This window comes from Salvia hispanica, chromosome 6 (assembly GCF_029641045.1).
Source record: "Salvia hispanica isolate PSC_SH4W2 chromosome 6, Shi_PSC_v1, whole genome shotgun sequence".
NCBI classification, from domain to species: domain Eukaryota; kingdom Viridiplantae; phylum Streptophyta; class Magnoliopsida; order Lamiales; family Lamiaceae; genus Salvia; species Salvia hispanica.
Genome location: NC_142697.1, coordinates 14,789,863 through 14,902,439, shown reverse-complemented (window position 1 = coordinate 14,902,439; position 112,577 = coordinate 14,789,863). Strand labels below are relative to the sequence as shown.

General features: G+C 34.9%; 12 protein-coding genes across 27 annotated transcripts; 3 read left to right on the top strand and 9 right to left on the bottom strand.

Moving 5' to 3' along the window:
- The first annotated feature begins 11,626 nt into the window (after nt 1-11,626).
- On the top strand, nt 11,627-15,617 carry LOC125203317 (folate-binding protein 1-like). Of its 5 annotated transcripts, none has more exons than XR_016132658.1 (6): nt 11,627-11,893; nt 13,197-13,555; nt 13,804-14,126; nt 14,627-14,796; nt 15,092-15,195; nt 15,490-15,617. XR_016132658.1 is itself a non-coding variant. In XM_048101635.2 (5 exons), exons 1-4 carry the CDS (start codon nt 11,824-11,826, stop codon nt 14,754-14,756), a joined length of 882 nt encoding a protein of 293 aa, XP_047957592.1. In that variant the 5' UTR covers nt 11,627-11,823; the 3' UTR covers nt 14,757-14,796; nt 15,092-15,302. The 5 variants fall into 5 exon arrangements, 3 of the variants coding, with proteins under 3 accessions (XP_047957592.1, XP_047957591.1, XP_047957593.1); XR_016132657.1 differs by having other exon boundaries at nt 14,627-14,800; XM_048101635.2 differs by lacking the exon at nt 15,490-15,617 and having other exon boundaries at nt 15,092-15,302.
- A 93-nt stretch (nt 15,618-15,710) lies between these two features.
- Nucleotides 15,711-20,723, bottom strand: LOC125207446 (E3 ubiquitin-protein ligase IPI1-like). Of its 2 annotated transcripts, XM_048106792.2 has the most exons (7): nt 20,341-20,478; nt 19,907-20,031; nt 18,219-18,388; nt 17,721-17,779; nt 16,946-16,971; nt 16,542-16,872; nt 15,711-16,403 (listed from the first exon to the last, which is right to left on the bottom strand). In XM_048106792.2, the coding sequence occupies exons 3-7, from the start codon at nt 18,351-18,353 to the stop codon at nt 15,977-15,979; spliced, it is 978 nt and encodes a 325-aa protein (XP_047962749.1). In that variant the 5' UTR covers nt 18,354-18,388; nt 19,907-20,031; nt 20,341-20,478; the 3' UTR covers nt 15,711-15,976. The 2 variants fall into 2 exon arrangements, with proteins under 2 accessions (XP_047962749.1, XP_047962746.1); XM_048106789.2 differs by lacking the exon at nt 19,907-20,031 and having other exon boundaries at nt 20,341-20,723.
- A 2,471-nt stretch (nt 20,724-23,194) lies between these two features.
- Nucleotides 23,195-26,491, top strand: LOC125206024 (serine/threonine-protein phosphatase PP1 isozyme 9-like). The gene is made up of 4 exons (XM_048105289.2): nt 23,195-23,588; nt 24,693-25,252; nt 25,797-25,976; nt 26,070-26,491. The coding sequence occupies exons 1-4, from the start codon at nt 23,399-23,401 to the stop codon at nt 26,091-26,093; spliced, it is 954 nt and encodes a 317-aa protein (XP_047961246.1). The 5' UTR covers nt 23,195-23,398; the 3' UTR covers nt 26,094-26,491.
- A 135-nt stretch (nt 26,492-26,626) lies between these two features.
- LOC125204956 (bidirectional sugar transporter SWEET16-like) lies at nt 26,627-33,881 on the bottom strand. 3 transcript variants are annotated; one of them, XR_016132457.1, is made up of 6 exons: nt 33,750-33,881; nt 33,614-33,650; nt 33,161-33,542; nt 32,963-33,082; nt 27,676-27,761; nt 26,804-26,939 (listed from the first exon to the last, which is right to left on the bottom strand). XR_016132457.1 is itself a non-coding variant. In XM_048103729.1 (5 exons), exons 1-5 carry the CDS (start codon nt 33,844-33,846, stop codon nt 26,811-26,813), a joined length of 765 nt encoding a protein of 254 aa, XP_047959686.1. In that variant the 5' UTR covers nt 33,847-33,881; the 3' UTR covers nt 26,627-26,810. The 3 variants fall into 3 exon arrangements, 2 of the variants coding, with proteins under 2 accessions (XP_047959686.1, XP_047959687.1); XM_048103729.1 differs by lacking the exon at nt 27,676-27,761 and having other exon boundaries at nt 26,627-26,939; XM_048103730.2 differs by lacking the exon at nt 27,676-27,761 and having other exon boundaries at nt 26,868-26,986.
- Nucleotides 33,882-35,521: 1,640 nt separating this feature from the next.
- LOC125207093 (protein HESO1-like) lies at nt 35,522-42,391 on the bottom strand. Of its 2 annotated transcripts, none has more exons than XM_048106302.2 (9): nt 42,160-42,391; nt 41,194-41,338; nt 40,785-40,961; nt 40,285-40,469; nt 39,331-39,426; nt 37,766-37,811; nt 36,674-36,780; nt 36,456-36,557; nt 35,522-36,380 (listed from the first exon to the last, which is right to left on the bottom strand). In XM_048106302.2, exons 1-9 carry the CDS (start codon nt 42,229-42,231, stop codon nt 35,586-35,588), a joined length of 1,725 nt encoding a protein of 574 aa, XP_047962259.1. In that variant the 5' UTR covers nt 42,232-42,391; the 3' UTR covers nt 35,522-35,585. The 2 variants fall into 2 exon arrangements, with proteins under 2 accessions (XP_047962259.1, XP_047962260.1); XM_048106303.2 differs by having other exon boundaries at nt 41,194-41,382; nt 42,160-42,390.
- A 976-nt stretch (nt 42,392-43,367) lies between these two features.
- LOC125204174 (putative protein phosphatase 2C 34) lies at nt 43,368-44,979 on the bottom strand. The gene is made up of 6 exons (XM_048102747.2): nt 44,839-44,979; nt 44,535-44,759; nt 44,182-44,472; nt 43,981-44,110; nt 43,692-43,915; nt 43,368-43,615 (listed from the first exon to the last, which is right to left on the bottom strand). The coding sequence occupies exons 2-6, from the start codon at nt 44,751-44,753 to the stop codon at nt 43,442-43,444; spliced, it is 1,038 nt and encodes a 345-aa protein (XP_047958704.1). The 5' UTR covers nt 44,754-44,759; nt 44,839-44,979; the 3' UTR covers nt 43,368-43,441.
- Nucleotides 44,980-51,954: 6,975 nt separating this feature from the next.
- LOC125205019 (protein TRANSPARENT TESTA 9-like) lies at nt 51,955-66,563 on the bottom strand. Of its 3 annotated transcripts, XM_089060949.1 has the most exons (23): nt 66,518-66,563; nt 66,338-66,420; nt 63,187-63,502; nt 60,347-60,398; nt 60,167-60,243; nt 59,931-60,064; nt 59,734-59,830; nt 59,567-59,624; nt 58,540-58,648; nt 58,329-58,452; nt 58,066-58,252; nt 57,641-57,930; nt 57,040-57,128; nt 56,891-56,961; nt 56,176-56,286; nt 55,140-55,205; nt 54,394-54,531; nt 53,994-54,099; nt 53,751-53,822; nt 53,603-53,661; nt 53,301-53,460; nt 52,940-53,106; nt 51,955-52,589 (listed from the first exon to the last, which is right to left on the bottom strand). In XM_089060949.1, the coding sequence occupies exons 3-23, from the start codon at nt 63,237-63,239 to the stop codon at nt 52,284-52,286; spliced, it is 2,526 nt and encodes an 841-aa protein (XP_088917075.1). In that variant the 5' UTR covers nt 63,240-63,502; nt 66,338-66,420; nt 66,518-66,563; the 3' UTR covers nt 51,955-52,283. The 3 variants fall into 3 exon arrangements, with proteins under 3 accessions (XP_088917075.1, XP_088917074.1, XP_047959769.1); XM_089060948.1 differs by lacking the exon at nt 66,518-66,563 and having other exon boundaries at nt 66,338-66,444; XM_048103812.2 differs by lacking the exons at nt 66,338-66,420; nt 66,518-66,563 and having other exon boundaries at nt 63,187-63,692.
- CRS1 (maize chloroplast splicing factor-like protein) lies at nt 66,010-71,757 on the bottom strand. 6 transcript variants are annotated; one of them, XM_089060954.1, is made up of 11 exons: nt 70,826-71,757; nt 69,914-70,412; nt 69,346-69,476; nt 68,406-68,756; nt 68,166-68,322; nt 67,322-67,611; nt 67,079-67,138; nt 66,744-66,890; nt 66,518-66,674; nt 66,338-66,420; nt 66,010-66,146 (listed from the first exon to the last, which is right to left on the bottom strand). In XM_089060954.1, exons 1-8 carry the CDS (start codon nt 71,621-71,623, stop codon nt 66,864-66,866), a joined length of 2,313 nt encoding a protein of 770 aa, XP_088917080.1. In that variant the 5' UTR covers nt 71,624-71,757; the 3' UTR covers nt 66,010-66,146; nt 66,338-66,420; nt 66,518-66,674; nt 66,744-66,863. The 6 variants fall into 6 exon arrangements, with proteins under 6 accessions (XP_088917080.1, XP_088917077.1, XP_088917078.1 ...); XM_089060951.1 differs by having other exon boundaries at nt 66,338-66,674; XM_089060952.1 differs by having other exon boundaries at nt 66,108-66,444.
- An 8,746-nt stretch (nt 71,758-80,503) lies between these two features.
- LOC125204585 (single-stranded DNA-binding protein, mitochondrial-like) lies at nt 80,504-83,491 on the top strand. Its single transcript, XM_048103273.2, has 6 exons — nt 80,504-80,632; nt 80,903-81,090; nt 81,499-81,707; nt 81,803-81,903; nt 83,054-83,113; nt 83,209-83,491. The coding sequence occupies exons 1-6, from the start codon at nt 80,575-80,577 to the stop codon at nt 83,223-83,225; spliced, it is 633 nt and encodes a 210-aa protein (XP_047959230.1). The 5' UTR covers nt 80,504-80,574; the 3' UTR covers nt 83,226-83,491.
- A 203-nt stretch (nt 83,492-83,694) lies between these two features.
- On the bottom strand, nt 83,695-88,770 carry LOC125206261 (kinesin-like protein KIN-14G). The gene is made up of 20 exons (XM_089060947.1): nt 88,460-88,770; nt 88,174-88,340; nt 87,943-88,086; nt 87,644-87,865; nt 87,499-87,570; nt 87,250-87,318; nt 87,034-87,093; nt 86,910-86,963; nt 86,705-86,821; nt 86,535-86,616; nt 86,360-86,455; nt 86,119-86,292; nt 85,944-86,050; nt 85,695-85,873; nt 85,445-85,606; nt 85,103-85,356; nt 84,853-85,016; nt 84,658-84,780; nt 84,171-84,586; nt 83,695-84,063 (listed from the first exon to the last, which is right to left on the bottom strand). Exons 1-20 carry the CDS (start codon nt 88,545-88,547, stop codon nt 83,937-83,939), a joined length of 2,877 nt encoding a protein of 958 aa, XP_088917073.1. The 5' UTR covers nt 88,548-88,770; the 3' UTR covers nt 83,695-83,936.
- Nucleotides 88,771-90,021: 1,251 nt separating this feature from the next.
- Nucleotides 90,022-91,183, bottom strand: LOC125206260 (copper transporter 5.1-like). Its single transcript, XM_089061443.1, has 2 exons — nt 90,758-91,183; nt 90,022-90,027 (listed from the first exon to the last, which is right to left on the bottom strand). Exons 1-2 carry the CDS (start codon nt 91,181-91,183, stop codon nt 90,022-90,024), a joined length of 432 nt encoding a protein of 143 aa, XP_088917569.1.
- Nucleotides 91,184-110,371: 19,188 nt separating this feature from the next.
- LOC125203169 (uncharacterized) lies at nt 110,372-111,352 on the bottom strand. Its single transcript, XM_048101472.2, has one exon. The coding sequence runs from the start codon at nt 111,257-111,259 to the stop codon at nt 110,540-110,542; it is 720 nt and encodes a 239-aa protein (XP_047957429.1). The 5' UTR covers nt 111,260-111,352; the 3' UTR covers nt 110,372-110,539.
- Nucleotides 111,353-112,577: the final 1,225 nt, after the last annotated feature.

Below are 112,577 nucleotides of genomic sequence, written 5' to 3'. Positions count from 1 at the left end.
TAGTAATTTGGAATAAACGTGTCACTACTTAATATTCTTGCTGCACATAGTCATACAAGAGATGATCCCGCACCGCGCCCATGCACTTGTATGACCACGCTCACACACTCCCCGTCGTACCCAATCATAGCATTCACGTTACATCATTTTTTCTTTTAATTTCAAGTTATACTCCCTCCGTACACCATTTAAAGAACCCTTTTGACTTGGTACAAGTTTTAACAAATTGTTTCACTTTGTGAAGAAAAGTAGATAAAGGAAGTTAGTGGAACGTGAGACTCATTTAAAGTATTGGTTTTATATTGAATTGTAAATGTAAAAAGTTCTGTGGGATGTGAGGTCCCGTACTAAAAGTGGAATAATGTAAATGGTTCTATAAATCGTGAACAAACCAAAATGACAAAATGGTTCTTTAAATGGTGGACGGAGGGAGTATTTTTTATTCATAAATACCCTCAGTTATTATTTCATGCTTATTCTCAATTTTTACCCACAGTTTATATTTTTAATTTTTTTTTACAAAATTTATAAATTATTATTAACAGTTTCACTTTAACAAAATTTATAAAAATTAAATCTCAATTTGTTATGTTTCTCTATAGTTTCAACCAAAATGAATAACATAACAAATAGAGCTTTTGATTTTTAAAATTTTGAAATATTATAATTGTCAATTAAATTTGTTTAATCAAACTAAATACTTATTGTCCCCTTGAAAATAGAAATTCTTTCTTTTCATCCCCTGAAAAATTAATTGCCATATCAAATAAAATAATTAAGAAAAAATGAATTAAACTAGATAGAGTATAAACTATAAAGTGTAATGTAAGTTTTAAAACAAATCAAACATTAGTCGTAACTTATTTAGTTCAAACACAGTAATTTAATAACAATTTATTAAATTAACCCTATATATACATATATTACAAGTAAGTAGAGATTTAATAAATACATATATATAAATAAAAGAAGAGAGAGGCTTCGTAAACAGAAAAAGTCATGCAGTAAAAGATGGAAGAAAAGATATTTATAACCATTTAGGGTTGAGGGGTAAAAGTGGAAGAAATGACCTCAAATGATATTTTGCATTTTCAGATATATAGTGTGATTCTTTCTGAGTTACAAACATACCTCATATAATTTTAAGAATGAACTAAAAAAATAGTCCATGAACTATGTGTTTATCTCATCAATGAACCCTAGACTTTTAAAATATCCCCAGACAACTCTGGGCTAAGCGTTTATCTCAAAAATGGTTTTTTTCACTGTTTCGTGACGAAAAGACCCTTTTGGGGGGTTTGGGGGAGGGGGGTTGGGCAATTTGGTCTTTTTACATTTTAAATCTGATATTATTTCAGTAATGTACTAAATCTGATATTATTTCAAAATTATCATTCTTCTTCCCTTTTGTCATCCTTCACTTTCTTTCTTTATTTCAATATTAGATTTAATTTTATAAAATTAAATTTTAAATTTTGATTTTTAAATATCAATAAAAAAAATTTTATTATTAAAAATACTATTAAATAACAAATTAATAGTTTTAATCAATATTTGATAGTGTCTAATATTTAATCAATAAGGTACGACGACGGCTTAGTTTTAATCAATATTTAATATTTTTAATCATAAATATATCATATAACACGATTTATTCCGAAATAAATATGCATCTAATGTAAGACTAATATAATTTTTGTCACGAAACAGTGAAAAAAGGGTATTTTCGTCACGAAACAGTAAAAAATAACCGTTTTCGAGATAAACACTTAGTCCAGGGTTGTCTGAGAATATTTTGAAAGTTCATAGTTCATTGGCAAAATAAACGCATAGTCTAGAGACTATTTTTGTAGTTCACTCTAATCTTATAGGTGCAAACATCATCTTTTTAGAGATCAAACTTAAAAGTTCACTCTAATAGACTAATACTACATTCGTCCCACTTTAAGCAGTGGCAAATGAAATATATAGCGCGTGGGGGGTTACAGATATTGCCTCAAATATTGAGCGAATAATTGTCCCATAATAATTGTCACTTTTTTCCATTTCAGTTCGTTCCACAATAATTGTCACACTTTATTTTTACCATAAATGATAAATAAGTCTCACATATCACTAACTCATTCCATTCATATTTTATTATAAAACTAATATAAAAAGTGGGTCTCACACTCCACTAACTTTTCCAACCAACTTTTCTTAAAACCCGTGCCCACAATAAAAGTGACAATTATTGTGGGACGGAGGGAATACGAATTATTTTATTAAAACATTAATAAATACTTAAAAAATAAAATTTAAAAATATTGTTATGCAGAAAATATATACTCTATTTATTAATTAAATCCACCAATTTTCATTGATGAAAGAACCATTAATTAAAAAAATCATTAGTTAAAGAATTAGTGAAGGGAGTATCAGCCGGTGGTGTTATTAGAAATGATGTCGGGGTCTAGTTTAAAGGATACTCCAGAAATTTAGGACATCGTTCAGTAATTGTGGCTGAATTGTGGGCCATATATGATGGTTTGCCGCTTGCCTGAGATAATGGAATACAAAATCTTGAAGTCAAGAGTGACAATCAAGCCGTGGTCTTTATGATTAACTCGAACAGAGGGGATGGAAGCTACTTCAGTCTCATTCAAAATATTTGGAGAATGTGTGACAGAAACTGGTATGTGGTAGTGAAGTACGTATATCGTGAGGCTAATTCGGTTGCAAATTATTTGGCAAGCTGGTCTTCTGGTCGGGATACATGTTTGTATTTGCATGATGAGCCACCAATTGGGGTTGGAAACTTATTATTGAGCGATCGTTTGGGAATTGCATATATTCAGGCTGGATAGGCTGTAGTATTTTTGTTAAAAAAAAAATGGACTAAAGAAACCTTTAGTTAAAGAAATCAATTTTTAGTGTTTTAGAATTTAAGAAATTAATTATGGAAAACCCTTCTTCTACATTCTTCTCCAAAAAACCAGCGAAACTAAAAAAAATAAAATAAAAAACAACGCTTCCTTGTGCGACATCGCGACCTGCCGCGCCTCCATTGGCGCCCGTCATGCTGCCACTCCGTCGCGGCTCCCCTTCATTCATATACTATGGATGCTCTCACTATACATGTTTCTTTGACAATTGGCTCATGGTCTAATAATTTAGTGACCAAGTATATGAGCAAGTCGTGAGTGTCTCTCACTGTGGAGTATTAATTATAAGAAACACAAGAATAACAAAATTTGTAATAGGATAACCCAGTACTTAAAAATTTTGAGTACTCCTACTATATATGAAGTGAAACAAATAGATCAAAATTAAATGTTTTTGAGAAATTTCTTTCAGGCAATGAGTTGTCGTTCTAACGCAGATGTACGTCATAGGTGATTTATTACATGTATATATATATATATATATAAAATTAAAATAATTGAACGTATATAACTTTTATAAAATATGCACAATGTGACAATGTGTGTGAATTAATGGAGTACTGCTGTGTATATTCAATGACGACATTGATTTTTATATTTATTTTGAAGCAACCGGTGACATTAATTGTTGATAAAATGGGACCATTTTATAATCGACATAGAATACGAAGAATTTTTAACTCGAGTTTTAAATTTTGAAAACTAGAGGATAATTAATAAAATCCCATGAAGAAAAATGTAGCAAAACAAACATCAGACCCCAAGAGATTTTACATTAAAATTTTCTGAACTGCTGAAAATCTAAGGAGAAAATCCAAGCGCCTAGCTAGATCACCACACACACCCCTTAATGTGTATATATACATGATATATGAGCTACTGACAGATAGTATATGTTTGCAGCAAATGTTACAGTTTCATTTCATGCTGTCTCCACTTGTATCCGGAGTTATATGGACCCCCATGTGTACTTCATTGCATAAATTGTCTGCTACAAAACAACCACAGAAAGAGAGAGAGATATACAAGTATATATATAAAAGAGAGAGATTTGAATTGAGGTGAATGTTTACTAGCAAAGTGAGGTAGTGAGTGAACCTAGCTAAGCTGGGGGTGCGGAACCCTTGTTGGAGAAGGAGACCACGTGCAATTAATTAACACAGGTTGCCTTGCAAATTTTTGCACGTGCCCTGCTTCTCCAACGGGAGCTACGCGCCCGATTACCATTGCTGAATAACAAATGTCACAATGTTATTGTTGTTGCTGTAATAGCAAAATGAGGCATATATTTATAGGGGGTGAGAGAGGAGAGAGAAAGGGTAGTAGGGTTAAAAATTACTATTGTTGGAGTGGGCATTCTTTAAAGATTCATCATCATCTCGACTGGAAGGAAAAGCAAACAAGTAAATGGTCATTGATTTTGTATACCAATGATAATATCTCTTCTTCTTCTTTTAATTTTCTTTTCTTCTTTTTATAAATAGACAAAATTAATTGATTGCGCAGATTGGGAAGCAAGCTGGCCATGGAAAAGAACAAAGAAAAAAGGCCGCTTTAATTGGAAGGATGAGACATTCACTACTTTTTCTTTATTTTTATTTCATTATGGAGTGGAGTATTAATTGTTTCACGCAATATCTCAGATTTGACCTCTACTATCATACTCCACACGCATCCATCCACATTTTTTTCCCTTATAAATAAATTGGAAAATGGATGAAGATTAATTTCTCAAAAGGTGACTGGTATCGCATGGTTAATGCAAAATCTGATATTTTCTCTTAACTCATAAATCGTACACCACAATTAACAAAAATATTAAAGTAAATGTAATTTTTTATTGCCTGAATATTCATATGTAATCTAATCTATCAACCATTTTTCAATTCTATAATTAATTTAACTTTGACCAATGGCGGATCCGGGGTACGAGCTAGGGGGCAACCTCCCCTTTCCGGCGACCCACTACCATGGACTCCAATGTGAATTTTTCATCGTCGCCCACTCTAATAGTTTTCGACATCCCTTCATTAGCTTTCTACAAATTTTATTTCGTCCCTCTATTTCAAGATCCTGAATCCGCTACGGATTTGACCCATTAATATTCAAACTACAAAAAGTTATGCATGCAACTCTACCGCCCCCAACTAATTTAATAATTTTCAAACTGATGTTGATTTCACAATAATCATGTTCATGTTCCACTTTTAAATACGAAATTTTTTATCAGAAATATAAGTGAATATTTGTCCGCTAATTATCAGAAATATAGCAAAATATAATTGCTAATTATCAGTGAATATTTGTCCACTGTAAATTCATTGATAATTTATTACAAATGACATTTGTTTGTTGCTACTTACTAATGAATATCAATCTGCTACAATCACTACAAAAAAAATGCAAAATACTGACGGAATTAGTGACGGCATTTAATAGCTCAACAACTAGTGACAGAATTAATGACAAAAATGTTCCAGTCACTAATTAGTGACAGATTACCCGTCACTAATGCGAAGTAGTCGCCTATGTTTTCCGTCATAATAACTTTAGTGACGGAAAATCCGTCACTAAATCTTTTTACTGACAAGTTTATTATCAACCGAAACTTGACCTGTCACTAGTCTGTTACGTGAAGAAATTTACTAATTAGTGGCGAAAATATCCGTCACTAATTGGCGAGTGTTTTTGTAGTGAATATTGTTGGTAATTTATTACCAATGACATTTGTTCATTGCTACTTACCAGTGACCATCAATCTGTTGCTATATACGCTACTAATTATGACGTGTGATCGATGCATCAAAATCCATCATAAATTTGCTACTAATTCCGCTTGTAAAACTACTAGTGGACATTCCGCCGCCAATTCGCTACTAATAGCAACATACTATATATGCTAGTAATTTTCGCTGGTAAACTATGAGTTTTCTTTAGTGATTCGCTCAATGTTAAATTGTCTTACTTAAGATTAATTTTTCACATGGATGATTATGACTCATAGTTCGAGACCTATCAAACGTGACATTGTCCCAGGATTAAACATTTAGTCTTATCTATCCAACCAAACAACATTCATATATAAGACACGTGAATCTTATCTATTTATCAAATTGAACACTTTCGAGTGTAAATTGGTCAAATTCGATAGTTTAAGATTAAATTTCTTTAGAAAGAGATATGCTTTGGCATAAGATTTCAAATGAAGAATACGTTTGGCTTAGTTAAATCAGAATAAATAGTTTATATTTGTACACGAGGTGTGATCAATTGCTAACTTTCTCAAGTTGTTAACTCTGTTAACTTATGAACACAGTTTATTAAAAATATCAACACGATGACATTAAAATGTTAACACATAATTTTGTTGTCATTTCAATATATTGTGTTGACATTTTTCACTGTGTTAATGAGTTAGCAGAGTTAGCAACTTAAAAGGCTAGCAATACAACACACCCCATCTGTACACAGTATGATAAACTACTCTCAAAACTTGTAAATTTAAATGCCATAGCCAACTCATATTTTATAGTGTAATAACACGCATATTGTATTATTTTCTTTAATCTTCATGTGCGTGCCTTAAATTTGCCTCTTTCGAATCACATACGAGATTATACTAGTAGTTATTTGAATAGCTATATACATTCCTATGCATATATGTATATGGAGTTTCTTTGTGTTAAATGTTAATTAACAATGCTATTATATATACATAACATAAATAAAATAAGTAAACACAAAATGAAACCAGTGATCCACTTTGATATAGTATTTCTTCTCCTTTTAATATTGCTTCGAGTTACTTTAGAGAAAAAGGGAAATAGTGAGTGATTCTTTGGATAAAATATGTGTTTTGTGCATTGAAAGATATTAACTATTTATGTGTTCTTGCCGTTTCTCTTTTTTTATTAGTAAATTATCATAAATTTAAAGGTTCACGTCATACGTCATGATACGTAGACTTAAATTCGAGACTTAGCCTCGGATATTAACCACTCGGTTTTCTCATTTATGTGTTCTTGCAGTTTCTCTTTTTTATTAGTAAATTACCATAAATTTAAAGGTTCACATATGATCATACGTCATGATACGTAGACTTAAATTCGAGACTTAGTCACAGATATTAACCACTCGGTTAACTCATACATGTGGAACAATAAAAATGTTGAAGGAATAAAATACAACCAAGAAGTGTTTTAATACATTAATGTTTGTTGGAATATTTGTACAATATTTAAAGAAATAACCTGGATATAACAATAAAATTTTGGAAGGAATCACAATTCGTTATGGGAAATGAATATTATTCCGGTCTTTTTTTCTCTATTTCTTTCGGAATTTCTAATCATGGTTCAACCGAGAACCGAACCGAAAATGTCGGTTTTCAGTTAACCGAGAACCAAAAATGTCGGTCACGGTTCAGGTCGGGTTAGGAGACCCGCTTTGACATCGGTTATTGGTTACCGAACCGAAAACCGACTAATTAAGCCCAAGGCCACGAGCCACATATATTCAGACTCATATTTATATGGGCCTCGAGCCACATATATCTTTTATAACAATGTTTTGCATTCTTGTTATGTTGTAAAAGTCGATGTGGGAATTGGGATAATCTTAAGATACATAAGTGATTTTGTGGGTTTGTGCAATTTTCTTAAATTATGTTTTTAATGAAGGTGAACTTGAAAGTGAGGCATAATTTAAATTTCAATTTAAATAATACAAATAATACAAATAGATTAATACAATTGTTTTATATAGTTTATAAATTAATTTTTATTTTATTTTATGAGATGTTGGCAAATAGTTTCAGCCTTGCTTGTTAATTTCTTTTTCATTTTTAAATTTCCTTTTCTATTTTCTTAAAATAATATTTCCATGAAATCCTAGATTCTATAAATATTAGTACAGTAGATATAAAACCGAGATTAAATAAATCTTAATAGAGTTCTTAGTCAACTATACAAATTTAGCTGAGATTAATATATATTACAACTATTAAATAACTATATATAAAAAAAAATTAACCAAGACTTTTACGAACTATGAGTAAAGTTTACATACACCCAATAACGATGAACACAGAATAAATAAGTTTTGTATTTTAGTTTGTTGTGATAGCCTTTTAATTTAGTGCACTGTCACAAATATTGCTGCTAAAAGGTTAATAAATAATTGTTGTTTTTCTTTAATTCTACTCATAAAAGTATAATGCCACTTTTCTATTTGTTCGTATAAAAACTTTATTAGTTTATTTGTAGTAGTAGTATAGAAATGTAAGCATAAACTTACCATTGGTTAGTAAAATGAGTTCATTGGTTAGTGAAAATTTTTAAAGAATTTTGGTTCCACATGGTTCCATTGGTTATCGGTTAACCGTTCGATTCTAACCGAAATAACTGATTCTTTGTCGGTGCCGGTTTTGGTAGTACAACCTTATAATTGTACTCCCCCTCCGTAACGTATAACAATTAATAAAACTATTAAATTAGTATATGGAACCTAAGATTCTAGTGTTTCACATTATTTCGTGATATTTTCACACCAAGTCACCGACTGATCAATTAATACTTTGAGTACATAATCGTATAGAGAAATATTTTGATGCTGCACATTAATCCCAGCTTATTAGTTGAACTTCATATTACATTAACTATGTGTAATTAGATGTCAATGACTTCGCCTAACTCAGTATAGTCGCATGGTGAATCTGGCATTAAAGGTCTAAATTTTCTTTAATTCATAGACCACTACTAAAATTGGTTTTCAATAATTAACAAGGAAATTAGAGGTTTCTTATAAAATGTCTACTACTACTCCTATTGTATACACCCAAAATTAAACTCATGAAAAAATAGGTTTGAATCCAAACACCTACGGACTAAATTAAAGCATACAAATAATATGTGTCAATTGAATTTGAATATATAGGTAGACTTAATGTTCCTTGGATTCTGGTGAGGTTATATCAAATACTCTACATATTTGCTATTGCACTAGTCTAAGATTCATTTTAAAATTAGTGTAACCAAATCTATATTTTGATGGTTGTATATGTCTGGAAGCCCTTATTCCATTTCTATCAAGTTTGGACTCTTCACTTGTTATTGCACAATGATCAGCTAAAGTATATAAGCCCGATGTTGAAACACAGTTTCATTATTGCTAATCTGAATCCAATACAAGATCTTTGGATCATAATTTCTACAACATTTATCTGTATTCTGATTAAACAATCAAACACCTTTGATAGTCATAATTGGTAGACTTTATCTAAGAAAATTACATAGGCGAGGAGAAAAGTGCTGATCATAATTACTTAATTTCTGAAATTATTGTGCTTTTTTTGCTGCAAATTATTCAATGCTTGAAACAAACAGCTTCAACTCTACTATGGTTTTACTTTTTACTTTTTACAGAAACTCTATATGTGACAATGAAATTGCCATATATACATCTATATGGGCTCGTTTGATAGGGGCTTAAAAAGACTTGTTCTCCTACCCAATTCCATTGTCGCCCAATTCAGGCTTCCAAGTTTACAACTCAGGTAAATCATTACTTTCCTATTGTGTGCTTTGATGCATGTTTGTTTTTCAAATTTATTATGTGTTCCAACTGATACATATAATTTATAGGAGTACAATGTGGTACTAGTATTAGCTTGGGTGAAGATAAGATTGAAAACAATCGCAATGAAGGCGATAAGATTTGCAAAAGAATAATGATACAGATCTAGACTTTTACTTATATTGGAAGTTAGCTGATAATTTTCATATTACTACTATTTAGCTTTTCATAATTTATTGTTATTATTAGGATTTTATTTGTTTTGTTAAAATATGTTTTATAATACTATTTGTTTTTGCAATGTTTGGAAACTCAATACTATTGGGCCTCCATCTTAGGCTTATGGGCCAAATTATTTATCTTAAAGTTGTATAGTCATCTCCACAATTCAAGTTGAACTTTTTCGATCTCTCTCTTCTTTTTAATTAAAAGATGAAGATATTAATTACTTGTATCTTGATTTAAAACGGAAGAATGTTATAATTGTTACTAAGCTATAAATGCCATGTAACCAGAATTTCCCTAAAAAGTCATACAAAGATAAACATTTTGATATATGAGTAATTACTACTCGTGACATGTTCCACAGAGGCGCATCAAATACAGCCACATTGGTGCATAGCATTCGGTGGTAAATGCTAATCAACCTTATCTATGTGTTTGGAATTTGGATCCATGGGGTTGCTTGACCAGCTATGGGACGACACCGTCGCTGGTCCCCGGCAGGATAGCGGCCCCGGAAAACTTAGAAAACATTCCACTTTTAGCTTTTGATACAACTCGGACGAGGGTATGGATCTCTTGCTGAGTTCAGCCAATGAAACTGACGAGGAGTATAATGATTGTGATTTATGGGTGTTATTTAAGTATATTATCTGTAGTTCACTCTCTTTTCTTTAGTTTGTAATCTAATTTATTCTTCTCCCTCTCTATCAATAAAATTAATCTTTATGTAACAAAGAGGTGTACTATGGTCCTTACATCTTCACGTAAAACACAACACAAACCACAACATCCTTAGATTTGATAGTTGTAATAATAATAGTCGAGCTATATTATTAAACTAAAATCCTAATTAGCCGAACTTTATTATTATTAGACTAAAAGTTTATATTATTCTACTAAAAAGCAATATTGTTAGACTAAAAATCTATGTTATTAGATAATATGTGATATTAATCTAAATGTGTATATTGCATATATAATTAGAGTTAGGATATGAATACATCCCATCTAAAAAAATAAGCATGTTGCCAAGTGCCAAGGCGACAGCCATTTCACAAATCAAATGATTCACCGTCGGTGGCTCTAGGCTGAGAACACTGGACCTTCCTCCACACCCCGTTATCGCCGGTTTGCTGGGGAAATATCACCTCTTCGGTTCTTTCTATCCCAAAAAAATCCATTTATATGCTAATATATATATATATATATATATATATATATATATATATATTTTAATTCACATGTTTTGCTAATCTCCCACTCACTCACGTTTAAATTATACTCCCTCCGTCCCAAGGAAGATGACCCCTTTCTTGGACGGCACGAGATTTTATGCAACTTTTTTTTTTGTGTGTTAAGTGGAGAGAATAAAGTAAGAGAGAGAGAATAAAGTAGAGATAAATGGATTTTCATTTTAAGCAATGGATCATCTTGATTGGGACAAACCAAAAAGGAAAGTGGGTCATCTTCAATGGGACGGGGGGAGTATATTTTTAATTCGTTTAAATTATATCCACTCACTCACGTTTAAATTATATTATGTATTTTTTTTTAATTTAACACTTAATCACACGTTCAAATGGTAGTATTATTTTGATGGTAGGAACTATATTATTCAATATACGTGGAAGCATTCTATAATTACTACAGATGAAGTATTAAAAGAAACAAAATCCATTTATATATGCTAAAATATTGGTGTAAATATTTTAATTTCCACGTTTTGTTAACCTCCACTCGCTCACATTTAAAGTATATATTTTTAATTTATTTAAATATCTATTTTAAATAGGCATTTTCCTAAATACCTCTAAAATTCTCTTTATTTTCTTAAATACTCCAAAACTCCGTTTCTATATATTGTATAGATTTCAATCCAATTCAAATTCCAATTCAAATGAAGCGTATAGTAGTAGTACTACATAAATTCGTCAAATATTTTATTATTTTATTTTTGAGCAATACAATGAATTGGCAGTAATTTTTTCCCAATTCCGAAAGAACGAGTCAATGCCATGGTCAGAAGGCAGGATTTTGTGTTCGCGATTCCATTCTAGTTTATACCTTAAATTCAATACATAATACAGAATCGAGTATTGTAATGAGGAGATTCCACCGTTTCTGCATCTTCTTGTTCCTCACCTCCATCAATTTTTGGTTCCTGTGCGCTGGTGAGTTTTATCTCACTCTTATTCGATCTTCACTTCATTATACGCTCATTAATTGCTCCTTCTGTTGCTTAGAGTTCAAAATTTTTCAGGTGGTTAGTTTTTTTGTACAGACATATGTAATTATTTTGTGCAGCGTATCGTGTTTAATCGCTGATTTGTATTCTGAAACGATTTGTGAAGTGCAAGTATGAATTATTCTTTCTGATTCAATTGGTTCATATGATTCCTAAGTCTCGATATAGGGAACTTCTTAAGGATTGTGTTATTCAATGATGAAGCGCAAGAATTTGTGATATACCTAATCAGCTGTTCTTTTGTTGTTGTATTGGGAACTAGTCAAGTATTGTTCTTGTTGCTTAGCATTGTTGGTTGTTGCACCGGTAATTCGGTATACTAGAAGAGAGTGAATGCACTTCTTTCAAGAAAAAAAATGGAGGAATGGATAGACTAATTGGGCTTTGGGGTTTTAGTTTCCAGCATTTTCTAAGTTTTTAACATATGATCCCACTGCAGGATTAAATGGAGAAACATCATTGATCCTCTTTTTTTGAGAAAAAAATACAATGATCCCAATGCTTCTTAAGTTTCTATATCGGATATGATTTGTCGGTTTTCCATGTTGTGATCAATTTTTCTCCAGAATATGCAGAAATTATATTTTTTGCTATGATGCTATAAGTATGATACAAAATTGTGAAAACGTGATGAGTTGCAGGCTATCTTATAATTGTACCATGATCCATGCACTATTTATTGTTTGTCATCTATGTTGTGGGAAGAGTTATGACCAATATTGAACATGTACTGCATGGCTTTGGATGTGAAGATAAACATTGGTATACAAGATTGTTGGACTGAAGGAGTTACACATAATATCCAGTCCAGTACTTCATTTTCTGGTACACTGTATGAATATATGTATTGCAAGTGTAGAATAATAGTTGAAGATCACACTTTTGACAAGGATTAAGAGACTTTAGAACAGAATACTTAAACCAATATATGTAATGCTTAATGGATTACTTAACCCAACAGAATGATAGTGTGCACTCAGTTAAGTGATGGGTATAGTCACTTATGGTTTAACATGCAAGGATTAAGAGACTCTAGAACAGAGAAGTTAGGTGAGAAAAGGAAAGCACACTTCAAGGTTCTATTCTCCACTGTGATCTTTTTTTCTTGTTCTTTATCTTCAAATATTTGAAAGGCCAGTGAACCTTTTTTCTAAACAGAATGAAAAATCTTCACAAAGCTCATCAGTTATATAGAACTGCATCATTGATTTTAGATGCTCTCGCTGCAGGTAAAACAAGTGAAGTTTGCATATCTCCCGGTGGTCGATTCCCCCCATTTTCAAATGTAGGCAAACCCCCCACGAAAGCAAGAAAAGGTCCGAGAGATCTTACACTTTGTAGGGTTTTCCGCAAAGAGACGTGCTGTGATGCAACTCAGACGCATCCTGCTTTGCTGTCCATCAGGAGACTTGCATCGTCTGGAGAAGCAAGCCAAGAGTGCTTGAATTTATGGGAATTCTTGGAATGTTCTATCTGCGATCCAAGGGTGGGGGTACAGCGAGGACCTCCTAACATCTGTGCATCATTTTGTGATAGGATTTATGAAGCATGTTCAACAGCATACTTTGCTATGGATGGAAAAACACAGGTTTTTTGCACTTCTAACTATTTCACATTTTTGCAATTTCCTCATATTCTTATCTATGATATGTGCTTATGCTTTTAAATTATCCAAAATAACTTGTCCAGAAAGAGCGCAGATTGCTTTTGTTTTAGCTGGGCTTTGCTAAAAGTGATAAATGTTGGTAGTACTTGAATGATGGTTTGGGGTTAATAGAATTTCACTTTAAACATTAAATTTTTAGTAAATTTGCTGATCGGATAATCATATTTCAGGTACTAGCACCATGCGGCCAAGGTGACTTTGTTTGTGGTAGAGCTTCAGAGTGGGTCTCTAATGGAACTGAGCTCTGCAATGCTGCAGGTTTCTCTGTCAAGCCTCTCGATGAACCTGGTGAATTTCCATGCTATGGTGGGAAGGGTAGCCTAGATTATATTGCAAATTCCTGGAAATCTTCACGTTCTGAGATTGTGCGTGGAGAACAGAACACTGAGGTTGTCCAAGATTTTATGCAATTGATTGTTGATATGCCATTGAGTGAGAGAATTTCTTGGGCTGTTGGAGGAATGGTGCTTACAGCTGGACTTCTGTTTGCAAGGTCAGCATTTATTTTGAGGGTCAATTTGTAACTTCTGCATATGTTTGTGTGTGTGGTTTCTCAGAAAAGAAATATGAGAGGAGATAGATAAGAAATTTGGAACTAGCTTGACTATTCAACTTATATTGGTCTGTGTTTCCTCGGTTTATTCCATTTAGTTTCCTATATCCACAATGTATGTAGCCCTTTTACTTTTGACATTGAGAAGTCTAAAGAATCTGCAATCATGAGTGGGTGACCTGCGTTCAGAGATGGAAGAAAAAAAATAAAAAGCTGCTTCTAAAGCATCTTTAATTAGGCCAAATAGTCCATCCTTCCTTTCACCAATGAAAGAGATATTAATATCAATCTTAATGCTAGTGTGTTGCGATTGTAATGTCTTTCGTTTTCTTGATTGATGTACTTTTAGTTTTACTGAGATTCTACAGTAGTAATTCAGTATTAGTCCTCCATAAGAATATTATGCTGTGGCTTATCATATTAGTTCAATGATGATGTAGTAGAAGGAAGAGCAACGGTCAACGTCAGAAGCAAGCAGCTATCCAGCGTACTGGAAGGAGACTAGGAACTAGGATAAGCCCTCCTGCATCCCCTGTTAGCCACGGGAACAGAAAGAATGTCGGAAAATGAGTGCCAAGCATATGTGCATATTACGCCCCCTTTGTTACAGGCGAGTAAGTTATGCAAAAAATGCCACCCCATCCTCCTCCCTCTTTGTAATTTTGGCTATAGATATATTTAGATTTGTGTTACCCCTTTGTTTAGTCACATTTTTCAAGGCTATTTTTTTTTACAATACATGGGAGTATCTTTACTTGGACTGGGAAGTGATTAGTCAATATTCTACTTGCACGTAGTCTCAAGATTACATAGACTAAACATCGGTGTGTTAATGTTTGACACTCATGCTAACTGGTCGGGTTATCTCTGCATTTGACTTTGCTTATATTGAACATGACTTGAAGGTTGCCAGTGCCACCACCCTCTCGGTTTTGAAGCAACTGTATTCTGAAGCAGGATGTTTTCGAACAGCCAGACCGTATACTTGAATGACCTCTGGTGTAATATGGTGAGCTTTGCTCAGTAGATAATGTCTTGTGCTGTTGTAAACCACACAATCACCACCAACAGGAAATTATGATTCCTCTTGTGCAATATGACTATTTTATGATAGCATCTAATGGTACCAGCCAAATCATGATATCTACACAATCACCACCAACAGGAAATTATATTTCTGTTGCTTGCACATAAAAAAAAAGTTATTTACTTGCCATTAAAAGCACAAATTGATTTCAACTAAAAAGGCGCAGAAATAATTGTAAATGATCAAAACTTTGACGATACTCTTATTCCAAAACAGGTGAAAATTCTTACAAGGGGAGGATTAAGGCAGGATATCCGTCATTAACAAAATTCTTATGCCTGTCAGTTCATGGATGGTTATGTGGTCTTAATTTTGTGGTTGCCAGGTGCATTTGTGTTGAAAGATTAAAATGAATTATGTCTAGTTTATTAAACAAAAACGTGGAAATGTTGTAGATACATTCAGATGGGCATCAATCGTGTAATATTTCAGTCAGATTAAACCATAACTTGATAATTCCATAAAGGTTTGTGATCGTTGCCACAATTAGTATGTTAAAATCCCAAATGATTCAAGAACATGGTGTTATTTACCCCAATGGCTAAGAAACAAGAGCAAGCCAAATCCCACCACCATCACACAAATATTTGCACCCATAAGTCTACACATTATAAGACTGTAGCTCAATCATATACGATTCGGGTTCTCAGTTCTTAGTTGTGAGCCACAGGCATCAAAGTTTTACCGCAACATGATTTAACACTTATGTTCGATTTTGCGATGGCATCCTCTCAGACCCATGCCTCTGCCTCGGTCTAACACCATAATTGGATGAAGGGTGATGGAAAGGTGCCCAGATTGAATCCCTATCAACCTGGCTCACAGGGAAGCCTGCCTGCTGCTCGCGCTCCCAACCCTGAAAGTGGTTGCGTGGGGGATGTTCAGCATCTTGAAAACTTATTCCAGATGGGTTCGATGAAAAGAAGTAAAATCCATCCGATGATGAGGCTACTGGGGAAACTTGATGCAAACCCCTATGGCTGGCAGATCTACGTCCGGTAGAAACAAGTGAGCCACGTGCACTACTGGATTGCTGGAAATGAGCTTGAAGTGGAGGACGGTCACGGGGCCGAGCAACTGTACCAGGGTACGGTGGAAGCACTGATGAGGTGATAGCTCTACTAGCGGCGCTGTCAGAAAACATCAAGCTGATTAATCAATCTCCTTCCCATTTTTCTTATCAGTGCCAATAGGGCTAATACCAATATCAACATATTTCCACTCACGATGACCCGAAGTTGATACCAAAAGTTTGATCAATTCCTAACCTGTGACCAACGACGAAAGGATGCATTCCATGTCTGACGGATGGAATAGGTGGTTGATCTGCACTACCAATTCGGTTGGTTGCAGCAACATGAGAAGGGTGGTCCCAATTGTTGTGATAATGGGCATCCACTGAAGGGGAAGCATACGAGTTCCGTACTTCACTTGGAGCAGACAGCCCACTCCAATGATTACTAAAATTGGACCCATCAGATACATTCCCACTGGATGTTGAAGTTGTCCCAAAATAAGCAATATATGGACACGGATGAGTTGTAGAGGACGTGGGTCCATGTTCCACAAAGTGAGCATGGTGTCCAACATGATCGTGGTCTACAAAACAAACCACCATCTTATTATTACAAACTTAGTAAGCCTTCACAGTAACTTGAGGAAGATAACTTACACGCACTTGATGGAAATTCTCCTTCACTGCAAATACAAACAAATAACAAAGACTTGTTAACTGGGTAGGTACAAGGGGAAAGATAATAGTTGAACTGACAGCCAACAAATATGTAATGCAGCATTGATGCCAAAGAGATACAAAAGGTAAAATCTTCAGAAAAACTGAGACTGAAAACTCTCCAACGTCCGCCATACTGGCACTTACATATCAGCATGCTCTTTGTAGATAAAATATTCTACATGAGAAATGGAGAACCATTCTATTGGAATAGGTGTGTTCAATTTATGAAATGAAGATTTCCAAAACCTTGTTAAAATGAGCACATACAATGGCAGGGGGGTATACCGGCTGAAGGAGTTTCTACAAACACAAACCTAGCTGAAATTGATACAAAATGCACTACAGGCTTCATAACATCTAGGGCAGGCACAAAAGACATGGTTGTTCCAGCCCCTGCTGATTTAAGCAAAGCGAAATTTGTCATAGCCAACAACCAACATGCGCTTTTAGGAATTAAAGATTCATATTCCAGACACCACGAAATCCAGTTATACTGGACGCATGCATGTATGAGCAGATACCAGCTGGAATAAATGACATAATATATTAATCTCTATTGTTATAGAATTCTAGCACTGGTTCACAAACATTCAATAGAAAATGGAATTGTTAGTGGTGAAAAAGAGATACCATCTGTACTTGAACACCCAGGGGGATACATACTATGAAATTCGAGGTCAACATCAAACTTATAAGGTTAGAAGAGGCTTACTCAAAAGATGATGGAAGCCTAGTTAAACCACTGAAAGGACACCAGTGTACTCCAAACGTCTGTAGAATCAAAGTAAACAAAGATTGTTTATATATAAATTCTAAATCTGAAATTTAGACTAATCACTAGGGAGAACAAGTAAAAGTGGGCAAAGGATAGAACTCAAATCTACCACCACCAACTTTAACAAGTTGCACAATTCCAACAAATTAGCTCATTCAAATAACTCAAAACCATGCAAGAAGTTAATGACATAACACATCATAAAAGGCATAGCCTAATTAGAACAAGAATGTACTCATAGAGATGAAGTTGGAGAGGTATATCATCTGGGATGGTACAACGAGAAAAGGCTCAAGATTATGCTACTTGAATTCAATAGTTAGGTAGATTCGATGAGGAAAAAGCGGACCATTTTACTTGACTAAGGAAAGAAGATGGTATTTCCCAACAGCAAAATCATTATACCCTCACAATCATGAATATTCAGAAAATTACCATTTCAGAATAATTTAGATCATACAGATCCTCGTCATGTGCCCAATCATCTGTGCTAAACTCAGGCAACTGACGACCACCATTTGCATAGAGCCATTGTCCTTTCTCAATTTTCCGGCAGTTAGGGCACTGCATTGCTCCCTTTACGTTAAACGCAGAGCCTATGCAATCTGCCAGATCACACACAATGAAATGAATAAATTATAACACAACGATGCATACAAACACATCAACAACAGCATTCTGATTCTCGAAACACTCATTAATTAGAGTGTACATCGCATGCTTCATATGAGACTAGGCATGAAAGTAAAAATAGGTGCCACAACAAAACCAAGAGGATGGTCAATGAATTAAAAGAACCCCACGCGGAAAAACTGTTCTTAAAAGACAAAGTAAAAACGAAAGCACAAAAACAACTCAAGAGATTTAACATGTTTACGTTACAACCATGGTTCTAGAATAACCAAAACTCCCTAAGTGCCAAATACCCCCTTAAGATTTTTATTTGCATTAAAATACCTCCAGATAAATATACACACAAATGCACTCACTAAAGATTAAAATTGATAAGATACAAACTTGGTTTTCCTACAAAAGTTGAATCCTCAATGGTAGCTCTTTAAGAAATTATAGATATATCTTGTATCGCCAAAAGAAAATCTAAAATGATACATTCTATGTTGATAATTGTTTGGATTCGTTTGGCATTGGTGAACTTCTATAAGATCAAACATGAGTAGTAATTATCTAGATAAGCACAAAAGTAGGCAAGAAAGGTGCTTGACATAAACCAACAAAGTTTCTAGTTGAATCCCTGGTAGAAGTAAAACTATTTGATTATGTGTTCAACTTCATAAATGGTATAATCGTAAAAGCAGTGTGAAACTTGCATCAGATCCAACAATTTCGAGATCCGGCAATTGAACTGCATTACTATGAGCTCTCTGTTACCATTATCACTCCACAGAGAAAGATTTAGTGTAGTCATCATTATACACACTTCAGTCACACCAAAACATACAAGCCCATCCTAAACACAACTCTTCCTCGTGGATTATCAGTGATTAGTAGACAAATGAACATATAAAGATTCACCCACCAAGGCACCACCTCAATCAACCCAATCCACAAGATGTTGGTGCCCCGTCCACAAAAAGAGTCATTTTCTACCATTTTGATTTGCTCACCAAAAATAGTCACTTTCTATCTATAGTAACTACATATACATGGGACCCAATGCACAAGATGAACATATAACGAATCACCCACCACCTCGATCAACCCAATCAACAAGACGTCCGTAATCATTCATTATAATACTCCTTCCATCCAAAAAAAATAGCCACTTTTCACCATATGGTTTACTCACAAAAAATAGACACTTTCTATCTATATTAACTACATATACGTGGGACCCATTCTGCACTCACTTTCATCACTTACAATACATTTTTAATCATTGCAAATACTATATGGATGAGACCATTCTCCATTCACAATAGTAGCACCAATGATGACTATTTTTTGTGGACAAAAGGAAGTTTTATAATTCAGTGAATGTCCCCATTATTCATCAGGAGAGCCTCAGAATAACAGGGTACATTCAGGTCTCCCACAATTGTATTACTTGGATATATTTGAAATGCTAAATCACACCAAGCATTTGATATATACACAAAACTAACCTCCCCAATTCTCTGCCGGTGGCAAGTGAACTTTGATTTACAATTCAATAGGTCATCTTTATAGCTAATGTTTGCTCTGCAGCTCCGAAGAACTGAAATTCACATGAAAACTTGACTCCCATATCCTAAAACAGGTCAACTAAACCCATGAATGAATACTCCAAACTAACCGCATAATTCCGTACAATGAACTCCATTTTTCTACTCTTACATCTGAATAAAAATGATATTTTCACCTAAATTAAGTCATAAATCCAGCCATCTCACGTAAATCATTTGCACCCAAAAAAACAAGGAAAAAAATAACATCTTTAACGGAGTAAGGAAAAAAAAAATCAAAATTTGCAACCAAAAAAATAAATGAAAATGTAATGGAGTAAGGCAGATAAAAAAAGGTCAGATCTTAAGAGCAAATTTCGAAATTCATCACCCACCGAGATGAAATTGATGGCCGCATTGAAGCTTCGCCCAGGATCTGACGCCGGCATCCGTCACCACATCCAAGCAAATCGAGCATGGCACGATTGCATCTGACGCCTTGCAACCACTGTCGCCGTCGTCGAGAAGATCGGCATCGCCCAGCCCCATAATTTAATGTATATAATCCAAAATTCACATAAATGCCACCAATCTATTACGATCTAGCAATGAAATCACAACGTAATCCAAAGAAAGTTGAAACTAAATAGAATTGAAACCGAATTATTAACGAATTCAGATGAAAATTAGATAGGAATTTGGAAACTGCTCCGGAGACGTAAAGGAGAAATTGTGAACCAGTTTTATTTTTGTGTCTTTTTCAATTATTTTAGATAATAATTTTGGCGAGACCAATTTTGTCTGTTGTGAGGAAATGAGGTGAATTAGCTCGGCGCTTTTATTAATCTGTTGGCGGACTTTAACTTCACCTAACATTTATTATGTATTAACTTTTAAAATTGTTCAATTTTCAGTTTTTGGTTCATAAATATTATTTCACCAAATACCTTCGTGTTTCTAATTTATAAAATTGGTCCATTTTTTTGTTTTTTTACCAAGTCCTAAAAAATTGACGGTCAAATGGAATTAGGTCATTTTTATCCAATTATTATAACTATCCACGATAAATTAAAAATTTTAATGGAGTATTTTACCTAAACATTGACTCAATTTTTAATGCTGTAGTGTAGGCTGATTTTAGGCATTGTAATTAGAAAATTAAATTTTTATTAAGATTATCATTAAAACAATTAGTGTGCAACCAAATGTATAAGAATGTTTGAAACTTTGTACTAATACTTATTGCTTCTTATAATGATGAATATCATGTTTAATTTGCACTGCCAGATTTATAATCTAAAATTCTAAATGATTCAAATTGCATTTCATAACATTAACATAAAAAGTTTCTACAACAAGAAATAAACAAATACGTACATTACAATCCTAATTAATTAATTTATTGCTCTACTATTCTTCTTGATTCATGATAAAAATTAAAATAAGCCTTTTACTTTGAGATCTAAATAATGACGTTGTGTGTACGTGAGTTGGCCAAATGGCAGAAAGGTCTCAGAATCCTTCGTGGCGCGATCTTTAAATTTAAATAAATAAATAAATAATAGTCTCGTATTCGAATACTTGATGCAACTTTAAATTTATATTTGTTTAATAATAAATAAATAAAAATAATGACGTTATTGAAATCACGACATCGTCAATAACATTTGTATACTTAATATTCTCTCTTATCACATTATCTTCCAACGCCATTATTAAATGATAATTTATCTTTCTCTTATCTCTCCTCCCCTAAAATCATGCGATTTAAGACAAAGCCACTAACAATGTCTAAACTAATTTATTAGTACTATAAAATATTATTCTGGTGTCTGACTAAAATTTATAAGAAACAAAATATTAAACTAAAAGAATAATAAACAAAATATTAAATTTATTCCTATATTTTATTCATGCGATTTATATATGTGTAGATTATATCTAGGCCTGCTTAATCGGTTCTCCGGTTCTCGGGTACCCGAAATCGGAACCGGAACCGACCGGGTAATTGAGGAACCGGGAACCGGTTTACCGGTTCCGGTTCCGGTATCCGGTTCCCGGTACCGGTTCTAATGTTTCTAAAAAGTTCCGGTTCCGGTTCTACCCGATTCTTACCCGGAACCGAATAATAAATCAATTTTAGATTTTTAATTTTAGATTCTAATAATATTATGAATATCAAATATAAATATACTACATAACTTTCCCTAATAAATAATAATATTATAGGATCTTAATCTTACGGTAAGTTTAACTAAATTACTCCTATTTATTATTTACCCTAATTTCCCACTCCCACCACTCACGCTGCTATCCCATACACGATCACTCTCAATCTCTCACGCCTCTAACTCTCCTCGTTCACTCGACGCTAGCGGCTGACCTTCCTCGCCGTCGCTGACGCTGTTTTTCTTGAGTTTTGAAGTAGTTTTTTTGGCCCACTTGAATATATTTTCGTGTGTTTATGACTTTGTGTGTGCATATGTCGCACGGGTGTGTTTATGTGACGGTGTGCGTGTGTTAGGGGCTGTGTGTGCGCATATGTCGGGTGTGTTGGGTCTGTGAGTGTGTGTATGTGTCTTGTGTGTGTGTGTGTTAGGTGCTGTGTGTGTGCGTAATGGTGTTGTGTGTGTGTTTATTGAACTATTACTTCTAGGAATTAGAATATTGAATAATAAATATTATTATCTTGTTGATTTGTGTTTTTGTGTGTTTATTTGAATTTTTAGGTATTAATTGTTATATTTGTAGAAGTTGAATTATTTAAAAAAAATTAAAACGAAAACTATAAATTGGATCCGGTTCGTAACCGGAATCGGCCGGTTCTTACCCGGTCGGTTCCGAACCGGTTCCGGTTCTGGGATTAATAAAAATTTATAACCGGGTACCCGGTCAAACCGGACCGGATAGAACCGGAACCGGTCGGTTAAGCAGCCCTAATTATATCTCACGCAAGTACTCTAGACTCTGTCTTACCCTATTTATTCCTATAATTTTAGACTTTATATATATTTTTTATTTGAGCATTTAAATGAAAAATACATTACTCTTTCTCTTTTTTAATGTAGTAGTATATTTTTTTATACACCCCACTTTCCACCCTTGCAAAAATATACTAACTCACTATTATTTATATTACTTAATAGAGAAATAATAAAGAAGTTAGTAGTAGTATTTTTTTACTTCCAAATTAGACTACATAAAAAAAAAAATGAAAAGGAGACGCGCTTAAAAAATGAAATTGCAAAATTAGAGAATCTGGTAGAGCACTCATCAATCAGACGAATATGTCAATGCCCAAATTGACCTAACAATATCATATTCATCGATTATGCATCAAACCAATTCCTCTCTCCCTCATACTCCTTCAATTTGAAATTTTGATGATAACCCTTTTCTTTCCTGCGCCTATCTGAGTGAAATTGCATCCAATTCTAAGAAAAGACACCAAAAATGATGACAATTGAAGGAAATATGGATAAGGGGGTGTTGGATGACATAATACGCCGGCTGTTGGAAGGCAAAGGAGGGAAACAGGTGCAGCTTTCGGAGGCCGAGATCCGCCAGCTCTGCGTCAACGCTCGCCAAATTTTCATCTCCGAGCCCAACCTCCTCCAACTCCGCTCCCCTATTAGGATCTGCGGTCTCTCTCTCTCTTTTCCTGTTTTTTCGCCCATTCTATATGATCAAATTTTGCACATACGTGGCATTGGAATTCAGTTTAGGTCGCCCGAATTTTTGACAGTGGAATTTTGGGGTTTTTGGTGCTTGATGAAATTCATTAATGCTGACTTTGTTTATATTTTTGATTGGCATGCTGAACGGAGTGTGGATCAATTGTATGACCTAGCTTTTTAAGTAATGAAACGCTAATTTAAGGTAATTTAGTTTCTTACAGAAATTCATTGACTAGCTATTGCTGGTTATCATGATGATTTGGGATTAATTTATATGCAGTTATAAAGATTCAAGTTTGTTTCCTTGTCAGCTTCTACATGGTTAATGGTCTTGACTCTTGAGGATGTTGGTACAACTGCTAATCACTTTGCAATTTATAAGATCACTAAATCATCAAGTGCATATAAGTTGTGGAAAAAATCAGATGCTAATTCATCAATAACTAGATTCGACTTCTTTTAGCAGGTTAAGTCTCGTGAGGTCTGTATCAGTCTGTGGATCTATGTGAGCCTGTAATGTTGATTTGCCTATCCATAGCCTAGGTTGGGAGTAAATCAAGTTAAAAAAATGTTTTGAAGTAAGTCCCATGATTACGTTACTGTGATCTCTTACATTGGATTTAGGAGGATATGAGTTAATCACCAGCGGTATACACACATTAATTTTCTTTGTAAAACTAGAATAAATGTAAACTTGCTATCGCTAGTAGGCCCTATTCTACTGGGAGATGGAGCTCCACAGAAGTGGGACATCGCTGACGCCAATGTGTTAGTGTCAAGGAATGACCTTTTCAGAGTATTGCTCGTCTTTGGTCTCACTGTAACTACAAATTAAACCCTGGTATAACTCCCTATAGTACAGGCTGCTTTAGGCAACTTGGTTAATGTAGCTCTCCATGTTTAAGCCTTCCTCTTGTGCAATATGTGTATGTCACATTGTCACTCTTAGTTCTTGAATAATATTAGCAGTGCACTCATAAATCATTATGTTCTTACAGTTGCCACATTAATTGTTGCTCATTGCTTCTCACCTTTGCTTTGTGCTGATAAATGAAATAGCTCTCTTACAGGAGACATACATGGCCAGTACCAGGACCTATTAAGGCTCTTCGAGTTTGGTGGGTACCCTCCTCTTGCAAATTACCTATTTCTAGGAGATTATGTTGATCGAGGTAAGCAGAGTTTGGAAACAATATGCTTACTGCTGGCTTACAAGGTTAGGTATCCAGATAGTGTCTACCTTTTAAGGGGAAACCATGAAGATGCCAAGATCAACCGTATTTATGGATTTTATGATGAATGTAAGAGGCGGTTCAATGTTCGGCTCTGGAAGATATTTACCGAGTGCTTTAATTGCTTGCCTGTCTCTGCCGTCATAGATGAAAAGATACTTTGCATGCATGGGGGACTTTCTCCTGAGCTCAAAAAATTGGACCAGATTAATGAGATCACTAGACCGACTGACATTCCAGATAGTGGTCTCCTCTGTGATTTGCTTTGGTCTGATCCTGATCCTAGGATACGTGGTTGGACCGATAGTGATAGAGGTGTCTCATGCGTTTTTGGGGCAGATGTGGTTGCAGAATTCTTGCAAAAAAATGATTTGGACCTCATTTGCCGTGGCCATCAGGTATAGGACTATCTTCTTTAACTTTCAGGCTCTTTTTCTCATGATTCTTATACTACCTCCGTCTTATAAAAATAGAAACTTTTGAAACTACACGGGTGTTAATGCACAATTGGTAAGTAAGAGACATATAAAAAGAAAAAGTGATTGAAGTATTGTTAGTGAAGAATGGGTCTCACCTCATTAGAGAAAAAAAGTTCTTAAAATAGGAAGTGTCTAATTTTTAAAGATAGGCCAAAATGGAAATATTTTTTATTTTGAAGAGACGGATATAGTATCTGTTAGTTGGAGTGTGAGATGGACGGTAGATCTCAGTTGAAAGATATGCAATGGAACATCGTGGTTTGCCTATTATTACAAATATGTACATGTGCTCATAATTGGATCTTAATGCTTATTCTCTTTTCTTTGGATCTTGTTGAGTGTTTGGCTAATGTCTCAATACTAGATCATTGATTTGATAGCCACTGGAAGCTTAACGTATAGCTTAGAATTGTTGTGTCATGCTGCTGTTTTGGAATGAAGATTTACCACATGCTAAATGCAGGTGGTGGAGGATGGGTATGAATTCTTTGCCAAAAGAAGACTAGTTACCATATTCTCGGCTCCAAATTATGGTGGAGAGTTTGACAACGTTGGTGCACTTTTAAGTGTGGATGAATCGCTAGTATGTTCCTTTGAGATATTGAAACCCTCGTTCGTCAATCCAAAGGTGCCTTTGAAAAAGGTACGATGATTCCTCTTCTTCCTACTATTCTCCCCAAAATTGGTCTTGAAGGTTTAAATTTTGATAATTTCTATTTGGCATCTTGATTGGCAGCCCCCTAAAATTGGAGCGTCCTGATGCACAACGAAGTGCATTTACAAGTTTGTTTCAGTGAATGGGTGGCTTGCATTTCTTTGTTCATAAGCTGTCTTGTAGAGAATGTTTGATACTCATAGCTTAGAAAACTTGGAAGCTGGGAAGTTGAGGAGAATCCATTAGCAAAGGATTAGCAGGCAAAAGAGATGTGTAAACTGGAGAAGCAAGCTGTATCCCCTTTATGGATTAGAACCCTCTTAGGTTTGGGATATTTAAAGAAAGCATTGTGTTTGTTTACATTTGGGTAGCTACAACTTATTCAAACTATTAATGTGATTTCTAGCATCATTTGTACATCCAATCTGACTTCAGCTATGGGCTCTTTGTTTGGTAGTCTGATTATCATCAATGCAGCAACAGCAAGTTTATGTTCTCTTAAACTGTGATGGTTTTTGTTTAAATAGTAGTATATACATTTTCTGTATTTAGTGTTAAATACCAGTGGTGAACTTTATTTTCCCTTTCAATTTTGCCTCTAATCAACTCATAATGATTGTTTTTAAAAATGATGCCTGCCCCCACAAAATAAAATTTCTTCAATCAAATAAGAATATACTGTCTTTGTTGGTATATGCTCGGTCTTACAATCACAAAAACATGTATAGATAGATAGCAAAATATAGTACACAAATTGGAAAAGGACTCTATAATTTCATCATACAATAAAAATTATAAGAACTTAGAGATATGAGGTGCAAGTCAACAGTTGGAAGAACGTGGAAGGAGGGACTCTGTTTGAGAAATTTTATCTGAATTTGTTGGGTTTCTGTAAATGGCATAAAGCAGCAGCTGCAGAGCTCCCAACACAAATCCAATTGAATTTGGAACCTTCATATTTCACAAAGAGAGAGATTCATAAATTCGATTCTATTTTTCTGTGAAGAGAAAGTGATTCAATTAATACCCACCATAACTAGAAAGGATGGATTAATAGAATAAATGCAAAAAGCCTATAATCACAATATGGTGATATACATGGTGTACTACAAAGTACACTTCTCTAAAAATATCAATACGCCACTTATTAATATTTTGAATGTGGACGACTTTTATCATATTTAATTTCAAATTTAAGTGTCAACAAAATGGTTGACCTTGAATAACCTGGATAATGATACTACAATTGCAGGCCCAACTTTGTTTGTCCATATGATGTAGCCGCACCCGACAAATCGGATATTCGTACCTGATTTTTGCCAAATTTATTGTCCTAATATCCGCCCCGCAATGTACTGGGATTATCCGATAACTGTGTTGGGTATCCCGTACCCGACATTGTGGGTACCCGAACCCGACTCCAAACACATAGAAAATTTGAAAACCTTAATATCCGACAATGTTCTCTAATTTACTATATTAATATCGATGGTAAGCTTTGAATAGATTGAGAATAAAAGTAGGGGATACTCTTCAGCTAGTTCCGGTGAATTATCAATTGTATGTTCGTTGGAGTATAAAAATGTTTCAAAAGAACTATTAGAATTCTTAGATTCTATAAAGTATTAAAAGATGGTATATGACTAAAACTAATATAATCGGGTATTATCGGGATTAATGGGTATACCTGTGCGGTATGCCCGCTACCCGCAAACCTCTGAAACACACTACCCGATCCCGTCTCGTTTTCCGTCATCGTTGGGTAATGGGTACCTGATACTCGACGGGTAGCGGGTCAAAATGAGAATTACACATTACTTGCTACCCATTTTGCCACCCCTAATATGATGCATTAGAATTTTTTTCTTTGAAAAAACCACATATGCTTCCAAAATAGTACTACTTTAGTCCACCATTAGGAGTCCTATTTGAGTTTGACACAAATTTTAAAAAATATAAAAAAAGTGGGTGAGAAAAAATGGTAGAATGTGGGGTTCATTTTTATATAAAAGTGGTGAAATGAGTTGGTGAAAAGTAGAGTCTATCTTTCACTTAGAGCATCCGCAGCGGTGGGCTGTCCGTCCGTGCCGCTGAGCACGAGCTCGTCCGTCCGTGCCAGCGGCACAGCGCTGCTCTTAGCTAAGAGCACGTCCGTGCCGCTGAGCAGCCTTACGTGGTGGCGTCTTCTTACAAATTCGAATTTTCTTTTTTTTTTTTTAAATTCATAAATAATTCAAAATAATACCAAAAAATTAAAAAAATATATTTTTGGATTCCCAAAAAATAGATCTGTTTATGGACGTTTTTTTTGGATTTTTGTGATTTTTTTTTAATCCCAAAATCATCTATAAATACACACATTCATCATCCACTTTTCACATCAAATTATCTCTCATTCATACTTTTTCATACTAAATCATCTACATCTTCCTCTCACCCAAACTCTCTCTAAAAAATTCAAAAATGGATTTCACCAATCTCATTGCGGAAGCGGAGCGCGAAGAACAAGAATATTATGAACAATATCGTGCCGCCTATGAAGCCTATGTCGCCGCCAATACCCACGCCCCTCCTCCTCAACCAACTAGAGCAAAACGTCGCTACATCCCTCGTGATCGAGAGGGAGCCCATGAAAGGCTCGTTGCCGACTATTTTTCCGACCAGCCGCGGTATCCAGAAGATTACTTTCGGCGCCGTTTTTCCATGTCAAAACGGTTGTTTATGCGTATTGTCAACACATTGTTCACCCGCGTTGAATACTTTCAAGAAGATGCAGACGCAATCGGTCGGCAAAGTCTCACGGCGTTGCAAAAGTGTACTTGTGTCATCCGACAACTTGCTACTGGGCAAACGGCTGACCTATTCGACGAGTATTTGCATGTCGGTGAGTCAACTGGAATCCTATGCCTCAAGAATTTTTGCAACAGCGTTTGTTCTGCTTTTGGCGAGGAATTCCTTCGGGCACCCACTACCGACGATTGTCAACGGTTGCTTCGTCTTCACAAAACAGTCCACGGTTTTCCCGGTATGCTAGGCAGCATTGACTGCATGCATTGGAAGTGGAAGAATTGCCCGACTGCTTGGAGGTGGCAATTCATAAGCAGCCACAAAGGCGGCGGCCCAACGCTTATCCTTGAAGCGGTCGCCGACTACCGCCTATGGATTTGGCATGCATATTTCGGTGTTGCCGGATCCAACAATGACTTGAACGTGTTATATTCTTCACCACTCTTCGATGATGTTTTGAATGGTGTAGCACCGGCGATCGACTTCACCGTCAACGGAAATGCATACCACATGGGTTACTATCTCGCCGATGGTATCTACCCAAGGTGGTCGACTTTCGTGAAGTCGTTCAGCAATCCACAAGAGCCGAGACGGATTCTTTTTGCGCAGCGTCAAGAGTCTGCTCGGAAAGACGTCGAAAGAGCTTTTGGTGTCCTTCAAGGCCGATTCAACATTGTGAAGTCCCCTTCTCGGCTTTGATACGTTAAGAATATCGCCGACATAATGTACACGTGCATTATCTTGCACAACATGATTATAGCTGACGAAGGACCGAGGGCGGCTAACTTTTACGACAAGGATGAAGCCGGAAGCTCAACCGCGAGGTCTCCCCCACGCCGAGGTGTGCATACAACGGTGAAAGGATCGAAAGAAGACACACAATGCGCGATACAAGAGCCCACGCTGAGCTACAAAAAGATCTAATCAATCACATTTGGGCGAAATTCGGCAACGAGTAGTGGGTCTTTTTAATTTTATGGATTTTAATTATGTAATTTTTAATTTTTAGGATTTTAATTATGTAATTTTTAATTTTTAGTATTTTAATTATGTAATTTTTAATTTTTAGGATTTTAATTATATAATTTTTAATTATTATATAATTTGTAATATTATTCCGGGTATTTTTAATGCATTTTAATATTGTGGAAATGTTTTTATTTAAATTGAATAATAGAATGGTGGGACCCTTAAGCTTGTCCTTAGCTAAGAGCACGGATGTGAGTGTTGTGCTCTTAGCTAAGGACAAGGAGTAAAAGTGGGTCCGGGTCCACCTCCGTGCTCTTAGCTAAGAGCACGGATGAGGATGCTCTTATAACAAAAGTGAACTGGGATACTGACGAATTGAAAGTAGCTAAAAGCACGAATGGGGATGCTCTTATAGCAAAAGTGAACTGGGATAATGACAAATTGAAAGTAGCTAAAAGCACGAATGGGGATGCTCTTATAGCAAAAGTGAACTGGGATAATGACGAATTGAGGGAGTATAGTACTTGTATGATTGCTCTCTCTTTGAATTGAGGGAGTATAGTACTTGTATGATTGCTCTCTCTTTGAAAAAGGTCTTTTATCATGCTAGCTGTGCTACCACTCAATTTCAAGAACAACAACAAAACAAAGATGTGATAGTTCTAGTGGTGGATTTTAAGTCTACGGACTGTTATGGGTCCATATATTGTCCCTGTAATAATTTTGCATTCACCAGCTAGCTAATGTGCGGGATGGCCTACTAATTTATGAAGTACTAGTTGATGGCATTTTGGGTGAATTAAGCCCTGAGATTGATAAACTAAAAGAGTTAGAGAAAAAAATGTTTGAAATATTGTTATTTGTTAGGAAAAAAATCGGTTTCCCGTCATTAGAGAGATAAAAAAATATATCTTATTTTACATAGACATATCACTTTAGATAAATTTAATTTAATTTAAATTTGAGTGAACTATAAAAATAGTCCTGGGACTATGCGTTTATCTCGCCAATGAACTCTGGACTTTCAAAATATCCTCAGACAACCCTGGACTAAGCGTTTATCTCGAAAATGGTCATTTTTCACTGTTTCGTGACGAAAATGCTCTTTTGGGGGGTTTTGGGGAGTTTGGGCAATTTGGTCTTTTTACATTTTAAATCTGATACTAAATCTGATATTATTTTAAAATTATCATTCTTCTTCCCTTTTGCCATCCTTCATTTTGTTTCTTTATTTCAATATTAGATTTAATTTTATAAAATTAAATTTTAAATTTTGATTTTTAAATATCAATAAATTTTTTTAATTATTAAAATTACTAGTATTAAATAACAAATTAATAGTTTTAATCAATATTTGATAGTGTCTAATAATTAATCATTAAGGTACGACGACGTCTTAGTTTTAATTTTAAAAATCAAAATCTAAAATTTAATTTTATAAAATTAAATCTAATATTGAAATAAAGAAACAAAGTTAAATGATGGCAAAAGGAAAAAAGAATGATAATTTTGAAATAATATCAGATTTAGTACATCACTGAAATAATATCAGATTTAAAATGTAAAAAGACCAAATTGCCCAACCCCCCCCCTCCCCCCCCCCCGGTATTTTCATCACGAAACAGTGAAAAAGAACAATTTTTTGAGATAAACGCTTAGTCCAGGGTTGTCTGGAATATTTTGAAAGTCTATGATTAATTAGCGAGATAAACGTATAGTCCAAGTACTATTTTTGTAGTTTATTCTTTAAATTTTGGTAACTAGGTATGCAAGTAATCATTTAATCGGATTATTATTGCATCTACCTAAAGGATTATTTAAGCATCCCAATTCACAATATATTTTATTATGCTTTGTTAAAATTTAGTCATACTAATAATCTTTTTAGTTATTCTACACCATAATCAATCCACACACAAAAGTAAATAATTTTAATTTATGTTATTATATGAATGTTATCTAACTCATTCATCATACAAAACGTCCTCATAATATTTTTCTTAACATCCAATCTTATTTCATAATATTTTTATTAATATCCAATCTTATTTTATCATATGAATCTTATCTATCTCATTTACCACTCTTTTATGTATCCCTTAATGTTAGCAGAGATATACTAATACTAAGTCAACAAAAAATAACTTTTTTTCTAGTTGAAAAAAGAAAGTAATGAAGTTTTGTATTTTAATATGAATATGTTTTCCCACGTCATATTAATAAGATTAAAACAAAATATTTACAAGCCGACAAGTGATAGGTAGTGATTTCTTTAAGAAAAAATCTCGACTGAATAATCGTCGTTGAAGACAACGATTATCAGTTGTGGTTTCTCTCTCCACTGATTTTGGTAGTAGTACTGTTTTTTTTCCACAAAGAGCTTTAAAAATGATAGTATAATTTTGATTGGTTTAGGATTTAAATAGTTGTATAATTTATGTTTTATCATAAACTATTATTAAACTATAATTTTGGTGATTTCTTTTAAACAAAATATACCTCATTCGCAACAAATGATTGTTTTTTTTAAAATCAGATGTTATAAGTACGTTAGAATCTCAGCAATTTATGCAGCACCCCCATCATGCTACGGAGAAGCCAATTTCATTCAAGTGGACAAATTGCACCACTCATTGTTAATTACAATTTGCTTTTATGGTGTCGAACTATCAAACAATTACTCTTACATTTTGTGAGGGTTCAAAGATTGGATTATATGTAATTCAAATATGTTACACTTTCAACTTGTTCGCTAAGGTTTTAGAATATATAATACCTACCTTAGCTACCCAGCCGTCCCCGATTAATTGTCACTCTTTTCTATTTTGGTCCGTCCCTCAATAATTGCCACACTTCATTTTTACCATAAATGATAAGTAGGTCTCACATTGCATTAACTCACTTCACTCACATTTTATTGTAAAACTAATATAAAAAAATGGGTCTCATAACTTTTTCAACCAACTTTTCTTTACATTTCTTAAAACCCGTGCCCGGTCAAAGAGTGCCAATTAATCGGGGACGGATGGAGTATATAATAAACCATATTAAACACGCAACTTGAATGAAACAATTCATACAAACTTTGTTGTTCACGTCGAATTAATTAAGGTGTAGTAGTAGATTAAGTTATCACATGAAGATGTATTTGTGTGTACGTTAGTATATACTCTAATAATTAATTAAAGATGAAAAAAAATACTAGAAAGAAGACTTACTCCAATAAACCAGTCTTGCATAAGAAAAGCGTAGAAAGCCCAAATCCCACCATTCAAGAACAGAAAAAATGAGAGAAGAAACGGCATAAACTCCGCACTCTTTGTTGTCACCACTGTTTTCTGCATCAATAAATTAAGATGGAATGTATATAGAAGAAGTTGATTGTATTGATTAATCTGAGATTGTGATGAACTTACGAGGGCAGAAAGAGGTGAAGCATACATGATGAAGTTAAGGGCTGAGCTTATGAATCCAATGCTAATAATCCTTAAGTCTCCATCCAAAACTAAATAGTACGTTACCAAAAAGGCTGATGCTGCAAATCCAACATTCAGTATTCCCACAAGTAATGCTGTGTTAAGGCGTTTGTTAGAGTTAGGCGGGGCGAAGATGAGGAACAAGGCGATGTATATGATCTCGGCCACGACTCCAAAACCATTGATGCTGGCAACCAGATAGCTGTCAGGCTTGATGATTCCATAGTAAGTCCAAAGCTCACAGTTGAGGAGCGTGCAAATGTAGGGAAGGCTCTCGAATTCCTCTGTCGACTTCTTCTTCACTATTCGAACAAAGGTCTTCCTGCAACCAATTTATTAGGTCTATTCATATAGTACTATATAGTTATATATGTAACTCAACTGATTAATTACCCCGGAGAAAGAAGCATAAGAACTGAGATTACATTCCCTGAAATGTAAAGTTCAAATAGATATATATGTCAATAAATTCATAATCCAAAGTGAAAGAAAAAAGGAATTACTAATAGAGATTTGATGGTGTTATTACCTATGACGCCGACGAAGAAAACAAGTGTGTCCATGTTTGAGTGAGACGTGCACAAATGAGGAAAATATAGGTATATTATATATAGATGTGTATGCATGAATAATGCATTACCAATTTACCAGTGGTTTTGAGGAAATGGTTTTTTATGGACAAATGAATAGTCGTACAATATAAATTTAAAGATCACACACTATGGAGGATTCAAATCCTCGTTGTCATTCTATCATTTTGGTCAACTCATACACACAAGAGGAAATTATTTTATTAATTATTCTGGATCTTTAGGTGAGATGAGATGACAGTAGCTAAATGCAAAAGTATAAAAATGCCCCTTAATGCTAAAATATACAAAAAGGGCAAAAAAGTTATGAAATGTAGAAGTGCTTCCATCGATATTACATCAAAGTACAATGACGTGCGAGCATATTTTTAAAGAATGAGTGCGGCGTTTGATATTATGGCAAAGTCTATGAACCAAAAATATAGTTTACTCAAAAATAAAAAATGTAATGAATTAAATGACATCTTTGAAGAATTTCAAAATGATGTTGACGGTTCGGTGTATTCATGTAGATAATAATTCGACGTGCCATGTCAGTTTTGATTTTGGAGATAAATGAATTTCATGGACAACTGTATACAAGTTTAAAGTTCATGATTTTTTTACTCTTTTCTCTGTTTTTTTTGCTTTGCTTGAAAGGTTTTCTAAAACCATCTCCAAGGGTACACTAAAACCTAAAATGAGATAGATATTTTGTTCCAATATTACTAAAAAACCTATCTTATTTTTAGTTTTTGAGAAAAAAATACCTATCTTTGGGTTTACACTAAACCAATACCTAAAAGTTTTTCAAATTTTGTGAGTAAAAAAGGCATAATATAGAGAATATTCTTTTAAGTTTGAGTTTAGTGTAAATGATTGGAGTAAAATCAATATTTAGTGTGAAATTTACACTAAAATGAGTTTGAATTTAGTGAAATGGTTGAAAATGCTCTAATTCCTCTACTTTTAGTGTTTGATAGAGTACTAGATGTGGATCATTCAATAGTCAGATACTACGAGATATAACAAAAATATATGATAGTGTAGCACAAAATATTAACATATGATCTTTATTTGAAATTTCTTTTACACATGCAAGTATATAAATTTCTTTTACATAATTTAAATTCTTATTGAGTTTGAAAATATACTAGAAATCATGTATAACGAGCTAGACTCGAAATAGCCAGAAATAAAAGGATCACATGGTAACCAAAGTGTTTATGTTGTCCAATAACATAATAATTGTTTATTTGGTGGGTTTATGTTGTCCACTTACAAAATAAAGAATTTGGTATAGTACTATAAAATCAAATTTTATGTATTTTTAAAATATATTACTATAATTGGTCATATGTAAGCCCAGTCGTGCATGCTTTTTTATGTGTTTGGTGGTTAAAGTTATTTTTCTTTTTCATTCCGAGTACTTGTTTTTTTTAAAAAAAATTTCCTTCGCTGTAAACCTGAAATTCATATTGTTGATTGGCTGACATTAAATTTGTTTGTTGAATTTAACATCTTTATGAAAAGTGTTATGGAAAAGCTATAGCAATGACCTCCCCAACACCACTTCAAAACTGGAGGAGACAAGGATTAAGATCCAAGATTTTATCAAAACATTAACAGCTCTTCATTTCTAATGCTTTTGCTTTCGATTTTTTAAAACTATGATTTCTTACATTTAAAGCTTCCTTTTATGTTATAATAACTAAGCTAAATTCTCATGAAATAGAAAACAATGGAAAAAAAAACTTTATTATCCTCAAGTTTTCTTACATGGATGCAGCAGCCTATCAACATAGGTTTGAGCCATGCTGATAACCCCAACCCCAACCTCCAACATTTCCCTGCTCACTTCTTTCCCAACCTCCACCACCCCAACCCCGACCCACGTAGTTTCCATCTCCCCAACCACCGCCCTGCCGTATTCCACCCTCCCAACCCTGACTTCCATGCTGATCTCCTTCTCCCCAACCACTGCCTTGCTGCATTGCTCCCTTATCCCAACCCCCGCTGCTTTGCTGATTTCCTTCTCCCCAACCACCGCCCTGCTGAACGGCTCCCCATCCCCAACTGCTTTGCTGTTGCTGATTTCCTCTTCCCCAGCCTCCCCATCTGTTCTGTTCAGAAACTCCCCAACCCCCACCACCTCTAGCTTCATATCCCACTGCAGCATTTCCATCTGCCCAGCCTTCATCTGTCCGCATCCTCTTTGCCAACGAAGTCTCAACCAGCACAGCTTGCTCTACTTGCTTCCCCTTCCCTGACTGTCTTTTCATGTGGGCTGTACTATTCTTATTGAAAGGACGCAATGATTTTTTCTCTCGTTTCCCAGTTACTATTCTTTTTCCATGAGATTGGACATGAGGGAATTGTGTAGTCATATTGAAATTCGCAATACCTCTAGGAATTGAGAAAGGGATGCCATCAACCCCAAACAGAAGATCCTTGAGTTGTAGTCCAATCTGACCCCCCATGAAGGAGGTGAGATGTTGAATAGATATCTCTATACATTTATAGATCTGTTTCACTTCTCCAGGTCCAACAGCCCGAGCCACATTCTGGGATATATCAGTAAAATCCTCTACCTGTGGAACTGGTACTCGTCATGTTGCATCAAAGATCATCAAATTTTGAGACAGAAGAGTAGATATAGTAATTACACTGATACAGGAAACTTTAGAATTCCAAGTTTTGGATGTCCAAGAAGCAGTGCATGTGCTTGCACAGAGACCTTTCGCCCAAAGTATTTCAACAGAAGATAACTGCAAATTTAACAAAACCCATTACTGTTGATCCTCTCCCCTCATAAAATGATATAAAATGGGTTTTAAGGATTAGAAATAGGCATTTCTCTTAAAATTGTTAAGTAACTGAGTACCTTGAGAAGTAGAGTGATGAAGAGCTCAGCCAAAGATTCCTTATTTCTTTTCCCATAATTTAAAAAATTAGGAATTGATTTTTCAACCGTTGCGGGATCAGTGCCATCTACGTGATAACCATTTAAAGGTCACTTAAATATGAAAGAAAGCGAGGTTGCACTTACATTCACATGACGCGACTAAGCAATTCTTAAAGACAATTACCAGCTCCCAAACTGAATTGTGCAGCAATTTAGTCATGTACTTAGCCCCAAACACAAACTCAGAAGCAACTAACCTTTAAAGAGTGGTCTTATGCTACTGCTGGAGAAATTACATGAGAAAAGTTATACCCATGGATTTCCAGGATTACATGAGGGCATGGATGTGAACATATGGAAACACACGGTTAAGTAACACCAGCATTATTTCTCCAGGGGTACCACAGATCCAACATCTTAGTGATATTGGTTTTCTTATTTAAATAATCACTTCAACTTAATGTGTTTATCTTTTAGTAATTTCCTCTAATATTATTTTTAAGTATAAATACTTTTTGAAAATCTTGAAAAGTTATTACTAAAGCATAATATTCTGTCTAACTAATATCTTGGTAATTATATTATCCATCCAAAAGATATTTTTTGTTGTAATTATGTTACAATATGCAAATAAATAACTAGAGCATAACGAAGTAATATTGATGTTTACAGTTTTTTCCTAGTACTTATTTAGACCAAAACACAATTTTCAATTGGAAAGAAGGTACTAGCTTTTAGTTAAATATATATACAAATAAATTAAAAGAGACATATTCTTCTATTCATATTAATGTTTATATTTAGTTTGAATAACTCAAACTCAAAACAAATATTTAGAAGCATGTGCCCGCACCTTTGTAGTGTGGACAGAAAGAGGGTGTCATTTCTAAGAGAAATACATTCCATATTAGATAATGAGACATGGGGTACTAGCCATACGTGAAGCAATCAATAATGCAAGGAAAATATATGCCGAAGATACGGATGGTGACAAGAATACGACACTGGAGGCTATGGCTACCTTGTACTCTGATGAATGTGAAAAAAACTAGTTCGGTGCAGGATATCTACCTTTGAAGATGGCAGAAAATGGAGGAAGTATAGGAGGAGTCCGAGTCTGTGGGAATAGGAAGACCATGGAATAAGGAAGACAGAATAAACTTCAGTATATAAAGATGTACTGTACTATAAAGGACAAAGGAAATTAATAATGGTGAAACCCCTGAAGATCATTTCAGGCAAAAAGAGAAGCTAAACCAGCAGTGAGGCGTCGGTTAAGGAATGCCAAAAGTCATAGCTCAGTGTCAAACAAAAGAGCAGTAATTGTTTAATCTATAGTATGATATAGCAAGAAAAATACTAACTTAACAAATAAATCAGGCGTAAAGTTAGCAATCATTTTCTTGAGAAAAACAGCCTTCTAAATAACATGAGATTAGTTGCTGAGAAAAGTACCTAACTTGACCCAATTTTGGTTTTCAACAAGCTTTATAAAACGTTTAATAACAATCTCATTATTTTATTTCATAGCAAAATAGACACTCCCAAATTTCAACGATTGGAAAAATATTATGGAATAATTTTTCAAGATCAACAGTTTGTTTTATTGGGATTTCCAACACTGCAATAGTGAAAGATTATATTTCACAGCATTTTTCTGGTTAATAAATTCATTAGGAAAATCTATTTTGCTACAAATAATGTGTCTAAAACAAAAATATCGAGTAAAATTTGGCAACTTTTTTTGGGAATTAATATTTGCACCATTTTAAGTTTGCTGAGTTCACTTAAAATGAAAATAGTTAGCCAGTGTTCACTTTCATTACAAACCTACACAGCCCCACAGGTACATTGCCCAAAGCCAACTCGAAAAATGAAAAACTGAAGATCCTTATCATTCTTTTTCTACCAGTCCCATTATATTGATAAACCACCAAGTCTATAAGATTGTTTTAACGCATCTTCTCCTTAGTCTGCCTTTTTAATTGTTAGCCTGCAATAGGCTTGACAACTCAGATATCTAAGAATTTTGACTGAAAAGCGTTTAACGAAAAAAAAAGAAGAAGAAGAAAGAGAAGAGAATAAAAAGTTAGGAAGAAGAATCAAAGAAAGACGGAAAGATGAAAGGGGGATAAGATATTGGCTAAAGAACTGAGTGTGCTTGTGAAAGGTGATGCTATGTTTTCCACTTACATGTATCCACACTGAACTTGATGGAGATTCTTTTTAGATTTTTATTTTCTTTTATAAGAAACTACTACACTAAGTGGCAGAGTTTGTCAACTGATGTTATTTTATCTGAGCACATGTGCAGTTATGTCTCACAAGTATCCGCATATATATATCTGATACTGTGTATAGTCATTTGAAGGCATGTCTATTACAGTATATGTTCAATGTTCGTCTCTAAAACCGATTTAATTGATACTTTTTCCTTAAAATGAAAACATATTAAGAAACACGTCCTGGCCAAGCATGGACCCAAAAGGGCATTAGCTTGTATGTCTGTAACAACTGAACCCCAAACCAACAAGAAAAAGAAAAATGACAATAAGAACAAACCATAAAGCAAGAAACATGACAAATTGCAACGACAGATATAATACAGGCATGGAATGTGCACCAAAAAACAATACCTGTAAATGAAATGCGACCAAGAGAATTATGGAGAGAGAATTAAGGGTTTTATCTTTTGAACTGTTGATGTTGTATGCTTTAGCCCAATTCTTCATCTGTGAGGAAGATAAGTTGATGTTCATTAGAATTTATTAGTGAACAACAAAAATATGACACGTAAGTTGTAACAATCCTCAGTTACTCTCTGTAGGAAAGGCTAGAAAATGCATAAATATTGATCTTCTAAAACTAGAATTGGAAAGTCAACTGTGACAAGCTATATTGAAGGAGACATCAGCTCTAGCAAGAGTCGTTCCTTAATCCTTTGAAATTATTTATTACGCATAATTTTCATGTGTAGCGCAATGACCACCTTCAGGCCCATCACCTCTCATTCTTTTTATCCATTTCTGTAGCACCAAATTCATTACCATGCCTTTCAAATCAACCACCACATAATTCAATTCCAGTGCCAGAAGGGCATCACAAGCCCACAGGACTTTGAACAGGGAAATAGGCAAGTGTTAGGGTGGCACTGGCAACAAAATATCAGAAGTTCATTTTCAATGAACAATAAAAAGATCTAAAAGTAGCCAACAGACAATAAACTAATAAACTGAGTACAAACTGACTATATGAGTCTTAGTTGTTAGCAGTGCTCCATGAAAACCTAGAAGATCCTTCACAATTTAAACTGGTATATGAGATGACCCTAATGATTGGTGAGAATTTAGGTCTGCAGTCAATATTATCAAGAGCGGATTCAGAACTCGACATAGTAAAAAAATACATATCTACCATAATAAGATTACAAGGCACATTTCTACGAAATTGCCATCACATTGTCCAACCCAAAAATAGCAAACAAAAATGGAATGGTCCGCACTGTAAAGATCAAATATGGATAACTAAAGGCTGAAATGGTAAATGGCATAATAAAACATACTAACAGAGAGTTGGAGATGATGTCTTACCAAAAAGCTAAGCTTTTTAAACCTTTCATCAATGGATGAGATCATCCAAATAATCTTTGATTTTGAAATCCCATCTCTATTTTCGACTGATATATCACACTCAACTCCAGTTCCACAGTCAACACATTTCAGAATGGGTACCTTTGCAGTAGTGATAGGAAGGACACCGGAAACATGCCCCATACCTAAAGAAGAAATATGCCCCATACTATTTGAATTTTACACAAGAATAGTTTTGGCAGGAAAAGGCCACTTAAGTGTGAAAATGTAAAAATGTATCCAAATTGAACTTGGTAAAGTTCAACGATACTCAAGTTCCTTCAAGTTGGTTTTGCAATAAAAAAGTAAATACTGGTTGTCCTTTGATAACTGTATTCTACTTTTTAAGGTTAAATTAGAAAGAAATATATTCCTTTCAAAGTCAACAAGATATATATTCCGAAATACAATGAAATATTAAAATTGTAAGAATAAGCAAAAATGTGAACTGGAAATTATACTCTGTATAGCGTACAGCTTTCTTGCAAACTTTCTCAAAGTCTGGATCTTCTTTTCACGTGGAAAATCAACTCCACCGGTGTTAAAATTTACCGAGAGGTCCAGATCACTTGCAGTGCTGAAAAGATCCATTACAAAAGAACCAAATTCCACTACTATGGGAATATCCTTTGAGGTGCCTGAAAAGACAAACATTAACAAGAAATATCAACATAATTCATATACATTCATATGACATATTTAAAGAGAACGAGTAGATAATATGAACTACACTAGCAAGTTCATGGTTCAATTTGAAAGGAGAATACATAACCCTGGCTTCTTCCAGAAAATAACACAAATGATAACAAAATCAAGGCCTTTCAAGAAGTGCTGTAAGGCAATGAAATCCCATAAAGGCAGAGAGGTTACCATAAAGTTCCTTTGCTATCTCATTGAAGACGCGAATTAAATCTTTTCGAGCTTCATAATCAGTTTGCTTTGGGCGCCGATTGACATAAACATCTTGAAGCAGGGTGTCAAGGGAAGATACTCCTTCCTTAGTTACTTTAATAGCCTGCAATTTCTTAAGTTCAAACTTTTCTGCCTTCTTCTGTAGAACTGTAACACAATCATAACTAAGTGTAAGAGCCAGAACTTGCATAGCATTATTATACTAGTAGCTTATCACTCCGAGGTAGAAAAATATGTGTTATTCAGTAACTTGCTGATTGAACTGGTGAGGTCCCAAAGCCAATTATCTTGGGCAACAGAAAAGAACCAATGGTTCGTGTCCAAATCTGTTAGCTATGAGAAAAGCAGGAAACGTTCATGCTATCTTCATCTAAATGTGTCAAGGCTACAAGTTTCAACTTCCAAGTATTGAGGCAAGAGGAGTAAGAAATTTGCAATAAGCACACCATAAAGTAGTTTCAATACTTAGAAATAGATCAAGAACTACCATCAGTTCACTAAATCAATCTTTAGTATAGCAATTTCAACTAGAAGACCTTGCCCCTCTACCTAATATTCCACTTCCCGTGAATTAAAGCTCGTTGACACATACACACACATACCAAAAAAATGCACACACGATGTCTAATTTGAACGTTTTAATTCAAAAACAGAAATTTCCTAAAAATGTGTCCGGTTCAGTAGTGCAACTCCAAATTCTGCATAGAAATATGCCCCCACACACAAATAGAATACCATCTAGCATAAGCCCTCAAAGACCTGTGGCGTCTAAAAATCTATTCACTACTGCATCCAAACCTGTCTTGTGCAGTATAATACATGATGATTTACAAGCAAATTCACATAAAAATAAAAAACGATCACAGCAAACAACATAAATTTAACAAGCCCCAATAACGTCTGTGAAAGCCTTGAAAATCTCGCCTTTTGCGCGCAACGCCATTGCCCAACAAAAATATGTGGATTTTTAAGAGCAACGCCACTCAGAAGAAGCATAAGATCAATTTAATTATGGTTTGTGTTTCAATTCAATTTATTTATGGGTGGATGGATGGAGCAGTGGTGAAGATGGATGGTTGTGTTGGGCGTGGAGTCCTAAAAATTAAAAGCTATTCCTGCATCGTTCTCTACTCGAATTTCAGTATCCAATCAAATTTAACTGTAAATGGTCCACGGCGGATGCTCATTCACGACTCACCTTATTTTACCAATTATTAGTAGTATATTTTAACTTATTTTAGCGATTGTTGATATATTTTAATTGAACTTGAATAAAATTAATTGAAAAAAATAAATAAAATGGAATAGAATAAAAAAAAATGAATTGAGAATAGATATTTTATAGAAATAAAATCAGAAAAAATAAATAAATAAATAAAATTAAAAAATTTACACTGCCGGCGCCGCCGCAACCGGCTGTCTGCAGTGGACCGCCGCACCAGTCACCGGTAAACCGCCCCTTCCACGCCGCGTTTGCGGCTCCGCTCCATCCGCCGCAGCGCCACCACCGTGGACACTCTGGATGTCTTAGTATGGCATATAATAATTTCTTGATTTTTTTTTCTCAAATTTATATACTCCATTTATCAGTAAAAATTAATTAAAGCAACTACAGCTTCTCGCATTTGTATCACATTCGTTCTTGGAGCAAAATTCTAAAAATGGGACAATATGCGAGAAGTAAATTCCTCTAGTTCTGGTTTTGCATGCTAGTATGCATTTGGTAAATGTGAACTAGTTACACATTTGAAGATTGCATTTAATTACAAAATGTGTAACACTCTTAAATAAATCTAATTCAATCAGGTCAATCTTCTCACTGTCATCTACTATAAACAAGATCTACCACAATTTCTTGTAGGTTATTTAGATTCTTTTCCTGCATATGCTAAATAATGGCTGCAGGTTTATATTGTGAATCAAAATGCTTAATATAGACAACCACCCTAGCAAAGATATTAGTACATCTTTTTGTATGTGGAGATATAAACGAATTAAGTTAAACTCATTCCGTGTAGGATTGGTTGAACATATACCGTGGTTGGATAATTTTTATTTTGTTACTGAGGGAGTATTTATCACTCAAAAACCAAAAAATGTGACTGTTTGCTAGGTATATTTATAAAACTCAGTAGATCACTAAAGTAGGATATAGATTGATAGATAGTACATAATACACAGGTTAGACGAAAATGTTGGAGTGAGCTTAGAAATTAGAATGGAGGAAAAGTACAATGGCAGAGATATCATCCATGGCGATCCCCTTTCTCTTCCGCTTCCACGCACGAGCAGCGCACTCCACCAAACGCTTCCCAGATTTCTCCCTTTCTGTTCCTACTACGATTTCCACTGCTTCTTCATTCGATATAACATCCCAAACCTTCAATTAATCATTAATTCAGTTGATTCATCAACCAATAAATAAACAATCAATTAAAACCAATACATGATAATACCCCATCTGTTGCGAGCACAATAAAGTGGTCATGAGTAGTTATGCGCCTGTGAGTGATGTGAGGCACAGAAATGAGGCCAAAGTCCTTAGCGCAGTAGTCCCCGAAGGCCCTGGATATGGCCAGCCCCGGGGACTCCTCGTGTGGCAGCCACAGCCTAGGCACACCGCATTCGTCATCCATGCTGTACACCCGCCCGTTGCACTCACTAATCCGAGCAGCCTCCTCTGTCAAGTAATTAATCAGCAATATTCTGATTATGAGAAATGATCATAATTAAGTGGACACTAACGAGGTAGGTTAGGCTTCATGTCAATCGTGAGCTGCTCTGCCACCAATTTGCTGCCACTACTCTCACTCTCAGAGTAAGTTCCCAACACAGCGCGGCAGTCCCCGACGTTGGCTATGAATATGTCATCTCCCTATTTCACAAAACAAGTTTTAAATCAAGGCTAATAAAGAGTTTTAAGATATTATTATATAGTAGGAGTACCTGTTTAACAATGGTTAAGGCAGTGGTTCCGCTGTAGAATGCATCGATGCTGCCATTGTGCTGAAGCTCCTTATCGATAGCAGCGCATGTCTTGAGATACGAGTGTTTCCATATGTTGAAGTGATGAAGCTTGTTTTTATCGGAGGAAGCTTGAGCAATTAGCGTGTGTTGCCAAGTGGAGAGGAGAGAGGAGGGCATCGCCTCTCTCACTTGATTCGCCACAAAATGGCCCCAGGGACCGTGGCCGTCGAATATCCCACAGAAGATCATGTCACGTTGGCATCCAAAATCCTATAATTCAACAAGATCATCATGCTATTACTGCCATGCATATAACATAGATAGATAGATACCTCCCAAACAATGCAGCGGTCTTGGTTGGTGGGCTTGTCGCCTCTCTTTGAGAAAACAGAAGCGGAATTGAGAGTGCCTGAGCTCCTCAACACCACCTCATTTTTCCGGGCATCTCTGGCCATCCTATCTGCGGCGTCTCTTCCATTTCTATCACAATCCTGCTTTGCTCGTCTCCTTCTTCTCATTAAACCATTCAAAATTGTTGATACATGCCCCATCCTCCTCTGTTAAAAACAAAAACAAGGATGAACAATTAACTATATATTTTAAGTCTACAGAAAAAGAAGAGCAAGTGAAGCTCACATTTAATAGGGAGTGGTCGGGAAGATGACGTCACTTGAGCAGAAGATTTGAGCATAAAAATCATGGATATTTTTTGTTGTGAGTTTTGGACGTCGTTTTAATATTGGAAAGACAAGTCCATTTTGCAAATGCAGAGAGAGATGTGTCAAAGCTCAAAAGTGGTCTGTGTTTTGCATCACAGAAAGACCATCTTACCCCTGTCCGACATTTTTCCAAGATCTTTTTCTCTCCCATTGAAAAATATAAATATATGATCCCCTCTTCCACTAATAGGAGTCTCATTTCTTTCCAATGCGAGTTTTTAAAATGTTAAAAAAAATGGGTAGAGGAAAGCAGGGGCGTAGCCAGAAAATCATGCCAAAGGGGGCAAAATTATATCTATGGTAATTTTATAAATTATAATAAGGGGGCATTTAGTGAAGAAGTTGATATATATTTGGAAATTTGTACCAAAATTTAAAAGGATTTGTGGGGGTGAGGAGGGGCAATTGCCCCATCTACACAAAGGGTAGATACGCCCCTGGAGGAAAGTTAATGGAATATGGGTCACACTTGTGTTTATTAGTTTTATGATATGCGAGTGAAATGAGTCAGTGGAATGTGAGACATCTTTATCATTTATAGTAATTATAAATCGGGACTTATATTCACGGATGTACTAAAATAGAAAGAACAGTCGTCATATTCGTGGATGGAGGGAGTATATATACCTAACAATGAATTTGTTCTACATGTACTATGTAAATTTAAATCAATATTTTCTATCAAAATATCTTGTGATGTTATATTTGGCATTTTCTTAATGTTAACTTCTAGTAATTAAACGCATATTTTCCAACAACTTTTTATATATGTTTATTTGATTAAGAATTACCTCATGACTTCCTTGATAAAAGGGTGTTAAAAATCTAGATAGAAGCTAACTTTTAATGATTAAGATTGTAGTTAAACAAGTCTAATGGAGGTAGAATTTTCTTAGCCGACCAAATTGTGATTTACAAAGTTTAACAAACTATGTAGTTAAACTTTGTAGTATGATCTAAGGTTTCAACTGCTCCAGTTTGCAATTAAGTACTACTACGATAATTTTAAAAGTTAGTAGTAATATATAAGTGTGTCATTAGAATCAAATAAGTAAATTTCCCATAATATTTCAAAACTATAGTATCAGTCAATGTAGATTATTAATTTCTTTTATTAATTAGTTGGCATAGGAGCATGCGTCAAGAAAAAATGCATCGGAGTATACAAAATTAACATCTTACACTATTAATGCGTACAGTTTTTAGTCTTTCAATTGGAGTAAGTACATAAGTCTTTCATTAATTTTATTTATCTAAATGAAAAGTTTTTTCGGACTCAACTAAATTAAGCTTGTGAAATCAAATTATTCGGAAAATATTGAATTAATTTAACTTAAGAAGGATAGTAGCTCAATTCGATTACACTACACACATGTGGAAATGTGAATGGATCCAACACTCTGATTAAGAACCTAAATTCTACGTCTTAAAAATGGCATCAAATTAATAAAATTAAGAGTCGAACCAAACGAACAATTTGGACCATGGATATGTGGGGCCAATTTTAGACTGGTCAAAACTAGTCTTCCTCCCCACATTGATTTTATAATTATTTATTGGTATCACGATAACAACTCAACATTTCGTGATTAGTATTTCTCTTATTCTCTCAAAAAAAATACAGTACTTATTTTAAAGAAAAGAGATTAAATTTTTGAAGCATCAAAGTTTAGATACGACAAAGGAGAAAAAGAAAAAGATATGAAGAGGAATGTTGTCTTTTGATTAATACCACACATCCAAATCATTTCTTATATTGTTGTTGTTGCCTACCCAGTCAATCATGCAAATCACACTATACATATCCTTTATTGATATTTTCATTCTGATATTACTTCAATCATTGAGTTATCTTTTAATTGTGCATTATTATTATTATATACTTCAAATTTCTTTATGGTAGAGTGGGATTATCTTAGCATTATCTAGTGTACATCTGGAAGTTTATTCATCCAATCACTATTTCTTCACCATAAACTTTGTCTAATTTTCTTTGAGCCTGTTTACAAAAAAATATCACTTTTTACTTGTAATAATAAGATTCACGCAATTTATCATAAATTCATCACATAATTAAAGTGAGGTCTTTATTTATTTTTTAAAAAGGAGTGAGGTTTTTTATTTTACTACTCATACCACTAATTATTATATTAAAAATTCATACCGATTACAGTATGGTTTTTCATTGACTGGCGAAGTATTATCTAAATATCAATAGTGGACTACTATTTATTTTATTTGGGTAAAGGGTTACAGTGACAAATATCTTTTGGTTATATTCGATCATTATCCACCCAACATTTCATGCCTTTATAACTTTATTTATTTATTTAAGCTATTTCTTTCTCATTTTCTGTAATTAAGAACTCATCTCAATTTAGGCTTATTAAATAGTGGAGTACTAATTAAGTACTATCAAATTAAGATACTTGTATAAATTGATTATTAGACTATATTATACTCCACTAATATATTTCATGCTACTTTATAGTATTATTTTAGATTTACTCCCATCGTCCCACAATAGAAGTCATATTTAGTGTGGACGCGAGTTTTATGAAATGTAAAGAATAGTGGATTGAAAAAGTTAATAGAATAAGAGGTCTACTTTTTTATATTAGTTTTATAGTAGAATATGAGTGAAGTGAATTTGTAGATAGTGAGACCTACTAGAGTACTATCTATTTATGATAAAAGTAAAATGTGACTCTTATTGTGGAAGGAACCAAATAGTTAAATATGCGTCTTATTATGGGACGAAGAGAGTAATTTTATTTTATTAAGGTATATTGGTCCTTAAAACCATCAATGTTAGCCAAAACTTTTATATTTTCTACCAACTTTAAAATTGGTATAAAATTTCACAAACTTTTTTGCTTGTTTATTCACCACGATATATCATTCATCACATCCGACTAACTTACGTGCATTTTTTTTATCTTACTTGACACTATTAAAACAACGTAATTTTCTATGTGACTTTTTATCCTACTTGTCGTGAACTTAAAAAGTGATCTAAAATGAAGTAATAAACATTTCACAACTTGTCCAAATATAATAAGTAAGTTTTTGTCGAATATATCTTATTTGGGGATTAAAAAGTTTGTGATATTTTAAAATTTAGACTAATTTTAAAATTCATAAAAAATACTACTACCAAAGTTTTGCCAAAGTTGATAAGTTTAGAGGCAGTATCCCTTCTATAATTAATGTACATTTCAAAAACTACATGTAAATTCGAACAAATTTGTAAGAATAGGTAAAATAGAGAAAGTAATGTTTAAATTTTTAAAAGTACATTATTTTGAGTAGGATATAATAAAAAAATCGCTTTCTATTTTAGTCAAAGATGGTTCATTTTATAAAGAATACTCTTCTATTGACGAATTTTAAAAAATAATAATAGAAAAATAGTTATGTGAATCTCACTTTATACATTTTTAATTTTATACTAAAATATGTACGAACTTAGCGAAATGTAATACCTATTTACTATTAGGCCATGTTTGGTTGACGAGAAAGTAAAGTTGGCAAGGAAAATGATTTCTGGAAAAATGAATCCCGGGAATATGATTCCAAATAACTTCACTTTTCACTGTTTGAAAAATATCAAGATTTTATACTTTATATTGGGATTTAAACACCAAACTAAAAATATACTAGTACTTATTATTTTTTATTAAAAAAATAATAATATAAATTCATTAATAATTATTAATTTCAAATAATAATAATTATATTATTATATTATTATTGTGATGGACAGTTTAAATATGAATCATCCATAATGTATAAACATTATTGGTACATGGAGTATTATAATTATAAATATTTATAATAATAAATATAACTATTATTATTATTATTATTATTATTATTATTATTATTATTATTATTATATTTATAGATATTGTAATTAAACAATTTTATACTTTAAAATTTCACTACGATTTTATAATGAATAATTATTATTATTATATGCTTTATATTATATAATTACATTTTAATTATTTAATAAATTATTAATTATTATTAGTATGATAATAACAATTATATATATTATAATAATATAGTTATAATTATGATAAATTTAATATAGTTATTTATTATATTTAATAATAATAATAATAATATTATATTGCATTAAATATGTAAGAATCCTAAAACTGGGAAAAAGAATACCCTAAGAAAAGCTAGGATTCAGAATCCTGGAAAGTTGTACTAACTTTCCTTGTTCTCGGGATTCTTATTACTTTCCCAGTTTGTTAAAAACCGAAACAAACACAAAAATTTTAAATATAAGGAATCAGATTACTTTTTCAGATAGAATCCTGACAACCAAACATGGCCTTATAGTAAAACTAAAACTGAATTGACACTCCTAATATTGAATTGATTTTCATAACAGTGGAATGAGAGAATATAATACTACTTCCTCCGTTCCATTATAATAGAGACACTCCATTTTGCGCACTCGTTTTGAAATTTTTTTTATAAATAGTTAAAATGGAGAATTAGTAAAGTAAGAGAGAGAATATTGTAGATAAGACTTTTCTCTATATTATTTTTTCTCTTATTTTACTTTCTCTCTACTTTAACCATTTGTTATATTTTTTCTAAAATGAGTGCAGAAAAAAATATCTATATTACTTGAAATGGACGAGTATTATCTATTTTCTTTATTTTAATGTGCCCAAAATGTAGTGTCATCTTCGAGGGAATATTGAGTATTCATATGATAAAATGCCACCGACACGCCGAAATAGAAAGGAAGAAGTAAAATATTAACAGGTGTCACATGAAAACGAAGCAGCTAAACAGCGTGCAGCAAAAGCTGTGCAACAAACAATCCAAATCGGGAAAGTAGAGATTTTGATGTGATCTTTCTTCTCTTTTTTAGCAAATGTTGGTGACTCACTGGATTGCCTTTCATTTTCCTTGACTTATTAAGTAATCGCGTTTGCTATATGACCTAATATAATGGATAAACAAGACTAAATAACATGCTCTCTATGTCCTATTAAAAATGCAACGTTTTCCTTTCTAGGTTATCCTATTAATTTTTATTTTTTTACTTTAACTTAACTCACAAACAACACTACATAAAATCCTATGTCAATTCCCAAATATTTCATTTTAAATGGGATGAAGGGAGTATTTTTCTTTTTAATTTGTTCAAACTATAATATGAATCTTAATGATTCCATACACATTCCCAGACTTTTCAAGTAACCAAATAACACAACAACAAATGAAATAATAAAAATGGTAGTATAAAAGAAAGAGGACCAAGATGCTATGATTTAAATAAATGTTTAGAACCTATGGACGTTCCACAAAACAATGAAGACAACACAAGATACCTTTCACCAAAGCAAGAAAGATTTTGATAAATTTTCAAAAATGAAGATGCCGCTCACAAATTAAGTTTTTGTTCTTACAATATCATTCAAAAGCTGTCATGAAGTGAACCCTAACAAAAGTATTTATACTAGGAGTCTAAAAAGATCAAAATAAAACAAGTTTTGGTAAAAAATGAGCCCTTTCGGGAAAATCGTCCGACCTAGGTGCCCGACACCCGCCCGCGCAAACTTTCTGGACAAAAACATGATACTCGACAAACACGCTCGACCGGGCGATTTTTGTAGGCAAAACGCCCGTCCGCGCGTTTCTTTCAGCATTGCGTGACTTTCTTAAAATGACTATAACTTCTTTTCCTGGACTCTAATTCGGGCGTGCAAGGTACTCACGTGAAGCCTTTTGAAGACGAAGACAATGGTGCTTGTAGAGTCGATTTTGGATGTCATCTTGATAAGCAAATTACTATTTAAATTAAATTCCAGTTTCACTTGGTTTCTTGTCATGTGTCTACATCTTCTCGGACCCCAATCAACCCATGACCCTCGATATCGTTGTATTCTATGATTGTGAACACACAGATTCACGTCAAACCAAGATAACACATTTCTATTTTTGGTAACTTTCTTTCTTCAATTAATACACTCAACCACATTTTTTCTCACTCTAGTTGATTATTCAACTCTCTTTCTCACTCCATTTAATACTTACACAATTACACAACTCTTTCTCTCTTAAATTAAATACATTAACCAACAAGTCATAAAATCCTATATTGACTAAGAAATGTGTCATCTTAGCCTAGACGGAGAGAGTTACTTTCTCATTAAACGTTGATTAAAAATAAGTGAATACTCTCCTCTAGTCCCATTAAATACCTCATATTTTTTTTTATTTGGACGGTCCTTAATAAATGTCTTATTTCACTTTTATAATATTTTGTATTGAACTCTACATTTACTAACTCATTCCTACTCACATTTTATTATAAAATTAATACTATATAAAAGTAGGACCTACATTCCACTAACTTTTTTCTACCCACTTTTATTAATATAGTCAAACAATTTCTTAAAACTCGGGTACGAAACATTTAACGAGGATGGGAGGGAGTATGAACTATTTTCAGTCTTCAGCCTATAGATGGTGAAGATTTAAGGTGGATTCATCTCTTTACTAGAGTAGTATCTGAATCTTTGGTCCAGGGTTTGATTCGGTGAGGGGGGAAATTTATTTTTCTGAAATTTTCACTTTCACAGGAAGTTATCCATAATGTGAACTGAGATTTGACATCATTAAGTTTTTTTCACAATGACGTGATTAAATCATAACCATCCTTAATATAGGTAAATTAGGTCAATCAAATATCTTCAAAGTTTTTGCTTTTTGGATCCTCAAAATTTTTTTGTCTGCTTAGATACATCTTCCTGCTGTGCATCTTCTTGAAAATGCAGTTTGACACATGGTGCTTTGAATTTGGTCCCAAAACATGCACCCTCTGCTTTGAAACTCTAAAAATTGCAATCATGAGAGAGAGAGAGAGTCCCAAACAATTCAATATACACTCATCACCGAGCATGCGATGGACTTTGACAAATATTTTTCATAATTATCAAAGAAAATATGAAAGGGAAGAGAGAGCACTGCTTGCTACTACTACTATAAAAAGGCTAGAAAAGAATGAACTTTCTCTTTCATAAGCTCTTGAAAAACTATGTACTGTTACAAAAGCTCATAAAACTGGCTGCCGGAGATGAAATTGGTCAAAGAATCTCACATACAAAAGACACAGCGTATATATATGTAATCTACTACTCCATATAAGTATATTATTATATACAAAGAATGGCACTGACTACTACATGCTCTATTATACATTCTGTACCTGACGATTCTTTTGGAACACAACTCACATACATGAGGCTGCTTGAAACCTCACCTTTGTTATCTTCCGGGAAAACTAACCGCGCATTCAAACATCTGCAAATAACATGAGGTCCACCGTTACATTGTGTTATCATCCTCCACACGCTCAGAAAGTCTCGAATCGTCGTTACTTCTATCAAGTTCTAGTAAAGGTTCTAGACTTTTCTCCACCATGCAACTTTGCAGTTCCATTTCCTCTACAACCATAGACATTGCATTCTTGCAGGATTCCTCATCCTGGAACGCCAGAGTCCACCTTCCGTCAACCAAAGCTTTAGATTTTACCTTGCCATGTCCAGCATACATAGCAGTGTCTGTAAATGGGAATGAGGAAGGACGGATTCGAAGGTGCAGCCACTTTAAATGTTTATCGTCTACTCTTGGCTGAAAGAAAAAAACCAAGTATGTTTATATGGAATCAATCAGCTGCCATATCCTTTGAGTTCAATAATCTTTTGTTAGGTAAGAAACAGTATGTCCTAACACAAGGCATTTTAAACAAATGGATAAAATACCAAGTGAAAGCACAAAGATGTAACTTGAAAATATGCTCACTAGTACATAAAGATTAAGAGATCATCTGATAAGATGAGGGAGGAAGGCTACTCTCATCTCTCATGTGTTCACAACCCACAAATATTTTTCTGAATAGGGTTCAGTGATGCATTTTCTTAGCATGATTACACACTGATCTTTAATCATTTGGTAAAGATTTATTTGAGATGGCAACTCACATTACATCCAGCCAATGGTGCCACAACTCGTACCAATCCTCGCCCCGGTTTCACTGGTAATTCCTCCGCAAGGACAAGCCAACCACAGCTACTCATAGAGAGGGCTAGAAAGAGGAAATGACGTTCTTTACCCCTTTCAAATGCAATTCGACATGAGATTGCACCCACTATAGATAAACAGGAAACCAGGTCAATTAGAAGAAAGCAAGTGACAACAAAACTTTGGACTGAACTCAATTATTCACATGCATGCTCAGTCCTTATAGTTGGCCTGTTGAGGCTTCTGGGAATGCAAAGTCAGGGAAATGACATGTAAAATGATGGAAGCGCGCAAACAAGATGCAATTCATATCTGATTTACCAAGATTGATTTCAGCATTCGGTTTAAGTTCTGGAAGATTTAAACCAGCATTCCTTGCTCTGGACTTCTCTGGAGTATCAACCTCAGAGAATACAGGAGGTTGATCTGGCAAAACTTTACCAAGCGAGAAAATGTGGAGATGATGAAGCAGCGCAAACACCTATGGAGGTGAGAACTTTGTCAATATACAGTGGTTGTCTACAGAAGTACATGACATTTCATGCATCCAATCTATGTCTAATAAAGCAGACTCTGTAGACTTAATCCAAATATAAACAAAATATTATTACTGAAGGACAAACCTTCACTGCTTCACACATTCTCTCTCCAGCAGCAAATGATGATTCAGATGATGCATGCTCTGAAAGACAGAAGAATAACAATAAGATGCATGTTCCTAAAAACATTCTCAGATCACTCATGTGGGGGAGAGGGGAGAGAGAGAATGACCGTCATAGGCAGACTTGAATGGCGGCAATAGAATACACTTTGGATCTTTTCGTAGAGAAGATGCCTCAATTGCTGAACAGATAGATTGTTTACCAAGTTACAAGCCACATGACAAATCATTCTTAGTTAATAGGAGAAAAGAACCTCATTTGCTGAACAGATAGATTATTTACCATGAGTTATTAGCCACACGACAAATCATTCTTAGTTCAATAGGAGAAAAAGAGAGAGAAAAAGGCATACCTCTTTTGCACTTTCTCCACTGGTCACAAATAACTGCCAATAACAGATCAAACCAAGTTCCTCTGGCCTCCTCTAGAACACGAGCAGTGGAATGGTGAAATGAATCCTACAGACAGATGTCCCGTCATTATATGCTCAACTATTTTCTAACAGTATACTTATAACCATAAGAATACCACAAAATATTTATTAGAAATGTACGGTTGCTTAGTGAACCTTTCATCCATATTCCAGCATGACCATAAGGAGGACCAACTATATGATTACAAATGGTGATGTTAAGTCGCCAATGGAGTATCATTTTCCAGAGATCTACTCAAGTGACCATAAGATGACTAAAACTTCCCGACAATTAGGGTAACAGATATCCAGCTGAAAGTTTACTTGTATTGTCACTTACGGTAAGTAAAGTAAGATGATGACTGTTGAACTCCGCTTTGCTGTAAGGTAACAACTGCCGCAAAAGCCAACCACCATGCCACAATGTTTCTGCAGAGATGTTTGATCTGCAGAAGAGACTAACCAAAGAATCGAGTACCTAAAAATGAGACCAATAACCCATTACAAGAGCATTTGAACTGAAAAGCATGAAACAAACAAAAACTCTTCAGATTATATAGCAAAACAAAAAATAAGGTGGGCCCAATTTTTCATTTTACCACAAGACAATATTCTTATAATTTCTAAGTAAGAATTATTCTCTTAAAGCCAGTTTGGTTTGCTGTTTATTAAGCAGTACCAAGGGATACAACTAAGTGTGTAAATTGATTCGGTTTCCTCAAAGGGGTTGGACCAGGAATTATTAGATCTACATTCGTGGAATATCGAGGGGAAACAAGATCATTATACAAGGGAAAAAGTTAACTTTTTCCCACTGAGACTCAGAATACTTTTATCTGTTTGCAGCAGCAAATTTAACAAATTCACCAAATGGACTGCATTAAGTTTATAATTTCATTATAAAGATTATTTCTGAAAGACCTGCTCAAAATTATGCATGCACCCACAAGTGAGCCTAGCACTTCATGAAACTGACATAATCAAGCCAATACAAATGAGCCATGGCACTGGCCCTTGTTATCTAAATTAGCTAGATAAAGGGTGCATGCAACCAATATTATTTTCTGTAATGTGAAAAGTACATACTTGAAATCTATGCAGACGGGGACTCGCTCCAACCTCTGGGTGTACACATGAAATTCCAACGTACTCCTGTTGGACAAAACAAGGTATAATAAGTTCTATGCTTTCGCTAAAACTTTACGACCATGTTAATTGATCCGCTTGGCTTAAAAAGAAATTCTAGACAATAGAAGCCAGCATTCTGAAATTAGATTTATGACCAGATGGTGGTTTCAAATGGCAAGTCATTATGTTTCAGAACTTGATTGTTTATCCTGCTCTGATGGCTGTGATGTCAACAAATGATTCATGATTCTAGAGTCACATATGGACTGTTACTGAATAAGTATTCACGTAGGTTGTGTCCTAATCAGGCTTAGTCTCTTGTAATAAATATAGGTGCTTTGTACAGTGATAATAATCAACTACTCCCTCCGTCCCTTAAATATATGAACTTTTGAAGGGACACGGGTTTTAATGCACACTTAGTAAAGTGAGAGAGAGATAGAAAGAATAAGTGACTAAAGTATTGTTAGTGGAGAATAGAAAAAGCATAATTTTAAGAGACAGACTATAATGGAAATAGTTCTTATATTTAAGGGGCGGAGAGAGTACTATTTTTCCCTAATATATTTCATTTTTCCAAGCATGTCTATATTTTATTGTTCTACATGGTCTATAGCGAATGTGAGTGTTTCCCACATTAAGTGTTAGTGGAATCTGGATAAATATCAACCTTGTTGTGAGCCTCGGGATCTCAAATCTTATCAAGATAGAAGGCAAAGTCGAGAAAAACAAAGACAATGTGGCAAATTAATGTCTAAAAAAACTGAATAAATTTTTCCATAGGAAAACACGATGAGGCAAAACTGCCCTCAAGCACCAAGTAACTTAGGAGGTAGTCACTAAATCCAACTCCAGAGAACTAAAACTAAGTAGTAGGAGTATATCACTAGAAAAAAAAAATATTTTTATCTCATTTTTCCAAACATTGATGTCTCATTCAAGAAGGCGAACAAAAAATTTCAACAGGGAAAAGCAGATAAAGGAATTTATATACCTTCAACTTTTGCAGATAGATATCAAATTCACCACTGATGCGATCTTTGACCTTAGTACCTTCTGAGGAGAAAAGTTGCTCTTCTGCAGAATCCTCCCCAACCAAGGCTTGCTGTATGCACACAACAAAGCAGGCATTACTGAAACGTGCACATCACGTAAGCTGTTCTATCAGCTGCAAAAGACTACATCCCCAAGAGTACAAACAAAAAAGAAAGCAGGCAGCAGCACATATTATGCTACTGAAGAATATTTACTATGACCTAACACTATCTGAGAGAACCGGAAAACAATGATACTTAGTGGAGGGTGAATGCATATAACCTGCTGAATTGAGTAAAAACCTTGAACAAATTTTGAGAGCACCAAGTGAGTCATTGTAGTCATATAATGCTAGATGTGATTTAACATCATATGAGGAACTATAAGAAATAGTTTTTCATACTTAAATAAACTTTACTGTTTCCTGGCCCAGGGAAAAAACTTTGAATATCATCAAACATCAACATCAGTCTTCTAATATACATATACATACTGTAAAAAGGAGGGTATCAAATTGAAGCGGTAAAGTTTGCTCCAGTTTTTCCAGACATTTCAACAATGATGGGAAAGCCTTTAGCATAACCACCCTTCACTTCATGATTCCAATTGTACATTATTTAAAAAAATTCCCTATTAGTCGATAAAATAGAGAAACAAAACTTCCAACCACATACCAGCAGTTTCTTTTTATGTTGTTTGCATTGCGGAAGTATGCCAAGAGCATCAACAATTGACTCGTCTAGTTCTGCAAATGCATAAGTTCACTTAGTTAATTGCTTATGAGGCTTATCAGCCAATAGCTAGATAACTTGAGCTTTAGGACCTTTAGTCTGCAACAATGTTGCTAGAACATTTAAGGAGCCTGAGACTTGAACTTCATCTCCACTGACAACAAATGAAAGCAAAGCTTCCCTGTACAGTTGAACACATAAAACATACTGGGGTTTAAAACAAAAAAGTACAATGAAATCTCTTGTTTTGTGGCTGTCAGAAAAGCTAACAATATCTCAATAAGTTAATTTAATAAGACGAAAACATTTCCAGCAACAGAATTATTAGTCCTTTCACCTTATTCAGCAATTATTCACTTAACAAAGATGCACAGGGGATCATCATTCTCTATTGCGCTACGCTACGCTACCCGATAGTTACCAAGACCACTACTCTATAATGCAATAATGAACTCATAACTAAATGATAGAAGGCATGCATTAGAGTCGTGTTGGATGTGCTGCATGTAAATAAGTTCATATCCCATTGACTATGTAACATTAAGACTCAACTGCAGACTGATAAAGGGATCAGTAATCTATATAAAAAATAATATTTCCAAAGAAAGCAGCTAAGCAATGTATTCCAAGAATGCTTTAAGGAAAAAATGAAAAAAACAAATAAAGCTATATGTGAGATATAGGATTGAATACCTCGGAGCAAACCTCATACCACCATACTTATGATTGAGGGCACTGTGCAGTATATGATTTTCGGTATCGGAAATGGAATTTTGATTGTTTGCATCTTTATTTTGGCTGGCTACATCCGAAGAAGCATGGCTCAACATATTACCATTGATCTTAGCTTCAGAAATCTCAGGAATCATCTCTGGATGACATAGAAGAGCAGCAACAACAATGTTTGCCAGATCTTTGATTTTGACTATGCGCAGAATGCAACAAAGTAAATATAAAGAAGTGACAGCCCCAAGACTTGGTTCCTGAACATATGCAACTCAGATAGTCACAAAAATATTTTTATAGACCCATAACCGGCAATCAACCAAATATAAAGAGCTCATGAAAATTTCCAGAAGCATAGATTAGAGCAAGCAAATAGAATGGTGAGTATGTACATTGACTGCTTCAGTCCCAAGGGATGGGAGAACCAATGGAAATATCAGAAGCCTCAGAACTTTGTCCATTATCGACCTCCCAACATCAGGGATTCCAGCAGAAACAACATCACTAATGTAATAGAGATTGTCTTCAATCTCGTCAACAGCAGAAAGAATGGAGGATGAAAGTTCTGCGCTTTGGCTCCTATTCAAAATATAATTCTTCATGTGAGCAACAACATAAAAAATTGCAGATGGACAAATGATATTCAGCATCTTACTTTTTAGCATTTGAAACAATTGTGTTCAAATGGATACACCGATCTCGGAAAAATTCGATCAAGTGCAGGAAATAATCTGAATGTGGGGCCCTAGATACAAACCTATTTACAGTGTCATCTCCAACTGCAAATCAGTCAAGCTCATTGTTTAAAACGTAGGATTTTAACCATATTGGTTATGAAAGCAAAAGTCAAATTAAGAAAAACTCACCATGATAAACGTTCAATGTTAAAGTACGAACAGCAGTTCGGATCATACTTTCTTCATGGAAAGCAAACCGTATTGCCTCAACATAAAGGGGAAAATCAACTACTTCATCCTAAAACCAATAGGATGCAAAGGAGAAAAGAACAAAGAAAATGAGATATGCGAAAGCAACACATTTTTTTGAGATATTGATGTCAAATTATTTAGTTGAAATTTTGAAAACATAGCCATCAATGGCCTGTTTTGTTTCAGTTTTATTTTGAACTTCTCTACTAGGTTCTGCTCAAGAGATGCAAGCCTCTTAAAATCAATTTCACATTAATTGTTGGTAGTGTCATGTGAAAACAGTATGATAATCCAAAAAAATTCAAAGGACAATCTCTTGTAGAATCAAGATACTCACATAATATTTATTTCCTTCCGTTTCAAGTTCCTAGGCTGAAGAAGACCAGTGTGATACCATAACTACAACTATGCACACTCAGACATATAAAAATATTTATATATGTAGCATGTCTCATTTGTACGACACAAAGCTCACCCCAACTAAACATATACCCAAAAAAGGTCTACAGAATATTTCAGTCAAATAGAACTCACAATTTCAGTAGTCCTAGCTCTAACACCTTTCGATAAATATACTTCAACCAAGTGTTCAATTCAGAAGGTTGACTAAATCAATGAACTTAGAATAATAACAGAAAGATAAGCTCTTAGCATTTCTAACCATGGATTACAAAAATGACAGATGCAAATGCACTCCTTGTAACTATTATGTATTTGTGTACAAAACTCTTCTTTTATAGAAACAAAAAATAAAATTGTGGATACTAGTAATCAACCTATTCTGAAGACATAGTAATCTAAGAATATAAATGATGATTCACAAAGCAAGTTCAAAGTTCAGGTTGAAGATATGCCCGTTTTGCAAGAATCCACGCTTGTAACAAGTGACAACAACTAAATTACAGAGAATGTGCTAGGAAAAACAACACTGCCATCAGTATTGGTAGAAGACTCATAAACTTACAATTTTTGTCTTAACAAGGAGAGAAATTGTATCCTTGTTCAGTTTCCCACTTATCGCTCTTCTCAGTCCAGAAGCAGTTGCAAAACCAAATAAAAAAATGATATACCGAGTGGTCGAGATAAAAGAAAAAAAATACAAAGAACTGAAAGAGGGCTATTTTGACACACCTTAGGAAGGATATGTAATAAGATAACAACTCTTCATTTCCGAAGTCAAAAGGGTATGCTATGAGGTAGTTAACATGTTCATTTCTAAACATATAGTCTGCACAATATTGAAAAGAAATACATCTTAGAGAATCCATGCACTGGGCAGACTAGGCAAATACGGTGCTTCAGAACCAGATGTTATTATGAGAGCTTACATATAGAATGATCATTTTTCAGGTTCTGTATCATTATGCTCATTGTCTGCAAAAGCTGGCGTGAGACAATCAGAGATTCACATATTCTTAATATGCGTACACACTCGCCCATGACCTGTTTCTCCATGAAAAACCTAAAAGGGACCAAAACGATAAGAATTGCATGAAAAAGAAAATGTTACGGACCTTAAGAGGATATATGAGCATATAAAACACATAATGGACAGAAGACCCACTCAAAATAGGCAGCATCATGCTGGTCACCATATGTTATCAACTCTGCAATAGATCTCAAAGCCTCAATGACAAACTCCTGGCCATGTAGCACATGAGGATGAGATTAAGAAACGGCATCAGGAACACCCAAAATTTAGCCAACTTGAACACATAAGAGCGATAGCAAGACAATGACATACTTTGTTAACTTCATTCACGACTTGAACTTTTGTCAGTTGATCAACTATGAATCTGGGGAAGAGAACATGTAGAAGTTAATAAAATACTGAGAAGCTTGAGACCCAAACATATACATGTTGCATTTGAGAATTATACATACATTCAGATGGTACCAAAGAAAATACCAGAAACAACACAAACACATCATCTTAAGTCATAGGAATGATGCATTCTAAGCTTGGTTGGATAAAATTAATGAAACTGATACAAAAAAAAAATGATTTTAATCACTTTATAAGCACTTACTCTATGGTACCAAATGTCAATCCCAGTTATGATTCCCTATCTAAAATTCCAAGCTTCCCGGGAATCAGACAGCTAATAAGGAGTCCAAACAACCATTGTGTAAAACCATATACTCCATCCGTCCCTGATAAATATAAAATTTTGTGGGGCACGGGTTTTAATGCAAAATTGGTAAAGAGAGAGGAAGAGAAAAGGTAGAGTGAAGTAGTGTTAGTGGATAGTGGGGTCCGCATTATTAGTAGTGTTTCGGATTGCAATGGTATAAGTTGTAATGATGAGTAGGGGTAATGTGTTACTCAACTATTTCCTAAATTATAAAGTTCATAACTTTTCAGGGACGGACTAAAAAGAAAATAGTCTACAGTTATTAAGGTCGGAGGGAGCATTACATATTTACATTATTACTCTTAGTGAAATTTAAGTATATTGAACAATAACATATAGCCCATTACACCCAGTGTTCCACAATTCTTCAGTATCTTCCTAAGATATCTCGAAGAAGTTCAATATCCTCAAGCCTTCATCTAAATCTTATTTTTGGAATATAAGCTACCAGTTATGCCTTAATGCATAAAAATAATGGGTAAGTAATAGAAACCCAACTACCAAGCACAAATACCCTTGATAAAAATAATGGGTAAGAAATTACTCCCTCTGTACCCAAAAAATAGACTAGTTTTTCCATTTTTGGCCGTCACCCAAAATTAGACAAAGTCTAAATAAGGAAAGTTTTGAACAAACACACACCACTAATAATGTGGACCCCACAATCCACTAACACTACTTCCACTACCTTTTTCTCCCTCTCTCTTAGTTTTTCCTATCTCTCTCTTACTTTACCAATTCAACATTAAAACCCGTGCCATATACAACTTTGTCAATTTTTGGGGGATGGAGGGAGTATAAAATAAAGTTTTATGCTTCTTGAGAGCTTGAATCTGCATAATAAATGGGCCATTATGCATTAAGATCACACAAAAGATCTACTTTGCATAGTCAAGGGCATCCACAAAAAGGCAGTATATATAAGCTTTCTTCTGTATCTCCCTAAGATATCTCAAAGAAATACAATATCCTCAAGCCTGATTCATCTAAATCTTATTCCTCGAAAATATAAGCTACAAGCTATGCCTTAATGCATAAAAATAATGGGAAAGTACCAGAAACCTAACTACCAAGAACATATACCCTCGATAAGAAAATATAAAATAAGTTTTACGCTTCTTGAGAGCTTGAATATGCATAATAAATGGGCCACTATGCATTAGGATTGCACAAAATATCTAGCTTGCATAGTCAAGGGCATCCACAAAAAGGCAGTAAATATATGATATTTGCACCCCTCAAAGAACAAATATAGTCCACCTATCTCTTCCTTCTCATGAAGGAAGAGACATAGGTAGTTTTTGCAAATTCTCAAAACAGTTTGGTTCCTAAAAGAGCATCACTTTGGGAAAGAAATTTCATTTCCCAAGGGCTCTATTCACTTGAGAAACAGAAGGATGCATGTGAAGAACTCAATACAATTTTCCATGAGATGTCATCATACTCAGATTCCACAATTAAGATACGTTTGTGACATAATTGTAGTAATTGTCAAACCAATCCAATCTATCTCGTTTAATTCCTTCCAGTAAAGAAGTCTGATTGAGCTCTGGCCCACTTCAAGTTGATTGTCGTAGTCAAACTGCTCTTTTTAGCTTATCAGTAAGAACTAAATAGGCCAGAGATTCATCAGAAATAACATGCCTGCTAGGATATAGGCAGTGAAGTGGCACATCCAGAGCATGAGGCAAGACATATCCATCGCTGGTATGTGGTTCGTATTAATCCAGTTAGCTTACCACATTGAGGAATAAGTCATCCCAAGTTACCAGGCTACCACCATAGCAATAATTTCTAGAGCCGCGATACCTAAAGTGGAAAACGATTATTGTGCCACTCATGCAACCACACACCATCCACTAGAGTTAATGCATCCAGATTCCCTATGATTTTACACTACACCATTATTTACCTATTATAGTTAAATAAGATGTTGCTTCACCTTGTACTCAGTAATTCAGTGGACCATAATACGAACACACCTGCCGACTAGGTTTTGCAATACCCCATATGCCACCCATCTTAACTATCAAGCATTGGTCTTCTATGACATCCTTTGACTCCAATGGCAACGATGGAGCAACAGAAAGACTAAATTTGCTTATGCTTAAAATCCCAACTTTGTAACATGAATACACTTCTTATAACCATAAGACAATTTTTTCATCAAGGAGTGGAACATTGCCAAGTCAAAGCCATAAAAAGTAAGTTTTGTGTTAATAAACAAGTGTTCCACTGTAACTAGATGGAAAGACCCCTTTGTGTTTTGATTCCAATTAGCAGCGCAGGCACAAAATACAGGTTAAACTGAAACACCATCCCTTGGCTAATTCAGCCAATCCTCCAGCCAAAAAAGTTGAATACAGAGTATCCTAGTCCTCATAAATGAGAAATAGCAAGTAGAGCAAAAATGATATAGCGTGAGAGAATGCAGCATATATAGAAGTACCTGAGTTCATGTAACGATAGTCTATCCCTGGATCGCCAAAAGGAAAACCACATCCTTTTAAGAGGTCGCGATCACCGATTCCTTCTTTGCGGCATCAAAATTCATTCTCATGAAAAAATGAGAGATGTGAATGAGAAGGCAATCCAGATGTGGGCAATGGCGCCAATAGAGAGACAGGGTTTGCGATTGCTTCGACCGGGAATTGAAGCAATGAATGGGATCAAATTCAGAAAGGCGATGATGAGCATCCGGGTGGGATCCTTTGCAATTGACGGACGAATCAGGAGAGAGAAGAGAGGTGTAGTGATGTACCGATCTGTCAGACGTAATTGGAGTTAATAATCAGTGATTAAGCTCTGGGATTTTCAACTCAATTGCCGTTTGCAATTCATTCTGCATTTAGTTGGAAGAGTTCCGTTGCTAACATGTATCCATTCCTCCAATTCATCCTCTACCTTTTCAATTTGTTGTTTTTTCCGTTGAGTTTTCTTATAACAAAAATGGATTTAAATTAATGAAACACAGCTGAAATTATTAAAAGCCCCAGAAGTCTCTCCTTTAATTATCCAACGAATCAAAGAATGTTTTAAAAATAAACAAAATCTGAAAAGTTTTATTTCGATAATTAGTAATTAATTAAACAAAAGCGGGAAAACTAAAAATGCCATAATAATTAGTTAATTACAATAAAATTAAACTAGTATGCAAATTTCTATATACAATTATCAGTTTCATCATTAGCGGCGTCACTAATTGCATCGTGAGTAGTAATAAAACGTTAAAAGAATGAATACTATTTCTTTGAAATTAGTTCAATTTCTGTTAACTTTAGAGTTTCAGAGAGTCTTAATTCCTCATCATAAACATGTGAATTATGTGTAGTCCTCCTCTTCTTACTTCAGACACTTCTCCACTCACAAGTCACATATCACATTTCTATTTCCACCTTCTTCTGAAAATAGAATGTGAAAAATGCAAGCATGTAACAATAGCAAGAAAGTGAGATACACAAAGTTACAAGGTCAGTGAAGAAAATCTGAAGCTCAAACTAATTTCATTAATGTTTATACGTATTTTGTGATTTTTTTAAATCACAAAATGCATATAAATCTATTTACACAAGGTCGGGTCATGCTGATCTCTTGGACAAGGTTCCTCGGAGACGTGTCTCCGTATCTAATCTCAACACCTCCCTGCCTAAAAATGTGGAGACCTTTGTTTAAATAGAGAGATCTAATTATCAAACATTATCAATTAATTTAATTAGTACTATATTTTTCATCTCTAGTAATTATATTTTTCTATTTTGATGTATCCTTTAAAAATCAAAATTAATTCCTATTATAATCAAGTGAATTTCAAAATTAGTTCAAGAAAATGGAGTTTGCACTTTTTAAATATATAGAGTAAGAAAAATACCGCTTTAAAGACCTAGACATGGAAAAATTACTCGTGAAGTGCTTTTGATAACCAGTTTGCCACCAAGATCATGAATGGTGTATACGTTTTTTTTATGTAACATTATTACTTTATCATGCAATCATTATTCTTGTAATTAATACTCCACTTGTAGTGCATCTTCATTGCTTTGATTGTTTTGTCCACTTTTGGATTACATATGCAACTATTTTTATCAGACAGAGAAAATAATATAGGGCTGAAAATTAATAAAATATCTAGTCAGATTTATTTTGTAGGAGTATTTGATTTTTTTTATTCAATCGATATTATTAAAGTAATTAATTTAGAAGTGAAACATAATATTTGTTTTGTCCGCCATTAATTTTCATGTGTTGATTTGACTCGTGTTTTAAAAAATATAAAGAAAATAGGTAGACTAAAGTTACAGAATGTGAATTATACTTTTTATTAATTTTATAATAAAATATGAGTGAAATGAGTTGGTCTTGTATAAAATTTATTACCAAAAGCAATAACAAGTAAGTAAGTGTGACAAGTATTAACGAATAGACCGAAAAAAAAAAACTAATGACAGATAATAACAGACAGAGAAAGGTTCTTATTGTGTTTAGGTGTTTATTTCAATTTTCTTGTAATATCTTCACTTTATATGATGAAATATTATTTGGTGGACCTTTAATCTCCTTACTGTTAAGTTTGCAGGTAATGTGAACAGCTACTACCGTAATGCTAAATTTGAATCTCCCACAGTCAATTTTATCTCGCTAACCTGTTTCCATTAAATTTGTAGAACTACTGACCAAGACATCTTAATCTTTGGCCTAAACCTGTTTGTTGTTATGAATGGTGAGTGTGGTTCTCTATAGGTGGAACAATGAACTTGAGAATGCAGAACAAGATGATCACTGAGATAATAATGTTTAATGAACATTTTACAGTGTCTAATTGACCATTATATGAACTAGTAGAAATTGTTATTGTATTAACTATTAAGTGAACATGCCTCTAAAATTTGTAAATCACAGTTACCCATTTCTTTGAGCATATCCAATTTCTAATTTCTGATTCAGCAAAAATTTATATTCCATGTTTGATAGCCCATTCATTGGTTGTTTCTTTTGTTTGATGTATGTGCAATATTTATTGGTCTGTTCTGAATATCAGCTTAACTTTGTGCTTGCAGATGGACTCTTGAAGGAATTGGTTCTCTTGAGCCTCGAAGAAGTGCAATTGAAGATGATTTTGAAGAGGAAGAGGAAAAAGATGAAGATGACCAACTTGTAGATGGATTAGATTCTACTGTCATTGACAAGGTAAATATTCTATGCATATCATTTTACTTCTACTTGTATGTTCATTTGCTTTCTGTGATGTTCTCTAATTTCTCTATTTTCATGGGAGTTCTAAGCAAGTTGGATGCTGTTGTTTAAATCATAATATGGTGATTGCCTGAGCAACCCGGCATTTCAAGCCTTTGTGGCTCTTATAACAGCATCCCAGACCAAACACCACCTTGGTCTTCTTATATCCGACATCATCTAATGCGTTACAAGACAATGTGGATGGTGTAATCAGGGCAAGAAAAACCAATAGTCTTGACAAATCTGTAATCAAGCATGGATCTCTAGCTCCAAAACGATATTGAGACGAAAAAAAAAAAAAAAATGACAGTCCTTCACAGAAAAACTAGGCAAAGGAGGCTATGGAGTTATATACAAAGGGAAGCTACCTGATGGCCAGCTTGTGGCTCTTAAAGAAAACCCATGATGATGCACAAGAATTTGTTGATGAGGTCGCCAGCATACGTAGAACCTCCCATGTCAACATTGTCAATCTCTTGGGATTTTGTTATGAGAGAAACAATAAGGCTCTAGTCTATGAATTTATGCCCAGTAAGTTATATACTTACCAGGTGATGTGATCTGACCTTTGTTCTCGGCAATGGTAAGCTCTCCTACATTTCTTGTATATGTACTGCAGATGTAAAGTGCTAACTCAGTATCCTGAACGAATCCGATTGTACTTTGTGCAGAGAGGATAGATGGTATTTCCCAGTTCAACAAGTCCTGTCATTACCTCGTTTACGGTCAATTTTATATGGCTCGTGATAAAGAATGTATAACTTATAGGCTCACCAAAAAACCCTCTGCAGAATGCTTTTATCAGACCACAGATAGCACATCCCAAAAGCTGCCAATTTCAAACCTACGTGTGGCTCACAGCACAATCCCCATGTCACTTATCAGCTTCAGCAATTATCCTATCTTTTCTGAATGCTCATCCTGCAAATTTGTGCATATGATCCAAGGTCACTCAGAGTTATCACACATGAGACAGTGTGGAGGATGAAAATTGAAGCAGTTTAGTCAAGACAATTCATAACATTTGTTTATCATTAATCAATCATCATTCATAAATCCTCTTGAAAAACTGCATCAAATTTCAGAAAGTAAAAAAGAAATATACATACCAGCTTTTGCTTGATATCACAGATTGCCTGTTCCCGTTGCCTGGCGAAGAACTTCAATGACTATTGGAGAGGAAGAAGGAAAAGCTAAAGTATAAGCACTCTCATTCGCAAAACAAGCAAAAAATGGTGTCACGTGTTTATGACCTTCTTTTTTAAAAATAAACTAAAGTTTATTGAACTAAGAAAAAAACTGAAAAAAAAAGACAAGTTCATCTATATGTTTATGAGCTCAGAGATACTTACTCCATGTCTTTGGATTTCCAGTGACCTGGATAATGCCTCCTTTTTGTTCAGCAAATTTACTGCAGCTGACTTAGGTCGTTTATAGTTTTTACCACGATAAATTATAATCGCATGCCCTTCTTTCAGCTTAACTACATCAACCAAGATCCCACCACTTTCTGCCTCAACAAATTTTGCTGTATGCATGACCTGCAAAAAAGATTTCTGCATCGTAATCACTTTCACAATTTCTCTGTGCTTCCAGTGTTGATGCATTCCTTCTATGACACCATCATAAACTCCACACCTTCCTGTAGTCATAACATGTCATATAGAAGTTCATATGAGTGAGAAATCAATACGAAAGTTTCATACTCATTACCTAAAAGTAAAAATGCATGTGTTCGGCTGTAACTAATAGTATTAAAATAATCTATTCAAGATTTGATAAAGCTCTTACTAACAAGCAAAGCTAGGGTGGCTATAGGTATAAACAGAGTCCTGGATCCTGACACATTGAAAGTGAATATTGAGAGTTTTTGGGGAAACACAGGTTTTGAGAACATGATTAAATTACTTAAGGTAACTTATGAGAACAATAAAACTTTGAGTCATGCACCGTATCAGGTGTGTATTAACTGGAATTCACACCATTGTCAACATAAGAAAATAATACTCCCTCCGTTTCCTAAAAATAAAAACTCTTTCTTTTTTGGTTCGTTTCCTAAAAATAGAAACTCTTTCTATCCCTCTCTTACTTTACCAATTTTGCATTAAAACCCATGTCGTTTCAAAAGTTCCAATTTTTAGGAAAAGGAGGGAGTAATAAGTAAAGAAAAATTGTAAGATGAGATTTTCTTCTTACCAAGCACTAAGCTACTACTGATCCTTAACCCCATCTCACGCAAGCACACTCTTTCCTCTTTGGATATAATCTCCAGATCCGGTTCTTCATCAGGTAGTCTTGATTCATTTCTCAGTTTGTTTAATACCTTTGCGGATTTCTCAATCTTCTTCTTAAGCTGTAAAGTAAACAAATGTGTATTTCCACGTTACTTGCTATAATAGAAAAAAACAAAACGCAATATGAAACACTAAATCTTACAAGGAAGAGCTTTTGTTCTTGATCTTTTAGTTCTTTCTCTAATCTTTCCCTTTCAGCTTCCAGCTTAACATCAACTTCTGTGTTCGCTTTCTTCAGGCTCCCAATTTCTGACTGCATTCTATGAAACTCAGATAAAGTTCCCATGACGTCCGAGCTAACTAAATGTTTGCTAGTAATGGAGAAGCTTTCACTAGCTCTTAGTCTGGCAGCTTCTTCATGAAGTTGGCAATGTGTGAGCTCTGTTTCTCGTTCAGCCACTACTTTTGCAACTTCAGAGGGAACAAAATCCTTGCCTCTATAGAGAATTATCAAGAACTTATTACGTAGTAAAAGAACTCCTCCAGTAAGTTTCTGCAACAGGAACAATGTGATAGATGAGAATATTTCATTTGTAATGAAAGTCTTACATGAAATCATAGCTTGTTTCTACTGTTGTTCTATGACCTTATTGATAAGGGATGCAAACATAAATTCTGCGGCTGGTTACCTTTGATATCATATTAGCACATCAATGATATATCTAATAAAGATCCTACATATTAGCCCTCACTATGACAATATAATTCTACTTCCATAGATGGAGAAGTTCGTAGACATTTCTAGATTCTCCAAATCTATGATGTTTGTAGCAAGTCAGTTTTATAGATATACAAAAATCATTCTCTTAATTGATAATTTAGACCAACTAACCTAATTACCAAACACTGACTTCTATCTATGCACTTCTTAACCTAAGAGAATCTAAAAAATAGTTTGTTTCAGACTTTCAGCTTGATTCAACATTTGTATCCAAACATATACCCATCCCTAGCTAAGACTTTCGTTCATCAACAGATATACTAGAACATAGCCAATGCTGTAATATCGCAACATACTAAATTGACTCACAACAGACATACAAAATCAAAATCATACAGTATCATATTTCAACCAGACTTGCCTTGAGCTCATTAGCCATTTGTTCATTGTCAGTGTTTGGGACTCCCCACTTTAAAGCGATCTTTGCTATATGGCTTTTTTCCCACAATTTTAGGATTGCTGCAGCTAGTCCTTGGAGATTCCTGTTTCTTCCTTCAGAATACTCAAAAACAAAATTCTATCAGAACTATTGGTATAGCAATTTTACATGGAGACATATATACAAAATATACATGTTAGTGCCTGTTGGACTGAAATGTAAACCAGATGGATCAAGCTGCATAGTAATCCGAAACTCCAACCTAAAATTGATTTGAGTTCAGAACAACAATATTACTACCTCCGTACAGAAAAATTAGACTAATTTTGGGGTGTCCACCAAAATTAGACCAAATCTATATATTTTTAAACAAATATTAACCTTAAACATCATTCTAATTGTGGACCCACAATCCACTAACACTACTTTCACCACTTTTTCCCTCCCTCTCTCTTACTTTACCAATGGTGCATTAAAATTCATGTCAATTATAACTTGTCTATTTTTTTTTGGACAGGGGTAGTATAATACAAGAGAAGAAAGTAATAACCTAGAACAAAATGAGTTGGTTGAAGGCGAGCAAGCTTCCTCAAATATGTAAGCTCAGCATCTGCAAGCTTTGCGCTAGTAAAAGGTGGACACAGCCTGAAAGGTGTCATATATCCTGGAACGACAGCTGGAAGCATGTCTCCATCAACCGGTAAAGGCTTTTGCATCCACCAATCAACAAAGCGAGGGCCTAACTCATCCAGTAACCTATCAGCTTCTCTTTCATATAGTGATGCCATATGAAAATTTTCCCATTTACCATCCCTCCCATGAATCAACTCATCCGGGTTACTTCCACCAGAAGTTACTTGAGCAACAATTATGGTATTTTGGTAATCAATAGTTGAGGAAGAATTTCCTTGATCGCCAGTAGAGTTGTAATTCACATTTCGAAGATTTCTCAAACAAGACCCATAATTGCACCCTCTATAAACAGCAAGAAAGTCTTTCCTCCCCCAAACAACAAGCCCTCCAGTCTTTAACTGTTCAGAAATATAGTACTGTATCATTGATGAAGCCAGCACAGCATTTTAACCATACATGATACGACAAGAAAAAACAAAAATGGAAATGCAGATCTTAACTGAAGCTGAGTCACTCATAGTCCATATGTCAAAAAGGTAAAATGATGTCTAGCATATGACAGACTTCACTGAAAGATAAGACTATATGAGTCAAAATCGTAACACCAGACATGAATTGATGCTTATGTTGCACAAAATATCTTCTTTTTTATGCATTCTATAATCGTGAATTTAGTCCTCCACAGCAGCATAAAATATATTCTACTATGATCTAAAACTGAGTCCTGATACTAAATGTTTCGGGGTGCCAATATCAAAATGAAAGAAAACATCATCCTTAAAGTTAAACTAAATTGCACTAATATTGAAACGTAAATAAGCAGCCGAACCTCAACGATCTCTTGAGCTCTATCCATATTTCGGCACAATGGAACATCAAATTTAAGCAATGCGAGCTCATTATCTCTCCAAATCAATTGAACTTGATCAACAACAGCTTGAGTAACCCCAGCTTTCATAACCTTCACCCATTTCCTAACCAATGCAGCTTCATGTCTCAGCCGTTCCAGCAACATTGCATCAAGGCTCAGTTCTGCAGCTGTGACTACCTTCTCCTTCTTCGCCCTCCTAATCACCATTTTCTCCTCCCTCTCCCATGGCAATTTCTTTGATTTCACTCCATTCCCGGGTGCAGCCATGCCTTTCTCCTCAGCTTCAGCAACACCTAAATTATCCCCAATTCCGCACAGAACTCCAGGAGCAAAATTGAAGTTAGGATTGTTAGGGTTTATGCCAGGCGCTCCTAAATCCTGAAGTTTCTGAAAGCTTTTAAAAATTTTCTTCATCGCTAACCTGCCCCTTCCACCCCCAACCTTTCCGGTCAAATCCTGATCCGGATGTTCCCCAACTCGATCAGCCTTTTTAGGTCGCCGCTTCAGCGATTCCATTTCGTTGAAAAGAGCTTCTTCAGTGATCCATGGCGCAGTGGGAGCTTTACTCGTTGAACGAGAATTGGGGATGGATTCTGATGAATTGGCATAGGAATCTTCACTTGCACTTGCACAATCCATTCTCCGTTTTCCATTGCTACAATTGGGAGTGATGAAAGTATGTATAAAAGAAGTGGAAGAGGTAAAGTTGGTTGAATGCGAAGCGAAAGAAGCGAACAGAAATGGAGTAGCAGACATGGTAATGATGATTTACTGGTATTGCAAAATTAAAAGGAAAAGGAGATGGATTCAATTGCGATAGTGTAAATGATGTTGTATGAATTTTCTGTTGAAGCCGTTTAGTGGTGAAGGAGATGGATTTTATCCTCTAACTTTATTTTCATACAAAAATAAACAAAAAATCTGCCAAAATGAGCATTTCTTAAACAACAAAACTATTTTTCTTTTATGCATTATATAAGAATACAATCATTTTGCAACAATGTTTTTCTTGGTTTTCTAATTCTATTTATGGTATTTGAATTGATGGTATATTATCTATAGTCTTTTTTTTTATTCAAATGATCTATAGTCCTACCACTTTACAGTGTGAAATTTTAAAACTATTCTTTGACTAGTATTGTATCTGAAGGCTATATTAGTAATTTCAATTAATTTAAGATTGATATTGCTATCACTGAATTTTTGTTGATAGTATTATATCTTTTTTCTTGTCTTAATACAACGGGCCCTTGCCCTGTGAATGGGTCACAAAGAATATTTATATAGCAATTAAAACACTAGATTGAGCCATTAAATACCCTTTAAATGTTCCTATTTACCAATAAAGGTAACAAAAAATTGTAGGCTGAGTCTTGTGACAGTACAAAGAACTAGATTGTGTATTTATTTGTTTGTTATCCAATTGATCTTAGTGCAATATAATGGGTCTGAAGCCTGTCATTGTAGGTTTTTGTGTTCGTCTGCATTGTTTAATGCTTGTCTTCTCTATTGGTCAAATTTTCAATGTGTTATAGAAATCAAGATTGGGACCAACCGTTTCTCTCAAATTCTTTTTTTTCAAATGTTGATTAATTATTCGTATCCAGTCCGTTAAATTCCTTCAGTTTAGGGGTTGTGCTAACCAATTGGATAGCTACTCTTCATTCTCCTCTGAGAATGTGAAAATTCATTTCATACTTGTAATTTAGATGGATGGAAAGTAGATCTGCTCTTGAATTTGTGCTTTACTCTTATGAAGTATTGATACTTCCATTTGTTCATCAGAACACAGAAATGATATGTAAAATTTCAATGAGCATAAACAGATTGGACAAATTTTCATTGGAAAAGTCTAAGAGTAAAGACAGAGATGGTGAATTCACAAAAATACATGAAAATCAATCTTCAGCTTCAGGTAGGAGTATTCCTTGATTATCATAGTGAAGAACACCTGACAGATTCAAGGCTCTGCACTTTTCTCCCATGAGAATCCTCTTCTTGCAGAGCTCCTCGGGAGGCTCTTTGTTGCCCGATTTGGTCTTCATCTTGAGCCTCAGCTTGACCTTCTTCAAACTGGTCTTCCACTTCCTGGCCAGGTGGGCAGAGGCAACCGCGATGGGGCGCGGTCGTTGGCATGGCAGCGCAACGCATTTTTGAGTCTTGTTCAATGCAGCACCGCGATCGTCTTCGCCCCCAAACGGCATGCATCGTGATGACGCACTCGACAAGATGGCTCCAATTTTGTTTGCAAGAAGACTTCTTTTCTTGCTGCTTCCATCACTTATTTGCTGCATCTTCTTGCCTTCTACAAAATAACGGTTGCTTTTGAAATGCACAAGAGATTTTAAGAATGAAAGTTGGGATTGTGGGTGGTGGAAGTGGGATGTTGATAGATTGCCTATTTTTCAGGTAATTAGTTACTCTTCACTTCTTTTTCGAATTTTTAGTGCTTTTGGTTTATTACAATTTGCCTTGGCTTCTTATAGAGATTTTTGAATTATTTTCCGGATAAGAGTAATCTCCTACCTTATAATTAAAATTTGCATTTCATTCCAAAAAGATAATGGAGCAATAATTATTTGTACATCATACTTTATATAATCATCTAAAACTTACTGTACATATTGGTGGCGGAGTCAAGGAAGTAATTAGTGTCCTAGGTCTTGTGATATTAGGTCAAATTTGTTTGACTTCCTGTGGATACTATTACTACCTATTTGAATTATGTTTAAATACACAAATGACTATGATATATATCACCAAAAAATGAGACTAATAAACAGATAGAACATTCAAATGTACTCGATTTTTTATCGAACATTTGTTTATATATGCACAGTCTCGTAACGGGGAGTGATCAATTGCGAACTCATCATTTAATTGTTAACTACAACTAATTTAAGGCCATAAAATTTTAGAAAACGTGTGGTCTACAATTCGCCACGTGTAATTTTCGTTTTTATTAATAAAATAAAAAAAGATAAAAATACCTACATGTAATAGATTGAGAGAAAATATGAATTCCAAAGATTATGCCAACCTTTACACTATTTTCGGATAAAATATGTTAGAGGGAACTTTTTTTTTTGTCCACGAACTTTGCCAAAGTATCATTTTTGGTCCGTAAACTTTGAAAGTATCATTTGAGGTCCATCAACTATGGGATAATATCATTTGAAGTATTCTTTTACTATTTCCAAGTTTTTTCTGAACGAAAATACCCTCAATACCTTAAAGGGTATATATTTTTAATAAACTTATCATATACTCATATTTTTTTATAAATATCTTTAAAATATATTTTTGACGATTTTTCTAAATATAATTTGACCTTCAATATTATCACTTAATTTTGTGACATGCAAGTTAAATTACTTCTTCAATTATTTATATTAAAGAATTTTAAAATTGAATATAGAACTTCTTTAATAATAAAAAAATTGAATAAGGATTATTTTTTGCATGTCACAAAATTAAGTGATAATATTGAAGGTCAAATTATATTTAGAAAATTCATCAAAAATAAATAGTAAAGATATTATAAAAAATATGAGTATATCATAAGTTTATTAAAAATATATACCCTTAAAAATATTGAGGGTATTTTTGTCCAAAAAAACTTGGATATAGTAAAAAAGTACTTCAAATGATATTTTCAAAGTTCACGGACCTAAAATGATATTTTGGCAAAGTTCGTGGACCAAAAATGATGTTCCCTCAATATGTTATATCACGTGTAAAAATTTCGATGTCAGGTCACTTTAGATTTGTATGAAATTTGAATTTAAAAATTTCTGAAAATGATCAAACTTAGTTAATTCATTTCCAATTTTGAAGTATGACAAACACAAAAAGTTGACTATGTATAGATTTACAGCGGATAACGCCAACAACTACTTTCACATTCGGCTGACAAATCACACGATGGTTTAGATAGTTAATTTGTCAATCTGATAATAAGGTTTAACTTGAAATCAATCTATTAATGAAACTCTTAACTCAAACGCGAATCTGACCAGCTATCCTTCAAATCCGAAATGATCCGCACACGACACAGAGCTGTTAATATAACTTAATAACATGATACAACATGGATTGACAAGATGACATTGCAATAATAACACAAACTTAGTTTACAATATTAAAACCCGATTTACATGAATCTAAAGAATAAACTAAAGTATATGTTTTTTTAAAAAGAATAAAACTAATTACAATAACAATGTTAATTTGAATGAGTTACCTGAACCCAATCCAAAATACGTTGATTCCTAACGTGTCGATCCAATAAGAATATGAACTCAATATGATCCAAACTCATTAATTTCATGTATGTTCATGTTGAATTATCATGTCATGTCAGAAATTAATAGTTATACTCTTACACATTTCATGAGCGCTACAATTTACCTACAATAATTTACTTTATTAATACTATTCTAATTAAAATCTAACCATGTTTATTTTAGTATATTAATACATGTAAGTAGCAATTAATGGCGTAATTAGTCTTTATCTGGGCCAATCCTTTAAAAGGATGACAAATTGTGCGAGTTGAATTGCTAATCAATTAAGAATTCTGACACATTATGATTATTTCTGAGTCATGTGTATACTTTAAAATGATATTTGATTCACAGAATATATTCATTTAAAAATTGTATAATTATTATATTGAGTTACTTAGAAGTAATTATATCAATTGTTAACTAGTGCTATATTTAATAATTGCTAACAACTACTACTAATTAAATCCTATCCATTAGATCTAATAGATCTAGCCACGTGGAAATTCAGATATTAATTAATTCAAAAAAGTCCTTTTAGTCTTTCATTATATATGACAGTTTTCATAAGGCCATCAACATCCGTGTCTCAGTACCGTCTCATCCCTTCACTATTCATGGGTCCCACTGTACTTTTTACCTCATCTCTTAACTAAGAGACAACACCTGCATCCATTCATCTTTTAACCATCTCATCTCTTAACTATTCATTCAATTTAATTTTTTATTTTTATTTCCAACAAATTCAATTAATAAAAATACACTTCATTAAATAAAATAAAATTACAATTTAAAATCCTTAAAAAACTATTTAAAAAATACATAATTAAAATCCTAAAAAAAATAAAAATATATAATTTAAAATACTCTAAATTAAATTATAAAAACTATTCCGCCGGCGAATCATCCCCCGAAGGCGGTGGTCGTGCCCTCAACCTAGGTGGAGGCAGAATACCGAGTTGATTTGCCAGATACTCAATTCCGGCAAGATGGGCTTCATATTGGGGAGGCGTCATGCGGGTCGTGTCAGCCATTGTGGCGGTGAAGTACATAGACATTAGGGTGTTAGACTGCCCTTGGATGCTCGAGCCTGAGCCCGATCCCGAGCCCGCCTGGCTTGATTCGCCTCGGCCCCTCCCCCTCCCCCTCCCTCTAGCCGCCTTCGTCGCCTTGGTCCCTTGCCAAAAACATGATGTACTATTTTTAGCACTATTAATACCTGCAAGTATACAGAGTAGGAATAATATAGCTAAAGGTCAGTACCGGGATATCGAACATGGGGAATATAATTGCAACTGACTATTATGTACTAAGCGTCAAATACTATCTAGAGAAACAAGAGAATTTTGGATTTTTGAAAGTAAAAACAATTAAAAGCAAGAAAACAACTAAATGCAATTAAATCACAAAGATAAAGTATGAGAGATAACAAAATTCCATGGATGTGCGTTCACAGTTATGGTTATACAAAGTCCAACTACAATACCCTATTACAGTTAATACTTTGATAGGACGAGTCACCTAGTTTATGCTCATGCGATGCAAACGTTGGTTACTAACATTAGAGTTGTCAATCCTAAATATATAACTCCCAAAAGCTCCTAAGACCCTTAAAACTCCCCACTCTCAATTAACAGTGTCGTTTTAAGGGAAGCTAATTGTAGTGTCTACTAAGTAGACCTACCTCGCTAGAACTCTATCACAGTTATGAAGCAAGTTATATTTGATCATGCACGATTGTGGCACTCAATCATGAAGCTTCCAGATTAACTTGAAACAAAGTAAAAATAAAACGGATATTAAATAGAAAATGAATTGTATAAACCAATAAAAGTTACTAGCACATCTAAGGAATCCTATGAATTTAGTTAAACATGGTGGAATAAGCTAAAAACATATATTGAAGTGAAGACAAAATAAACATAAGTGCTAAAGCAAATAAAACCCAAAGGTTGAATCCTTGTAGCTCTTTGATGATTTCTTGCTTCTTTTTCTCCAACCCCTTGCACAACGAAGAACTCTCAAATTTACGCTATGGAAGTATTGGCAAAAAGATGATGAAGAATTAGGGTTGGAGGAGGAGCTATGAAAGCTCCCCTTTTGGGGGGCTATGGAAGGGTGAATTCTATGAATTATATATAGGCTTGAAAAGGATTAAAATTTGGTAAAAGTTTCCTCCAAGCAATAGTAAAGATGGAATTTTCGTGCCCCATAGTAGAAGGAAAATATTTGGCTTCACAAGGTAATATCTTTGTTCATTCTTTAAATTTTCGACTAGAATTCTGCACTTGACAGCTTTGTGCAAGTTTGGTAGAATGACCATAAGTTTCTCCAATGAACTCCGATTGAGATGATCTTGGTACCAACGCGAAGCTCTTTCGAAGATGAAGAGAATGACATGTAGAATGCCCTGATCGGACTTCAGGATCACAGGAAAATTGAGTTTGAACACAGCTATCGTGCGCCGCATTTTCGTGACGGGCCGCCGGACAGCTCCAGAACGCTCTGGACAGGTTGCGGCGACCGCCCGTTGGATCCGGCGGGCTGCCGGGTTGCACTTCAGTTCCAGCTTCCAAACTTTGTCATTTTTATGCCCCTATTTAGCACTATTTTGCACATTTATCACAAAACACGTCAAAATACCAAAATAGACAAAATATGCAAATAATGGACATGTAATGCGACTTTGACATTAAAAACGGACCAAATAGTGGCCTTAAAATAGTGCAAAATTCGAGCGTATCACCGACGTCGTGAATCGGAGAAGCCCCCTGCATCGGATGTCTGGAACTCAACCTCTTGTGAGGCGTTGCCTGACCCGCCTTCCCCGCCCTCACTAGACGAGTATTGGCCACCCGCCGTATGCTTCGTGCGTTTCGACCTCGAGCCCGCTGCGGAATCGACACCGCCAGCCCACCTATCAAGATGTTGCGCCGACTGCCTAACATCAGGATGTTTGAAATCTTGCCGGTGTCAGATTTAAACATCCGCAAAGCCGCTCTCAGAATGTCGGCTCCACTGGCTCCGCTTTGGTATTGCTCGTTCCCTTCTGTAGATCCCACAAATTTTTTTTGACATTTCTGTCGGCTCGCTCAAAATGAGCGCGAAGAATCTTCAGGTTGCGGCTGAAGGTCCCGCTAGGCCTTGTTCGGTTGTATACCGCGGTGACCTTTTCCCAAAAAAGCCTTGCAGTTTATTTGATTCCCGAGGATGGGATCGTTCGACGTGCTGATCCACATGTCGAAAATCGCCATTGTCTCCGCTTGTGAGTAGGGATGATGGCTGCCGTCCTCATCAAGGTCCTCCACCGCTTCCGGAGTGTGTTCCTCTGGAAAATCCTCCCTAATTTGAGATAATCCTTGTGTTTACCCATGCCTCGCGGTGGAGGCACGATAGTATGCATCAACTGGAAAAGATGGTGTTTGGTATGCCGGCGTTGACGAGCCTTGGGTGCTCGGCGGCGAACCGGAACCGGAAGCTCATCATGCCCTCCCAGTTGCCAAACGCGTTCAAGTCGTAGCCGCCATCGCCACCGGAGCTTTCGTCACCACCGGGCATTTTTGCACAAATTGGAGAGAAAAGAGAGATGGTGTTTGTATTTGTGTGTGGAAAGAGAGAGTGTAGTGTTTGTGTGTGGAAAAAGAAAATGGTGGGAGGTTATTTATAGATGAATGTGGGAAAAAAGAAAAAAATAAATAAATAAAAAACGGTAAAAAAAACGGGTAGGAAAAAAGGGTAAATTTTATTTTTTATTTTTAGTTCAGATTTAAAAAAAAATAATTAAAAATAGCAAAAAACGACGCTCACTCGGGGGGCGGCAAGTGGGCGTCACGCTGCGCGCCAGAGCTCGCCACGTGGCGCTGGCGCTGGCGCATGGCGAGATGGCCAGCCGTCCCTCCATCCCGACCGAGACACGCGACGAGACGAGATGCTTGCAGCGACATCTCGCTGCGGTCTTGTCTCGCCGGGACGAGACCGAGACCGCAACGGGATGCCGCTGCGGATGCCCTAATTCTCGTCACAATGTCAACAATAACATTTTTAATGTCAACTAAATGTCTTGAACATGTCACCTAAATTTCATTGACATTGAACATGGATATAATTGACATTATATGTACTATGTGCTGACATGCGAAAATATTGAAAATTCAAATAAAATATTTAAATTTTATCATTAAAACGTATGCAATTAAGATCTTATTAGAATCCTTATAAAATTACCTTTAATATGACATGTTTGAAAAATTAGTTTAAATTGAGATAGTTATATGAGCTGGAAGCTTTAAGAACATCTCTAAGGGGAGAGGTAAATGGAGGTGTAAAGTCATATAACTACCATATTTACCTTTTTTCATGAAAATTATTCTCCAAGGGGAGAGGTATTTGAGAAAGTATTATACCTTTTCATATTTTGAAGAGGTATCTTTACTTCTCCATCAATGGAGAGGTAAAATCATATAACCACCATATTTGTCTTCATTTCATGAAAAATCAATTGCAAATGGGGAAAGTATTTGAGAAGGTATTACACTTTATGTTTTTTAATGCATTTTGTACTATTATTTTATTTTATTTAAATGATATACCTTTTTATACCTTTTTTCTTTGGCATGTAGTATTACTTTTTGGAAGGGTATATTTCACTTTTTGAGAAGGTAAATAGATGATATACCTCTTTCATTTGCCTTTCCTTGTTGGAAATGCTCTAAAAACTAATAAAATTAAATTTTCATTAATACCCCTAATTGACATTATCAAACAGCTAGTTGATATCGAGTATACAACGATAGATATTGCTGTAACTACTAGTTGATATCGCGTGAAAATTGATCTTGACCTTTTTTTTAAAGATTGAATGAACTAGAACTGATAGTAGTAGTTAGCAACTTAACAGAATCCTTTTGTTTTTTAAATAGCAAGTATTTCCATTTTGGATCGTTCCTTAAAAATAAAATCTTTAGAATCTTTCTATTTTAGGACATGAAACCCACAATCCACTAACTTTATTTTCACTACTTTTTCTCTTCCTTTCTCTTACTTTACTTGTTTTTCTTTTTCTCCTTCTTACTTTACCAATTCTTCTCACTTACTAACAATTGTGGATTAAAACCCGTGTCGTTTCAAATGTTTTTATTTTTTAAATACAGAGGGAGTAAATATTAATGTTTCACCAAAATTTTGAGTTTGCATGAGTTATACAAAAAAATTATTAATATATTAAATTGATACAAACATGCCAAATGAAAACTAAGAAATTGGGACGAAATTTATTAACTTAAAACATTAATAAAAGTTTTGTATGATTTCTATGTGTATTTGCGAATACTAATTTTTTGTTTATTTGAATATGGTTCTTAAAACCCTTGCGTCGGATGGCTGGTCTCTTAAACCTCACTTCATCACTCAGTCTCAACGCCCATGACTTCACTCGCCCCTAAATTCCGCAATCTTCTCCGCCTTCCTAATTTTTCCACCGGTAATTTCCACTTCTGCATTCTCTGTGGTTCCTTTCTTGCTTTCACAAAATTAATTTGCAGTTTGTTATCTCAAATTGTTGCTATGGGTTTAGGTTTTTATCCAGCCACTTGTATATCTGATTGAAACCTGCTTTCTTTTCATTTTCTTCATTGACGGATTTTATTGATATTTCAGCATAATAACTCGAAATAGCATGTGATTTTGTTACCTCGCAAAAATTTTGGGGATTGAAAGATTTTTTTTTTTTTTTTTTCGGCTTGGAAAACAGCGGCGTGTCCGCACAGGATATCGAAGGTTTTCTTCTCGACTGACTCATTTAACTGGGGAAATTCCCCTGACAAAGAGGGTGTACATGCCCCGGAAATTGAGGATGATGATTTTCTTTCTGAGAGGCCGGAGTTACAGCTCCAGGGCGTTGATCCCAGGAAAGGCTGGAATTTTCGCGGCGTGCACCGGGTATGTTTGTGATTCTATTGATTCATTACCTCACTGGAAACCTTCAGCTCATAGATAGGATAGGAGTATCATCTTCAGCAGTTGAGATATCTTTTTGTTCAAATTGTTAGTTCTAGGTTTGAGTCTTGCATTGTTCATTTGAGATGGCTGACATGTGATTCTGGATCAGGTAAGTTAGTTCAAGTTGTGAGAGTTATAACCTGATGAGGATCTTTATTAAAAATCTGCATGAGTAATCCAGAATCAACAACTTTGGAATACATTCATGCAATCTCTCATCTTGAATATGAACTTCGTCAATTGTGTGGTTTATTTGCTTGTTTTATTGAATATTTTGTATCGAGATTTCTTCACTAATCACTAGGACATGCACTCATACTTTATCTTTTGTTTTCCTGTTTTTACCAGGCAATTATATGTGGAAAAGTTGGTCAAGCCCCCATCCAAAAGATCTTGAGGAATGGTAGAACTGTGACCACATTCACTGTAGGAACTGGGGGTATGTTTGATCAGCGGACCATAGGTTCTCATGACTTGCCAAAACCAGCTCAGTGGCATCGTATTGCAGTTCACAACCCTATGCTTGCTGCCTATGCAGTGCAACAAGTTGTGAAAAAGTAAGAAGTTATCAATTATTTATTCTTTTTTTACTTAAACTTCAAGTCTCCATATTTTTCTTGGAGTACCATCTAACATATGGAGCCATTTCCAGTTCTTCTGTTTATGTTGAGGGTGATATTGAAACAAGAGTCTACAATGACAGCATCAATGGAGACATAAAAAGCATACCAGAAATTTGTGTGCGTCGTGATGGTATGTGGATTTGAATCTCTATGCTTACTAACTGAAGTACGGTTTTGAATGAATGATTGAAATAGATGTAATGAATAAATGAAATTTGATTGAAAGATCATATATATGTAGTTATTGCAAAGTAACTAATTAACCAGTGAATCTTATAAAAAATGCCACAAACATATACTCCCTCCGTTCCATAGTAATGGAGGCAAAACTTTTCGGCACGGAGATTAAGAAAAACTGTGTTAGGTGAGTTAAGTAAAGAGAGAATAAAGTGAAAAATGAAAAAGGTAGAGAGATGAAGATAGAAAAAAGTAAAAGAGAGTAAAGTAGGTGTGGAAAAATGTGTTGACTTTTACTAAAAAGGGAAATGACTCTATTACTATGGAATGGACGGAAATGGAAAAACGCCCCTATTACTATGGAACGGAGGGAGTAGTATATTCAATTTAGTGTATTATGGTGGCTGAGAGTGAATATTAATTTGTGCTGCTTGTAGTTTATCATAGTGGATCAGTCAAGCATGTGTGGACTTATTTGAAAGCATTGCCCCCTTAAACTGGGTGTGCATTTCTTGTTCTAGGACTAACTTTTTCCAGCAAGAGTTTTCTCATTGATCCAGATCAGCATCTCCATTCCAAATAAGCAGTTACATCTAGAATCTGTTGAACAAACCTCATCAGCCATATCATTTTCCAAAAGCGACTAACTAACCTATATTGTTGTATAATGTATCTACTCTTATTAAGAGTATATGTTGCATTCTAGTTCTTGGCATTGTGTTTCGGTTCAGGAGTTTATACTTCATGTTGGAGCATAAAGCATCGATGATTAGGGCTCACGTAATTTAAGTTCTTTTACTACTAATATAGATTCATAATCATAGTAAATCTCGAAGTTGTGCCAGTGCAATCAGATCAAATTACTCAAATAATTTGAGTAAAAGATGACCATTATGAGTTGTTATTTACAATGTAGTCTCATTTATACAGAAGAGTGTTTGTTTAGTTGGAAAATTTGAAAGCATTGTGAAAGATCTAATACTGCTTAATATATAAAAAATTGGTACATATGTTTGCATGTATTATGTTACCGCTCAATCCTGAATTTTCATATAATTTCTTGTGAATCTCATTGTGGTCTAATAACCTGCCTAATTTTGCAGGAAGGGTTCGGCTTATAAAGGCAGGGGAAAGTATGAGCAGTATTTCTATCGATGAGCTACGTAAGTTATCATATATACTCGTGATCAGAGTTTTTGGATTTTATTATACATTTCTATTACTGGGTGAAGCAATGTCCCATTTATTTTGCATGCAGGTGAAGGATTATTTTAGGGAAGTGCGTCAACACAAGTCTCATCATGTAGGCGGAAGAAGGATCTCAAAATAATGAGTGAAACTGATTCCAACAGGTCGAGACATGTCTTCTAATATCTGGCAATGTATATTGTTTCCTTCTTGCAGTTACCTTCACTTCTTTAAGTTTCTATTGATATTTTGTATTTTTCATAAATTTATAGCTTGTAGCGGATCGATTAGGTATAATTCATGTGTGACAATCAATGTGGTGATAAATTTGAGTTTTGGTGATTGCTGCCCAATACCTGTCCCTTTATATAGCTGCATAAATCATAAGGATCTGTTAATTAAAGTTTGTAAAATCCATTTTTTTTGGATTTGACCAACTCTCAATCATATTCATTCTTCCATTATAATTTGGAAGTTCATGTCAAAGTATGAATATTATTAGTGCAATGTAATAATGGAAGAAAAGCAATGCAAATAACTACAGTGTAAACTTCTTTCAATATGATCCTCTCTTCTTGTACAGTGAAAGATTTACAATTACAAAAGAGTGAATATATATGTAAATAAAAAAAACCTTGTGTTACAGCACCAACACTCATCAGTGGGATTAGAAAAAGTAAATACTAACATATATGCATATAAAAGCAAGAATCACCACTGCAAAATGGAAAACAGGAACAAATGACAATTTGTTAACACATTCCAATCGATGAATGCAAAGATGGATACATTAGGCTCTCACTTCCGAACGGTGGAGGCTGGCTTTCGTTTCCCGTCAACCACAACTGGTTTCTTTCCATTTTTCATCGATGGCGAATTAGATCCATTCGCGACTTTCCTCGTTGGTGGTTGAGGAATCAGGCTCCTACGAATTACCAACACAAAATGAATGACAAAGGATCTAGAGAGTAAAGCCATAAGCATCCATGCATATACTTGAGCTATTTAAGTTGGATTGATATCCACATTTACCTTATTTCAGGGCTTTTCATATGCCTTTGATTTTGAGTAGCTGTTTTGGCTTTTGTTCCTCCCCCGCCATTTTGCTTGGCACCATTTGTTTGCCACTGGTAATCTGATTCATCACTAGCTTCTACTTCCGTGTATTCTAATTCTGCTGCACCCTCAAATTGATTCCTTCCCAAACTGTTGTCTCGTCTTAGGACTGCAATTTTGCTCAATGAATGTTCTGGATATACCTTGGAAGTATCACGTCTACACATCTCTGGTGACTGATCTCCTAAGTGGCTCTTCACCATAACCTTATCGACCCAATCACCAGAGACACTTCTGTCCTCTTCCGTTGACACCAAACTGATTGGAGAAGCCATCAAGTCCTCGCCATCAAAGCTATGCATGCTCAATACTGCTAAGGACTCAGTCTGTCCCTGCAGTGAACAATGCACAAACGTAAAACAACTGCTTTGCAAAACATCGTTTCATGGTTTGAGTTTCCTACCTCTCCCTTACCAACATCTCCTATACTTTGCCAAGATGGCTCTGGAGAATATGTAAAATATCCATTTGTGGCTCCATCTTCTCCTCTCTCTTTCCGTGACAAGGCTGCTTTAAGACTAGCTATCTGCATGTAGTTGGATGCCAATGATTGATTAATGCATATGTTAATAAAGAAAATAACAAAACAATGCCAAACCTGTTCTTTTAGTTCTCTGACATCCGGACTATCTTTGTTTGCTCGAGCAGCACCAAGCTCAACAGTAGACACGCGTTCAGCAAACTTCAACGTGCTCATTGTCTCTGCAAGAGCATCAGGTTCCGGGCTGATGTGAATGAACATTAGAGTCTTTGCCTGACCCCCTAAAAAAACATGAATGATTCAGATATTAGTAAGGAAAAGGGACTAGAGAGATGTAGGCTGGCCTCGGATACTGTCTGAATCTTACCTAGTGAATCTTGGAGCAGCTGCGTGAGCTTACTGTTTCTGTAAGGGATGTGCGACTGCTTTTGGGCAAGAGAGGCTATCACGTCGCCTAAAGCAGATAGAGAGCGGTTAATATGCTGAGACTCCTTCAACCTATCGCCGACTGCATCTGTTTTATCAGCTCGTTCGCTTCCTGCCAGGTCGACCAGATGCATACTACCACAAGTAATCGACCCAGATGTCAGATTTCTTCCTTGAACATGAACAGTCACGCAACTGCAGGCTTATGCATGGATTAATGGTCAGTTTAACTCGTTATCACAACAATGGGAAACACAATCAAGAAAAGAGTAAGAAATTATGCCTGTGAGAACGACTACTTCGCTCATTCATTGAAGTGGAACCAACTGCACGATTTTTAAGCCCAATGTTCATCAGGTTGATGACATCAGATGTTGATGAAACAGGCACAATATTTGCATTTGGTACATTGATACCATTATGGGAGCTGTTGCGGATTTCTAATGTTGTAATGAGTTAAGGAAAAAAGCCAAGCTCACAAAGATTTTTAAAAAAACATTAACAAAGATAACATAACTTTTCTCCAAGGATATTTTTTATTGACACCATCAGAGACGAGGAGGTCTCTAACTTGTTCATTATAGATTTCTATCATCTGGACAAAGACATCATATGACATGCTGTCTTTTCTCTGCTGTGAGATGAAAAATAAATCACTCAGAGCTCGGTAATTTACACCTAAGCTTACGGGTGTAAGTTCCTGGGGTCCAGTCTGCAGGTTAAAGGAAAAGATGAATTAGATAGAATCCAACTGTGAAAGATCTAAAGTAACAATCTCTTACCATAGTATATGTTTTTCCTGAACCAGTTTGGCCATAAGCAAATATGCAAACATTATACCCGTCAAGCACAGAACGAATCAGTGGCTGTGTATCTGAAAATACTTCTTCTGCAAATCAAGAAACATTAGTACCTGTGAGATATTTATGAATCCAAATGAAAAAAAAGGTTAATCACCTTGGCTGGCAGATGGACCAAAAACCTTGTTGAAAGTGAACATCTTCTTCCCCTTCCCCTTTTTTGCAGGATTGATTATTGAGATAGTCTGTCCATCCAGAGCTTCTGCAGTACTCAAACCTGTTGGCTGTCGTGGCAAAAATGGTCGTATTCGGCAGTATACCCTTATATTTCCTGTCAAAATCCCAGTATCACCATGTCTAGAAACTTTTCCAATATATTCAAACCAACTGAAATTTACCCTTGAGGTCCTGCACTTGATTGTAAAGTTTGCGATTCTCCTCAAGAACCTCCTGGTATCGAGAAGCGGCACCAGCAAGACCATTCAAGTGTTTACCTATCATCAAATAAGATTAACTTATTGCTTTCTGTTTGCTTCAATGAAGGATAAGGTGTAACAGATTATAAATAGATACCTAGATATTGGAGTTCCTCTTGATACTTCATGTGTAGCAAATGTAGGTCTTCCTTCGTTGAGTGAAGAGTAATTTTGAGTTCCTACAAAGTGGAATACTATATGTTATTAAAAGAGAACAAATTGGAGATTAGGAATTGTTTATAACAGCCAATCTCTCATTTGAAGGACCTGTATGCTTCTTTGATGGTATTCAATCAAGTGTTGACGCTTGGAACCGTATGGTTTGGGATTTCCATCGCGCAAATCATTCTTGGACCAACTCTCGTCTTCCATTATGTTTGAAGTCTTGCATAAAACCAAGAAAACTCAGCCCATGTTTTTTGAGGTTTGTAATGCACAAATCACTAAGATGCAGCATTTAATTAGACTTCACCTCAGAACTCAGGCAGGAACTTGTAACATCTATGTCTCTCTCACTTGTACCAACCTGTTATACATAAACACCCCAATGAGTTTATGAACAGTAAAAATCATTAAGATGCAATAATCCATCACACCTCGACAACTTGATGCTCGTTGGAACTTGGGACATCCACACATCTTGAACTTGTTTCAGCCTATTGTAGCCACAAATGCAAAACAGCACTTAGAACTAACTTATTTCCTCCTTTAAGTTAATTTTTACTCTATAGCATATGCATAAAGAATTGTGAAACTAGTATAAAGTAACAGAGCTTCTATTGAAACTCTAGACGAACAATCATGAGCCCCACCTGTTCATTTTGTCTTGCTAACCGTTGTTCAAATTCTTCCATAACTTTGCTTAGCATACTCCCAATGACCTGCAAAAACAAACTCCTTGAGTTTTTCGGAGGTAGAAAAATGTACTCCTACGTACCATACCAGTGAGAAAATGCCGATGACTGAAACAATGGAAGACTGTTACATTTTGCAATGAATGATGAAACATTGTGACCAATAAGTTTCGAGTAGCATCTGCTCTGTACTCCAAAACCACGTACCATAGGGATATCTTCTTGCTTATTATCAGAAAGAAGCTCACGAACAAACAAGTGCAAGGCATCAGAGGTACCCTGAAAATGGAAGCACAGGGTCACTTCTTCGCCATAAAAAACAGGTAATGTGACGAGCAGTAAGTATACCAACCATTTCATTAAAGCCCTGGCTGTTCTGCTCAACAACGGATGAGTTCCTCGAGAGGGAATTCACAAACAGATCATCAGAGCTCTTCCTGACAAATTGCTTGGATGCCGAATGAGGCTTCCAAGTTCCACAGAATTTCCACACTCCTTTCCCACCCCCTTCCTTCCATTCATAATAAGACTTCAGGGCCAGCACACAGTTTACAATTCTTGAACTCTTCCCTCCCTAATGGTTTAGATATTAAATCAAGCATTGCAAAAGTTCAATCAGATCAATAGCATAAATAACTATGGCCTATGCACCTGTTCCAGATCAGAAGCTTCAAAAACTGGAATCCCCAATTCCTCTGCAGAATTGAGAAAGTTCCTAACATTTTCAAAATATTGAAAGGCCGAAAGAGCAGCACCATCCGGAACAATCACACTGCCCGAAGGCGCCTCAACTACCTACAGGAAATTGCAGCATCCAATAATAGAAAGTGGGAAAACAGAAGATGAGATTGATTATTCAAGAGCAAGATAAGTAAGGCCTACTTTTGGAATGGCGGCTGGGTGAATCTTGTTAAGAGCATTGCAAAGTATAATCCCACTTCGGAGACCAAGTCGAAAATCTTCTTCAGATGGGTGATCAGGCAAATCCCTTGCTGTAACCACTCCCACCATCTTCCTCAACCAGCCGGCCGCATCGTATCGTCTCAATGCTGCAACACGATGTCTCAGTTATTCAAGAATGCAGCAATATGATCGATCATCACTAGACATTGATTTTGGAGGAACATGGTAAAATTGAGATGATTAGTGAAAAGGGTTAGTATCATACAAGCTTCTTCTGCTTTTCTCGAGGCCAAATCCATGTCGTTGAGGCTCTTGCCTTGAAGCGCGTCGATTTGCAACATTCCTTCCGCCATTAATCAGAGACTCACCAAGAAATACTAATTGAACTAAGTGTGTCTCTTCAACTTAAAAATCAGAATGCATGCTGTTGTATACACGAGAGTTCCTTGTATGCATAGGCGCAAAGATAGTTTTTTTTTCACCAATAAGTGTTGGGTTGTTAATATCTGATGAAGGATTACAGAGAACAAGGAGAAGAAGAGGGAAACGGCGGGGAAGTTAAAGAGAGAGAAGATTGAAAGAAGAGGAGAAACCGCCCACAACAAAATTAAATACTCCATTAAAAAGAATATGAATTGATTATTTGCTTATTACTATTTCATTCACATTGTTTTTCTTCTCTTATTCCTTGTATCATGCTTCTTATTTTGACAAAATATATAATTTCTCATTTTATCGCCAAATAACACTAGAAAAGTTTGATGCATGTACTAAAAGCAGGATATCATATGTGCTTGATTTGGGTATATTATTGGATGCATAATCCTATAGGATCAGACGCATAAATATTTTACTACAAACTAAGATGCTTTGTACTGTATATTTTGGATGAAGATTTATTACTAGTTGTCACTTTTTGGCTAGTATGTAAGGATTATAAATGTGCCGCATAAAACGGGCATATAATTGAACACTTCCAGCAATTTTTACTTACTAATATTACTATTATAAATAAGTGATTTCAACTTATTATTACTACTATTATTGGTAATTGGCAACAGGCTTGGAGTTGGGCATTTGAAGATTATGAAATACTACTACTTAATTTACACCTGAAGAACAAGAAAAATTATTATTGTAAATTAAAATAATAAAAGCGTAAGACCACGCGACGGGCGGCAGCCGGCGGGAGAGAAAACAGACTAAACTATTAGGGAAAAAAACACAAGAAATGAAAGCGGAATGGTGTGAAGGAAAAAAGGACACGTGGAGAACACTTGAAGTTACTTTTACTTATTAATACTCCTATTACTATTATCAGTACAAATAAACGATCATAAATCAATAATAATTAATAATAATAATAATAGTAGTAATAATAATTACTGGAGTAGTATTATAATAGGTGCTATTCTTATTATTATAACTAAGTACCATGATACATAATTTTAAAAAAATATTTTAATTAGTTATTAATTGATAATATATTAGTAGTAATATTTTAATAACAACATGAATTTTAATTGTTACTATTATTTAATAATATTACATACATGTGTTAAAAATTCTGAAACTAAGAAAAATTACCAAAGAAAAGCTGATGATTAAGAATCGTGAAAAACGGCACTAGTTTCATAATTTTTGGACTTATTATTTTCGTTGTTTGATAAAAAAATGAAATAAACATCAAAATTCAAAAACAAGAAATAAAATTTTTAGCAGACTCTTGCCAAACAAATAGGCCCACTTCCATCCATCATAATATTTCAATTTGCCAGTGCTCTCTATGTCTAACGTAGCGTAATCATTGCTAACTTTTTTAATCCGTTAAATCTGGTAACTCATTAACGAAATGTATTAATAATATCAACACGATGACATTAAAATATCTACACATAATTATGTCAACACAGTATATTGAAATATCAATATAATTACGTGTAGATATTTTAATGTCATCATGTTAATATTATTAATACATTGTGTTGATGAGTTAGCTGAGTTAATAACTTAAAAAGTTAGTAATATAACACACCCACTCCCTAACACACAATTAAAAAATAATAATTATAAAATTTAGACTCATATTCCACAACCTTCCCATTTATAAAAGTATCTCATAAACCTTGATCACAAAAATTTTAAAATACAATATTCACGTTTTTAATCATTACTCCCTCCGTCCGCCATTAGGAGTCTCATTTATGGACGACACGAATTTTAAGAAATGTTAAGAAAAGTAAGTGGGAAAAAGTTAGTGGAATAAGGGTCTCACTTGTATATGAAGTATTAATTTTAAGAGTAAAAGCCAAAATTGATCCTGAACATATAACCATTTTACGTTTTTGGTCCTAAACATTATCTTTTGGATTTTGTGGTCCTGAACATATGGAAATTTGACAATTTTGATTCTCCATCAACATTTTCGTTAAAAACTAACGGTCAACGGGTTTAATCCCGATTTTGACCAAATTAAACTTTTAATTCTGATTTTTTACTCCCTAATTAATTCCCTAATTATTTTAATAAATAATATGAAAAAATAAAAAAGAAAATAGTTGACCTGCGCCATCTCCCTCCTCCACTCCCCGGCCAACCTGACCTCTGCCGCCCTATCCACCACCGCATTCCTCATCGACGACGACTCCGGCGACCGCCTCATCAACGCATTGAACGACATCACCGCCAGCATCAGGCAGTACCCGATCGCCGAATTGACTCCAAAGAGAACCACTCCGGCGATCTGGTAGGGCCCCCAGCGGCGGCCGCCGAGCTTGTTGAGGAGAGGAGCCTCGGCGGCGGAGGAAGGAGGGGGTTTGGCGACGGAGAGGAGCTTCAATCTGAGGCAACGCTCCTCCATGTACTGGTAGAAGGCGCCGAAGAGGAAGAGGGCGAAGAGAGAGAGGAAGTAGCCCGACCAGGAATTGGTCTGCCATGAATCGAAGAGGATGGTGACGCTTCGGCCCCAGTAGAAGGTCATGTGCATCATCGTTGCAAATGGAGGAGGAATTTGGGGTTTTTTTTTGTTGTTTTTTTGGGAATTTGCCGCGTTTTAAGGGGAGATTGATTTCGTGTAGTTGGTAAGGCGATCGAGGGTTGGCTGAGCTGGATTTGCTGCGCGAGCTCGTGCGCGGAGGAGAGCGGGTTGGAAGGAGAGATTGCGACGCCGAGGGAGAGGAGGGAGAAGTAGAGGACGGGGAGAGGACGAAAGCGATGTCGTTTTTGGAGATGAGTGAAGTGAGGGAGGTGGCGCGCTGGAGGAAGGGGGAGTAGGTGAGGCGGTCGCCGGAGTCGGAGTCGATGAGGAATGCGGTGGTGGAGAGGGCGGCGGAGGTCAGGTTGGCGGGGGAGTGGAGGAGGGAGAGGGCGCAAGTCAACTATTTTCTTTTTATTTTTTCATATTATTAATTTATTAAAATAATTAGAGAATTAATTAGGGAGTAAAAAAATCAGAATTAAAAGTTTAATTTGGTCAAAATCGGGATTAAATCCGTTGACCGTTAGTTTTTAACGGAAATGTTGATGGAGGACCAAAATTATCAAATTTCCATATGTTCAGGACCACAAAATCCAAAAGATAATGTTTAGGACCAAAAACGTAAAATGGCCATATGTTCAGGACCAATTTTGGCCTTTACTCTAATTTTAAATGAAATGTGAGTGGAATGAGTTAGTGGAAGGTGAGACCCTATTACTATTTATGGTAAAAATGAACCGGGACTCCTATTCACAGACGGACTAAAATGGAAAAACGGGACTCCTATTCGCGGAGGGAGGAAGTACTTTACAGTTTACACACAGCCATTAAACACGCAAAAAATTATTACACAATCTATGAGTCCCACTTATTTTTATCATTTTATAAAAAAAATCTTAGTCATAGATTTATTTCTATGAGATTGAGTTACGAAGAAAAAAATATTAGTATCATTAAAATAACTAAAACTTACATAATCAAGAAAAATAAAATAGTACTACATAATTGAAAACAAATCATAATCACACATGCGAGTGAATCGTGACCAAATTTCTTCAACTAGATCATGTTATATTGTTATTCTTTATCGTGTGTCAATTCACGGTAAGCTACGTTATTTTAGACCTTTGTAGGAACACATTTGATTTGGGATGTCGATTGCCGTCGGGGAGTCGACTGGTTTTTATACCCAATTTGACTTGTATCTCATTTTTAATCATAGTAGTAGTATTTAATATAATTCGCATATAAGATATCCAATAACATGTCCTTGAAGCACATATGCTGATATGCCCCATACCGTTAGGTTTTACATAGAGCATAATATCAATGATGCTCTAAACACTCCCAAATAATTTCTAAAATTTGGGCTGAAATCAAATGAAATATTTATATATGAATGAGTATCAAAAGCGGATAAATGGAAGTATAATGAGATAAACTTTAACTCGATTTAAACTCCCACTCTACTAGAAAGCTCTTGGATATATGCTACTACCATTAAAGGGTTGTTTGGGAGGACATGTAAAGGGTTGAATGATATTATTTTAATTAAATAAATTAGGTTATTAAACGACAATCTATAATTATTTGAAGCAAAGTGATTAAAAGTTTTGGTTAGGGCAATAAAAAGCAGTTGCTTTTGGGCTTAGATTCAGAGGATGTTCCTTTTTAGCACCTCATGTGTGGAAGGGCCCATTTTAAATTGTAGATCATCAACTCAACTCTCAATCTAATCATCATGAGATTGAAATCATAATTAAACTCCCAAATCATCAATCCATGTGGAGTCATGCATGCAGTTTCAGTTGATCATAAGTTTAATCGAGATGATTAGATTTTGGAGATTTTGCCAAGTGTTGAAACTTGAAACCAAACTTTTTATTTTTCTAAATTCATACAAAATTATTTTATGTTCAATCTTCTTTATGGTACAATGAATCTAGAGTTAGGGTTTTAATATAGAAATAAGAGACTACTTAAACAAGCCTCCTGAAAAAAGGGATGCCAAATGATTTTCCTTTTGCAAATACCCCATTCATTTTGACAATTATAAAATATGACATGGTCCCTAACTAATTTCCATATGATGTGATCAACTGCCTAAGATTTATTAAAAGAAAAAAAAATTAATTTCGAAAAATATTTGAAAATAATTGTTCACTCCAACAAACAAACACTTGCTCATGTTGGAGGAAAGGGGAAAAAAGGATGAGTTGGTTTATGAAGGAAAGCTCATCACATTTAGGATTTGAATGGACCCAATGCATAAAAGCATGGTTAGGGATTGCTTTGTGGACCATTTAACCCATATTTCATTTTATCTGTTTAATTTTATTGTTTTTTTGATAATGGGTGATGTGAATTGTGATGCTTACTCGTAACTAATCCCTAGCCCCTTTTCTAAAAAGTGTTAGGTTGCATTTGACGAAGAGCACTTCATCTATTGGAATGTAAACTTTTAAATTTATACGTAAAAATAAACCTTTTCTCGTGTCATTTTTGCTACGGCCACCGAGTTTTCATTACTCTATTCCAATGATTTCGTTTTCTAAATATATGGCTTTATATTCCCATTAGCGCATGTTTGATAGGATAGATAATTCATTTAGGAATGAAATTCTATAAACAAAAATGTTCGAGAATTATATGTAGAAGATGAGAAACGAAAAAGGAGAAATTGCTAAAAGAAAAAGAAGGAAAGAAAAGGAGAATTTGAATGGGCAGAAGACGCGGTCCTCATTTTTAATGGGCTACTAGGCCCAATATGACAGACCCTAGGCCCAATATGACAGACCCGAGGCCCAGTAAAAGTTAGTAGTCACTAGAATATATTTATTATTATTATTATTATTACTACTTTTCTAGGGGAGAGGATATTGAAATATTCACTCTCTGTTAGTGAATGGAAAACTGGTGGTACACGTTGAAGTAATAAAGTCTGTATACTGCATTTCCAAAGCAGATTAAATTGAAAAAGAATGATTAAAGTAAAATCATAAGTAAAACGAAACAAACATTTCATAAATCATAATGACCTAAAATAAAAAAAAGTGTCAGGTAATTATAATTATAATTATAATAAGAATAAAAATTGAGTTAGATTGGGCCGCCCCATATCAATCCTATGACCCTCTACACATGCATCCACCCCATCTCTACATGCCATCTCAAATTGCTATCTCTGTCTCAATCCAAGGGAAAACATTTTTCTTTCATAACGAAATTTTATTTAAATGAAAAAAAGAGTTGGTAGATTCATATTTTCGTTTTAGCAAATGAGTAAATTAAAGTAAGATGTATTTGCATTACTTAAGTGTGTAAATGGGTTTTTAACTCCGATAATTTATTTGGAAAGTTTTCATATTATAAAACTTTATTCCATTCCTAAAAACTAAATACCATATAAAATTTAAATATTTAGAATTCTACTATATCCACATGTCAAATAATAATTAGTGGGACATACCAAGTCATCATGCCACTAACTAGAAACCCCTAATTGATTTAGGAAAATTCATTGATGTGTAATTGGCTGTTTAATTAAAATTAATTCGCATGTTAATATTTTATTTTTAATGAATTTCAGAATTTGTAATGTAATTTCAATTTTTGATAAAGTTTTATTAAAGTGAGTATGTTTTACTAATTGCATTTTTTAAATTGAAGAAATTAAATAATGAGGCCATAAATAATGAAGGGAAGTGATGGTTAAGGGATAAATGGTTGCATATGTTATCTCTTAAATGGAGTAAGTGATAGGATAAAAAGTGATATCGGACCCATGAATAGTTAAGATACGGACTACGGCGGTTGTGGATGTTCTATATTCTCTTCTCCAAATTATATTTCATATCCAGTCCTGCGTACTATAACTTTATAAGAGCACTCCCAATGGTTTGGGGATAAGAGCACTCCCAATGGTTTGGGGATAAACTCCCTTATTTCTCCCTAACTCCTGCCACATCAGCGCCACATCAGCACTAAAAATTATCCCCAGTTTTTAGCCAACTTTTAGCCAACCTCTGCAATGGTTTCTCCCTTATTTCTCCCTTATTTCTCCCTAACTCAACATTTCATTTTTACATCATCACTAATTTAATTGTTTTATTTTTATATATAATAAAGCTAGCTTATTTAATTTATAAGATAAAACAAATAATAGTAATAAAGTTCGTTGTATTAAACACGGGTACACATTACAACGAAGAAAATTAAAAAAAAAAAAAGTACTCGAATGGAAAAAAAAAATCAAAAAAAAAAATTCAAAGAAAAAAAAATTCAAGGGCGGTGGGCGCGGTTTCTATTTGCCCACAATTCTTCGATGATATCGTGTTGTAGTGCTTGATGGGCCTCCTTCTGGTGTATGTCCATGAACGCCTGGAACCGTTCATGTTCGTTGTGCGGTACACCCTGGCGGGCGGACTCGGTTGAGACACCGTGACTCGATGATGCAACACTTGGGTCGTTGGTGACGTCGAGGACGCCTTCGTGTTCATCATTGATGATCATGTTATGCATGATGATGCACGCATACATGATATCGGCAATATCCTCCTGGTAGAAAAAGCGCGTCGGGCCCTTTACCAGTGCAAATCGCGATTGGAGCACCCCAAATGCCCTCTCCACATCCTTGCGCGCAGACTCTTGCGCTCGGGCAAAATACCTTCTTCTATCTCCGAGGTACCTCTTCGAAACCCGCTACATCCCATCCGGTGGGAGCGGGAGGTACCTCTTCTTCGGAAGAAGAATGTGATATTTCCTCGTCGGACTGAGCACGAGACGATGAATCAGAACTCATTTAATAAAGATGGAGAGAAAAAAGATTGAAAATTTGTGTGAATGAAGTTTGTGGGTGATGAATGGAGGAAGAGGATGAAATATTTATAGGGGTGGAAATTAGAATATGACCGTTGAGGAAAAAAAAAGAAAAAAAAAAAGATCATCGCCGAAAAATCGCCGAACAGCTCCCCACAGTGGCCGGCGATGATCCGGCGATAGCCCGGCGTTAAAACGCCGCTTGGCGTAAAATCGGTAGGATTTTCGCCGAAAAATCGCCGAAATCCTCCCAATGGCCGGCGATAAGTCGGCGATATCCGGCAAAAAATCGCCGGATTTTCGCCGTCGCCATTGGGAGTGCTCTAAGTAGAAAGTAAATGTAAATACTTATGATAATATATTAGTCGAATTAAAATTAGAAATGATACGTTATGTTAGTAATGATGGAATATGAATATGCTCCTGAATATGGCATCATCCATGGGCTTTTCTTTATTTATTTAGTTAAGGGTATCTTTCGTCCATGCAAGAGTAAGAGATAAGGTCATAGAATTGGAAGTTGGATGGATTATATTATCAAAATGATGTCTAATTTCAACTATTAATATAGTATTTGTGAATATAGTTGGTCAGTCTTGGCCTCCTTTCGTCATTTTATTGTAGTGCAGCTTTATATACTCCCTCTGTCCCAGAAAGATTGTCTCATTTCCTTTTTCACACTCGTTTTGCATAAATAATTATAAATAGTTAAAGTAGAGAAAGAGTAAAGTAAAAGAGAAAATAACGTAGAGAATAGTCTTACCTACATTATTCTTTCTCTTATTTTACTCTCTTTCAACTTTACCTATTTATTATTATTTTTGTAAAACGGGTGCAAAAAACGAACCGGGACAATCTTTCTGGGACGGAGGGAGTACATTGTTGACAGGCGATTAACTGCGGATTAGAAGGTAGAGAGTTATGTATATATACGGTGAGGAGTGGAATGAATGGTCTCACATTTATGAAGGACTATTACAGAATTTATGGTTATAGACAAACTATATCACATCTCTTATCGTATTCATGTCAAAAAAAAAAAAAAACAGAATCATAACACCTATTTGTTGCGTTGCGATTATTGCAAAGTTTGGAAGTTGAAATGTTACAATCATCATACCATATATATATAAATACTATTTTTTTATGCTATATCATAAAAAAATATTTAAATCCATTATATGAACTTGTCAATCCTCAAATGGGTATATATAACTGCATTTTTATTTAAAAGGAAAATATATTGTTTCTTTTTTCCCCTAGATTTAGGATTTGAACATTTAGGTTGTTGCAAAAAATTGGAGTCTTATTTTTTGGTTGGTTAAGGGATTTGATATCATATCACCACTCAACTTCTTCTTCTTCTTTTTTTTTAATCATACTACATATAATTGCAGAGAGGAAAAATGAGAAAACAATACTCCATATGCTAGAACTAAAGTGAAATTTATGTGTCAAAATCTAAAAAAACAATATATGTGATTTGTCGTATTATTTGGTTTACAACTTATTAATGAGATGTATAGCCCAAGAGACAACATGTCCTGATCTATAAATTAGCTTTCTTTTTCATATTTAATATCCTTCATATCTCATTTCTTCACTTATTAATGTGATGCATCTCATCGTATCTCTTTGCTATCTTTTATTTTTGAAACAAACACTTTCGTGTATTGGTCTTGCAAAGGACTAAATAGATAGTGATGGGACACAGACAAAAAAGCTTGTCAAAGTGGTAACTGTCTATTAGCAATAATTAAGAGACAATTAGGTCTACAAGCAATGAGAAGATTCCAACCAATACTATGTGATTGTACATTTGGATTAAGTTACATAGATGATCAGTTGTTTTTCACTAACTTATCACTATGTTTAAATCAAATGCATTTTTTACACACATTTCGTAGGTAATACTGGGACGGTACGGTATATTATACTGAAAATATCGGTGTTAGGAAATATCATATCGTAATTGTACCAAATATTTTCGTATACCAAAGTTTTAGTATGGAATAATTCGAATACCGTTACCGTACCAGTTTAATGGTACCAAAATATTGTATAACATGTCTTTACGATGTATAGAATTTCGATACACTATATTGTTATACCGCACTATTTCTTATACCTAAAATATTTAAATATACATTAATCGTTCATTTTAATGGAGAATAGTCAAATTTTTATTTGGGATTTTGAATTAAAATCTCCTGATCTTAAGGACTACATAAATTTGTCCAAAAAGTAAGAGAAAGAATAAAATGATCATGTGAGATACATGCATTCTATTTAAGTTCAATGATTCATAAAGTCTTATTAGATATTATCTTCTTTAAAAAATGATTATTCATGCGCGTCAACTATGATCGGATCAAGAATCCCGACTAAGAAATTAAGCTTTTGAGGTAGGCATTTTTTCTAAAATGTGAATTTGCCTTCCAAGCATGTTTATGTGAAGAATAATGCTATGTACGATTTTGTCATGCCATATTTTGTATTATGGAATACCTATTTTCTTGGCTATGCCAATTATGAGTAGGGCTGCAAACCCTACTCGGACTAGTGTACACATATGAGGATCATGAGCTAGCTTTCGAGTTGGCCATAGCTTTCGAGTTGGCCAGTCCAGTGACTGTCGTGGAATGTGGCCACATTCCCAATTCACATATGATTCAGATATGGTCTCTATATTATATGAATTTAGTTTCGCAATCAAACTTTAGAATAAGATATCTTAGTGACTCGAGCCTTTTTAAGTTAAAACCCTGTGTTCACTCATCTGTGGCTGACAAAAATCTTTCGTGAAAAACGCCTACAACCGCCAAGGGTGGACGGCTCAAGGCGATTGGCGCATGGTGGAGCAAAAATTTTGGGAGCAACAATGGCTAGAAGACGTGTATCGCCGTCAACAAATTGAAGAGCTCCAAAGGATGGCCGCCGAGACTCACAAGAGCGCCAAACCATGAGTGGTGACATCGCCTATCTTATTGGCGCGTTCAACGACCTCATCGCCTGTTTCCCTCCTCCTCCTCAAGATTGAAGAAGTCAAGTTCAATGACTTTAAATGAGCACTTGTATCATGTTTTTGGATGTTTTAAGACAATTTCTTTCCATGGTTTTGATAATTTTTGCTTTAATTTTTATGTATTTTTGGTTTTGGTTTAATTTTCTAATTTGAAATTTTTTTTCGCAGGTTCTGCCACCTGAACGCTGGATCATGAGTTTAGGTTTTTGTTTTAGGGTTTTCGTTTTGTTTTTAAGTTTTTGCTTTTGTTTTTCAAAACCCCGTAGGAGAATTTTGTGTTCTAAAATTGTTTTCTTGAATACATGTCATGAACTTAACATGAAGAACTTAGAAACACGCATGCATAGGGACACACTTTAGATTGAGTTGCCAATGATATTACATTCCATCTATGTTTAAGTATGGCTTGACGTTTTGATTTGATGGTTTGGTGAAAAGGTGCATAATTAGTGAATTGCTTGTTCGCCTTGAATCATGCTTTATACCTTGTGAGGATTTGAGTCTTGATTTCATTCTTGTGTGATTTATCTGCATTCATGTATATGTTTCTAGAATTTGCTCCTAGTCTTGCAAGTCTACATAGTGTTTAAGTTGATTTAGGAGGAAGATTGACCATCTTTTCTAGCCTACTTTTATCCAAAATTTTCGACCCTCTCAAAAGTTCAAAAATTGTTCAAAATTTTTCCCTTTGGAGCCAATTTTGAGCCTTTAAGCCTATTCTTTGGAAGCAAAATTAAATGGGGACAATTCCTTGGGTTAGTAGTTTTTGCTATATTATTTTGTAAAGGAATTGGAGAGATAAGGAAGAAAGTATAAAAAGTAGTTTGCTTAATGTAATGAAAGTGCAAGTTGTGAAATAGAAAAATTAAAAATATGTGCTTGATTATAGAAAGGATGCGTATGAAAAAAAAAGAAGAAAAGAAAAAAAAAGTGTGCAAGGTTGTGAAAAGAAAAGAAAATAAAAGGATTGGAAAGTGAGTTGAAGGAGAAAATAAAGTGTTAAAATTGTCTTGGGTTTAGAAAACTGGAGTCACTTTAACTCTACTTGGGATATTTAATTTTTAATCACTTTTTAGCCAAATATTTCTCACCTACCAAAGAGCCTACATTACAACCAAAGATAAAGACCTTTCGGACTTTTGATACTTAATCACATCTAGTAGAGGAGGGATTAGACTTTAAGCAAGCCTATGGTAAGCTTTGCATGATGCATGATTTGAGTGCTTATATAAACATTACCCTTATACACTTTGAGAGTGAGAGAACACATCCCAACTTTGGAAGTTTGCCACATGTGAGTGCTTGATTTCAAGGTGTTCCACGAGTTAGTAATGAAAGTGCACTAATAAGCCTTGCTTGATTTGATTGCGTTAATACATGCTTAATCTGTTTTTTCATCTTTTGAGGCAATTATGGCGTCTAGTCCTTGTGCATTCCGTGCGTCTACTTTTGGGTCTTTATTGTTTTGTTCGAGGACAATAAAAAATGTAAGTTTGGGGGAGTTGATACGCTCGGATTTTGCACTGTTTTAAGGCCATTATTTGGTCCGTTTTTTATGTCAAAGTCACTCTACACGTCCATTATTTGCATATTTCATCTATTTTGGTATTTTGACGTGTTTTGTGAGAAATATGCATAATTGAGCCGAAAAAGGGAGTCAAAACGCAAAGTCTGGAAATCTGGAGTCAGACGGCAACCGGCGACCGCCGGCGCCTGGCGGCCAGAGCAATGCAATAGCCCGCCTCGGAAAATTACACTTGGAAGAGAGTCTCGCCCGGCGACCGCCGGAAGTCATGCGGCGGTCCGCCGCCGAAGGAACAGAGACTCTGGACTCCAACGCGGTGACCGCCGGCCAAGGTGCGGCGGCCCGCCAGAGAAAGGCGGCGAATCCGATTAGCCCTAGATCTGCTCCAAGATTTACCACATTTTGAAAATCTTTTTCCTTCTACAATGAGGATTGGCTTTCCCCTATAAATAGGACCTCAAGCTTCATCAACCAGAGAGCTTCTTTTTGCAAAATAATTCACAGAGATCAAAAAGCTAGAGTACTGCAATTGCGCAAGGAGTTGAAGAAGGATTTCAAGAACATCAAGAACGACAAGGATTCAATCTACAGGTTTTATTTGCTTTAGTTTTATGTTCAAATTGTCTTCCCTTCAATCTATGTGTTTAGCTTATTCCATTATGTGTAACTAAGCTCATAGGATTCTAGGGATGTGTTAGTAACAACTTTGGTTATACAATTCCAATTTTCTATTTAAATCCGTTATGTTTTTACTTTGTTTCTTCCCTAAGTAATTCTGATGCTGCATGATTGAGTGACACAATCGTGTATGATTTAATATAACTTGCTTCATAACTGTGAGAGAGTTCTAGCTAGTTAGATCCACTTAGTAGACGCTACAGTTAGCTTCCTTTAAAACGAGACTGTTAATTGAGAGTGAGGACTTTTCAAGGGTCTTAGGAGCTTTATGGAGTTACGTGTTAGGATTGACAACCCTAATCTTGTAATCAACGTTTGCATCGCATGAGCATAAGCTAGGCGACTCGTCCTATCAAAGTAATAATTATGCTAGGGTATTGTAGTTTGGAATTTGTATAACCATAACTGTGAACGCACATCCCTGGAATTCCCTTATCTCTATATTTTATCCTCGTGTTTATTTGCAATCAGTTGTTATTTGCTTTCATTGTTTTTAGTCTTCAAAAGTTTTCAAAATTCTCTTGTTTTTCCAAATAGTAATTGAGTCTTAGTAGAAGATAGACAGTCCGTGTTTGCCTTCCCCGTGTTCGATATCCGGTACTGACCTTTAGTTATACTATATATACTCAGTATACATATATACTCTGTATACCTCCCCGTTTATCCAAACGACGCGTGTCTGGCGGGCCGCCGCGGCCCGTCCAACGGTTTCTTCGGCCCGCCCTAAGCTTGCCCTAAGCCGGACCTATCTTGCACATGTGAACACACGTGTGGCGACCGCCGTGTTAAGTGCGGTGACCGCCACTCGTTAAATATTTTTTTATTTTTTTATTTTTTTAAAAGAAAAAGAATAACGATAAACATAAAGAGAAATTGGGTTGCCTCCCAACAAGCGCGGTTGTTTTTAGTCGTTAACTCGACTTGAAGTGGCCCACTAGTTGGGCGGATCAGCGATCCGAGTGTTGAAAATCGGCATAGAAAGTAGCTTGGTCCCTAGCTTCTTCCACCACTTGTACTTCCCCTTATTGGTTTTAAGCACGTAAATATCGGGGTCTTCCTTGGGCACTTTCCTCTTCTTCTGCTTCTTTTTCTGTGGAATGGAATTAAAAGAGTTAAGTTCACCCTTTTTAGGAGAAGGACTTACCTTGTTGACAGTATAAATTTTGGAGGTAGAAGGATCCTCCACTTCGAATGGATCTTGGGACTTTGTCAAGTCCGTGACCATGATTGCTCTGCACTGCCGTTCCATCTCTGCCTGCCTTGCCTCCTCAAACTTAAGAATCATGATGTCATGAATAGTGATGTCCAGTGTCTAGCAGTGTAGAATTGTTATTATATTGAATTGTGCACTCGCTGCATCTGACTTTTTAACATCCTCAAGAGGTGTTCGGTTTAAAGTTTTGTTATTCAAAAAACTGGTCAATTGAAATTTATTCCATGAATAATAAATAAGGATTATGAACTAGACAACTCATGAATACTCCCTCCGTCCCCCAAATTTTGTCACCATTTGACCCGACACGGGTTTTAAGAAATGTAATAGAAAATGGGTTGAAAAAGTTAGTGGCATGTGAGTCCTACTTTTATATATTAGTTTTAAAATAAATGTGAGTAGGAATGAGTTAGTGAAATGTAGGGTCCACTATCAAAAATGGTAAAAGTGAAAGGTGACAAATTTTTAGAAACGGACGAAAAAGGAAATAGGTGACAAATTTTCAGGGATGGAGATGTTAATTACTTAAGTCAAATAGCAGACTTGGATATATATATATTAAGTGCGAGAAACAATATAATTAAAGAGGTGACACAAAATACTCATATTTTCAAATTTGTACGGTCAATTAGTATTAATTTAATATATATATATATATATATATATATATATATTTTGATTGATAATAATATTCTACTTTAGCTTAAATTCAATTGGGGCCCAAATTTTAGTCAATTACAAGCCAAACATGTGTGGAGCAAGTCCAAATCACCATAGATCCTTGATATGACTCAGTATGAATTTATGAATATGTTAATAGATTAGAGAGAAGCCCAAGGCTTCATACATAATTTGCGTCCCCACAGCAGAGAAAAAATTGATTTTGATCTCTCATCTCTTAGTAATAGGGATTTTGCGTTTCTCTGTTTAATACCTAGATAATTTTGATAAGCTTGGATCACTTTAAGATCAAAAAAATAAAGTTTGGGAAACCGTTAGAAGATCCATGGTCGAATTTTCAAGATCATCACGTGGAGAAGTACCGATCAATCTCAATTATATGTAGAATCTTGAAGGTATAGCTTTCTTTTTGTAGAACTCATCTTCTAGGATTTTATATGTCAATTACGTGAATTACTGGCGTTCCTAGCATGTAACATATTTATATTGCACAAATAGATTTAGTCTAAATAATCATCTGAATAGATCATATATATATTGCTTTGTTCGAATTGGAAAATCTTCCGCTACAAACCCCATCATTAACCGTAGACATACTTAAGATCAAGGTATCGTCACGTCTTTGTGAAGTATAGAGACAAGAACAATTTTTTTTTTACTTTAGATCTACATATGTAGCCTCTGATCTAGATCAAGTATGATAATGCATGTTGTTTCATCTCGAGCTCGACAAGTAACATGTCGATTCTCGAACTAGTGAATATAGGAGATATAGGTAGCGATAATAGGCCCCTTTTTCGTATGTACACAATATACTGAGCATTTTTTCCGTAACAACCATCAATGGCAAGCCTCGAAGATCTCGTTTCACAATTATCATTGGTTCAGTGACAGAGCCTAAAATTTAAATAAGTCAAGACTGATATTTAATCACGCACTGATAATGCATTTTTATACTATAAAATATCCTTATACTCCCTCTGTCCCATTAAATATGCAAAATTTGCTCTTTGGCACAAGATTTTATGTAGTGTTGTTTTGTGAGTTAATGAAGAGAAAGTAAAGTAAGAGAGAAGAAAAAGTAGAGAAAATATTGTTTTCATTTTTAAAAACGTTTCATTTTTAATTAGACAGACAAAAAAGGAAAACGTTTCATTTCTAATGAGACAGTGAGAGTAATTAATAGGCTTTAAATGATAATACCAAAAATAAAAGATTTGCATCTTTTTCAACAGTATGCTCCAACCATATACCTTTTCAATCAATTTAAATTGAAAACTTCTTTTCTTGGTACCAAATTTAAGTTTTCAAAATGATACGATCTCTTGGTTGTAAGGTCCCTTAAAGATGTATACTTTCTTCGAATGTGATCCCTAATTTGGACATAATAACTAGAAATAGGTGTTTGTAGCCTCGGGTCATTAATTACTCTTTTCGGATTAAATTCAACACTTGCAACACCGATTATTTCTTAGTTCATAATTGAATTCAGGAGTTAAACGACACTAATACTATTTGAAACACTTCGAGTTGAATCATTCCTTTAATTTTTAGTAAGACATATCGATACATGGTGAAGCAGCTAACGGAAAATAAGTTTGACATAAGAAAACAAAATCAAGCTTTAATCAACTCAATATAGTCGTTGCAGCTGTTCCCCAATTTTGTGATATTAGAAAGCAGATTTCTCAATTAAACCCAGAAGCACTCAAACACATATAATTGGAAAAAAAGTAATTATGGCTGAAAATAAAAACAATAAAAATATAATAAAGTGACATTTTAGAGATTTAAGTTTTGTTCAGATCTTTTTGTCTGTTGTTAAAATAATTAGTGTGTAACATTAATATTTTGGGAAACATAAATTGTAGGTCCATGATTATACGAGGAACACAATTGGCCAAATAATTAATACAGTATACGAGTCGTCCTACACGCATGTGGAGTGTACTACCATGCATAATCATTCACAATTTCACATTCCATGTACTCCTATTCCACAATTAAATTATCAGTAGTATGTAATTTCATTTCACTTATATCAAAATATCAATTACCACAGCTAATCTAGCTATACTCGTATTCCCATATATAAAACGCTTAAAAATCTCCTTGATTAACAAGAAATAGTTCTCACAATAGACTACATAAATTTTAATGCATAACTGGTAAAATATAAAATGAAAAAAATAAATAAAATAGATATAATAGGAGAGAAAAAAAAGAGTAGCTAAAGACTAATTTTTTATGAACGAACCAAAATGAAAAAACGAGACAATTTTGTATGGATGAAAATAATACTATTTTTTTTTTTGGATGAGTAAATAAATCAAATTAAACCAAAATCAAACGTTTACATCATACACTCAGGCATACCCGAGGAAGTACATGAGAAAATATTACTATTAATTACCATACAAGTTGCGTTCAACCGTCAACGTGTTCAAATAAATCTATGTGACCGAGGGCATGCACAGTCGAGCGCTTAGCAGCTACCCAAAGGATGTCGACGCATACTTAGCTAGTGCATGCTTAAGTATGTCATTACAATTGCTCTAAACAAGCCCTCTTACATGTGGATGTGCAAAGTCACGTAAATAAGGCAGTCAATTTCAATTAAATGGCGGCGAAAAACAATATAGACAATCTCATCACCGTGAATGAAGCGGTAGTCATGACGAGTAATTGAGAGAGAGAGATGAGAAGAAACTAAAAAGTACTAGGAGTAGTAATTTGGATGGACACTGGTAGAGAATAAAAAATTAATTTAGTTTTCTTATACAATTTTTACCAAGATGACGCCTTTTTTTGGGCAACATCGACTTTACGGCTTGCCAAAACGATATTATCGCTTTGGGCTTTGTTGATAATGCGACTAAAATTTGACTTGTGCAAAAATTGAATTCGAGAAAAATTGGCTAACATCAAAGTTCCTGGATTTTTTTTTTTTCATATTTCATATCGATATCCTAATTTTATTGGTAACACAACAACAAAAAAAAAACAGCTAAGGATGTTTTCTAGTACTCCTTCTGTTCCATAAACTTTGTCTTATTTTACTATTTTCATTCGTCCCACAAAGTTTGTTCTAATAGGATCTTTAATAGACATTAAATACACCCCTTAATCTCCTCAAGGTGGGACCATTATTCCATTACACACCTCCATTTAATACAAAATCAAACAATTTCTTAAACCTCGCACCGGATCAAATCGGGACAAATTTTGTGGGACAGAAGGAGTACTATTAAGAACGTTATGTGTGTCTAATTATACCACCAAAGCTTCATAAAGTGTGATTATTGTTTGTGTCTCAACTAAAATTAGGGGACACAAATAGGGGCGTCCTTAAAAAGCAAAAGATTATGATAATTTGTCTTCAATTTAGGGATGCTTTTGATAGAAATCTATGGGTTCCATCCTAAAACCAATTGGTGATAGAAGGAGGGGGCCATGTGTAACACCCCACTTTTTCGAACCCTAATTTTTTAGACATAAAATTTTACATTAAATGCTTTTAATGCTATGAAGTATGTGGATTAGATGATGAGTGATTTATTGTATGATTCTTTGTGACCTAATTGCGATTTGGAGTTGAGTTTGAGTTGAATAGTCAAACTTGTTGATAATATGACGTGGTTATTGAATAGTCAATATTGTGGAAAATATGACGTGGCTGTTGAAAGGTCAATGTGTTGTGAAGATGGAGTGGAATTAAAAATGGTGGATTTTGTGACATAATTATGTGAATATTTTGATGCGGGGCGAAATAATATTGTGGTGAATTATTCCTAAGGGATGAGTGAGATTAAATAGGAGAACCATTATTTTATTGGAATTTTCGACCACTTCAATTTATTGGAGAGGAATTCTATTTTTCTTGGATATAATTATTGTTTGGGATAATTATCCAAATTAAATCCAAAGTCCGATTATTCCTTATTTTCTCCATAGAATTTTCGACCCCTATGCTTATTCCAAGGAGATTTTCGAAAATCTCCTATTTATGGGAGAAGAGATTATTTTATTATATTATTTGATCCCTTATTTATTCTCTTTCATGAATAAATATAAATATCCTAGCATATCTTACCATATCTAAGGAGATCTTGTCATATCATATTTTAATTAATATTTGAAATTGATTCCTTATGGAGGAATCACTAATTAACGCCATTACCTAATTATTTGGGGAGGATTATTATTTTTATTCTGCTCCGTGATATTTTATTCTACTCCGTGAAATATCTAAATTAAATCATAGGCTAATTAAATAGCCTAAGATTTCGAAATCCCCTTATTTCTCACTAGAATTAATGCCACTCTCCCACCATATCTTTCCAAATCTTTATTTATTTAAGGGTTTTTGGCATTTTAAACCAAAACCTTTTCCCGAATTCCGATTTTTCCCATGAACTATGAGATTTGTTTTTAAAACCACGAACTTTCATTTCGTTAGGATTTTCCCCTGGCGGGTCAACGACGAAACCCGAGTTGTCTACGTATCAATTTTAATCCTATTTGTCACTAAATTGATTACATGGATCCTATTTGGCACAATAATACATACAGTCACAATTATTACATAGCAAATGACAACTTCTAAATAAACAAAACACAACTTTAACATTTTGAATTATGCTATTCGGGTCGGAAATGTGCTATTTGGGTCGGGTTGGGAAAATCCTAACGAAATGAAAGTTCGTGGTTTTAAAAACAAATCTCATAGTTCATGGGAAAAACCGGAATTCGGGGAAAGATTTTGGTTTAAAAAACCAAAAACCCTTTATTTAATTGTGGGATTATATTCTTGAACTCTATAAATAAGAGACAAAACCCTAACCCTAGAACACAAAAACACGCCCCCCACTCCCCCAAATACACGCCTCCCCTCTCTCCCACTCTCTCTCAATTTTTCTTCTACTTTTCTCCAATATTTCTTCATCTTTTGAGAAGAATTGAAGTTGAAACTCAAGAATTTTTTAAGAATCGAGGCTACTACTTTGTTCTACCGTTCGTTCTATCGAGAAAAGGTATTTTTGCATTAATCTTTTCTCATCTAACCGATTAATCGGTGTTCTTGAACCTTCATGCATATAGAATGAGTGTAAAGGGGAACTAACGGATGAATGGGATGCGTATGTGTGTGTGTGGATCGTGTGTGTGTGTGTGTGTGCGTGCCTCGGTGTATTGTAAAACACTCATGCGTGACATGTTTTGACGTCAGATCGGGAGTTGTGGTGCGAATAGAAAGTGATATGATAATCATGTTTGATTTTTGAGTGATAATATAAAACGAATCGAGGGGAAAAAGGGAAACGTTGGGAACATGCATGAATTTGAGTAGATGATTGAGACTTACTTGTGTTACGCATAAATTAAAGGTGATAACTCGCGCTCTCGGTGTGATAGCAAGAGGAAGAACATACTTGTGATCTAAGGAATCGAGGTGGGGTTTATTCACTAAACTCTTTTATTACCAAAATATTGATTACGGTGTTACAAGGGTGGATTAAAATGTTATGCCATGTCTGTGATTGTTTTGATTATGTTGTGTGTCTGATGCCTAGTTTGTGAGTCCGCTCCATTAGGCTATAGGGCTATAAAAACGAATTCGCGGTCTGAGTAGGGCCGCAAACCCTATCAGGCTAGTTTACACAGTTGGGATCGGGAGCCGTCCTTGCTAGTCGGCCGGTCTCGTGGGCGAATAGCGTGGCCACACTTTCGTCGCACTATAGAATTGTTAGTTGTTGAGAAAATGGGAGGAATTGTTTGCCTGGCTAGTCTATAAAATTATTTTGTGATACTCGATGATATTCTTTTATAAATGCAAACTCGAGTTCACTATGGTAAGGATGACATATCTATTAAAATGTTTTGGCATGAGTTCACTGAGTATGTTTAAAATACTCAGTCCTGCATGTGTTTTCCCTATGTGCAGGTTGGGCAGCGACGAGAGGTTGGCGGTGTTGAACAAATAAATTGAATGATAATATGGTCGTCTTGAAACATTGAGTGGGGTTGTGTCTTCATACATGACTTCACTTTTCTCTTGGTTGCTTCCGCTAAACATGAAACTTAGTATCGTTGGTTTTTGAACTTATTCCTTTTGATATTAAACCCTTGTCTTTTGAGCATAATTTACGATATCTATTCATTTATTTTTCTTGATTAAGCCGTTGACTTATTGCTCTGATAGTTCATTAAATACCTTGGTCAAAACCCTTTAAATGAAACCCTAGCCTATGTTCTTGTTGCTTTTAAGTCCGCCTAGGTAGCGATCGCCGTATTTATTATACCCTAAAATGTCGGGCTGTTACACCATGAGACTTATATAGTGTTTTCAGTTCTCTTTATACACCAATGTGGGATAGTTATAATATATTTTTTTTAGTTTCAATTGCCATCGACTTTAATTTCTTTTGCGTGCTTACTTATGGTTATTTTTAAAAAAAATTAAATGCTAGTAATAGCATCTCAATTTTTGTGTCATTAGTATTTTTTTTTAGTGTAAACCCTAATGCTTGGTATGATGGAATGGAACGAGGGTGAAATAGAATGGAATGAAGATACGAATAAAATGTCAATTTCCTTGGATTTCTTTTGTATTTTCATCCATTAACTCATTCATTCTATCACACTAAGCAAATGAATAGAATGGAAGTAGGAATCACATTCCATTCCACTATTCTATTTCATTATACCAAGAAGCCCCTGATATGAACTAGTTCATTTATTTAAGTGTCAAGAATCCTTATTATTATTAGTTTGAAAATTACGTTAGTATTTGATTAATAAAATAATTAAACACTTAAATATGTGCGAATCTTAAAAGAAAAATAAAGAACAACAATCTTGTAAAGCTTATCTTTGGATGACCTCGACCGGCGACACATATGTGATATGGCTATCTAACAAATAGTAGGAAAAAAACATATGGCTCAATTTATTCTTGAATTCCCCACTTATATACTTTACCAGTTCAATACCTGATATAACTCATCGCACTTCGCACCTATATTCATGTAGTAAAATTTAAAAGCACATGTTAGATGTTTTCTAACTGTCTGTTTTATTTTAGAAGCATTTCATAATTTTTTGATGACTGTCATATAAGTATCATTTAATGCATCGAATTGAAGATCACAAATTTACAATTATTGATTAATTTCCGTAGTATTGAATAGAAATTAAAATTATTGCCTTGTACGTATATATTCAGAACGATCAATGATCAAAATTAATTTCTACCCAATTCCATCCTCAAATAGCAATCATAGATGATAGAAGTGGTAACAAAATAATAACTGCTTCCACCGCAATTGATAGATAAAATTCATATAACGATTTTGAATCGCTGCTAATCCATGCACCCATTTGATTTGATTTCATCATATTATATATAAGTGTGTGTGTGGTTGTTACTTGTTAGGTAGAGGAAACAGTAGTGAAAGCTTTGGCAAAGGCGTTGATGGAGGCGTAGCCCAAACACCCAAGCAGCCCCTGCCGGTACGGAAGGAACGTCTTTTTCTTCAACTCCTCCGCCTGCGCTCTCTTGGCTGTGTAATGCAGCTCGTGCGCTGACGCCGAGATCACCCTCCTCTTACCGCCGCCGCCATCATTATTTCTCTTTTTCCTCTCCTTCTCCTTGTGCGCCACTTTCTTCGACTTGTGGCCTTCGTTTCGCTCTTCGCTCTTGCTTCTGTACACAAACTCCTTCAGCAATATCCACCGCTTCGACGAAGACCTCGCCGCTCCTTTCTCCTCCAACGGCATCGGCGACATGGATCTGGTGCGCCGCCGCACCTTCAAATCCTCCGATTCGATTAGCGGATCGAGGGGAGCGGAGAGCTTCATCGGCCGGATCTGACCGTTGAAGAACAGCTCGTCGGCGGAGCTCATGTGTTCCGGTGAGTTTGCGGCGGTGGATGGCAGCGTGGCTGAGAAATCGAAATCGGAATCGGCGGCGGCGGAGGGGTAGGAATTGAGAGCGGTGGAGGAGAGCACGAAATGCATGGGGCTGGCGGGTGCGCTGAAGTAGAATCCGGAGGGAGGAGTGGCGCGGCCGGGGCTGGACGGAGCGCTGACGAAGGGAGTGGAGCAGCAGCTGTCGATATCGCCGGCAACGGCGACGGTGACGTCTTCCATGATTGGGGAGACTACTGAAATCTCTGTATTTACGGAATGATTAATCCACTTGGTTTCACTTACTTATATGCTAGCATTTGAAATCAATAATGTGATACTGACATCTAATCAAAAATGCAAGTTTCGTATGATATTTTAAAATTTTAAAATTCTATAACTAATTTGATACAAATGGGAGTGGTGATTTTTTTGACCGACATTAATATCATTCTTTTTTGTGATTTTTTCTATATATAGTTAAAACGGAAGTTTATATAATTAAGACCGCGATTAATTCCATTTCAAAAATACACAATGATTATGTCTCTTGCTTTACTATAAGTTAATAGGGGCTTTCATAGAGATAACAACAAGTAAGAATTCCTATATAAATTTATAATTTTTAAAAATGTTTGATTCGAGACAATATATGATTGGATCAATTTCACCAGTTTCACGATATTAATATTAATTTATTGTATTAATTGTTTAGAATGTTCAATAACAATGCGATGTTACGAAATATACGTAGTGTCACACTGTCATGGCTTAATATTCGTTTTTGAAGATAATTAAAGAGTAACTCATAAAAACAAGCAGAGATGAGCCTCAATTTGTGAAAATGATTAATATATATATATAGTGTTCACATTATTACTTTGGTGCTCACATTATTCAGTAGTTTAAAGAAAATCTATAAAGCAAAACAATATGTATATCAATTATTTTTAAAGTTGTTATCGTATTAGCCAAATTTAATTCTTTATTATCATTTAATCTAAATCGAAGGATTTCAAACGTGATTACTGTCGCTTGCGTGTACGTTAATAACATTACATATTGGTCATATGAAAATGTTTATATTACTACTAATTCTATGTATTAGAGCCTCCACAATAAGAATAGGTCAGTCATAAGCCAGCGACTCTCTCTCTCTGCCACGCCATCAGCACTAAAAATCCACCTGCCACATCAGCATTTTACTCAAATAGGCTAGCCTTAGGCCAGCCATAGGCCAACCGCAATAAAAATAATTCAAAAACAACTACATTTACGAAATTAAACACAAAATACGGAATTAAATTTACGACACATATACGGAAAAAATTCATTAATTTTATTTAAATAAAAAAAAGTACATTAACTAAAAATCAAAAAAATTACATAATAAAAAAAAATTCGGGCTTCCACACACGAGCCACCGCCCCACTCGACCCCTCATTAATTTATTAAAAAAATACATTAAAAAATGTTAGTATGCCTTGAATCCGTTATAGTTTGCCTAGCCCGTCATCTGTGTGCCTGTTTTAAAATCACATAATTAAAAAAATTCATAAAA

What these genes read in the sequence shown, in the direction of transcription:
- LOC125204174 (XM_048102747.2), bottom strand. Translation starts at nt 44,753, where the DNA reads ATGGGGCATGTATCAACAATTTTGAATGGTTTAATGAGAAGAAGGAGA. An exon ending in CCTTAACCATTGTTAAACAG is followed by an intron (nt 44,111 to 44,181) that starts GTACTCCTACTA and finishes TTTGTGAAATAG; the next exon opens with GGAGATGACATATTCATAGC. An exon ending in CATGAAGCCTAACCTACCTC is followed by an intron (nt 43,916 to 43,980) that starts GTTAGTGTCCAC and finishes ATTACTTGACAG; the next exon opens with AGGAGGCTGCTCGGATTAGT.
- CRS1 (XM_089060951.1), bottom strand. Translation starts at nt 71,623, where the DNA reads ATGTCTGCTACTCCATTTCTGTTCGCTTCTTTCGCTTCGCATTCAACC. An exon ending in GAGCTCAAGAGATCGTTGAG is followed by an intron (nt 70,413 to 70,825) that starts GTTCGGCTGCTT and finishes TCAATGATACAG; the next exon opens with TACTATATTTCTGAACAGTT. An exon ending in ACCAACTCATTTTGTTCTAG is followed by an intron (nt 69,477 to 69,913) that starts GTTATTACTTTC and finishes AGTATTCTGAAG; the next exon opens with GAAGAAACAGGAATCTCCAA.
- LOC125207446 (XM_048106789.2), bottom strand. Translation starts at nt 20,494, where the DNA reads ATGGGGCTGGGCGATGCCGATCTTCTCGACGACGGCGACAGTGGTTGC. An exon ending in AGAATTTCCATCAAGTGCGT is followed by an intron (nt 16,873 to 16,945) that starts GTAAGTTATCTT and finishes TTTGTTTTGTAG; the next exon opens with ACCACGATCATGTTGGACAC. An exon ending in CCTTTCGTCGTTGGTCACAG is followed by an intron (nt 16,404 to 16,541) that starts GTTAGGAATTGA and finishes GTTTTCTGACAG; the next exon opens with CGCCGCTAGTAGAGCTATCA.
- LOC125206261 (XM_089060947.1), bottom strand. Translation starts at nt 88,547, where the DNA reads ATGGCGGAAGGAATGTTGCAAATCGACGCGCTTCAAGGCAAGAGCCTC. An exon ending in AAGCTTCTGATCTGGAACAG is followed by an intron (nt 87,866 to 87,942) that starts GTGCATAGGCCA and finishes CTAAACCATTAG; the next exon opens with GGAGGGAAGAGTTCAAGAAT. An exon ending in CGAAGTAGTCGTTCTCACAG is followed by an intron (nt 85,357 to 85,444) that starts GCATAATTTCTT and finishes ATAAGCCTGCAG; the next exon opens with TTGCGTGACTGTTCATGTTC.
- LOC125205019 (XM_089060949.1), bottom strand. Translation starts at nt 63,239, where the DNA reads ATGTGGTTTTCCTTTTGGCGATCCAGGGATAGACTATCGTTACATGAA. An exon ending in GAAAAATGATCATTCTATAT is followed by an intron (nt 59,831 to 59,930) that starts GTAAGCTCTCAT and finishes AATATTGTGCAG; the next exon opens with ACTATATGTTTAGAAATGAA. An exon ending in AACATTGTTGCAGACTAAAG is followed by an intron (nt 56,962 to 57,039) that starts GTCCTAAAGCTC and finishes ATGCATTTGCAG; the next exon opens with AACTAGACGAGTCAATTGTT.
- LOC125204585 (XM_048103273.2), top strand. Translation starts at nt 80,575, where the DNA reads ATGACTTCACTCGCCCCTAAATTCCGCAATCTTCTCCGCCTTCCTAAT. An exon ending in CCTTCCTAATTTTTCCACCG is followed by an intron (nt 80,633 to 80,902) that starts GTAATTTCCACT and finishes CTTGGAAAACAG; the next exon opens with CGGCGTGTCCGCACAGGATA. An exon ending in GTGCAACAAGTTGTGAAAAA is followed by an intron (nt 81,708 to 81,802) that starts GTAAGAAGTTAT and finishes AGCCATTTCCAG; the next exon opens with TTCTTCTGTTTATGTTGAGG.
- LOC125207093 (XM_048106302.2), bottom strand. Translation starts at nt 42,231, where the DNA reads ATGCTTCTTCTGAGTGGCGTTGCTCTTAAAAATCCACATATTTTTGTT. An exon ending in GATAGCAAAGGAACTTTATG is followed by an intron (nt 40,962 to 41,193) that starts GTAACCTCTCTG and finishes TTGTCTTTTCAG; the next exon opens with GCACCTCAAAGGATATTCCC. An exon ending in TCATCACTCTACTTCTCAAG is followed by an intron (nt 36,558 to 36,673) that starts GTACTCAGTTAC and finishes TTAAATTTGCAG; the next exon opens with TTATCTTCTGTTGAAATACT.
- LOC125203169 (XM_048101472.2), bottom strand. Translation starts at nt 111,259, where the DNA reads ATGGAAGACGTCACCGTCGCCGTTGCCGGCGATATCGACAGCTGCTGC.
- LOC125204956 (XM_048103729.1), bottom strand. Translation starts at nt 33,846, where the DNA reads ATGCATACACATCTATATATAATATACCTATATTTTCCTCATTTGTGC. An exon ending in CTTATGCTTCTTTCTCCGGG is followed by an intron (nt 33,543 to 33,613) that starts GTAATTAATCAG and finishes AATTGGTTGCAG; the next exon opens with GAAGACCTTTGTTCGAATAG. An exon ending in TGCAAGACTGGTTTATTGGA is followed by an intron (nt 26,940 to 32,962) that starts GTAAGTCTTCTT and finishes TGAAATATGAAG; the next exon opens with GTTCCAAATTCAATTGGATT.
- LOC125206024 (XM_048105289.2), top strand. Translation starts at nt 23,399, where the DNA reads ATGATGACAATTGAAGGAAATATGGATAAGGGGGTGTTGGATGACATA. An exon ending in CTCCCCTATTAGGATCTGCG is followed by an intron (nt 23,589 to 24,692) that starts GTCTCTCTCTCT and finishes GCTCTCTTACAG; the next exon opens with GAGACATACATGGCCAGTAC. An exon ending in TCATTTGCCGTGGCCATCAG is followed by an intron (nt 25,253 to 25,796) that starts GTATAGGACTAT and finishes TGCTAAATGCAG; the next exon opens with GTGGTGGAGGATGGGTATGA.
- LOC125206260 (XM_089061443.1), bottom strand. Translation starts at nt 91,183, where the DNA reads ATGATGCACATGACCTTCTACTGGGGCCGAAGCGTCACCATCCTCTTC.
- LOC125203317 (XM_048101635.2), top strand. Translation starts at nt 11,824, where the DNA reads ATGAGGAGATTCCACCGTTTCTGCATCTTCTTGTTCCTCACCTCCATC. An exon ending in TTTTTGGTTCCTGTGCGCTG is followed by an intron (nt 11,894 to 13,196) that starts GTGAGTTTTATC and finishes CTCTCGCTGCAG; the next exon opens with GTAAAACAAGTGAAGTTTGC. An exon ending in CTATGGATGGAAAAACACAG is followed by an intron (nt 13,556 to 13,803) that starts GTTTTTTGCACT and finishes ATCATATTTCAG; the next exon opens with GTACTAGCACCATGCGGCCA.